This window comes from Microtus pennsylvanicus, chromosome 7, assembly GCF_037038515.1.
Source record: "Microtus pennsylvanicus isolate mMicPen1 chromosome 7, mMicPen1.hap1, whole genome shotgun sequence".
NCBI lineage: Eukaryota > Metazoa > Chordata > Mammalia > Rodentia > Cricetidae > Microtus > Microtus pennsylvanicus.
This window is the reverse complement of record NC_134585.1, coordinates 23,029,335-23,171,635: the sequence shown is the minus strand read 5'-3', so window position 1 is coordinate 23,171,635 and position 142,301 is coordinate 23,029,335. Positions and strand designations below refer to the sequence as shown.

Below are 142,301 nucleotides of genomic sequence, written 5' to 3'. Positions count from 1 at the left end.
ATGCAGACCCAGGGTGAAGTTACAGTGTTGGGACTTCCAAAAGGGTACAGGATAGGCTAGGAGGGGCAGGAGGGAAGGTACAGGATAGGCTAGGAGGGGCAGGAGGAAGGGTACAGGATAGGTTAGGAGGGGCAGGAGGAAGCCCGAAGCCTGAAGGCATTGGGCCTCTATCTGGGTTTGCAAAGGTGCACAGACCCACCTGTGAAACCCACTATTGCTATTGTGGATAGGCTGGCCTCCAAGCAGAGATTCTGCCCTGAAAGAACAGTTCAAGGACACAAGGCACGGTGGCATACCCCTATAACTCCAGCAGTAAAATGGTGGAGGCAGAAGGATTAGATGCTGAAGGCCAGCCTGGGCTGCATAGTTTCAGAGTAGCCTGTCTAGGGGCTGGGCTCTATGGCAATTCTCAGCTCCTACCCTTTGTCCTCAGCTACACACACAGATACAATTGTGACTTGCAACTCTCAGCTCCTACCCATCGGTCCTCAGCTACACACACAGATACAATGTTACTAGTTCTAATCAGAGCATTGAAGGTCTAGACTTCTATGTGAAACTGCAGACTCTAACTTTCCAAGGGTAAGTCCAAGTGAAAATCTATGACACCACACACACAGTGCGCGCACACACACAAATGCATCTTCAAGCACAACTCAATTCATGAGCTTCTCAGGTCATCAAGCTCCAAAAGTCAAGGGCCATCTCACCTCTATGACAATGTGTCTCACCCACAATCAAGTCACATCAAAGGGGCTAAAAAGAAACTGCTCTTTCCATGTACATCAAAGGCCAGACTTCTCCTAGTTTGCACCTTACTGATGCTCACATGAAGTCTACGGGCAGATGGAAATTATTCCCACTGTACAGATGAGAATGCCAAGGCCTGAACAATGGTAGGTGCCATAACAGGCACTGTTTCAGCTTAGTCCCTACAGCTCCTGCAGGCTGTGCATTATCATCCTGGTCCCAGCCCACACTTGAGCAGGGTTCAGAAAAATGAATGCCAGCCGGGCGGGTGGTGGCGCACGCCTTTAATCCCAGCACTCGGGAGGCAGAGGCAGGTGGATCTCTGTGAGTTCGAGGCCAGCCTGGTCTACAAGAGCTAGTTCCAGGACAGGAACCAAAAGCTACAGAGAAACCCTGTCTCGAAAATCCAAAAAAAATGCCAGACTTGAGCTGTACAACACGGCCCAAGGCCACATGCCTTGTGCTGAGCAAGACAAAACCCAGGCGCAAAGAGCTAAGCCCATCTCTAGTGACCACAGGAGGAACAGCAGTGCCCGCCCCGCCCCACAGGGCTGAGTCAGATCAGATTCCATAGTGAAAGCCTAGAAGCCAGCTCCTTGTGGCTACTTCTTAAATATGCCAGCCTCTTGCTGACACTGGGAGTGGGCAGGTAAGAGGGGAATGGGGGTTGCGGGGGAGGGGAGTGGATGGTGGGATGGAAGGGGGGTAGTATGCATTTTCTGCTCTATGAGACTCCACAAGGCTACTTCCATAGAAAATCCAAATGAAGATGGTCCATAAATATTCTCATGTTTTCTGAATTGATTTTTTGTAGCATATATATATATATATTGTGTAAATATACATATACAATGTATATTTATACATATATTATAGCATATATATATATATATATATATATATATATATATATATATATATATCACTGTTACTGTAGACTTTCAGATCAAGTTCTAGTAATTTCCAGTTCCTTAGGTGCACCTTTTGTGTCCCAGTTAGGATGTTCCCAGGGGAGCTGTTATATGGCTTCCTCTTAACTGGTGATTCTTCTCTCTTTTTCTTTTGAGACAGAGTATCCTGAAGCCCAGCTGACCTCAAACCCCTATGTAACTGAGGATGACCTTGAACACCTGACCCTCCTGCCTCACCTCCTGAGCACTGGGATTACAGCTGTACACCACCACGTCTTATGCAGTACTGGGGATCAAACCCCGGGTCTCGTGCATGCCAGGCAAGCGCTCTACCAACTGGGCTCTATCTTCAGCTAGCTGTCCTTTTGCCATGGCCCCTGTGCTCTTCAGTCCCCGCCACTTCCTATCGTCTCATAGTTGTCTTTGCTCTACTTATTTTCTAAAAGTATTTTTTAATGTTTTCATGTTTATTTATTTAGTGCGAGAGCTCGTGTGTGTGTGTGTGTGTGTGTGTGTGTGTGTGTGTGGTGTGTGTGTGTGTGGTGTATGTGTGTGTGTGGTGTATGTGTGTGTGTGTGTGTATGTGTGTGTGTGTGTGTGTATGTGTGTGTGTGTATGTGTGTGTGTGTGGTGTGTGTGTGTGGTGTGTGTGTGTGTATGTGTGTGTGGTGTGTGTGTGTGTATGTGTGTGTGTGTGTGTGTGTGGTGTGTGTGTGTGTGTATGTGTGTGTGTGGTGTATGTGTGTGTGTGTGTGTGTATGTGTGTGTGGTGTGTGTGTGTGTGTATGTGTGTGTGTGTATGTGTATGTGTGTGTGTGTGGTGTATGTGTGTGTGTGGTGTGTGTGTGTGTGTGTGTGTGTGTGTGGTGTATGTGTGTGTGTGGTGTGTGTGTGTGGTGTGTGTGTGTGGTGTATGTGTGTGTGTGTGGTGTATGTGTGTGTGTGTGGTGTATGTGTGTGTGTGGTGTGTGTGTGTGTATGTGTGTGTGTGTGTGTGGTGTGTGTGTGTGGTGTATGTGTGTGTGTGTGGTGTATGTGTGTGTGTGGTGTGTGTGTGTGTATGTGTGTGTGTATGTGTGTGTGTGTGTGTGTGGTGTGTGTGTGTGGTGTATGTGTGTGTGTGTGGTGTGTGTGTGGTGTATGTATGTGTGTGTGTGTGTGGTGTGTGTGTGTGGTGTAGTCACACTGTGCACTCAAGCAACAACGTTCATGTTGGGTCTCTCCTGCTACCTCATGGGTTCCGACAGGCTTGTCAGCAAGCACCTTTATCCCCAGAGCCGTCCCACCAGCCTCCTTGTTTTGTGTGTTTGAAAGAGGAACTTTCTATGCATGCGGCCCCCTCTGCTTCTCCCGCAAGAACTGGGTTTACAGGCATTTGTAACACCATGCTGTTCTCCACACCACTCGCATCTGCGTCCCAGACCCTTGGAGTGTGTGAGCTGGAGATCTCAGCTCGAAGAGTACACACCCACATCCAGCAGATGGGCAGGCACCATTAGCCACCTATCCCAAAAGGAGCTACACAAACCGTCGAGACCAGTTACAGACCCAGCAAACACGAAGGCGAGAGAAGGCTGAAGGACAATCAGGTCAGCCGGTGCCCACCGGAATCACACCACACCACTGGCCACTCACCACCTGAGCAGCAGCCCTGAGGAGGGGGCCTGGGCCCTCCATGAGGAAATCACAGAGCCAGAGGCCAGAGAGATGCAGACTAGAAGGGAACTCCCAAGGAAAGGCAGCATGAGAGGAGGGATGGAAGAAGAGAGGGGGGGGAGAGGGAGAAAGGGGTGGCCTGGAGAGGCAGCTCCACCCACAGCTCCACCCCAGTCAGGAAGGCTTCTAGAGCAGGAGGCACCTGCAGCCAGAATCACCTGAGACCTTCAGAAACGTGGCCTTTTCCACTGGAAGCAAGATGCTCCCAGCCCGTGGAGTCCACCTTGACCTTGTTCACCCACTAATGACAAACAGGGTTGGCCCAGTGTCAAGAGGAGCCAGATTCCAGATTCAAAAAAAGAATCTATAATTGAATAAGAAACAAGTTTCAGAGCAATTGAGTTCATTTTTAAAACAACCTTTACATACAAGAGCACTGAATTTCTTCAACATGAGAGCCCAAGAATATTAGGCTAAACACTCAAAAAAAAAAAAAAAACACTTTTTGGAGATGGACGAGGAGTCGCCAGCACCTTATCGCCCTGCTCTACAAGGCCTCTGACTGTGTCAGTTGGTGACCTCCAAGCCAACCTACGCAATGACAGAGCTGCACTGTTCCAGGCAGAGAGCGGCACAGCAAAGACAGGGCTGAGGTGCACGTGGCGTCCTCTCACCTGTGACACCATTAGCCCTTCCAGGCCTTTGACTTCAGCTTCAGAGGGCAGGGGCTGGGAAACACATGCCATCATGCCCACCATGAGCCTTGCTTGGTGCTAGGGACCTTCCCCAGGGCAGTAGAAGTGGGACCGCAAAGCTGAGTGGAGAAAAAGCTTCGTCTACACCCTTCTCTCTGCTCCCTTCCCACGGTGGGCTAAAGAAGCAGCCACTTCACTGAGAAGCATTAGTGGGGCAGTTGAGATTGGAGACGGTTGCTCAGTTCCTTCTGCCTAAGGACAGCATCCACCCACCCCAGAAATCTTGGAGGTGGAGACTATGCATCCAGTTTCCGGAAATCTGCCCAGCTCCTCCTGGCCACAGCAAACATATATCAAAGCATTGTACTGCGTAGAAAGCCAGACCACCCTCTACATCTGTTCAAAGTCCTCCAAACACAGACACTCTTGTGGCATCCGCAGCTGCGGCCCCAGGAGCTGCCCAACCCTAACACAGATACCCCGGGCAGAGCTCCCTCCACATTTCAGTCCTATGGTCTGGAAGGTTCTGTGCACCACAGCAGAAACTTAACAGTGTATCAACTACTCAAGGGCCCTAGAAAATCCAAGGCCCGATCTGGGGAGGGTGGGGTGGGGATCTAGAGAAGCTGCAGTTCTCACAGGCTGTCCTGATGCAGGTGCTAGCCCACGGGCCACAGTCGGGCAGCAAGGTTCTCTTGGCCTTCACCTCCTGGGTGAACCATTTGGAATTTACACTTGAGCAAAGTGGCCTTTATAGTACTGAATTGGAAAGAATGAGACAGACATAGTGGGGTGACAAGCAGGGTGGCTTGTGGGGAAGGGGGGCCAACTGAGAGATAACCCCACTGTCTGTGGCCATAACCTCCATGCAGCCATTTACTGAACAGCTGTGAGAAGCCCAGCGAGGGAAAGCAGAGACAGACGTGACCGTAGGGACTCGGCCAGAGCCAAAATGCCAGCTCTGGGCCACCACCCCTAATGCTTGCCTCCAGCACCTGGGTAACAGTTCAGTTCACACCAGCGACTTGGTAATGCCTTTGCAGATCACCAGGTGCTCTCTCTGCCAGGTGGGCCTCTGCAATTCCTACAGCCAAGTTGCCCCTGGCCCACCCCTCCTTGGTAGAGTGACATCTGGTCCTACCACCCCCATAGGTGCTGGCCGCATTGCGCCTACCCCTGCACCAGGAGCCAAGCGTTCCTTCCAGCAGCTCCTGCCACCGTGGGCTGACTCATCACCACCTCGCACCTGGCCCCAACCGTGCTCCGCAAGCCCACCCCCGCTCACAGCGTGATTCTTCGCAGGGCAAGGATCTGGCTCCTGCAGGCCCGCAAATAATCCTCATCCCCCTCCCGGTTATTTCAAAATTCAGATTGGGGTGGCAGGCACTTGCTAAGGGGCTGGATGAGGGGATAGTGTCAAAGTCTGCTGTGGATAAGACTGCCAAGTGTGCAGAATGGGCGTGTCTGCTTTCCGGAGTGTGTGGACGTGTTACTACTCCTGCAAGGCTAATTTCTACCAAGGTGTGATCACACAAGGGCTGGGGCCGGGTCGCAATGGCCAAGGGCACCAGATCTCCGCCTTGCCCCTCGGGGGCAGTGGCTCTCCGTGCTAGCTCTGGGCAAAAAAGAATGGAGTGCCTGTAGGGCGGCCAGCAGGCCACCACCCTACAATGTGCGGGATCTGTACGATATCCGGCCTGACCTGCGGGGGACAACAGGGGCAGTGCTCCCAGGGCCAGCTCTGGGGACAAATAGTACATTGTCCAAACTCGACCAACCCCGGGGCCAGGGAAGCGAAGCGCGAGCAGCACGCGGCTCCCAGCGCTGCTAAGGACGCTTCTGCTTAGAGCCACTAATACTGGAAAGGTGGCAGGAGTCCCCTGGGGTCTCCTGTAGGCCTGGGAAGGTGAGCGGGGAGGAAGTCTACGTGACTTCAGATTCCTCCAGTGCCCTTGCCCACCGTGAGGTGGAGTTGCCACACCCCACTTCCCCGGGGACTCCAAATAGGGACCCTGAGTTCAGAGGGGACAGGATGGTTCCCAACACCTTCTCTCACCCTATCTAGACCCAGACTCTCTCGAATACGTGAAGAGAGAAGCCCGCGAATGTCGCGGTCCCAGGAACGGGGCTTCGGGAGGCGCGCGTCTTGCCAAGGCCAACAAGCAGGAAATTGGAGTTCCCGGGAATCAAAGTTGCCGCGCGTCCGACCGCGGGCTGGAACCGGGCGCAGGACAGAGAGAAGACCCAAGCGACAGCCGCGCGAAGGCTGTCCCGGGAACAAGTGACTTTGCCTGCTGCGGTAATGGCCCCGCAACACTAACTTTGGTGGCACGCAGCAGGCTATCCGCTTAGGGGAAGGCAAGGGGATAGGGGAAGGAAGGGCGGCGCGAGGCTCCCGGTACCGTGTGCGCAGGTGGAGCGGCGTTGCTCCGCGCCTCGAATCTGCTCGCCACCGGTTCGTACCCCAAGGGCCACCTGCTCTGGTCCTGGCCACCGCCGCGTCTCGCTGCCGGCGCGAAGGCCGCTCCGGGATCCACACGGGCCACCCGATCCTAGCTAGCTGCTCGCTGGCTGCAACTTCAGACGCGCAGCGAGCTCGGAAAAGGCTCGCCCCACACAGCCAGGGACACGGTGCCAGCGTACTCCATACCCTGGGCCCGCTCCTTCTTACGCAGCTCAGCGCCCGGCAGCCGTGGGACGCGTTCCCGGATCGTGCATCGTGTCTTGCTTGGAGCCGCAGCCGCTGCTCAAGTCCGCGATCAACTTTCCCTCGCTCCTCCGCCCCGCGCGGCCCCGCGCCAGTCCCCGCCTCCTGACGCGCCGCGCTCCCCTCGCCGCGCCCGAGCTCCGCCCGCCCGCGTCCGCGCGCCGCACCTCGCTCCCTGGACCCCTATGCCCGCTGCTCGCTGGGCCGCTATCCCGACCCCATCAAGGCACCCAGATGGAAAAGTGCCTGCTCCAGTCGAGCTGTCCTCCACAGATGCCATGGCAGCTCATGGAATTCCTCCCAAGGGACTGGAGGGAGTCCAGAGAAGCGAGCCTTGGGTGCCTGCCCTAGCCGGACCTAGGGGTCTGCAGTCTTGCAAAGGGCTGGGGCACACCCCCCCCAGCTGCTCCCAGCAAAGGCCTGGGGCTGCCACGCTCGCGGAAAGCAGAAAAAAAGCGCACCGCCTATGTGAGCCCACGCCATCTGTTGGCTTTAAGCGCCCCCTTTCTGCTCCAGGAGTCGCTGACCGATTCCTCTGGTTCTTGGTGCTGCTGGCCACATCTGGGCTTCCATCACAAGCCCCTCTGATATTAGAAACTAGGGGTCCTGGGTCGGAGACACCCTAGAGGTCCCCAGGCACCCTCCCCCAAGAGATACCCCTCTGTAGCAACCCTGATTGAAGGACGGTTCCCCAAACTTCTTGCAAGCCTAGAAGAAGCCCTCGAAGCCTTGGACAGCAGGATTGACTGGGAACACCTGGAGGTCTTTACTCCCCCGGCTAAATGAACCCGTCCCTCTACAGGCTAGCTTATTGGCAACCGCTGCCTGGAGCCAGGGTCTAGGCCCGGACTTTCTGGGCCTCAGCTCATTTCGCTTTCAACACAGTTTTCGACTGGATCCTGAGGTTAGCCCAGGTTTCTTGGCAGAAAGGCTGCTTCGGGAAGACCAGGGATTTGCCAGGGGATGGAGACGGGAATCGCACCAGAGCAACTCTGAATCTGGAGTGCCAGTCCTTTAGCATTCATTCACTCCATTCATTCATTCACTCATTCATAACATATGATGGCTCCTGAAAAAGGCTGAGTATGGCCGCATGCCTCAGGAAAACCTTCTAAAGAGGAACCAGTTCAGGGAGATAGCGTTACAGCCAGAATCCCAACACCTCCACGATTCTCCCAGAGTCAAGGACAAAGCCCCAGGAAGCAGCCCCAGGTGCTCACTGGAAAAGGCTGCTCAGAAGAGCCAGTCAATGGCACCTGGAAAGGAGAAGAGAGCCAGTCAACACGGGCAAGGTAGAAAGCAGAGTGCTAGGCAGGAGAAACAGCACGTGCAAATATGCCCTGTGGTGGGAAATAGCTGCTGTACAGAGGAAGGCTAGAGACACGGGTACGCAGAGCAGTGAGGGTTCGCACACGGTGGAGGCAGAGGATATACGGTGGGCGTGTGGGCCTTCATCTCTAGTTTTGTTGTTCTGCGGTGATGTGGGTTAAACCTTTGCACATGCTGGACAAATGATCTGCCAGCCAGGGGTTAGTCTTTATCCTAAGAGTAATACTTCAAAGCAGATCCCTTGTGGGGAAGGGAGTGCCAAGTTCTGATCCACCTTGTAGCTGGGAAAAGGGAGCGCTGACAGCTTCACTAACAACATTCACCAGGGCTGAGCAGTGGCTGAGCGGTGAAGAGCTTGCTGGTCTTTCAGATGACCAGTGTTCTGCTCCCGCCACTCACGTAAGACACTCAGTGACTCAACCTGTTAACTCCAGCTCCAGGAGATCCAGTGCCCTCTTCTAACATGCCCAAACCCACACGCAGATGCATACACATAAGTAACAATAGCTGTCAAATGCTGTAACCCCACGTATTCTAGCACAAGGATCACATGGCTGCCCACTGGCCCAATCTATTTCACCACCTTAATTTGTAAATAAAGTTTTATTAACACTAACATCCAAGGACAAGGCTCTTTATTTGGGACTCCCTTTGTGCCACATGCTGCATGGATGGCAAATCCAAATCCCTGACTCTCCAGATCCTCAAAAAATAAAAAATAATAATAAAAAAAACAGGTACACCTCTGTAGATGCTCAGGTGTCCGAGAACACATGTATACGCACATGAATGCATACACACACAACTCAGGACTGACAGAGGCCATGACGGGGTGAGTGTCTAGGAGAATCCATGTCCCCAGCTCAAGTGGGGGACAGTGAATGATGGCAAGGACCAGTGTTGGCTCCTGAGGGGACTTTCAGGAGACTGCCTCTCTGGGAAGGAGAGCAGGAGCCCCCTCCCCTTGAGTGGCAGAGTAGAGCCAGGCAAGCCACTGAGTAGCTAAGCTGGGGCGATGCTCTTGGGTGCCCTGGCTCAGCTTTAGATAAATCAGGAGTCAGGGGACCTGAGCTCCAATGTCTGGTCAGTTGGATGCTGTGAGGTGGGACAAAGGCCTGGAGGTGAGCATGTGGACTCTCCTGGGGGGCGGGGTGATGACAGCTGTGTTCACCCTGGGGTAGGGTAGTGGCCTTGGAGTTCTGAGGATGATGCAGCCAAAGGTAGGGCAAGGTGTTTGTGAGAGACTCGGAGCCGGGGAGTACTCAGTACAAACACACTTGCCAGTGTGGCCCAGTGTCCTTCTAGTAAGCATGAAGAATGTGCCCAGTGACCTGGCTGTTGTCTTTAAAATTCAAGAGGAGAAAAACAAAGGCATAGGGGCCATGCCGGTTGCCTCATGCCTGGACATCTTGCCCAGGCTTCTCCTGTAGCCATTGCTCTCATCTGCATCAGCATCCGGCTAGCCTCTGAGCCAGAGAGGGGAGGACAGAATGTGTGCTGCTCCAGGTGGCCCAGGCTGGCTTCCTGGATAGTGGGAGGCGTGTGTTTTTTTATTGGGAAATCAAAAGCAGAGCCTCTACATACTACATACTACATGCATGCTACCGCTGAGCTACATCCCCAGCTCACTGCAGTGTGTGTGTGTCTCATGCACAGCAGATGCCCGGGTGTCTTGCAGCCACTTTCAGCATGAGGTAAGGAAGAGGGAGAGAAGGGGAGGGGAAAAGACAAAAAGGAAAGAGTGGGAGTGGGGACGGGGAGGGGTACAGGAAAGGAGGGAAGAGTGGAGCAGGGGAGGGGAGGAGAGAAGTGAAAAGCAGGCAGGAAGGAGGAGGGAACAATAAAGGAAAGGAAGGAGGAAAGATGGAGAGGGAGAGGTGGGGGATGAGAGAGGACAGGGAGAGAGGAGGGATGGTGTGAGGATAAAGACAGCAAGGAAAAGAAGGGGAGGGAGAGACAGGGAAGGGGAGAGGAAGGAACGGGAGAGACACTGGATGGATGGAGGAAGGAAAGAACGAATGAGATGAAATCTGTTGTTCTAGTCCATTGAGTCTCCAGGGTTGGATGGGATGGGCCCTTGGCATAGAGGCCTTCGAAGTCCTTTTGTGCCACACAGCTGCCCCTGGAGGAGTAAGGGAGGCAAACCCCACTAGTCTACCACACAGTGGACCTGGGCCTTAGCCATCTTGCCTGGGCCAACAGTAAATGGGCACGGGAGCCCCCAGTGTCCCTGACCACCACCCTAAACTGTAGTTCAGGTAAAAAGCAAAAATCTACATGAAAGCACCCTGTAAGCAAAATGCTAAACAGCCTCCCCTCTGCTTTAGGGCCACCATCCTCTGGATCCTCTGTCACGCTTCCCTTTCCACCTCACCACAGACACTGTTTTCTGTCCCTCCTCTTACTGTCACCCCTCAGCTGGCAAGATCCCATTTGCCGCTTCCTGTTGGGTCCCCAGACTGTGTCCCTCTCCCGGGGCCCCTGCCACCATAAAGCAGGCAGACACGTGTGTGCCTGTGCCGGCTTTGTGGGCCCACAGCGCCGGGTGCAGCTGGAGCAACTGAGCTCTCAAAGAAGCAGGTTTGGGAGGGTGCCACAGAGGGTGGGGCACCCAGCTGCAGCACACAGGTCCCCCAGGAGGCCCCTAAGGTGTGGGGTTCCCTGGGCCCAACCCTGGAGGCTCCCCATCCACTCTGTGGCCTCCGAGATGGGCTCTTTCCCCCACATTCTGCCCCACTCCCGTTCCCCGGTCCATCACTTATTTATAAGGTGTTCATAGCGAAATGAATGACAAAAAGTTAGAAGCTAATTAAAGCTGGCACGGATTGGCACACGAGGCCATGAATTATTCATGGGCACAGAATGGCGCTCAGTGGCTAGGACTGGCACCAAGTGCCCCGGGCACTCATGGAGAGGAAGTGGGTCTGGAGCCCCCAGCTCCACTTTGGCCGCCTCACACATGCTTCTCCTCAGAGGGCCTTGAAACCCAGACCCGTGCCTTTGCCAAGAGTAACTGGGACCCTTCTTCCCATCCCTCCACCCCAGAGGGTACCTTGTCTGTCTGTGCCCACCCCAGCATTCCATGCTGGGAGCGACATCAACATCAAGACATCAACGCAGGCCAGACTCACTCCGAGGAAGTCCACACGTGCCTAGTTCTGCAAGCCCAGAGCCAGGGCCACCTCCGTGCAGCAGGGGAAGGCTGTTATGTCAGACGCCGGGATAGGTGGAGAAGGTTCGAACTCCAGCCAGTTAATGACTGACAGGGTATCAGAATGGAAGACCCTACTCAAGGCCATGACCTCCATCCCAAACCCCAGGCTGCACTCAGAGGGGGAGAACCTGAGACCCAGAGAGGGACAGGTTCTATATCAAGCTGCACAGCCAATAAAATGGTAATGATGGAGAGTGGATTTTGTGCTGGGCATGGCTCCCAGTGCTGTGTGTGGATTTTCTCATTCAGTGCTCACCAGATAAAGACACTGATAGATGAGGGAACAGAGGCAGCAAAGGAACAGAAAGGCAGCTTTCCTGAGGCTCCAGAGCTAATGAGAGTCACAGTCTGGGTTACACTGCACTGGAGATGACTCCAGGCTCTTGCCCAATGGGCCCTGGTCCTCACTTCATTGACCTTTAGACATTCCTGAAGGTGGGATAGAGGGGTTGCCATAGGAACGGAACTTCAGATCCAGTCATCCTGAGCTGCCTTCTCCGCCTTCCTGAAAGCTCCCCTGTGGGAAAGGCCCTGGGATGAGGAGGATGGGTTCTGACCATCAGAGCCATGGGTGGGAGTTCTGGTTCTAATCTATGATTCTGACTTTGAATACACAGCCTAATCCTTGAGTGCCTCGGTATTCATTTGTACAATGGAACTGATAACTGTCTAGCCTGGAGTTGGGAGGGGCTATTAGTAACTTTTCTCACTGTTGTGACAAAATTCCAAACTAGAAGGAAGGGTTTATGTTGAAGGTACAGTCCATCATGGCGAGGAAGTCATGGCGGCGGGGCAGAGGGCCGTGTGGTGTCCACAATGCTGCGCCACTTGCTGTCTCCTTTTCATCATCCAGGGCCTGCCCATGAGAGGGTACCATTCACGTTCAGAGTGCACCTCCCACTTCAATCAACCTCTCCTATAAACTCCCTCACAGACGTGGAGATGTGTTTCCTTGGTGAGATCCAGATTAGCCATCAGAGTGTGATGCATTTGTTTGGAATCACGCCTCTGACTCTGTCTTCACTTACCTCTCTGCCTCAGTCTGCCCGGCTGTAAAATGGTGAAATGGTAGCAGAGCTGATATGAGGATGATGGAACTGGAGGGGTTATAAAGTGGCATTCAGCATATATAGCAAGTGCTCATGAAACTGAAACCGTGACCACCAGCTGTCTCGGGACTGGAGAACTTTGCACCTTCTGGTCCCCAGCAGTATGACACGGAGAAGCCCGTGCACTGTGGACAGGTCAGAAAATAACAGGTCTCTCAGCTGCCAAGCCTGGGCCTGGTTCCTTGTCTTTTTACACTCAGGAGACAGGAATATATTCCACAATACCACTTCAGACACAAATGGTTGCTCTCGAACGAGTGTGTTCCTTCCCAAAGATTGTTCTATGTGCATATGAAAATATTCAGTGTTTAGCTGGGAGCAGGGACTGGAGAGAGGAATCCATCACGGCACACTTCTGTCCTTTTGACTTTTGATCCATATGAATAGCTCAGATTTGAAAATAAACATGAAGGGTACGCCCCAGGCAGAAGGAAAGTGGTCCCAGATGGAAGCATGGATGCTCATGAGAGAAACGGGAGCAACGCAGACCGAGATGCTAGTAAACACCAAAGACCTTGGGTGTAAAAAACAAAAAAACCCTAATGTTTAAAAAGCAAGAATTTGAGGTCATGTGACCATAGGATATGAGTCAGGAAGAGGGTGCAAGATTTGGGGTGTTTTGAAGTCCCTCTGTTGTCTAAGACATTAGTAAAAAGGCGACTGACTATATGATCACACTAGTAACTTGGAGGATTCTCTGGTCTCTTGCTCTCCCTGAAGGGACAGTAATTCAAAGGATTGCTAAGCAGCCAGCAGAGGGGGAGTGGGATCATGAAGTGCTTACACACACACACACACACACACACACACACACACACACACACACACACGAGCATGTGCTGAAATTTGAAAGAATAGTTGTTTATAAATACAGTCACATCGTACACCTCATCCTAGAACTCACTTCTGTTTTGTTTGGCTTTTTTCCTCTCAAGATACGCACTATAGCTTTACCCCCAATGTCACACAGAGAATCTGCCCCTTTGTTGTGTCTGCATGTATTCGGGGAAGGACAGCAATGATAAAACATCAACCTGCCAGTCTCTGGGGGAGTTCAGATCCGCAGTGCAGGGCGCCACCTGGAGACTGAGCGCTGCACAGCACCACCACCCCGGGCGGCTGGGTGAAGAGCTGGCTTCTAAGGGAAGTCCCGTAGGAGGAAACCCGGACCCAAACCACACCCAGCACCACTGGTCCTTCACCCTCTTCCCTAATCACCAGGTTCCCTGATCGTAGCCACACTGGGTCCGTCTCTAGCCCTGTCCCTAAATAGGAATTGAGGATCACCTAAGGCACTCTCATTTGGGGACTGGCTGTCTGGACACTTGGGTTCACTCTCTGCCCAGTCACTAGTCAGCTATGTGACTCTGGGCAAGCTGATGCCCTTCTCTGGACTTCAGCTATTTCTCTTGTTACACTGGCTAGCAAAGAGGAGAGGCCTGACTGTAAACCGCAGCCGTACCAATTACAGTCAATGAACTTTTGTGTGCCTCAGTTGCACATCAAGAAAATGGGTCGACAACTCGTTTACTTACTTTCTCCCACCAACCAAACAAGGGCTCAGTTCCCAGAGATTCCCCCTAAGAATGCTCCTGAGAGTTCCTACAGCTCATACTCTGACTGTGGACCCTGTACCGGTCAGGAGCTCTGGTTGATGGGACAGTGTTTTGGGGAGGCCTCTGTGCCATCTTAGAGTCCCTTCTTACCTCACACAAGGATGGATGCCTGTGGACACGGTCAGTGCATGTCTCCTAGGATTTGCCGTCTGCAACCACAGCAGCTGGTGGTGGCCACACCCGGCTGAATTCCGGGATGCAGTTCTGGGAAACTGGAAGCAGATGCCCTGAGCTCTGACCCATTCCAGACCCAAGCAGAGGAAGAAGCAATCACAGACTCCCTGCAGCATTATAAGGGTCAGCTGAGGCCTACCTCTTCATCCCCAGAGACCGGCATTGGGACGGCTCCAGCTTTGGTCTCTACAGATGTTGTGTTCCTCTGTGGGAGCCTCAGTTTCCTTATTTGTAAGATGTGGGTATGTATAACCCCTGGCCTGCCTCTCTGGATGTGAGAGAGAGGTTCTGAGATTCCTTCATTGATGGCGCAGTCCTCCAGGGTGGGTATGTAGCAGGTTGGTACAGCGCTTGACTAGCACATACAAAGTCCTAGGTTCTGTCCTCAGTGCCACATAAACCTGAAATGCTGTCACACAATTGCCTGTAATCCCTGGGAAGTGATAGCAGGGGGATCATGAGTCCGAGGACGGCCTTTGCTACATAGTGAGTTTGAAGCCAGCTTGGGCTACATGAGATCCTGTCTTAAAAACAAACCAATAACAATCAACGCCACCCATCCAGACTTAGAGTTGTCTTGTGCCTAATGCCCGTCTTTACTGGTGCCCTGGGCACAGGATAGACAAGGGCTGTCTGCTGAGGTTATCACGGAGGACACAATGGGCATCCTACATTCCAACCCCCCCCCCACGTATTTGTGGGGCACAAAGGCAGGAAGAAGGGACTGGTGCCTAGGTGAACAACATCTCAGCCTCTTGCACCTTCATTTATCTCCTTCTGAGAATGGTTACCAGGCTTCTCTGGAGCCCTGCATGGTGTGTACACATCACGCACGCATAGCATGTCACCTAGTCCTTTTGGCAAACTCAGATGCAGGCACCGTCTTGGTTTTATAGAAAATTGAGGCTCAGAAAATATAAGTGGAGGAAGCTGGACTCAAACCCAGCCATGGGTTCATTAGTTGCTAGGGGGCCATGCCTGGCCCTTATCAGATTCCATCTGACTTAACCCCACCACCACTTATGCCAGTTAACTATTGCCTCCCAAGTTTACAGGAGAGGAAACTGAGCTTCTGGAAGGGAAAGGAGGCTCCGGGTCCTTTCCCGCCTTCCTGATGGATGCCTTGGGAGTCAAACAGATTACAGTAATCAGCTAATGCCTGCGTGGGGCTCGGAGATGAAAAGCTCTCATTGAAAGTGCTAAGTATGATGATTAAGTGGGAAGGTGGAATTAGCCTCGCAGGGGGAGCTGGCTGCAGCCACAGGAGAGGATTAGCCACTCGCTGCGTGCGAGTTTGAGAAGATACAGGTGGGCAGAGGAGGGGACGGGTCTCCAGAATGAGAGACTCTGGGGACCTGGGACCAATGGCAGAAGCAAGCGTTGACAGGGGTGGCAATCACAGAGAACACAGTGGGCCCTCAGCTCTTCATATACCCACTCACTCACCTCGCTAGCCTGTAACTACTGCGGACTTAGTGGTTCTTAGCCACTCTGCTAGGTGCCGGGAGAGAGCCAAGAGCAACACAGAAAGCTCTGGAGAGACTCCCAGACATTCTAATCATGTCTCATGAAAGTGTTGCTCATTTTTAAATATTTTTCTGATGGTATTGTGAGCTTTTGGGTTCTTAAGGACGATTTTTAGGGTCATTTCAAGGTTACAGCAAAATTGAAAGTACAGAGACTTCCCAATCTCACCCACCACCCACCCCCCAACCCACACGGTGCCCACCTATCGATACCCGCCATCAGTGACACATCAGCCACAGCTGATGGCACTGCGGTGGCACATTATTATCACCCCAGCCCGTGGCTGACAGCCCTGGCACTCCGGGTGCTGGCACCCTGGGTGGTCTGCGTTCTGTGGGTTCAGAAAAATGCATTTATGGCATGCGTGTAAGCTTATGTGTTACGAGGCCTCTATTTTTAAAGGTTATACATAGCAAGATATTTGGAAGGGAAACTAGGAGGCATCCATAGCAAGGGGTGGAAGTGCAAAGGCTAGACACATAACAGAGACAGCTGTTCGGTTGAAGCTGGATCACAGGTACATGCTGCTCACCACGCTACCCTATTTTTTTCTTTTGTAAATGCTTCACGCTTTCCACGGTAAAAGTTTAAAATGAAAACACACAAACCTGTGTATAGTAGCAGTTGCCTGTGATCCCAGCACCTGGGGAACAGAGGGAAGAAGATTCATTGCCCATGAGTTTGAGGCCAGCTGGGTTATACTATGAAGACTCTGTTCTGCATATTTTTAAAAATTAAAAACAAAAGACAGAGGCGGGGCTGGGGATGTAGCTCAGTGGTGGAGTGTTTGCCTAACACATTCAAGGCCCTGGGTTCTAGCCTCAATGCTGCAAAAACAACAACAACAAAAACCTTCGTGCAAAGAAATACTAACCTGCATAGTGTCACAAAGGGGAAGTGAGCACCATGACGACTGTGAAGAGACCTCTTCTCACCTAGGGCATCAGGGCCAGCTTTTGGTAAAGTGTAGTCTTGGGTGTCCTGGTGTCAGCCACGTCTCTTTCTGTCTCTTCTCTTCCCTCAAGCACAGGGTGGTGGCGTCCTGGAGGGAAGACCTACCTTTTGGGCACTATGAGCAGCTCAGGCAGACAGCAGTAGCTCCGATTTCCCTCTTCGGCCAGGTGATGGAGGGAGGCCTCAATTGTCAGCCTCTTACCACACACACCTGTGAGGATGCGTGCCCAACCCATCTCCCACAAGCAACCTTGTGGAAGGCAGGAGGATTCTCCCGCACAGATGAGAAAAATGAGAGTCTTCTTTGTTTTAGCTCAAATGGAAAGAGTGAAAGCAACCCCAAGATGACTCCCGGAACCCTAAATCCCAAAGGGGGAGCATACCCAGCCTGCTGCTCTCAAGTGTCCAGGGCAGAAAGCAATATGTTCTCTCCAAATGCCTGAAATTCAGGCTTGGAGACTCCTGTCTGGGTCTCCTAAGAATGGTATCTGCCATATCCGGGAATCATTTATATGAACATGTGTGGTAGTCTGAATGTAATTGGCCCCCCTATTCTCACAGGGAGTGCACTACTAGGAGGTATGGACATGTCGGAGTAGGTGTGGTCTTGTTGGAGGAAGTGTATCACTGTGGGGATGGGCTTGGAGGTCTCATATATGCCTAAGCTACCCCCAAGTGTCATACTCTACTTCCTGTTGCCTCCTGATAAAGGTATAGCCAGCAGCACTATGTCTGCCTGCACGCTGCCATGCTCCCCATCACGATGATAATGGACTGAGCCTCTGAACTGTAAGAGAGCCACCTCAATTAAATGTTTTCTTTGTAAGAGTTTATGTGGTCATGGTCTCTTCAGAGCAATAGAAACCCTAGCTAAGACAACATGCATGCACAAATAAAAATCTACCTTGTACACCAACTTTAATAAGTGGGAAAGAACCATTTGCATTTATAGGTGAATATTTCTGCTCCCTTGTTTTACTTACATTCACTTTTTATAAAAACAAAACCTATGAATATGGGCTGGAGAGATGGCTCAGTGGGGGCTTACCACCAAGTCTGATGACCTAAGTTTGATCAACCCAGGACCTAAGCAGTGGAAGGAGAGAACTGATTCACCTGAGTTGTCCTCTGACCTGCACACTCACGCAGTGGTACATACACATCCCCCCTAATAAAAGAAATGTAAAATCCCTGTGTATCATTAATAGAGGATCGATAGCACCCGTCATAAACAGAAAATAAGAAACCTTAGAAAGACACATGACACTATGTTCAATTCCAGTGAGCAAGATCTTGAACTGGGTTTACTCCCTTAAAAAGAAAGAATCTAGACCAGGGAGATAGGTCAGTTGGTAAAATACCTGTGCAAACTTGAAGACTTGAGTTCAATCCTCAGAACCCATGTTTTTGTCGTTTAAAAGAACAACAACAAAAAAAGTCAGGCAGTGGTATGCTGTTGTTTAAAACAATCAAACAAACAAAAAAGTCAGGCAGTGGTATGCTGTTGTTTAAAACAATCAAACAAAAAAGTCAGGCAGTGGCATGCACCTTTAATCCCAGTACTCAGGAGGAAGAGGCAGGTGGATCTCCGAGTTCGAGGCCAGCCTGGTCTACAGAGTGAGTTCCAGGACAGCCAGGGCTACACAGAGAAACCCTGTCTCAAAAACCAAAGTAAATAATAAATTGGTATGGTGGTGTGCATTATAATCCCAGCACTGATGAGGGGCGGGAGAGACGAGAGCAAAGACAGGCAGGTCCGAGGGACTAGTAGGCAGAATCCTTGATCCCCAGCCAATGAGATATCCACTCTGCCTCAGAGAAGTGGGGGAAGAACACAGATTTTTAAGACGGGGCCAGAAGAACTAGAACGGGAAGCTGAACGTTTCTCCTGTGGATAATTCAGACACTAGAAAACAAGCTACCATCTCCATGCGATGATGCTATGATTCTGGGCTTAGTTCTCTCCCAGGAGTCACTCAGGCACAGCCAGATGCTGACTCTCCATGCAGGGAAATAGTGACCAGAATAGGCACTGAACAGTCCAGTTCTCACATCCACGTTCCAGTATCTCCAGTGGTTCTCTTAGGCCCGTGCATCTAGTGAGAACTATGGGGTGCACCCCAGTGAGTTCATCACAGACATCTCACTTAACCCCGTACCACCTTGCTCGCCATCAGAGCCACCTCTGGTACCTCGGTTATAGGGGAGATGGTCCGCAGAATTTGATGGGCACCTGTTAGATATTGTAGCTCATGTTTGTCACCCCAGCACTTGGAGGATAAGTCAGGAGGATTTCTATCAATTCTAGGCCAGGACTGGAGCAAGATGCTGTCTCAACAAACAGACTAGTATGTGACAGGTACCCAAAGCCATTCACCTGCCTCTGCGGTATCTCCGAGAACCCAGGAAGGAAGTCACTGTTCCCATCCGGCTTTCTTAGGCAAATCACTCAACTTCCAGAGCAGAGTCTGTGTTTCCAAAGGGGTGTCCAAAGAGGGAGAAGATGCTGGGGAAGGGTTCACATGTGCAGTAAGATGTGGGTAATGGTGCCATGGGTTGAGGAAGTGCGGGAGATCTAGGTTCTGCTTAGAAGGGACCCCACCATGTGTGATGAAGTCATTGGCTGATATCTTCCACCCACTGACCTTCCCCCTCACCGAACACCACCCCCTGCACCCCCCAGAGGAGATGAGGGCTGGCAGGGACCAAGTAGCAGCACTCCGGCTTCCCCGTTGGACACACAAATACCAGGATGGTACCAGGGGCTTTTCTCAGTGTCACTGAGCCTCCTGTGTCGACCAACTCAAAGGAACTTTGTTCTCTTTCTGTGAATGAACTCAGATACCACTAAAAGGCAAATGGCAGCCAGTCATAGCCAAGGGAGATCTACAGTCTCTGCCCACCGTCGGCCTTGGATGTCCCTAGAGCAGCGGTTCTCAATCTATGGATCAAGACCCCTTTGGAGGTCGAACAACCCTTTCTCGGGGGTCACATATCAGATATCCTGCATCTTAAACCTTTACATTACGATTCATAACAGTAGTAAAAGTACAGTGATGAATTAGCAACGAAAATAATTTTATGGTTGTGGGGGATCACAACATGAAGAACAGTGTGGTGGCGCATGCCTTTAATCCCAGCACTCGGGAGGCAGAGGCAGGCGGATCTCTGTGAGTTCGAGGCCAGCCTGGTCTACAAGAGCTAGTTCCAGGACAGGCTCCAAAGCTACAGAGAAACCCTGTCTTGAAAAACCAAAATAAATAAATAAACAAATAAATAAAAAATAAAGGGCTGCAGCATTAGGAAGGTTGAGAACCAATGACCTAGAGGAAAAGAAGCATTCGAGGAAGAGAAGAAAGGTCTTGCACAAGTCTCTGCTAATCTCCAGTAATCCTGGATACGCTCTCTAACAAGGTCCAGCTCTGCACATCTGGAAAGAGCAGAGAGGAAAATGACCAAGCAGGAACAAGAGCTGTGCCTGCCTCCAAGGGAGAAGAACTGAAACCTCTGGTAATGCAAAGATTTTCAGAATACAGACAAGAGTACACACAGAAGCCTCTGGAGCCATGACTCACAAAGCCTGTGGCACATGTGCCTCCTCCCACCCTGACATACAAGCCCTTACAACAAGCTAGAAGGTTGAGTTTGTTTAAATAGTCTCTGGCTTCTCAGAGCTCAGTTCTGCATCTAGAAGGGTCTCTTAGGCATACTCATGGATGTCCCAACCTACTCCACCCATCCCTAGACCTCCTCCATGCCTGGGAGAGCCCTGCACAGCCTGCCCATAGGGATATACGTATAGGACAAGGCCTTCTCTGGCCCTCATCACAGGGTCACACCTTTGGCGAGGGACTCAGGTGTCCCAGGGCACTAGAGTATGCTGCAGCGTGGGAGAGGGTTGTGGGTTCCAGGCTGTCATGTCCCTTTGGTCCTACAACTCTGCCCAGGGGATAAGATACAACTATCTCTGAGGGCTTGTGTTAATTTTATCTTCTCATTGCTGTGATCAAATGCTTGACAAAAAGGTACATTAAGGAAATGCTGATGTTGGCTTCTGGCTTGAGGAGATGCAGTCCACCCTACTGAGGAAGGGATGGCTGCAGGAATGGGAGGCAACTAGTCTTACTGCCGCTGTAGTCAGGAAACAGAAATAAATGCTGGTGCCCAGCTCACTTTCTCCTTCGTATCCAGTCCCCAGCTTAGGGGATGGTGCCGCTCTCACTGGGGATGCATCTTTCCTCCTCAGGGGAGCCTTCCTCAAATCATTCTCACAGACATGCCCAGAGGTGCGTCTCCTAGGTGAGCCCAAATCCAGGAAAACTGACGGCCCTGTGACCACAGCATGAGCTAGAAAGCCCTTACACACTTTGCGGTCCATAAGATGTCCTGACATGATCAGAATTTTCAAGTATGCAAGATTAATAATCCAGGATCCTGGGGCTTCAGAGGTTGGTGACTCATCCAGCATCCCCAAATTCTAAACTTCCCTGATTCTTACATTTCCAGACTCAAAGTGGCTGAGCTTTATCCACAGGGTGGAGGAGTGGGGGGCAGGGGAAGGAATGGATCACCTCCCACCTCCTCACAACAGCCCGAGAGGCACCGAGCCCTAAACTGGCATCAACTGGCCTGGCATGTTGGGAGCACCTGACCTCCCACTCTGTCCCTGGGAGTTTAATAAGCAGAAGACGAGCTCCAGACATCTCTTTTCAGAAAGCGGACTTTAAAGAAGCGAGGCCAGACTTCTGCATTTTTAGTCCACGGGCCATTATTAGAAACTGCAGAAGGTTCGGTTTCTGTTTCAGAGAGTGTTTGCTGAGTGGCGATGGCTCATTTCCCTCTTTGAGTCTCAGCAAAGACTCAGCAAAATGAGAAACACTGAGCCTCACCTCAGCAGCTAATGAGCTCCACAGAGCAGGTAAGAGGTGTGACCCCTCTCACCGCAGGAGGTGGCCCTGCACCCTGCCCACCCCGAGTTCCAGCGATGCCTGCCAGGAGTGAGATCACAGCTCTGCATCTAGACTTGCCCCTCAGTCCCCACCCTTCCTCAGCCCCCTTCCTCAGACTTCAGGTGAGAGGGGAACAGGTGGAAGGGTGCCGTGGAGAAGAAAAGCCATGGGGCATGGCACATGGAGAGGCAGGACTTGGCAGTTGGAATTCAGAGGCCACCTGAGTCTGTGACTGTGTCTGCAGAAGGCTGACTGGCCCTGAATGCATCGGCTCCTTCAAGGACTTTCCAGGTGAGCCCTCAGCCAGAACAGGAGCAGATGAAGTCCTTTCACTCCCTCCTGGGCCAGGGGCAAACTCTTGACAAGCCCTCATCCATCTTTTGGAGTACGGTGGTTCTCCTCAGGCAGCATTAGTGACACCCGGAAACTCGTCATCCCACCTCTGCTATGAAATGGGGCCCTGAGGGTGGATTAGGCCCTCTGTATTCTAGCAAGTGCTTCTGAGGCTTCTGATGAGAACTGCTGCTGTGGGAATGGCCACAGACTGGAGGCCAGCAGCCAGGGCTTCAACCTCGGCTGCCTCTGCTGCCTCCAGCTGCATGCCTGTGGCTCACACGTTGGCTCCTCTGAAGTGTCCACGCTATTGCTTGCTCTAGGTGGGATGCAGTATCTGACAGTTCCTTGTTTCTCAGACATCAAACCAGACAGGTGACTTCAAACAGGCCACGGGAGGATGCCACGGGGGCACCTACCAGGCTCTTTCAGATTCAAAGCTTCTGCCTGGGCCAGAGCCGCTCCCTACAGTGTGTGGGAGGTGACTGGATCTTAGCATTTGGCCAGAACTGAAACTTTCAGGAGATTTGCTTCACCCTCTAGTTTCCCTAGAGAGCGTCCTGGTAGCTTTGAGAGCAGAGAGCAGACTCGCTCTCCCACGATGTCCCCTGCCAGCCCTGCCAGTCAAGGCTCTGGACCTAGGTCATCGCCTTGTCTCCATTGTTCCTCCGTACAGAACCAGTGCTGAGGAGGACACGTGACCCTCTAGCCTGGGTGACCAGCCATGTGTGGATCAACTCAATCTTTACAAAAAGCCATGGAGACAGCCACACAAGGAGCCAGAGCTACCGAGGTGTGTCCAATGTCATTGAACAACTGGAAGGACTCTGGCTCAAAGTCATTCTTGAGCCGAAGCCTAGCCACGTAGGTTCCAGGAGCCTGGTGCCCAGGCACACTGGCACTATGCTCCACCGTTGACTCTTTTATGATCTGGTGAAAGCCGTGATGCCTATCCTGAGAGAAGCAAAGGCACTACTGCCCATAACCACAGGGGTTCCATGGCTTCCTCATCCTACCCAGGAACCCCAGATTAAGACCCGAATGAGGCAGGAAGGACACATGATGCCCAGGGTACTAGAGTGCTCTGTCCCCGGTAACATACTTTCTCCAGCAAGAATGAACTTCCTAAACATTCCAACAGCGGCATCAAATGGGGACCAAGTATTTAAGCATCTGAACCTAATGGGGACATTGTCATTCAAACCACTATACTCCACCCTCTGGGCCTCGCAGAGCTCAGAGCCACATCACCGTGCAGTCTTCACTGTACAGCAGGGTGTTGCCACTCTAGCCATGAGCTTGCCTGATACCCATTACTGCATCAGCATCACCCAGGAATGCTCTAATATCCAGGCCTTCTATAACCCAACCCCCACTTCTTTTTCTCCCTGAACCATCACTAGAATTGCTTCTAAGGTGTGTTTGTGGCAATATAGGACTTTTCTACCATGTCCCACAAAACTCTCTTTGCCCCTACTCCTAGCCCAGTTCTTATGAATATGTGTATGTGAGTGTTCACGTGTGTGTGTGTGTGTGTGTGTGTGTGTGTGTGTGTGTGTGTGTGTATGGGTGCTGTGAGCATGTGTGCATGCAGGCCAGGGGGCAACCTTGAAACCATCCATTTTCCTCTTTGAGAGACAGAGTCCCTCACTGGCCTGGAACTTGCGGCACAGGTTAGGTTGGTTGGCCTGCGGACTCTGTGGACCTGCCGGTTTCTGCCTCCTTGGTGCTAGGGTGACAAATGTTCTGAGGGAGGCCCACATTGTCAGAACTCAGGTCCTTGTGCTCACACGGCAAGCGCTTTAGCCACTGTGTTTACCTCCCTGCCACCCAGAGCCCGGAATAAAAGTGCCTAGCCTTACAGCACCTCATTTCCAGAGCCCATTTCTGCCTCTGCCTACTCACATAAAATCAAACAAACCACAGCGTGGACTTAGGGGCTTCTGAATAATAGAAAGATATGCCTTACCATTCTGAAGACCAGGAAGTCCGACACTAAGGCTGCGGAGGTTTCGTCCTGGCATCTGCTCCCCACTTCACCGATGACCATCTTCTTCCATGATCCTCACTGGAGAGTATGGGGGCTCTCCTGGGCTTCTTTCCATCAGCCACTGATCCCATTCATGAGGACTCTACCTCCTTTAGGCAATCACATTTGAGATTCCCAACCTCCTGATACCATTGAATTGGGGGTTAGGGTTTCCATCTATGAGTAGGGGCCACATTCCGTCTAGGGCACCAGGTGCTAGTCTGATGTAGTTTGTGCATGACCATTGTCTCACAATGGTTGTGCAAGAGGCTTCATGACAGTCACAGTGACAGATTGAGAAACAAGAGGTGGACATTGAACTGGCCCATCACATGGCCAGGAAGAGGAGAGAGTGCAAATCCACACCACTGGACTGGACGATGGCCAAGTTCTTGTCCTGAGGATGGGACCTGTTTTTTTTTGTTGTTATTGTTGTTGTTTGTTTTGTTTGTGCTCTTGGTGCAGACAACCATTTCCTAGCTTAGGCTTAGCAATGTGAATGAGCTGGCTTGTCTGCGGGTCAGAATGAGCGGCAGCTCAGCTCCCATGTCTCCTGACTCCAGGCTGGGCGTGTCTGGGAGGCAGACCCAGAATTGGATGTGTTGGCATAGACAGCTGCCACCAGGCCTGGAGCTGAGCAGGGGTGAGTACTGAGCACTGGGCAAACTACAGCCACCCAGAAGGAAGTTGCTGGGCATTGCAACAAGCTGACTAAGCAGCAAAAAGTGGAAGAAAACCAAGTTTGCTGAGGGCTGAGAACATGTCATCTTTGCCACCATCATTCGGAGTCAAGCTCAGAGCAGGCTAATTTGTGGTCACCGTCTGAAGCAAAGGGTACTCATATATCTATCATGTGGCCGAGGCTGGGGGGGCGGGGAGCAGGGAGCTGTGTACCTGCCGACAGTGCCTGTAATGTGTGCTGCCATGTCCAGTGTGGGGGAGATGGGAAGTGGGCATGTCACTCTGTGACTGTCATGGGACTGACTGCTGTCCTTAGAGACAATGAATTGAGATACAGGAAGGCTGACTTGCAGCCTAGTGAGTGTGAAACTTTTTGACACCCACACTGTTCCCACATTCCACTGCCCATGCTGGAGTGACAGACATGGCAGTGGCTGGTATGGTGGAGGAAGGGCACACGGGAGAAAACCGGCCAGTGCCTTAGCAATCTCAGATCCTTTGCCCAGCAAGTAGATAAGGATGTGCTCTGGGCTGGGGCAGGATTGAAGTGGCCCCTGGCCAGCAGGGGTCTAACCAGCTCATCTCTCAGTTCAACTTAGTCAGCAGCAGGCCAGGGTTCTGAGCAATATATCCAGATGGCAGACAATGGCAAAGAGCAACGGACATAAAGATCCAAGGAGGAAAAGGCAGTTAAGTCTACTGCTTGGGAGGCTGAGGCAGAAGAATCTTGAGTTTGAAGCCAAGCTGGGCTTTCATAGTACACCCTCTCTCAAGGACACAAAACCAGAACCATGGAGAAAGTTCAAGATGAACCAGGAGAGACAGAGAGGGGGGTGGGTAAGGACTTGTGAGTCTAGGAAGAACTAGGTTTGATCTCTAACTACGTTATTTATTAGCTGAGAGACCCTGGGAAAACTGCTTAATCTCTCTGAGCCTTACTGAGTTCATCTGCAGCTCAAGACAGGGGACCTACATAGAAGAATCCCCTCTACAGCAACATTCCTGAATGTCCGAACTGCTTATCCAAGGACACTGTGGTCAGAAGACTCAAGACTGGGAGAAAGGCAGCTAATCCCATGCACTGCTCACAGCCTGAAGTCCTGTGTCTGCCCCCTGCCTGGAACTGCACTTTTCTTTCCCCCTCCCCTCTCTGAGAAGGATGGCTCTTTGGGAATACACCCACTCAGGTGAGTCCCAAGGAAAAAACCCTGCCAGCCTAGCAGCCACTTCTCCACTATACCCAGGGTGGGCATGGATTCATCCCTTTGTCTGGATGCTGTCAAACCACAGTTGACACCACCTTCCCATCCACTCAGATGCTACCCTCGTCCCTGAGAGCTACCCCTTCACCAGAGCATGGAAGAACAGTTCACCCCTGACACACACACACACACACACACACACACACACACACACACACCACGCTGCTGTTTTGCTTTAACCATATGGCCCACTTGTAGCATACCCAAGGTTGGAGTGAGTCACCAGTTAGACCCACATCCCAAACCATCCACAGCACACAGCATTACACGGGTCAGGGAAGGGGGGTGGACAGGAGAAGGAGGGATGGAAGGTAAGGTTGTTTTTTTCTCTTCTTTGTTTTGATGTGGGTCCCCTCTGTACACTGTGAATACCATTGGTTAAAGAACTTCCCTGTGGAGGGAAGAGAGGTAGGTGGAGAAAACTAAACTGAATGCTGGGAGACAGAAGGAGGAGTTAGTGAGAAGCCACGTAGCCCCACCGGAGACATATGCTGGAACTTTACCCAGTAAGCCACAGCCACGTGGCGATACACAGATTAATAGAAATGGGTTAAATTAAGATGTAAGAGGTAGCCAATAAGAAGCTAGAGCTAATGGACCAAGCAGTGATTTAATTAATACAGTTTCTGTGTGGTTATTCCAGGCATCTGGGCAGCCAGGAAACGAACAAGTGGCCTTCTTACTACATTTGTTTTGTTTTTTACTAGGTTCAAATTTAGAAACCCCCTCAAGGGTGTCTTCTCCCATCCTTCAGTTGGAACAGGAGTGTGAAGCAGAAGACAGCAGGGAACATAAGCTGATGCCACTGGGGGGGATTACAATGCCTCCCATTTAATCAGCATCTACAGGACCCCCAGCCCATGCTCCTCCATCGGCTCATGGCTCAGAGAGTAACCATGACTGGGGATGAGCTCTTCTCTGTCTGCAGGAACCTTGAGAAAGGACAGTTGGTGTGCTGAAGTGTCATGGTTCCCAAGCCAGAGGAATTCTCCCAGAGGAATGGTCTCTCAGGAGCCCTTGTCATCTGTCAGACCAGTACTCAGCATCCATGTCACTCCACACATATTGAATGTGAGGGGACATAGTCTCCCAGGTGGGGTGACAGAGTCTGGAGGTCCTCTTCTGAGACTGCCCCAACTGAAACTGCCAGGAACTGAACCAGAACAAAGCAACCCCACTTTCTGCTGAGCAAGGGTCAGCACTGCACTGACATCTCAAAACCCAAGACAGCAAAAGTGACAGCTGGCCCGGCTGGGCAACACCTTAGGCAGGACCTCTTCCTGCCCACCCTCACCTCACATGCTTCCTCCCTCTCTGGTAGTTGTATGATCTTTAGGATGTACAGACAGTGGGCTGGTGGAGGAGGGAGTCCCTGCCTCTCCCCTGAGGTCACAGCTGTCTGAACCTGTTGCCCCAAGCAAGGTCACAAGCCTACACTCTAAAAGGGCTTGCTGCTAGCCTCCTCTGGCTCAGCATGGAAGGGTCTCACTCTTACTGGTTCTTCAATAGGATGATGGTTGATCTCCATTGTCTATGAGGCTAGACTTAGAATTGCCATGGAAACACATGTGTCTGCTAGGATGTTTCCGGAGGAATACAACTAAGAAGAGAAGACCTGCCCTAGATGTGGGCAGCACAGTTTCAACACGTGGACCAAGGTCTGGACTGTGCACACAAGGTGATCAGCCAGCCACTTTCACATCTACTGCTGTGCCTTTCCCACCCTGATGACAGGGACTGGGTCCCCTTAAGACTGTGAGCCAGCAGAAACCCTTCCTTCCTTAAGCTGTTTTAGTTGGGTATTTTGTTACAGCAACAGGGAAAGGTAGTGCGCCCCAAGCCCTTGGAGGTTCTTGGACCTGTCCCTACATCCCTCCAAATCATCCAATCTTAGCATACTCTTTTCTGCCAAGACATCAACTGATGGAGATATCAACAAAGCTCACTCACATCAAGAACCCCAGTATTTATTATGCCCTTGAACCAAGGGCCCCAACAGGCTGTAAACATGACTGTCAAAAAGACTTCCCCTGCCCTAAACAGGCTACAGAGTCACAGGGTCCTCATCTGGGGACCAGCCTACCAGGCCCAGTCCCTGACACAGAGAGAATTCAGAAGAACCAGGCCTCAAGCAGGAAGGGTTAGGAAGCCTGCTTTGTAGGGCTTTCCAGATGGCTGGTCAACTCTTAACCACGGAGCCCGGGGATCAGCACATACTTGGGCTCTAAGTCTAAGCACTGGCAATTGCAGAGGGGACCTCAAATCCAGGAGTCTCTTTCAGTATAGGGACCACTAAAGATTCTCTCCCTCCCACCCTGTTGTCAGTTGGAAAGAATGAGACTGGGTTCTGACCTGTGACAGCACTGGTTAGACACTTCTTAATAATAAGTTAGGCTACTTATTAGCCACAACATACCCTCTTTTTACAACTGTATTTTTTTTTTTTTGAGACAGTGTCTCATGTAGCCCAGTTTGGCCTCAAACTCCCTATGTAGCTGAGGATGACCATGAACTTCTGACCCTCCTGCTTCCACCCCTCAAGTGCTGGGATTACAGGCTTTCACTAACACGTCCAGTTTATGCAGTGCTGGGGGTGGGAGTCAGGGCTCTGTGAACGTGAAACAAACACTGTATCCTAGCTACAATTGTATCCTTCAAATGGCTCTGGAGTGTTCTCTTGAAGTGTTTGGAATGTCTCAGGGGTTTTTGTTTGTTTTAGCTTATTTTTTGAGATAGGGTTTCACTGTGTAGCCAGACTGGCCTCGAACTCCCAGCAATCCTCCAGCTCAGCCTCCTGAATGCTGAGATTACAGGTACGAGCCACCTAGCTGGTCTATGTCTGGAATGTCATCCTGTGCAAGGATGTGGCTCAAAAGCACCCTTAGAGAAAGGCAGCCTGAGTGGGCTCTGCTCTGCACCAAACGAAACACCAGCCCTTTGCTTAACACCATCTGAGACCTCGGCTCACCCTGTGCATCTGTCTCCCAAGGGCCCAAGCCTCACGCAGTACCCACATTCTTGCTGCCCCTCCTAGATAAAGTGTTCAAGAAGGGCTGCACAGGCAGAACCCAGCATCAAGCCCACACACATATAGAAAGACATCACCACACCGGTGGCCTCAGCCAGCTCCCGGGGCACGATCTTGGGCCCGTAGATGAGAACCAGTGTGCTGAGGTAACCATTACTGAGCCCCAGCAGGCAGGTGAAGAGCACCGGGTAGATGTCGGATTGGAAAAGCACCACAGTCAGGTGTGATCGTGGCTGGTAGTTACAGAGCAGGAAGAGGGGCACAAGGCAGACACGCAACAGTGCCAGTCCGGGGAGCACCTTGCTCCGAGGACCTGGTACCTGGATCCAGGCTGTGACCTGTCGGCCACAGAGGTCGGCAAAGTTGAAAAGGAGGAAGACGGTGAGGGGCACAAAAAACTTGGAGGTCCACGGAGAGCCGGTGCCCTTGTGCGTGGACTGGATGTTGGTGGAGATGGCAGGGAAGATGAGGGCAGTGACAAAGTAGAGGAAGACAGTACAGAACCCAAGGCCAGCTGTCTTCTTCAGGATAGGTCCCAGGGGTGGCGTGTGTACCAAGTGTACCACTCCTGACCCAGGGCCTACCGAGGAGTCACCGGGAGTGTCCTGTGATGGGTCGTCTTCACCAGAAACCACGTGGACTGGGGCAACCGGCCTCATGTAGTACCTGTAGAGGGACAGCGACAGTCAATGGGTCACTACAAAGCCCATCATTCAGCAACTCCAGGGACACAGAAGGGGAGGCCTGGGAATCTGCTTAACCACTGCGGGACTCAGAATAGCCCTAAGAGATCCAGCAGGCAAAGCCTAAGCCCTGGGAGTCTCTCGTCCAGAATCTCACAACATGATATGGAAGGGACAGGTTGTTAGAGATGGCCTGTGTTCTCTCTAGCCAGCCTGCCAGACTGGACCCCAGTCCCTGGATCAGAGGTGGTGACCATACCATGAACAGGGACAGGAAACTACCCAGGATCACTGCACAGTGAGTGGAGGCCCCAGCCTGGTTTTGTTTTATGCTGGAAAGGAGAGGTTTAAGTAAATTAAAAATTAAAAAAAAAAAATAAGAACTAGTTGGGCGGTGGTGGCACACACTTTAGTTCGAGGCCAGCCTGGTCTATAAGAGTTAGTGCCAGGACAGTCAGGGCTGTTACACAGAGAAACACTGTCTCAAAAAAGAAAAAGAAAAAGAAAGAAAAAAGAAAGAAAGAAAGAAAGAAAGAAAGAAAGAAAGAAAGAAAGAAAGAAAGAAAGAAAGAAAGAAATCAGAAATATAAAATGTAAGCAGAGTGTGATGGCTCAGGCCTGCAACCCTGGCACTTGGGAGGCTGAGACAGAAGGATTGCAATGAGTCTGGGGACCTGTCTCTTATACAGTGAGCTCCTGTCTCCAAACCAAACAACTAAAATGGTGTGGCTGAGGGGTAACAGGGTATGGGGTGTGGGAGTGTGGCTCAGTTAGTAGGGTGTTTGCTCAGCATCTGTGAGGCCCTAGATTTGATCCACAGGACCACATAAACCAGACAAGGTAGCTCATATGTAATCCTGGCACTTAGGAAGTAGACGCAGAGGAGACGGAAATTCAAAGTTATTCTTAGCTACACAGTGGGTTGAAGCCAGCCTAGACTACACAGTCCATTCCAGGGTAGCCACAGAATGAAATCCTGTCTCAAAAAGTAAGCAAAAATGCCCCCCCCCAAATCTCTGAGAAATTTTACATAAGTACATACACACACGTGCATAGACACACACGCACACACACAGATGGTGGGCGCATACGCAGATTTCTGAACATGGAGTCCAGCTATAAAGATCTTAAGACTTCAGCATAGTGCCCAACTAAATTTTACAAATAACACACACAACAGTCTAGGTGACGCATCCCAGTCCTCATAAGCACATACCCATCACAATCTGAAGAACACTAACTTGTGGCCATCCTGTCACTCACAGGGCCCTATGCCCTCCCTCTGTCCTTGCACACAGCTTAGCATACACTTAACTGCTCTCCTACAGATGACTCTCAGGTTGGTCCAGCCTTTCAGGACTGCCAGTCCCCAGGGCAGAGTATAATCTACACACACACACACACACACACACACACACACACACACGGTCACACATTCCCTAGCATTTTGGCAGGGTATTTCTAGAAAAGACCAGTGGATTCAAAGGTGGAGAGAAGAAACTTCTTTTTTTTTTTTTTAAAGATTTATCTATTTATTATGTATACAATGTTCTGTCTATATGTATGCTTACAGGCCAGAAGAGGGCACCAGATCTCATTACAGATGGCTGTGAGCTACCATGTGGTTGCTGGGAATTGAACTCAGGACCCCTGGAAGAGCAGTCAGTGCTCTTAACCTCTGAGCCATCTTTCCAGCCCCCGAGAAGAAACTTCTTTAAGTCCTCTGACCTCCCTATGTACACCATGGTACCCACACCACACACACACCACACACACACACACACACACACACACACACTCACTCATCATGTATACATGGTAATAATACAATTTTTAAACAAAATTAAAAATAGTATTGATAGAAAGAAGCCAGGCACAGCGGTATACACCTGTGATCACAGCCCCTGGAAGGTGGAGGCAGGAGCATCAGGAGTTCAAGGTCATCTTCCAGCACCTTGCAATCTCAAGGAGACCCCAGCTCAATGGAAAAACAAAACAAAACAAAGAAAATACACTTTTGCTACTACTAAAAATATAATACACAAAAACTAGAATACAATTCTGTTGAATAGAAACTGCCCTTTTGATAGGAAGTACCACTTATCTGTGCTCTGTCCCTTGCAAGCTCTGAGCAAAGTGACTTGCTCTGTGACAGCACATATTTCATCCTTTTAAAATTCTGATCACTGAGCTGGGAGGTGATGGCGCACGTCTTTAATCCCAGCACTTGGGAGGCAGAGGCAGGCAGATCTCTGTGAGTTTGAGGCCAACCTGGTCTACAAGAGCTAGTTCTAAGACAGGGCCCAAAGCTACAGAGAAACCCTGTCTCAAAAAAAAATCCACAAGGGGCTGGAGAGATGGCTCAGTGGTTAAGAGCGCTGTCTGCTCTTCCAGAGGTCCTGAGTTCAATTCCCAGCAACCACATGGTGGTTCACAACTATCTGTAGTAAGATCTGGCGCCCTCCTCTGGTGTGTGGGCATACATGGAGGCAGAATGTTGTATACATAATAAATAAATAAATCTAAAAAAAAAAAACACAAAAAAAACAAAAAAAAATTCTGACCACTGTAAACTCATGATGTTGGTTTACTGACTGTATTCGTCAGGGTTCACTGCTAGAGGAACAGAACTACACACACACACACACACACATGCACATAGAAAGAACATGTTACAATGGTTGTAATATATACCTTATAGAACCCAATGTGACCAACCCAGGGATAGCACCACCTACAACGGGCTGGGTCCTCCCTGTCAATCACTAATTAAGAAAATGCCTTACTGCTAGATTCTATGGAGGCATTTTCTCAACTAAGGTTTCCTCCTTTCAGATAACTCTAGCTTATGTCAAGTTGACATAAGACTAGGCAGCACAGGAGAACTGGAAGCTGAAGCCAGGGTTCTCAGTTCATAACTGAGAGCAGCCAAGCCAGTGGTGGGGTCATCTGTATGACTCTGAGCTCATTGGCAGCTCCTGAACCCACATTGAGAGCCCCCCTGAAGTATAGACCTCTAAGTTCAACCCTCTACAAGTCCCAGTCCATGTGTGAGTTTCTACAAACAGGATTCCTGGCTAAGGTTTAATCAGCTAAGGTATAGATGCTAGATGCTTTATGGTCCCAGGAGGCCCAGCTGGATGGTTTTCGGTCTGCCCAGGTGGACTGATAAACACCATCTGGTGGAGGTAGTACTGGGGTGTGATGAAAGCAGGGGCTGTGGGGACTTTCAAGATGTCATTCCACTCAGGGACGAAGGAATGAAACAAGAAGAGACCCTCAAGGCCTTACTACTACCCTGGGGAAAGCCCTAAGGTTAACTATCACAGGAGGGCTGCTTGATCACCCATCCTTTACCTCCTAAGTATTAGGATAACAAACAAGTATGGGCCACCACGCCTGGTGTGTGTAGGGCTGGGGGTCGAACCCAGGGTTTTATGCTTTCAAGGCAAGCACTCTACCAACTTAGTTCCAATTCTCAGTCCCAGCTTCAGTTTTCGAGAGCAGCAGAAAACACAAAAGACGCGGGCGCAACTTGTGAGAAACCGGGGAGCCCGCCGGCAGTGAGCTGAAGGTAGAAGTCTGGAGTCCTGTTCACCTTGGCCCTGCTACCGCCTGCCTCCCTGACCCCTGGCCTCCTAATTTGCACATGGAAACATTAATAACCATGGGGTTAAGAGAAACAGGAATGTGTGAGTGTAAATGAGATAGACAAACTCCGCTAGGCTGCACCTCCTGCTGGAGCAGGGGGTGATGGCGGAGGTGCATTCAGTGGTTAGGAACCATTACTTCTTATTTTTCTTGCCCAGTCCCACCTCCACTGCATATAGTCTTCATGAACCCCAAGCTTGCCGGCCCTAGGGGTTCACATTTCCACCCAAGATCAACTCACTGACCCCGGAACCAAATTCTTACATGCCTCAACCCTCTTAAAACTCACAGTCCTGGGGAACAGGCAACCCCTAAGGACAGGGACCTACGATCCCATTAAATGAGCCGATGTGGAGGGCAGGGCAGAGGGACCTCACCTGACATACTCCAGCCGGGGCAGCAGAAGGTAGAGCCACACGCAGAGCCCAAGGAAGACTGCTGCCGTGAGAAAGAAGGCAAGGGCGCTGTCCCGCACATCACTGGACGCTGCCAGGTCCACAAGTGAGGCCACGGCACTGACCGTCCCTCCCATGGCTCCCCCTGTGGAGAGCAAGAGGACATCACAATAGGCTCAGGAAGACACACTGCCTCAGAAGACACACACATGCGCGCGCAAGCACGTGTGCGCACACACACACACACACACACACACACACACACACACACACACACACAGTGAAAACACCCTGGTTCACAGCATCTGAAGCTGGATGGGAGGTTGGGAATGGGGGTAGAAGTGGGGAGTCTCCGCAGCCTGAGTTCCAGAGCTTTGGACAGTGGGCAAGTGTTTCTGTCCACCTTACTGCTGCTCCCACACTGCAGGTACTGCCCTTGGTTCCAATAGACAATTCTTCCAACTTCCCCCAGATAGTTTCTACCAGCCCAGGTGGGGCTGGAAGTCGGAACTTGAGACCAGGCACAACACGCAAACTAGCAGAGTGATCAAGGGAACTCACGCTTAAATCAGAACCCAATCCCTGTTTGACCCTTCAGCCTGTGTGCTCTCTGACAAACCTCTTGACCTCTCTGTGCCTCAGCTTTGCTCATCTGTAAGTGGGAGTGTTTTGAGTGCCCACCCCTTAGGACTGTTCTAGGGATTAAAAGGATTATTCCATGTTAAACAGAGTCTGACACAGACAGGAGCCAAACGCCAACTAAATCTTCAGATTCCTAATTAACTATTTAGCTATTCCCATCTTTCCCACATCAAAGCAGCAGCAGCAATGGAGTAAACCCTTTGCCGATGGGGGAGGGGGGGTGCCCACTTCGGAGAAGCTGTAATCCCCACCTGGGAGCTCTGGAAGAAGCAGGGTTAGCTCAGAGAGCCGCTCGGTGGCCGCTGGAGGAAGAGATCTTAACAGCCCCACTGACTGATCCCCTCTCCCTTCCAACTTGAATCTACAATATTATCGGCGGCAGCCACAAACTGGGCCTCCGGGAGCTCATCCCTCATGACTCCCGCTATCTCATCAGTTATGGAAATACATGCAAATGAGGGCTTTGAAAAAAAAAAACCAAACCACCAGCACAAAACAAATGAATTGTTCCTCAGATGCCAACATGCACAGAATTCACAGATGGGCTCCTCTGGACAAAAAGCAAAGGCGGGCTGGGGGCCACAGGGAGACTGAGGCACCTCGGCTGGTCCAGGGTGCTGGCCTGGTTGGTGCCAGTGAGGGCCCCACACATTACTTTCCTCCAGGGCTGACATCTCAGCCCAAATTTCACCTACCCTTTTAGTTAAGACAGAGTCTCACTATGTAGCCCAGCCCGGCCCGATACATTCTTCCTGCCTCGGTCTGTGATGTACTGGGGTTATAGGTGTGTGTCACCATACCTAGCATCCCCCACTTTTCCAAAAATAGACTCAAAAAAATAATAATAATTCCCAGGAGACACTCTTCTCTGGAGCTCTACAGGTGGACACGAGGGGCCGCTTGCCCTTGCTTGTGTCCAGCAGGGCTGACGCTGAATTGAAGGGCTCCAACAGAATGGAGGCAGATGAGCAGATAGGAGCCTCTTTTTGAGGCCAGTGGTGACAGAGGGATTAGCATTTGATGGCCGGTCTGCTCAGCCCAGACCTGCCTTTCTGGAAGCAATGCCAGGAGCGTGCTGACTGTACTCAGAAAACTCATGACAAGTTCATTTTTATTTTCTTTTAGGCCCAAGGGTTTCCTGGGATAGAAGCGAAGCCTAATCCTATATCAAAAATGGCAAGCAGACGGAGCTCATATCTCGACTCTGATCCAAAGAGAGTAATTGCCTCAAGTGCTGGCTTGAGAGAGAATTAGAGGCTCAGGAGGAAAGATAGGGATCTATTAGTGATGTCTGGCACTGGTATAGAGCGGGGAGGGGATATGCGCTTGTCAAGGTGCCTGTCATCCCTGCCACATGCTACCTGGCATATTAACTAACAGACACAGTCCTGCGCATCGTGCAATTCTTCTCAGGTAGGCAAGTGCTACAGCAGTCTTCTGAACACCAGGGACACACGGGGACAGAGAAAAGAGCAGCCTCCAGGCTTGCTGTAGGGGACAGTGGTCTTCGCATAAAGCAGATGCTAACTGACCCAGTTCTGTTTACCTTGTGGGGCCATCTAGGTGAATGATAAAACTGCCAAGGTCCCCGTAACAGGCTTAGCATCCACTTGCAGACTTCAGCTAGAGAGATGCCCCAAGTCAGGACCCAAGCAAGCCATGGCATGGCACGGTCTGGAAGAACCAGGAGCATAGTCACTAGGCTATCGGCTCTGATAGGACACAGTCTGGTCCATCTTTCTGCCCCTGGCAGGGGGTGGAGCCTCCATAAAACTAGAAAGGAAAGAAAGACAGAGAAGAGGAAGGAAGGAAAAGGAGGGGGAGGAAAAACTAAAGGGAAAGAAAAGGGACAAGGAAGGAGGAAAGATGGGAGGGAGGAAAGAAGGGAAGGCTGGATTCAGAAAGGATGCTTTGGAGGTCTAGACTTCCATCATGCCTGTGATCTTATCTCCCATCTACCCACTCTTGGGCTGGCAAGACTTCTACACCTTCCAGGGAGCCACAGAGACCCATCTGGATTCTACATGGGCCAAGGGCTGTGGAAGTTCTTCCCCATATGGCTTCCATTGTTACATCAAAATGAAGTGCTGTCCGATGCTCGCGCTGTGTACAACCTGGACCTATGCCACAAGATAGCCAGGCAAACACGGCGAGGACCACAAGGAGTGCCACCCAGCCCAGGGCCTTAATTGAGTCACTCCTGTGGATGCTGAATGGAGCAGTGGAGAGCCAACTGTCTTCTTAATCCACTGTCCAAGCTGCAGGCTGAGCAGAATGAACAACTCTCAGCTATCGTCTCTGGGATCATTTGCTTGGTGACACTAAGAAAACACAGTGGACCCAGGACACATTTCCTTTTCCGGAAGGACCACTGTGGCTCCCTCTCATGCTGGGCTCTCACCTGATATCAATGCCTGGGCATTCCTCATGGGAAACGAGCCTGTCAGACCATACACGCTGCTGTTGAAGATGGTGGAGGAGCCGCTGACGATGGCCATGCACGCGATGGTGACACCGAAGAAGCCTCGGGTCCAGGAGGAAGTATCCACCTTCACCAGCACAATCATAACCACAAAGATGGCCAGTGAGACGGACAGCGAGGCCAGAACACGGACATTCACTGGGACCCTGGGGAGAGGACCAGAAGTGGTGGGAGGTGATTGGACTCCCCTCAGGGCCCTACATGGGTCAGCTGGTGAGTCACAAGAGAGAAGGAGTGGGCCTCACAGGTTGGTGAGGCTCAAGACTAAGACACCAGGCAAGATGCCACATATCTGTCTTCAAAACTACCCTCCTGTTAGACCCATCTAACACTTAAACAGCACAGCCACCCTGCTGCCTTCTCCAAATTTGGCAGTAGGCAAGGGAAGAGGTTCATCATCATTGATGTTACAGAACTTGGCTTGTGCCCAATTTTCTCCTAAATGTTCTCCACACTCCACCTCAGTCACCTCCCACCCAAGCTCTGTGAGTCTAATGTTCCTCACACCCCACCTCAGTCACTTCCCAGCTCAATCCCCTCCCTGTTCACAGGTAAGGAAGCTGAGCTCAGAAAAGTTAGGAGCTGGCTCAAGGTAACTCAGCTGTGGGCCCCAGGAGCTCTCCTAAGGCTTCTTCTAGAAGGTTTTAGCTGGGTCAGCAGCTGCTGAGACCACACCCTCACAGTCCAGAGCCAGGACCCCATGCATTCCATAAAAGCACTAGCCTGCACCCAAGCCAAGTACTCCAGCTACTTCCCCAGCTCGCCGAACCGGAAGGAGGGCAGGGATGGGGACCATCGGAGAGGGCTGTGCAGGTCTCCACTGTAACAGAGAGAACACCATCCCAAGGCTGTCCAAACCATCATCAGATTAGAATAAGTTGTAAGTCTGATCAGATGTTCAGTTTCATTCCCCCACTAGCCAGAGAGAAAGTGGGGACTGAGAGAAAAGCCAGATTAGATACAGAGATGTTCTCTGGATTAAAACAATAGCAACCAAGTTCAACTTATAAGGTAGAGACAAACAGATCTGTGCACACAACCAGGTGGGAAGTGATTTGCATGGAGGGAGGAAAGTGTGATTACAAGGAGCTCCTGCCCCTGGCTGATGTTACTTCTGGATCCAGAGAGGCAGCTCAGGGCTGGAGGGAGAATGGGACCGCCCACCTCATCCCCCTTTGTAAGGGGAAGGACACCAAGGGAGTCCCCAGAAGCTGGGGTGGGATCTTAGGTGAACTTGGCTCCCACCCAGGCTCTTCTGTGACCCTGTGTTTTGATGACTGTCTTACACACAGGACCTGGGTGATGACTGCATTCCCGGAGCACAGGCACACACAGCAGGGTGGCAGGGCTCAGTGCACCCCAGTACTAGATACTCTGGCAGGAGGGCTGGTGGCATCTCGGGGCACAGCTGAGGGGCCTCAAGGAAGAGGACACGTAGACACAAGAGGCTAACTGAGCCTTGTCAAGATGAGCTGGAGACAGGCAGAACCCCAGCCTGCAGGTAAGCATCCCATCTACCTCATGAGCCAGGCCTTAATCTTCAGAAGAGGCAGGCACATGGTGGGTCCGCAGGCTTGCCTGCCAGCATCTCTTCTCTGGGAGAAAGTGTTTCTTCATGCCAGAGTGATGGAGGTGGTGGGCCATGCCACCCACACCGGTCCAGACTCAAAGAACAGTCATTGGTGATCCTGGCTACCACAAGTGGCCCACACAGCTCAGTCAGTCCTCCCTGGGATGGTACCATGGACTATGCAGTAAGTAACTGCTCAAGTGTGTCCTGCTGCTGGTTGCCACCTTGCCAGCTCTTTGGGGGAAGGACCACATATGGAGTGCACACCCATGAAGATGCACAGAGCCCCAGGACCATGGGAAAAGAAAGATTCCCTGGACCCAGCTATGCCTGAGGACAAATCTGACTTTAACTTTCAGTAAGAGAACAAATGACTACTTCCTGCCTGCCATTCATTCCTGCACACACCTATCCACTAACACAGAGACATCAGGGTTCCAGGGAGGGGACAACACAGCCTAAAACTCCAGGGACACTTCCAGGACACAATGGCCCAGGGTTAATTGGACATGACAGACTACTGACTTCCCAAGAGCAGCCTACAGCCAATGGCTGGTGAGATTGGTAGATACCCACCCTAGTTCCCCCTGGGGGTCAGGGAGAGCTCCCTTAGATTCCAGAGGGCTCTGGTGGCTCTCTGTGTGACTGGTGACAAGGCTTCCTCTCCTGGTTACTTTCTTGCTCTCTCCACATTCACCCCCAAATTTACTACAGGCTTGAATTTTTCCTTGTTTTCGGGCCTGCTTTTGCGAAACTTCTAGCCTTAATAACCACTAGGGCCCCATACTAGGGTGCCTCTTCTTAGACTCTGTGGGGCTTCAGACAAAGTAGGGCTGGAGGGAGGGCCAGGTAGAGTGGCTGGACCCCTGGAGCCCACAAAAGGCTGTTATGATAAATGAACCCAGTACCCTGGAGGTTTGCAGCTAAGCCTCAGATGGGATGCTCAAGGTGACCCTACACACTTACCTATCCCACAGAGCCCCACCTTCCTGGCATAAGAACTCACTCACCCACGCACAAGGCAGGAGCTAGCACACTGCCTGGCTTTGTCACGGATTTGCTGTGAGACCTCGGACAAACATTCCCTCCCTCTGCTCCTTCCCTCCTCATCTCCAAAATGAGGTTGGCCTAGGTGATCTGAGGGTCTGACTGAAGAAATCTACTTGGCAACACCTTGGGACACCAAACAGTTTTCAGTGATTCCCTGGGTGAGGAATGTTGAAGGCAGAGACTGACCACAGAGGGAGGAGGTATAATGCAGGCAGTTGCCCCAGCTATACACCTCCCTCTCTGTTCCTGCCTTGTCCCTGAAGTTATGGTGATAAGGTCCTGTGGGGTGCCTGGGACTTGGGCAAAAATGGGTGGCTTCTTACTCAGCCCCCTCCCCAAGAGGAGCAAACAGCAAAATCACCCACTGGACCGCTTGTGACTGTCCCTTACCTGCCCAGGGTTCCTTATCTCTCTAGGTCCTGTCTAAGCAACCCACAGCAGAGCCCCCAAGTCCTCAGAAGACTCATGGAACAATTCCCAGTGTCCTAGCACTGGATGCCATGAAGTTGGAGGCCAGCCTTGCACACACGATGGGGCACACTGCCTTTCCTCCAGCAGGGCGGGTGGCTTGGGATGGAAGCCCCTGGAATTCTAGGGTCATCTAGGCAAATGCCAGCTCACCTGGTGTTCTACTCTAGGTAGGAGGCAGGCTAAGAGGCCACACCACCCCATGATGCTGGAGGAGGGTCGCCCATCCCCCACTTCACTCCCTTGCCAGTGAGCGCTCAGGACCCCAGGGGATTGATTTCTTCCAAAATGTAAATCTAGCTCATCTGTATTTATAAAGCCGCAGATTTAACATAATAAAACACTTGGCGATTATGGATGAGCCAGTCAGAGCAGCCAGAGTGCTCCAGGAGAGAGGGAAGGAGACGTTTCAATCTCCCACTTTAAATAAAAAGCAGCTTCGCCCCAAACTGTCCTTGGCAGCTGGCAACAAGTGAGGCTGGAGAGCTGTTCCCCCAGGGCCCTCACACGTAGCCTGAAGCCCGGACTAGGGAACCAGTGGAACCACTTTCCTGCCCAGCCCTCTCCTAACCACCCTCCCCCACCTGCCTAGCAGCCTGAGGCTTGGCCCAGGGGTCTGCAATGCTGGGAACTAAGCACTCACAGGTAGCCGGCAGGGAAAGGAGATCACTCTTGAAAAGGAGCCCAGCTCTAGCCTCAGTGACCAAGCGACCCGAGGTGGTCCCCTGAGTGGGCAGTTTTCCTTTAAGCAGGGCCACTGATTGGCTGACTGGCTATTAGTAGTGGATGTCATACACTCCAAGATCCCAACAGGAACTTTCCACTGTTACTGCTGACCCCAGAACTGGGCCACCAAGGAGAACATCGGGGATGTGGTCCCCGCTGTGGCACATCTGTGACCGGAACAGGAAAAGTAGGATGTTGTGCCAACCTCCTAAGTCACTGCACACACATGGAGATGCAGCGTGGGGTTAATAGAATGTAGACTGTCACTCCCTGTCAGATGGTGGCTTGGATCTTAAGGGGGCGGGCATTCTTGTCCACAGGTACGTGAGCTGTCCTAGCTGGATAAATGCCCAGGGTCACAGTGCAAGTGAGTCACAAGGAACAGAGGGTAGGTGGGATGGACCTGCCTACCCCTGCAAGTGCTCTTGTCTTGTTTTTTTTGTTTTTGTTTTTTGTTTTCCGTTTTTTTTTTTTTCTTTTCCAAGACAGGTTTTCTCTGTGTAACATCTCTGGCTATCCAGATCAGGCTGGCCTTGACCTCAGAGATTCACCCGCCTCTGCCTCCCCAGTGCTGAGATTAAAGGTGTGTGCCATCAACACCGGGCACTCTTGCCTTTCCTGCCTACTTCTGACCCCTTCCTCTCTGCTCTCTGGGCACTGTCAAGAATTCCACTCTGTCTTCAGTAGCCGGCAGTGCTGAGGAAACACCCAAGTCAGCTCTTAGCCACGAGAGCAGGAGATACACACTGGCCAGTTGGGGCAGGGACCCCAGAACAGCCACTCTGAGAGTGTCCTTGCTGGAGGCCAGGAGAGGTTTTGGTCCTTGGTCCCTTGTTACCTCTTAGCCTTGCCTGGAAGCTGTACTTCAAGATTTCACTGGAACAAAGGAGAGATGCCCAAACACCTCGCGGATGAGCCAACTGGACTGATCAGTTCCTTCCACTTCCCACGCTCATTGTGTCTTCTGCCTTAAATCCTTCATGGAGCCCCACACTGGTAGCTTCATGGTACCCTATTTCCTAGGACCCCCTCCTGCTACGCAGGAGTGCTGACCTCTGTCCCTGAACGCTCTTGTCTACTTATCTATATCTTCCTTTCTAAAAACTATCCTCTGTGGTGTGTGAATTTCATTGTATTAGCAACTCAAGAACCCAAAAGCCACTGGCTTGGGTAGCTGTGAGGCTGGTCCTTGAGTTTTCTGCAGCCTCTTTCTGCCCCACCCCACCTAAGTTCACTGAGAGCTCAGAAAGGCTCTGTTGAACTCAAGGATACTTCCAAATTTTCCCTGATCATTTATACCCCCAAAGACTGTGTGTCTGAAGTCTAGGGACCTAGTGGGGAGACCTCTGCAGGTAGCCCTAGGGGCTGGAAGGTGAGGCCAAGTTCTTCCCCCTCTCTCAAACTACACCTTAGAGCAGTGGTTCTCAACCTGTGGGTCGAGACCCTTTGGTAGCCAAACAGTCCATTCATGGTGGCTGCCTAAAACCATAAAAAAAACACAGATATTTATATTAAGATTCAAAATTGTAGCTGGGCAGTGGTGGCACATGCCTTTAATCCCAGTACTCGTGAGACAGAGGCAGGTGGATCTCTGTGAGTTCGAGGACCACCTGGTTTACAAAGCTAGTTCCAAGACAACCAGAACTGTTATGCAGAGAAACCCTGTCTTGAAAAATCAACAATAATATTGATAATAATGAGTAATACTAAGAACACTAATTATATTATTATTATTAATCATTATTATTTTGTATGGTTGGGATCACCACAACATGAGGAACTATATTAAAGGGTCACTGCATTAGAAAGGTTGAGAACCACTGTTTTAGAGGGATATTGTTTCCTTGACACTCCCTCCATGGGGATATGGGGTCTCTGTTTCCTTGAAACAGAAGAGGCTTTGTGTCAGCCCTGACCGGTTGAGTGTGACAAAAGGGACACTATGTGGCTTGTCCCTGGCTTTCACGGAACATTGGCTCTTCAGCCACAATGGGAACAGTCTCTGACCCCATGTGAGCAAGCCAATGAGGACAAACAGACAGGGAGGTGGGAAAGGACAAGCATCTCCAGCTCTGTGCTGTCTGACTGCATCAGCATGTTCCAGCGTACCCTGGATGCCTCCAGAACCTCAGGTAGCAAAAGAAACTAACTACTGTTACTGTTGCAAACCACTGATTATGGGTCGGAATCTACTACACGACTGTGCCCTATACTATGATGTGTTTTGAAAGACTGCTCTGTACACAGGCTTAGAATGCACACAGGATGTATTCTGCTCTTGCCGCCTATGCCCAGAGCAGACATTACTAATCAATCCCAGCACCCTTGCTAAGGTCAGATCTGCCTTAGAATGCTTTTCAGCAGGAGATCCAAGAACTGACAGACCATAGCTGAATAAATTTGTCACCACGGATCTGAAGCTTCTATGAAACATGTTCAAGGGAAACCCAGAATTTTGAATCACAGTGAGGCCAGCCATGATTATTGCCTAGAGGTAGCTTCAGGAAAATGCCAATAAGGTACTAGTACTGTTGCCACTGTTGGGTCAAACTGAGACTAGACAAGAAGGGACAGCCAGCAGAGGCTATGGGCCATACCAACTTACTTTTCTCTCGAATAAGTCCTTCTTCCATGGTGTACACAGAAGCCTTTCTGAAGCATTACCTGTGAGATGCACTGTGAGTAGGGGACTCACTGGATGGTATCATCAACATATTACAGAGTAGGTAGGGCAGGCAATGTTAGCATCTAGCTGCTCTTGGAGCCTGTAGAAGAACAGCTTCTCCAGGTCTTGGCCTACAGCAAGCCACACAGTGTCCTGACCGCAAGGGCCAGTGGCCCTATAGGTCTCTCAAAGGCAGAGGGCCCTTACCTGGGTGTCACTATAAGTGGCTATAAATGAGCACTGACCCCTGACTGGAGGCCCTGGCACCTGCTCCAATCTGTAAACTGCACGACAAGGATAAACTGCCTGCCTCCAATTTGGGGGGGACCACCATTTAAGATGAAAACTCCTGCTGTAGAACAGAGGGGCATGAAGAAGGGAGGGGGTGAAGGTCGGGGAGGCAGGGGGTGACCTACCTGTTGACAAGCAGGAAGTTGGCCACGAGGCATAGCAGGGAGGGCACAGTAGAGGCGACTGCCAGGTAACTCTCAAAGTAGTTCTAGAAACACACAAGGAAAAAAGCTGCTTATCACTCGGGGGTACTGAGCGCATGAGGGAGGGCTGCTTTCCCGGACACCTAGGAGCCACGGCGAAGTCCACCCAACTCCATGTGGTTCCACCCCATCTCCAACCTGACAGTCATTCAACCGAGCTGCGCTAAGTGCTGAAGTCACAGGGAAGGCTCTGGCTCTGTCCTCGTCTCCTGGGAGGCCCACACTTCCAGCGCTCCACTTGCCCCACCCACAGATTGGATCATGGGAGTGAGGCTCAATAGAGAGTTTAAAAGGAAAGCCCACCCTATTAATCTTGTTGGCCCTTTGACAGAATGCAGTAACCGGCCTCTCAGACTGTTTAGACAGCCTCAGTCCTGGGAGATTCAGCTCTCCCAAGGCTACTGCAGAAAGTCAGAAGGGTAAAGTACCTCCGAGATTAGCCAGGAGAAAGGACAGTCCTCAGGGAGGTGGAGACTATTCACCCAGAGCAGGATCAGGGGCTTGTCCAGTCACAGCAAGCTGGGACTCAGGGCTACAGACTAGCCTAATATAAATTGAATGCATCTCTCAAAACCCCCAAAGCTGCCCTCTCAGTTAGGATAGACTTGATTGTGTGAATATTATCTCTGGGTATCCCCAACTTCTAAAAACAACCACAGCAAGCTGTGAGGGAGGGGGAGCCAGTGGCCCTGGCTTCCACCTCCCGTACTACTGGGAGGGGGTTGTGAAGGAAGAAAGAGAGGGAGAGAAAGAGAGGGAGGGAGGAAAGAAGGGAGAGAAAGAGGCAGAAGAAGGGAGGGAAGGAGGGGAAGAGGAAGAAAGAATGAAAGGTAGGAAAGGAGGGAAAAGGGGAAGGAGGGAAGGAAGGAGAAAAGCCAGTCAAGGGTTGACTATCTTGCTTTGGTCGTGAACCCCAGATGAGCTTTGAGCTGCAGGAAGGGCTTACAGATATTAAGCATTTGCTGTGTACCGAACAGGAGGGATTTAAATGGATTACACCATTTGACTCTAAGCAAACAAAAAGAAGCATCGAGTATTCCGCTCTGGAGTGCTTAAGAAATGCTATGCACAACTCACAACTGAGGAAACAGATCGCAGGAGCCAAGTGCAAAGAACAGCGTTTGTAAAACCCTCATCCTGTCTACAGGAGGATGGAGGTATCCAAGATGTGCTTCTTGCCCCTCAGGAAAGCAGCGCATCCCACTGGGAGTAACAGGAGGAGTGTGAAGGCTTTTTCACAGCCCCAACCCCGGAGAGCTGCGAGAATTTCCTGCTAAGTTTGTATAGTTGCTGCTGCTTGACAAACCAGAAGCGAGGTGAGTGGCAAGGCGTTCCAGAGAGCAAGTGGGCCCTACCCTGGAGAAAGTGGAAACTGATGGGTGTGAGGAGAGGTCCCAGGGGTGGTGGGGCTGTGGTGGGGCCTTGACAGAGGATCTGATTGTGCAGACAAAGATGAAAGGCATAAATGTCCGGGGTACATCCTAGTCTGCAGCACTGACCCTCTGAGGTCCCTTTGAAGGCTGCAAAGGGCTTTGTGCTCTTTGGAAGGGGGCACTCTGACTGTAAGGTGACAGCCTTGAAATTAAAATGATAATCGCAGCTCATCAGCCGTGAGCCTTAGAAATAGCCTTCCGCCTCTGAGGTGCCCCTTCATTGTCCCCGTCCTGATGGGCTCAGCAGAGCCTGCCCTGGGCTGGGCAGTCAGTCAATTACTTCCTGACACACTGGCTGAGTCCACGTGAGGCCAGGCAGGCAGAAGAGGAAAAGGAGAGAGCAAGGGACAAAGGCCAGATGTGAGTTAGCGGGCAAGTGGAGAACCCCTACACCTGGCAGGCCCCCATCATCCCTTGACCAGACCTGGAAGTGTGCCCACATGAGGTGAAGAACCCGGTTCACTTTTTCCAAGCACGCTCAGCATCCCTGGGTATATTAGGGACGGGGATTTTCCGCTAACTGAATAGCTGGTAGCCCAGCTGAAGGCTGTGCCTTTTAAGGTTGGAAAGCTTTTCAACACCAGGACAACTGCATTGTTAAATTTCAAACCCCAGACAAACAGCTGAGGTGCCTATTAACATATCAAAGCGGACCTGACCTCCAGGTTCTTCCAACACCCCAGGGTTCCTATCTGGTAAATAACCCACCCTCTACCTTGAAAATTCTTCAGTCCAGGGGCTGGGCTGCCTTTCCCCAGAGGCTCTTCCCTATATAATCCAGACATTTTGGTTACAAAGATACCTTTTGTATCTTTGGCCTCTTGGCTGCTGTACCTGGTTCCCCTTTCTCCCCTTCCCCAACCCTTCTCCCTACCTGGCCCTTTTCAATCTGGTCATGTCCACTCTGGACTCTCCCAGACGTCTCTGACTCTTTTAGGTGAGCACTCCACCAGTGAACTACAGTCCTGGCTCTCTTTATTTTGAGACACCGTCTCACCAAGTTGCCCAGGCTGTCTTTGAACCCACTTGACAATCCAAGCAAGCCTTGAACTTTTGGTCCTATCTCAGCCTCCTAAGCAGCTGGGATTACGGGCCCAGCCTGGTGGCAGACACTTAAGATGACTCCATAACTTCCACCTGAGGCATTCACAGCCTGGTGTGACCCATTGATCAATCATGGACTTCTGCCCAAGAGAAGTAAATGTGACAGGCATACATGGCTGAGCGTCCAACAGTACGAGAAGATGTCTTGCTAAGCTCTGCATCTCCTCGACTGGGAACACTGGTCTTTCTAGCCTCACCGTCTCATCTCTCTGCGGAAATGCACTGCTCTCCGGGAAGGACACTTGATATATGTGCTACCCAGGCCCACCAGGCCTTTGCACTGTCTACTGTCCAGGTTGGGTCCTTTAGCTGTGCATGGGTCCCGGGAAGGGTGTTGGGGGTAGGGGTTGAGTCAATGCCCCAGAGTCAGCTCTGACCGATGAGAGGCAGGACATGAAAAGGGTTATAATTCCCACCCTAACTGTGGTTCTGAAATGTGATGCGGTTGCCATGGCTTCTGGGGCGACAGTCCATGTGCCTGGGTAGTAGTTCTGTGTGTGGCTAAGCTGTAGTCAGTTCTAGGGTCCTGAAGCCTGTGTTTGTTTTCTGTGCCTGTCTCACATCCTTGCCCCTCACTCTGACCCCTAGCAGAATCCCCGCAAAAGGTTGGCTATGTGATGGAGGCCAAGCTTTGGCCAAGCCTTTTAGAACGGTGTGGTACCGGTGCTGTTCCTACAGACTCCTGAAGACTGGAAGGCCAGGTGGGTTTCATGAGACAGCAGGTAGAAGACAATGACAAAGCAGAAGGGCAGACTGGACCCCAAGCACCAGACCTGAACCTAGTGGGCCACCGTAAGCACTCAGTCAGGGCTGGGCAGCCATTGTCCATCCCAACAGCGCCTTCTCTTTTAACTCATCCTTTGCTGGTATCCCAGCGCCATGTGCAGGACAGCACAGTGCACGTGTGCACGGCTCCCTTTGGGGGTCTAGAGAAGCACACTGCCGTGGCACAGGAGACACCATATGGAAAACACAGAAGGAGGTGTGACCAGGGCCTTCCCATAGACTCCTCTGGGTGGCAGCTGGAAAGACTGGGAGAGTGTGTCCACAGACAGGGCAGAAGGGGGAGGTGGAGAGAGAGGACACTCAGCATGAGGTAAAGTTTTACTTTGCTTCGTCCCCTCTGGGAGCCAACCCGAGACCTTGCTGCCCTCAGCTAAGCACACTGCCAGGATTCTAGACAGCCATGCTCTCAGGGTGCCCAAAGCCAGAGTGAAGTGAGAGCCGCTCTGAGGAAGCAGAGGCATACCCAGCATTACAAAACAATGACAAACCAGAGGTAGCATGGTGAGCAGCAGTGGGCAGATTTCTAAGCCTCTTCCTGATGGGGTTGAACCCCCAAAGCCTCCCAGTCCTAGGTAGCTGTGCCAGCACAGAACCCGGACTATAAACAGAACCTAGCCATGGGTGCCTGGTAGCAGCAGCCTCTCAAGGGCCCATGAGTGTGAACAGGCCACTCCAGGTCAGGGCAGGGGGTATGTGCTTCACTTGCGGTGCAATAAGAAAAGCCATTTTCATCTGCTGTGCTCCGGTGTAAACCCTAGGAATCAGAGAACCACTCTTCAAATGAAACTTAAAAGCCTAGCTGAGCCAGTCAGCCAGATGTGAGGCCATTTTCCAGCAGAGAACTTCCTCCAGCCACCTCGCTGAGAGGCCCCGTACTAAGCAGCTCTTCTGGAAGAATCTGATTCTGGGCTCAGGGTCCAGGTAAAGAGGTTTCTCTGGGCAGGGAGGGCCTGAAATGAGCCTGTTTATCTCTGGCAGGCCTTGGATAAGCTTCCTCTCCTCGGAATGCCATTAGGACCCTTTGATATGAGTGGAGTACATTAGTCACGAGCCACAGTAGCCTCCAAGTCTGAAGGTGCTGCCACTGAACAGTTCTGTGTGGCCCCCACCACCAGCCTGCAGTGGAGGAGGCAGCTGGGCTCCTGCAGGGTAAGAAAAGTGATTCCAGCCTGGGGGTGGTAGATCAGGGCAGCCAAGCATTACCTGGATCACAAGGCCATGAAATTAGCAGCAGTGAGCAGGCTGCAGCCAAGAACGATTGGCCATGCAGGCGCATGCCTTCGACTCTACGGCTCCACGGCCTGCGATGCTAAGGATGTATCCTCATCCTGGTACAGTCTGCTCCAGTCGGAACAAGGTAAGAGGTAAACAGATGGAAGGCACTGGCTTCCGGTGCTCCTGAGGTCCCCTGAGAGGGGACAGGGGCCTGGGATATGGGGAAGTTTTAGAGGCTACGCCATCTCCAAAAATGCCAACCCCAGAGGCTGGCTAGTTGGGGGAGTGGGGATTCCAAGGAGAGAACAAAGCTGAAGTTGGAATCAGATAGGGGCACCTCAAAACACTTAAGACAGTCCATCTGAGCCACCACAGGTCCCTAAGGATGGGGAACCCCCATCAGATGGTTCTCCCAGCCCTGGGTCCCTTGACCCTTTGGGCCATTTCCAGGGCAAGGCATACTGAGAAATCTCGCTCTCCAAAGAGCAAAGCCTCCCCAGCCCTCCATCCTTGTTCATACTTTCTGGTCCCTTCCAGAAGGTCAGCACAGCTCCAGGGGTCTTCTGGAAGGTGTCCCCACTTTTCCTATCTGCACAGAGTCAGGAGCACTCTCTCTTCCTTTCCCATCATAAGGGAGCACTCCTTTTCACCCCGCTGCCAGAAGGAAGCACTGTCCTTCCTCCCATGAAAGGGCGGGGCGGGGGGGGGGGGCTCCACCTTAGCCCACACTGACTGAATCACTGCACCAAGACTGCCTGACTCAGCTGCACTTTCTCCTCCAGGGCTGGCTGGCTCTTCCTTCTCTGTGTGGGTCAAGAGCTCAAAAGAATTAATTTTTTTTTTTTTAAAAAAAGCACTTTGACTTCACTGGTCCTCCTCCCACCAGGTCCTTCCTTCCCTTCCTTCAGGACTCCTAGAAAGCCTTGACTCTACCCTCCCTGCAGAGAGTTCTGTCTGCCTTCCTCCTTAGCTGCCCCGGGAGACTATTCCTGCATAGGTCCCAGGGTCCCCACAGCCTGCAGCCCCCAAGCCCGGTCTCCATCCTCATCCTCCTGGTATCACATGCCATGCCTTCCGCAGAGGGTCCAAGAGCCCTCCTCTGACAAGAGGGTACTCTTGGAACCCCGAATGACCCCTGATTTGGAAAGGAAGTCTTGGATCAGACTGAAGTAAAGAAAGGTGAACCCTGTACCCAAGGCATGGGGTACACATGAAAAGAGAGGGTGAGCACACGGAGGGGGGCCGACACAGAAATGCTGGGGGTCCGAGGCCCCCAGAGGCTGCAGGATATGAGGACTGCTCTGCCCAGGAGCCTTGGCTCCTGCCTCCCAGTTTGACAGGCTGCTGAGTTACTGAGAAACACCTGCCTCATCTGTTGGCATCCACACACACTTCCCAGCCCCATACAACCCGATCTGTGCCCAGGCCTGTATCACCAACACAGGTTGGTGAGGAGCAGTCCTAGGGCAAAGTGTGGCTTGCACTTTTCTGTAAACATGAGGATAAGGTCCCTTCTGTGACTATTGCCTGAGATGGCAGCTTTACTGAGCATCCTGGGGCCCTAGAAGCCTGAAGTATTTGATCATTGGTCCTCACAGGCCAGGCTAGTCACACTCATTTTGTATACGTGCACACACGAATGACATGTATTCTTCGGGTATGTGCACTTACTTATGTTTATTTGTGAATGTGTAGGTCGGAGGTCAATGCCAGATGTCCTCTTTGGCTGCGTCCATCTTATTCTTTGAGATGGGGTCTCTCACTAAACCCGGGGCTCACTGCTTTGGCTAGACTAGCTGGCCTGCAAGCTCCAGGGATCTTCACATCTCTACCCGCCCCCAGTGGTGGCATTAAGCATACGTACTGCTCATGCAGGCTTTTGTATATGGGCGCTGGGGATCTGAACTCGGGTCCTCATGCTTATATGGTAGGCGCTTTAGCCACTGAGCCATGTCTCCAGCCCTCTTCTCTTTACTCTTAAAGATGCCCATGAAGCCCCCAGTCAACAATACAGAAACCGAGGCAGCTAGCTCTCCCAAACCTGGGTCCCCCTGCCTCAGGCCGAGGAGTGAAATGGCCGTGTTCTTTCTGACAATCCTGTACCCCCACCCGCCAAGCCTTCCCAAGGCCCCAAGAGGACAAGCCAGCATCTTTGCTGTTCCTCTTTCTATTCCTCCTACACCGAAACCAGCTAGCCAAACAGTGGCTCTGGGGGCCCACAGAAGGAAGGGCCAAAGAAAAAGGATCCTGAGAAACACACACACTCACCAGCGACAGTCACTGTCCAAGTCTGCCTGTCTCTCTTTAAGCCATGGGGACACAGAACGGTGACCTTCTTAGGAAACTCCCTAGCTCCCATCTAGCCATGCCTGCACGGGGCAGCTTCTGGAGCTCCTCAGTGGGGCCCAGGAATCAGTCAGGGCCAAGAGCCATGCCTGAGACATAGCAGTTCAGGATGTGCTGCCATTGGAGGGGCCTCTCTGATAGCCTCGCCAGGTGCTTCCTCTCACATGAATGGCGGTTTCACTGAAGCAACATACTTCTCTGAAGATTTATGTGGCGCCAGAGCTACAAGTTGTGACTGGATTACGTGTATACATATGGGGCACACACACATACACACACACACACACACACACACATACACACACACCAGTGACAGTCTAGTGGAAACCCAGGCCCTCCACTGTCCCTGCAGAACTTTCTCAGTCAGGGCCTACCCTTAAGAAAAGTGCTCCGGGCTTGTGCAAGAGCTCCGATTAGCTTTGCTCTCAGCTTACCCTCATGGATCGACCACATTAAAAAAGACACCGGCAGACAGCCAGGCTACCTTCTAGCATGCTGGGGAGATAGTCTCTGGATTCTAAGGATACAGGTGGGAAGAAATAAAATCAAAGACAGAGAAAGAGAGGGAGAGATGGATGGGCGTGGGTGGTGTACAGGCGGAGGATAGTGTGCTGGTGAGGAGAAAATCAAAAAGGAACAGGAGCTGTGGAAGTGGCCAGAGATGTGACTGACAACGCTTTAAGAAGCGGAAGAGCTGAAACAGAAGGGGGAGCCATCACAGGTGTTGCACACTGGGAACCGCACGCTGGCTGGACTGTGGTTAGCAACAGAGGGTAGACAAGAAACCTAAAAAATGGCTCATTTATGGTTTTTGAGTCTACAGATGGCTTCAGCGGCCATCCACATGAGCCAAGTGATGGGTAGCTGGCAGGGAGAGAGGCAGCTGACCCTCATCCTGATGGCCACCTACCCACACTCTACGGCAGGACAGCTCAAGTTCCTTGCAGCCCACTGACCACTGCTGTCTCTTTTCAAGGCGTGGTAGGGCTCAGGCAGGGCTTTAATTCACTTTGGTGTGTGGGTAGGAGTGGAGAGTAGCACCATGATTTGGGATCGTACTTTTAAAAAGTTCTTGGCCAAACAGGCTACCTTTCCTCCATCTGGAAAGAAATCCATGCCACACTAAAATCTGCCTCTCTCTAGGACACCAGTGTTCCTATACTGGGGATAGTCTTGCAGGTCTGGTCCCCCTGGCAGCTGGCCACATCTGCACCCTGGGAAGCAAGTCTGAAGGATAGGGCTGGGCGCTGAGTACACACTAGGTACCCCAGCACTGATGGGGGCTGTAGCCCCACTCATCTGAGCAGCCACCAGCACGTTCCTTCAACCTCTACCCACCTCTGTGAGCAGAGGACACATGTCCTCACACCTCACAATGGCAGGAGGCATCTTACGTTACAGGCTACAGCCCATGGCAGGCTGGGAAGCAATGGGATGGGTCCAGGCCAGAGTTCCATTTTACTCTATTTTCCTTTTTGCTGCCTGCCTTTCATAGTACAGGTGAGCTGTACCGTTTCCTGGGGCCCTTTCCTTTGACTACCCTCTTCTGGTGACAAGTCGTTGCCTCTGTTCAGTGTGGTGATGTCCCCTGCAGCAAGGACCAGGAGATTATGCCTACGAAGGCTCTGCCTGGCACAGGATCCTGCTAAACATCACAGAACTAATGGTCAACTTGGTGATCTTAGCTCAGTAAAGACCACGGCTGTGGCCCCACTTCTTTGCAAAGTCTGGGGAGGTTCCTGGGTCAGTCCAGGCCTCGCAGAGGTTCATAGTAGCAGAGAGGGGTGACACATATGCCTTTCCTTTTCAAGGCTTCCTATCATCTTGATTTTGCACACACACACACCCCCTGATGACTCCTATTTTTTTGTTTGTTTGTTTGTTTGTTTGTTGAGACAGGATTTCTCTGTAGCTTTGGAGCCTGTCCTGGAACTAGCTCTTGTAAACCAGGCTGGCCTCAAACTCACAGCGATCCGCCTGCCTCTGCCTCCCGAGTGCTGGGATTAAAGGCGTGCACCACCACTACCTGGCAATGACTCCTATCTTGAGGTCACATAGGTCCCACTGCTCCTGTCCCTAAGCCCTGGAGACAGGAAGAAGACTATGCAGCCCTCTTCCCAGCCACACACTCCTGGTGAGCATCTCCCAGAGACAGTGGAGAAGACCCAAGCCCATCCCTGGCTGATGTGTGGCTTGGGGACAACCCAGACACACTGAAGAATCAACCAAGCTTAATGACCTTCCATTCGCCAAGCCTCCCCAGCCAGCCCCCTGCCTCCACGCTCTGTAAGGGCTCTATCAGTCCCCCACTCCGGCTCTCTGCTATAGGGAAGGTCATTCCTTGGACTTCCGGGTAGGGTTGCTCTAATTCTCCAAGCAGGAAACAGGCTTCCCACAGGCAGGTTTGGCAACTTGACTACCACTGGAGGAAGTCCTTTGAGATGGCTTCCTGGAGTCTCTGGAGCTCTGGCCACAGCCCACTTAATGACAGTTGTTTTTCACCCCAGGGTGCACTCTGACTTTGATCCTGATGTGGGTAAACATCCTCCACAAAGCTGGGCATGTGTGTGCCCGGGTGAGTCAGAACTGGGTGGGTAGGTAGTTTATCACAGCTCTCTGGTGACTCCATAGTGGCTGGATGGTGACAAGACAGGACACAGTTATTGCAGGGACTCTGCTGGTCTCCAGCTTGATCTAAATCTCAGTTCTGACACTTGCTAGCAAATGACCTTGGGCTGGAGGCCTCAGACCTGGGAGCACCTCAGTTACCCCATCTGGAAACTGGGGACAAAACACTTATTTACCAGAATAGCGTGGGGATGATGGATGGGTAAGTCACAGCGTGAGTGGGTACAAGCAGCATGGCAGGGACTTGGTGGTGGTCAGCAGATCTCCAACAAGCCCTCTGATAACCCAGCCTCCAGTTCCTCTTTTAGAAGCCATGTCATCCTGGTTCCTTTTAACCCTTCCCCTCTGGAGTCGGGTGCCTGCTCTTAGTTATATGAGGTAGTTCCCAGATTGTGCTATCCTGTGGCTAGGCAATGCGGACTGGACTAGTAGGCGGTAAATACTGGAGTGGGACCCCCTAGGTTCCTCCACCTGCTGAGTCAGGTAAACCTGGCCTTCCCTAGGGAGAAACCTCATTTAACATCTATGCCAATCCATCTGAAAGGTGGGCCACGGTAACTCCAGATCCATTTCCCTACAGCGTAAGCCCTCCCTTAAATCAGGGTATCACTTTCCTCCTTAGCCATGTGATAACCAATGCCACACATCCTTGATGTATCGCCATGTGCCAGGCACCTGCCAGATGCTTATCAGTGTGCGTCCTGAGAGTTGTCAGCGCAGTGGGAAGGCAATCCTCCTGCTTAAGTGGAGGAACACTGGGCCATGGTCACCAAAGTTTGGCTCAACACCCTGGCTTTCATGGTGAGGCCCTGACGGGGAAGCATTGGTGCTCTAAGGATGCAGATATGAACCTAATGGGAGGCTGGGGGTTTCCCAGGGAACACCCACGGACTTGAGTGATTGTTCTCCCATCTGGGACACAGAGGGGGCTGATTTTGCTGTTCTTAGACTAGAAGTCTGCAGCAGGGGCTGAGAACAACTGAGGGGTCCTCCCAGCAGGAAGGAGCACCCCCAACACACACACACACAGACACAGAGGGGACCCTGACAGCTGGGGACCAGGAGTGGAGCCCAATGGCAGAGCTCAGGTCCCTGGGTTTCACAAGTCAGAAGAGAAAGCAGCCAGGTCACATACCTGCACAGCCTCCTACACACCACTCTCGAAGCATGTCCACTTTTGTGACCGTCTACCTACCCAACTTCACCACTGCAATTCTCTCCAGCCCTGTCTTGCTGTATGTATGATCTTGGGCAGGTCCCCTAAGCCATCAGAGCTTCTGACTTTCTGCCTCCAAAGAGGTTATTCAGATATTCCAAGGACAGAAGAGAAAGTCTGTGTCGCGGCTGCTGGCCTGGTGGATCTAGGAAACCCCTGAGCTATCCGTTCACATCCATTCGTCTATTTTCGTACTGATAGTTTTGGTGCAGCTGCCCCCGACCCTATTGGCTTTATCTGAGGCTCCTATTCCAGAGAACAAAGAGGAGAGGGCAGGGAAGGCAGAAGAAAGCTCTCTAAACCATCTCCAGACCTGCCGGTGACAAGAGGAAATGAGCCCTGGGATGGGAGATGGCCCCAATGGCGACACAATGGGGAGAGCTGTCCACATTCCTTCTGGGACAAATTCCTCCACCTTAGCAACACACCGGAGGAAGGTTAAGAGGGAACAAGCTGTCTCCCTGACTCTCGGTGACCCTCAGGACACAGGGCAGACCGGGGCTATCAGCAAGATTGGAAGAGAGCAGGAGGGAACTAGCTGGCAGCGGGTGGCACAAATAGAAGGCAAAGAAAAAGAGCCCTGTCAAATGCAGACAGGCCCCCAGCACGCTTGCTTCCCCAGCCTGGCCCATGAATCGAGGGGGTGACAGGTCTCTCATCTCCGATGCCAAGAGCCAGGAGCTGCGGGCAGCAGGCAGGTACTAGGCCTGCACCTGCCAGCGCTCGAGCGCCGCAATAAAGTATCATAGCGGGACCCGGAATGCTAAGTGCCTGCAGCTGGGAGGGATTGGGAGCACCGTGGCCTTTCTCTGGCAGGCCTGAGGATGGATGGAGCGGGAGGGACAGGTGCTCACACAGCCGAGCCCTGCCCTGGGGAGACAGACAGATGGACAGACAGGCAAAGAGGTTCTGGAGGAAGTCCAGTGGGCAGTTTCAGTCGCGGAGGCCTGTGGAAAGCTGAACAGCTTGTGTCACTAGTCCATAAAAGAACGAGGCCAGTCCCAAATGATGCCAGAGATGCTGTTCACACAACACCTGGGACAGCGGTGCCAGGCTTTATCCTGTGATGTGTAATAATGGGCCTCATTGCCACAGCTACCCTAGGAGGGCAGTATAACCAGTATATACATAAGGAACCAGAGTGTACAGGGCCCAGAGCCAACAGAGGCCACATTCTGGGGGAGCTTCCTAAAGGCCACCATTCCCATCAGTCACCTGTGTGAATATGTAAGCCCTGACTCCAGGACCTGGGTGGAATGAGCCTGTCTCCAACAAGTTCTCAGAGTGCTCCTGGTCCCACAGTTCCATGTGGGGGGCAGTAGGACTCTAAACCACCATGGTCTGTCCCTAAGAGCTTTTTGGGTACACATACGCAGTGACAGCCCTTCTCCAGACCCTAGAGCCAGGTATGACTCCACAGGCATGTAATAATGTCCCCTCCTATGCATCAGAACCATGTAGGCAGGGTGAGGGGTATGTAGCAGTCAGTGTCATATAAACCTTAAAAAAGGCCAGTGTCCCTTCAGCCAGATCAGTCAGAATCCCCGGGCTACGTGTCAGGGGAGGTTCTAGAAGTGGCTTCAGGCATGTGTGCGGTGGAGCCTTGGAGTGATGCTCAGAGAGAGCCCATCCATTGTCTGACTTGTGACATACAAAGCTGAGGCATGTTCTAGAGGGCTGGCCAAGGACTCAGAAGGCTTTCCAAAGAAAGAGACGTGAGCCACCTCTGGGGCCACCAGAGGGGTTGGCTGGGGTCTGCTAGCACATTCCTTCTTGTCCCTGAGGGACCCACAGAGGAGGAGCACAGGGCTCAGCAATGTCAGCCTCCTGTGCTGGCATGCTAAGAACTAGCTCTGCCCCCAAGCGTGTTGCAGGCGAAAAGAGCCAGGTCTCCCAGGCCTCGACCCACTCTACAGAACCACTCTTAACAGACGCTTTTACTAGGTATAGTCAGGCTCCTCTGAGCCCTCCTCCCTTACTAGGCATTGACCTCGGACCATATGATGGTGCAGCTTTCCTTAGGGGATGACATAGTCACAGCCAGCATGGAGGGAAGGTTGCTGTGGTGACCTCCACATGATCTGGCTCAAGGTAGAAAAATAAGACAAAGGACTCTGAAAGCCAGTGCCTCCTTCTTGGGGCAGTCCCTGCTCACCCTTCAAATCCCTCTGCTCCAGGCCACGGGGGCCTGAGTGTGTCCCCAAGACTTCACTCCCCTTAGAACATAGGTGGCATATGTTTGAGTGTCCCCCAAACTTTCCTATACAGAAATACATTCCTCACCTGGAGGGAGTAAGAAGATGGAAACCGCATCCATCTAGGATGTTTAGAGGGGACTATGGTTAGTCATGGGATGGCGCCCTACAGTTGCATTCTGGTGGCTTTACGAGAAGAGGGAGAGGGACCAGGCTCACATATGCCCACGCTCATCTTCCGTTGTCACAAGACGCCTCGTGCCACCTGAAGATGATGCGCCTAATGAGAAAGTCATCACCAGACACAGTGTCTCAACAGAGGGCTGTAACCAAGAGTCAAAGCAATCTTCCTTTCTTCAGACTGGTCATCACTCACCTGACTGGTGGGACTTTGATCCCAGTCATGGTGAGCAGACTGGTACACTCTGTCTCCCCTAGCTATAGGGCCTCTAGTTTACAAGGGTGTTACAAAGCAATGTTACAAAACTATGCTTAGACAGCTCTCTCTCTCTTTCTCTCTCTCTCTCTCTCTCTCTCTCTCTCTCTGTGTGTGTGTGTGTGTGTGTGTGTGTGTGTGTGTGTGTGTGTGTGTGAGCGTGCACACGTGCACAGGACATGTTAAGGGGTGTGAAGCTTTGGTTTTAAGCGCTAAGAAATACAAGAAGACTACATTTCCCAGCCTTCTCTATAGCTGATAGAGTCACGTGATTTAGTTTGGGCCAATAAGATGTAAAGAGGAGGAAGGTACACCTTCTAGGAAGTGTTCTTACAAGCAACAGGGCTTCCCTCCTTTGTGTCTTCCTATAGATATCATAATGGATGGAGCTTTGACAGCCATCTTGGATTACGAGGTGACCTTGGATGTGAGAACTAGCAAGGAGAAGCAACCCACGTGTCCAAAGTTGACTGTGACAGAAAAATGACCTCCTCTTGCTTTAGCTACTGCTATTTGGAATTTTCTGGAGCCCACAACTGACTTGATGCTTTAAGAGTCGTACCTTTAATTCCCGGAGGCAAAGATTCCATATTCTCACACGCACCATTACACGTGGTATAGAACCATCCTATCCATCCTCCCACAGACAATGGCAGACAACCTGAAGAATGGACTGGGTCTTCCCATCTCCATCCCTTCAGCCTCGGGAGGTAGAGACAAGGCCTGGGTACCACACAGTACAGGGCCTAGAGCCCAGTGGATTCTTTCCACGGTGCCCACCCAGACTCTGCACCAACAATACCCATATTATTAGCGTGCAAAGGTGCTCCCTCCAGCACCCCTAAGGATGGCCTGGCTCCAGGTTACCTGCTCCCCTGGTGAGGGAAACGGCTCTTACCAGGATGTCTGTGTCCTCGGAGTCCCTCCCTGAGGCCAGGCGGGAGCAGTTGCGGAGTTTAAATGCCCAGTACTCCTTGGCAGTTACAAAAAAGTTCCAGGGCAGTAGGCCCCCAATTCCCAGGCAGAAGAAAATGATGTAGGCACCATTGAAGCGGTCCTCTGGCCTCTGCAGACCGGGGGCTGGGTAGTCTAGTAGTTTCCCCAGCAGGGCTTCCTGGTCAGCTTTGCGAGGGCTGCTCAAGGCTCTGTAGGTAGCATTTGAGCTGTGATATACATTGTCCTCAGAGGCAACGGCCACTGTGGGAGCAGAGAGAGACGCAGAAGGGGCAGGTTAGCAAGCACTGAGGCTGGAGACTGGCTTAGCCTAGAAGACATCTCAGCCCATGCTAGGGCTACCCTGTCCTTGAAGTCTGGCAGGAGAGCTCCAGGTTTTAGGATCAGGAAGGAAGATAAAAGTCAGACTAGAAGAAGGACAGGCTATCAGAACTGGTAGTGACTGCAGCGGTCATCTCAGCTACGCAAGGACAGCACAGGCGATGCGTAAGTATGGGACAAGTGGCATGAACACCCTTGCAGGTACAGATTGAGGCAAGCGGTGCAGAAGGGAAAGCCTGGGTTAAAGGCATTCACATCCGAATCAGAACCCTTGATGGGCAAAGAATGAGACCCCAGCTCTTCTACATTATGCAAAAAGATAAGCAAGGGGGGAACCACACACACACACACACACACACACACACACACACACGTGCTTTTTTACATATGCTCCACATACCGTGGAAGACACACAGGGGTCTTCCAACAGTGGGTGTCTTTGGAGGGAGATGGGGACAAGGAAGGAGGAAGTGTCACTGTTAATTCTTATTTTTTGTGCCGTTTGAATTTGAGCAATGTATATTAGCTGTTCAACCATTAAACTGGGCCAGAAATAATGGCACACACAGGCCTATAACTCAGTGGGACTCTGGAGGTGGAGGCAGGAAGAGCTGGATTCAAGGTCAGCCTCTGCTATGCGGAGAATTCAAGAGTTAACCTGGACTAAGTGAGACCCTACCTCACAAAGAAACAACTTCTGTCCTTCAGCACATGGCTACACCCAACATGCGAGCCATGACAGTCAGGTGCTAGGTACGACCTACAGGTAAGAAGTTTGAGGCTCAGAAAGATCAAGTCACTTGCCTAGGTCACAGTGGCATGAAATGATACAGCCAGGCAGTCTGCATCCCCCCTGGGGATTCCTCAACTCCTTGCCCAGGGATGGTCTAGGAATGATACTCTGCTGATTCCAAGTCCCAGCAGCCCTCCCTCTGAAGGCATCCTGCAGCAAGGAGCTACGAGCAGAGAAGGCCCAAGGGGACCATCATTAACACTGCTGAACGAATGGACTCTGTAGGACCCAGACATCACCCTGGACTGCTTGCTGCAGCTGCGCGCTGGAGCAGGCAGGCAGGAGGTTCTACGGGGTTCTGTCAGGGTGAGCAGGGCCCCTCGTATAGCCTTGAGTCACGTGGAGATCAAAGATGACCATAAACCAGACAGGGTATGCATGGAGGCACACACACACACACGCACACACACACATGAGCACGCTTAAGAACACTTGTTCTTTCAAAGGACGTGAGTTCAGATCCCAGCACCCAAGGCAGGTGGCTCAACTACTTGTAACTCCAGTTCTAGGCGATTCAATGCCCTCTCCTAGTTGTTGTGGGCACCTGAAAGAACTTGTGCATATTCACACAAAGACACATGTATATACACTTAATTATTTTTAAATGTCAAAGAAAACCATGAACCGCAGAAGCCACCAGAGAACTGGCAAAGAGCCGTTACCAGAAGTTCAGGCTAGGTGGGTAGGTGCAGGGCCCAGTGAGGGTGACCCAGACCCACACAGGGCTGGAGCCCCTTCTCAGCTGCGGGTGTCTATTCATCAAGGACCATTCAGCCTTGACCAAGCATCTGAAGTTGCCAGGGATCCTCTCTAACCGGGTCACCGGCCGTGCAGCAGACTGAGCAAAAACTTATTACTCTTTATAAAAGGTAGCTGTGGCTTTGGATGAACAGAGAAAGACAAAGAAAGGAGGGGAGGCCAAGAGCTTCCCCAGGCCAGGCTACCCCTGCCCCTGCCTAGAGTCCTGGGGTAAGGGCCAGTCAGAGCTGGAAAGAGTGAGAGCCTGGGGACAGAAAAGATGCCTGGCCAGTGCGTGTGCCTCCATGACTCCTGAGGACACAGGCTGGGGGATGAAGCGCGAGCCTGACAGCAGGCTGGGACAAGTTCCCTCGGCAGAGGCAGCTGTGACACCCTATCTGGACCCACAAAGCCTTCTGGATCCTTCAGGTTGACCTGTCCCCACACGCAGGACCAGAGAGTGAGGCGGGGAGCCCAGGTACAGCCTCGGAAGGGGGAGATCCAGCCAAACATGGGGGCCGCCGCGCCCGCACTTACTGTCGCTGTCGCTGCTACCTCCACCAGGTCCCGGGAGCCGGGCCTCTGCGACTAGGGCTCAGCCAGGCCGGGCTCCACCCTTGCCCTCCCACTCGCCCTCCCCTCCTCAGCTCTCCCCGCCCCGGGCTCCCAGCGCTTCCGGGTTTGCCGACGCCTCCCTCTGGGCCCCTCCCCACACGGGCGCCCCCGCCTGGCGCACGGTAGCAACTGCAGGCGTCCAATCGCAAAGAGCAGAAAGTGAGTCCTCTGGGCCAGGTCCGCCCTGCTCCCCTGTTAGCACCTTCCCACGGAAGGGGCTGGGTTTCGGGGCCACCTCAGCTACATAGTAAGCTTGCTATCAACCCAGGCTACTAAAGCCAGACGTGCACAACTAGATACATCCATGCACACTCATATACATATGTATGCTCGTACACACATGCATACATGTATGCACACACACATCACATGCATGCTCATATATACACATGTACACACACTCACATATACATACAGAGGTGAGGCTCAAAAATTAGCATATCTCAAAAACATCCTCAAGTGCAAGAGGAAGAATGGGGACCAGAACACGGCTCTGTGGGAGAGCACCAGCCAGCATGCTCCAGGCCACCCCAGGCACATCCCATACACAGAGTGGGTTAGGGGGCCTCAGGATCAGGAAAAATCAGCAAACAAGAAATTAACCTGTACAGTTCTCCTTGTCTCCCTGTGTCGTTTACTATAATCAAATCCTGAGTAAAACCAACTTGGGGAGGAAGGGGTTAATTTCACCTTAGCATTCCACTGAGAGAAGTCAGAGCAGAAACTGAGGCAGGATTCTGAAAGCAAGAATCAAAGCAGAACCCAAGAAGAACTTCGGCTTACAGGACTTGCTCTCAGTGGCTTGCTCAGTCGTGTGTGTGTGTGTGTGTGTGTGTGTGTGTGTGTGTTTGAGACAGGGTTTCTCTGTGTAGCCCTGTCCATCCTAGAACTCACTTTGTAGACCAGGCTGGCCTTGAACTCACAGAGATCTGCCTACCTCTGTCTCCCAAGTGCTGGGATTAAAGGCGTGCGCCACCACCACCCAGCTTCAGTTTTATTTCTTATACAGTTGAAGACCACCTGCTCAGAATGGAATGGGCCCTTCACATCGATCGTTGATCAATATCATTGCACCTGGAGTCTTTGTTTTTCGTTTTTGTTCTTTCTAAACCATATGGTCTTTTCCCAAACTGGCCAACATGTAGAAAGACTGTGGAAGTGCTCAGCCCTAAAAGGAGCATCTAATACCACACCCTTCCTCTCAGGGGAGACTCAGGAGTCACTGAAAAGGGGTAGAAAGATTGTAAGAGGCAGACGTGGAACATGACTGCAAGGAAACAGAGTTTGGGGGCACAACAGGGAAGCTGCACGTATGAACGCACAGGGGTTGTTATAGCAGGCACAAGACTCATGCAAACTTAAGCCAGACAAAAATCCCATTGTGGAGGGGCATGGCGGTCAGAAGATAGGGCAATTCCACCCCTACCGGAAGCGCTGCTAGGAGAGAGAGTCAGTATTCCTTCAGGGTGTGACGCCTGATAGGTAGACCACTCTCCAGGGCAGGCGCTACACAGGAGAATTTAGACAACAGACATTGAACTCCATCAGGAGGGGCAGGGCGGGCACATGAGCCAGGGAGCACAGCAAATTGGGTAGACAGGGAGTTGGGGGTGAGCGAGATCAAAATACATTCTATGAAATTCTTTAAAAAGTAACGCAATTGTTAAAAATTTAAACTCACGAAAGAAATTGTGTATACACATTTCCAACAAAGTTAGTTGATACTTTTGTCCCCAAAACAAAGCAAAACAGATAGGATCTCCCTATGAAGTCCTTCTTACTGTCTCATAGGTGGTAGGAGTACCTTCTTTGGACTCAGCCTGGCAGGCGCAAGCTCGTCCGTCGGAATTTACTGGTAAGTGCTGCCATCTTGTGGCCACTTTCCTGCCACTGCGCAAGCTTCTGGTTTAGGCTCACCAGAATTTCTGGGCTCCCAGATGGAAAACACTCTTCTAACATTCCTACAATCACTAGTTCTAATCCAAGTCCCTCCCCAAGCTGACTCAAGTCATCTCTCCTTGCTATATGCTGGCTCATCCACTCCCTCAGAAAGTTCTGACCTTTAGGGAACTCCAGCCCTTAAATCCTCTGCCCCTGCTCCATACGCAGGCACCCACTTTACTTTCATCCTGAGATTACTTAGAGCCTGAGGTCTAATAACCACCCTGAACGCCCATATCTCTGTTTCCCTGGTGCCACTTTGGGGGGCAACTCTGGGCAGCTCACTTCGACCCGGTTTACAGTGTCGCTGGAGACCCAACAGCAGTTGGGTGGGTCTACGCAAATCCATGACCACCAACCCAAGCAGGAGCTTTCCAGTGTTCCACACACACCTCAACTCCTCTTTCACCTGCCTCAAACTGCAGCACCATATTCCACCAGCATGGACTGTCCTCCCATCCCCTTTATAGAAAAGATGTTCACCCTGCCCTGTATCCCTACCCCACTTCTACATTTACAATGAGGAAGTTTCTCTACCACTGCCTACTTAGTCTGGTCCCCTCTCTGCTGCCCCCACCCCGCCCCACTCAGGAGCCTCTTGAACCCACACTTCTCTCTCTCTCTCTCTCTCTCTCTCTCTCTCTCTCTCTCTCTCTCTCTCTCTCTCCTTTCTGATCCCTCGTGCCCTGGCTTCCTAGGGAAGTGCAATCTGCATAGAGATCTGTATTCAGACCTCAGATGGTGTTTGTGAATGAATGCAGATCATAACAACCCCACCAGCCACATCCAGTCTGTGTTAGCTAGCTTTCTGGCTGCTGTGCTAAGATATTGTGCAGAAGGAACTTAATGGAGGCCTTTTCTTGGCTCACAGTTTGCTGGCTCCACAGTCCGTCATGGGGGTGGGGAAATCTTGGGAGGAAGAGCAGAATTGAGGCAGCTGGTCACCTGACATGCCTGATGGGGCAGAGTTAAATGAAGGCTGCCCAGCCAGGGACCCCAGTCCATGGGACGGTACCTACCACATTGTTACCAACCAACCAAAGCTGGCTTTCCCAGTTCCATTACTCTAGACAGCCTTGCTTGAGTCTTCTATCAGGACTCAGGGTTAACCATCACACAGCAGGGCTATGCTTGTGCCCCGTAAAGTCTTCATTTCTGCTCACTATAGCCTAAAATGAATGCCCTTTATGCTCTGCAGAGTAAAGTGTTTATTACCCTATGGGCGGTGCCCAGCAAGCACAACCGGCTCTGTCTTGTGGTTTGGGCGGCATCGTCAGGTTCAAAGGCTGAGGTGCCAATTGCCTTCCTCTCCTGTTGGTGTGTCTGCCTCAGGATGGTCCTGGCCATCGCCGAAAGCTGACTGCAGTACTTGGCTTCATTACGGTGATGGCCTCTGAGGGTGATAATCTTTTCGGGACCCAGGAATTATCCGGGGTGGAGTCTCACGAAGCTGACCTCCAGCTCACTTATAGAAATAAGGATGGCCCCTGAGCTCTCCATCCTCCTGTACTTGGGATTACAGTTGGCTAATCTTCATCTCTAGGTAAAGGAGTATCCAGGTCATTTTGGAAGGAAATCACAGCAGACAGAGATACTGTGTCAGAGAGAACCCAAGACACCCCTGTGCTACAGCCCCTGCCCTGCCGGGTCTTGTGTTACTACTCTGTAGCTTAGTTCTACAGTGCTTGAGAACTCACTTTGATGCCCCCATTTCTCGTTGCCACAGCTGCTGTTGTTTCTGTCAGGTGCCCCTTCCCATCATCCCTTGCTCAATCCCTAAGTTTGCCTATACCTACAAACATTCTTGTTTCTGTCAAGGTCAGTCCGTAGAAGGACAGCCTCCGGGGTCACCAGATAACTCAGTGGGTAAGAGTCGGGGAATGTTGTCCTCTGACATCCCTCCCTCCCCGCTGTGGTACGTGTATGCTCTTTCTCATCCCCATTAAAAATAAATACGTATTTTTAAAAGAAGGGTCTCAAATTCTAGTTGGTTTTCTTTTCATTTTTTTTATGGATAATTCATCACCATTTGCTTCCAATGGAGGTTTCTGTGATCCAGCGCTAAGTCTCATTGCTATTCCCATTTCACACCAGAGGAGGGCGCTTCTTGGAGTCCTGGAGAAAAGCATGCCAAGCTCCCTCCTTGGGTTGCAGTCAGATCCTCCTAGATTCCAACCACATCAGTTTTTAGGCGCCACCTAGTGGTTGCTTTCTTTTCTTTTTAAATAATTTATTTTTATCTTGACTGGTGTTTTGCCTGCATGTATGTTTGTGAGAGGGCGTCAGATCTTAGAGTTACAGACAGTTGTGAGCTGCCACGTAGGTGCTGGGAACCGAACACGGATCATCTGGAAGAGCAGTCAGTGCTCTTAACCACTGAGCCATCTCTCCAGCCCCTGTGGTTGCTTTCTTATTGTCCCTGGAACGCATTGGCTCCACGGTGTAGAATGTGGCTTAGCCATAGTACCCAAGGCCAGGCATTCCAGGAAGCTCTGAGAACCTTTCCTTCATGTCCAAGTCCACACTAAGCCATACTGCCCCTATTCTGCTGTGGCATCTATGTAGTTTCCTCAAAGTGGAGACCGGCTGTTAAGTAGAGGGCAAGTAAGACCTCCTTCCACCCCAGGAAGTGTTGCGGCAGCGACTTCTCCTGCTTCCTACTTAGAGACACCGCGGCTTTAACCTCAGTCCAGGTACTAAGTTTTGAGGCCTCTGTGATCTAGAGTTAATGGTGACTTGGGAAAGCCTTTGTCCTCACTGCTTTCTCCTGCTGCCAACCACTGGGCCTCAGAACCCTTGCCCAGGACCACACTGTCTCCACCCCACAAATCCCATGCACACTGTTGTCTCCACCCCACTAATCCCAAGACAACCACCCTCTCTCAAGGCAAGATGGACCCCTACCCTTCTTGTTCTCACCCTGCCCCCGGTGTACCCTCTGTAGACTTCACTATTTTACTCTATGGGTTGCCCAGCCTGGCTCACTCCCCATGCCCCACCCTACCCCAGGATACATCCACCTGCCTGTCAGATCAATACATTCCCCTTGAATTCCCAGACCACAGACCTTCACCCCGTGGCAGCTTCTGGGGCCTAGAAACTCGCTGAACGTGGCTGTCCCAGATCTTGGCTGCCCAGGCAGTGAAAGCAGCAAGGGGAAGCGTACACACACAAGTGTGCACACACTGTCTGCCCTGCCTCCCACCAAACTGTGGACACTCAGAGGACCATGGATTTCCCTTCTTATTAACTGCTAATCTTGGACCTGCCTCACTGGCTTTCCACACTGGGATGGCCCCAGAGCCAGCCACAGGTGCTGGGGTCCAGAGCTGGCAAGGCCGGTTGGAACCTTGATGTCTGCAGACACCAAGGGTCTTACCACGGGGACAGTAAGAAAGCAACCACTAGGTGGCGCCACCCTTAAATGTGTGTTGGGCATCTTGATCCTCCATAACAAGGCCTAGGACTCTCCAAACTCCGGGGACTGGAGGCAGCACAGGCTTGGGAACTGCCAACCAGACCCAACTCACAGGGTGAGGCGTGAGATCCACGGGGTTACGGGGATCTGCTTAAATGGAAGTAACTAGCGGTCATGAAGATTAAAAAAATGCACCCCTCCGCCTGCACATCCACCCATCTACGATAACTGCCACACTCTATTGATTTCATCAGCAGGAATCACCTGCTGGGAGGACACAGGATGCTGTCTGTCATCCGTGTGGGATGCTGCCACCCTCCTCCTTAGATGGGGAATCTGTCCAGGCTGTAAACAGCTCAGCTGTGCCTGGCAGCCAACCACACAAAGAGTGTGTTCAGGTTGCTTGTCCTGCCTGCACAGCATCCCCACACCACACTGAACAGACCCTCCCCCATGCCCAGCCTCAGTTGGGATGCATCCTTCTGACTGGGGAGGGAGACGGGTGCTGGACTCAGTCCATCAGCCCTCCCACCTGGACTCTGGGTTTTAAGCCCTGGCTGCAGAGCAGGGCAAGGCCCAGGCCCTTCATGAGGTCCTAACCTGCTGTGTAGCTGTCGGCAAGCCCGTTCCCTCTTGAACCATTTTCCCTTCTGTAAGGTGAGGCTATTGAGCTGGACCAAGGGTTGGAGCTCTGAACTGCTGTGGAATTATGGAAAGAAAGAGACAGTCACACCCAACTGCCGTTAAAAGACCAAGAAGACATCAGACCAAGACCTGGATTTTTTTTTAATTAGACTAGGAAATATAATTTATTTCATAAAAATTAATCTTGTTACAAGAAGAATGCTAAAGGCTATTTACAGGTTGTTTACAGAATGAACGGGTGGGGTTGGGACCGTCCCCGGCATATTGGAATCCAGGGACAGAGCCATGTTCACAGCCCTGCATCCAAGCTCCCGGCCACCCGCCCTCTGAGGGTGAGTGGAAGGGGCCCACTCAGATGCCTGGGAGCTTCAAGATGGGGACCAGAGTGCCCTGGAAGTCCAGGGATGAGGAGGGTCCCCATCCCTCAGGAGGTGTCTGGCCAGGGCTCAGAATCATGGGCCCCAGAAGAGGGCAGGAGAGGCACATAGGAGATACGCTGACTGACCCTGTGACTCGGAAACAGCGAACGGGCATGCCCACCTCCAGTGGCACAAGCCTGGGCACAGAGGCCATGTCCACAAATGGGAACAGGGGTGTGCGTTCTGGGAGGGGTGCCCTGATGTGCCCAAGTTGAAAAGCACAGGCATGCACACACACACACACGACACACACACACACACATGCACGCACACATACGCTTGCAAACACACATATACCTTGCAGGACCCTGCAACACCAAGCTGGCCAGGAACAGGAGGAGGAGGGTCCAGCTCATTGGAGGCAGGAGTGGAAAGCCCAACCCAACAGCCCTGGCTCAGTTCATAGCTGGCAGATATTACCTGGGTTGCTGCTACCAAACTGCCCACTTGGAGTCCTGCCCTAGGCTCCCGCTAACTGGGACCCGCTCACCAAGTGCTCCCACTAGCGCCCAGGCAGGCAGGTTTCTGAGGATGGGCAAGGGAAGGCATACAGACCACAATCGACTTCTCTCTACTGATTCCCTTCTGAAGCCCAGAAAAGGGTGAGACCCCAAGGGGTCTCATGGAGCTTCTAGGATAAAAAGGAGCCCAGAGACAGCAGTTATGTGCCCGAAGTCACACAGCACGGCCAGAACTTGGTTCCTGGTCTAGACTCCCAGGGTGCAGATGGACAGAGGCCCCTTCTGTGCATGGGCTAACAGTGACCAGCAGGGATGGGCATCTTTGGCAGGAAAAGTTCAGGGTCACTGTCTGAGGCAGTATTTACCTAGGTGCTAGGGGCATGTTGGTCTCAGTCTAAGACCCACCTCAGGAACCGTAGCAGAGAAGCCAGGACACAGATGCTTGCTGGGTCTGTGACCGTGAAACCTGCTTCCCCTCAGAAGCCCCAACTTTCAAAGTCCAGAACGTGCCCAGACTGGTCTCAATGGCAGTTCAGGAACAGGCCATGGCCAAGAGTGAAGGTGTCTACTTAGTCTCCTGACCCCAGCAGGAGAGTGAACGGGTGAACCAAGGTCTAGAGGTGCGGGGGTGGGGACCGGCCAGTGCCAGCCTAGACACAAGGCCATTCAGCCTGAGAGAGAATCTGGAGGACCCCTCCTTCTCTGCAGGAGCCTCACTTCTCAGCCACATTACTAAACCAGGCTGGTAAGACAGACCTGAACAGTCTTCCCAGGTCACAGCAGGCCTGGGCCTTCAGCTGGAGTCTCAGAAACCCAGAAGGCCATAGAAGGGCATCTGCCTGGGGCACTGGAGGGTGGGAGAACCACCAGGTCCCAGCTGCTGCTTCTGATTTTAGAACTCAATGCCATGGCTAAAATCCTGTATCATCTCCCTGCACAGCCGGGGAAACTGAGGCCTTGTCAGAATTTAGCCCACAATGGATTCATTTCCCTGACCACACCCATGCACACACACATTTGTGCAAACACGTGCCCATGAATGCACTCATCTATGGCCCAAGTCACAAGCACACCAACTCCTAACCACACTGGAGAATAAAAGTCCCCCCACCCCTCTTCTTTTCTCACTTTTTTGTTTGTTAGTATTTTTTTTTTTAAAAAAAGGACCTATCCAAGTATCTGGATAATAAATCATTTGCGTTTCCTAAGAAACTGTTTTTGTTTATTTTTCCCTTGTGGTTTTTGCTGACTTCTAAAGCATTCATTCACACATTCATTCATTCATTCATTCATTCTTCCTTTCTTCTTTTTTGTTTCTTATGGACAGAAGACAGCAGTTTGTCTGAACCAAACTCAACTTTCATAGAGGTCCAGGGATAGCAGAGAGGTCCCTAGCCAAGGACAATGTGGTGAACACAGAATTGAAACCTGTGGACCACCAAAGTCACAAGGCTGAGGGTAGTGGGCTGTGAAGGGGGAAAGCCTCTGGCCTTAGGCTGCCCCAGAGGCCTCAGCCCATCCCAGTGTGAGCCAGGAAACAGTGGGGCAAGGACCCCGGCCTCTCAGCAGTAGAACACAGAGGTTTTCTAAGGCTGGTGGTGGTCTGAGGGTTGCGGCAGGGAGGGGGGTGGGGGACCATTCCAGCTGTAAGCCAGGGATGGCAAAGGCTGGACACCCCCACAGGGAGGCTGCTAGGCCTCCTTGCACTGTCTCAGACTGTCTCATACTGGTCCCCGCTTGCCTGTGGTCACAAGCACTCAGCAGTCCCCATCAGTAGCCATGGCCACCAGCATCTCGCTCTTGCCCATCTCCTCCAAGGCACTGGCCAGGCTGTTGAGATCCCCATCATCTTGCTGCAGGGCTTCCCAGAGGTCCAAGATTACACCCGTGGGACTAGTTTTGGTGGCAAAGTAATTCAAGTACCTGTTGGAAGGAAAGAAAAATGTTGGCTTCCCTGAAGTGATCCGCCTTTGAGGTGGGAAAGTCCAGGAGGTGGAAGACTGTAGGCTCCAGAGTCATGGGCCTAAGTCCTATGTCATCTGAGTGTAGGCCGCGCAGCCCTATGCAAATCAGGGCACTCTCTAATAAGACTGATCCCGTCTCCAAAATAGGAACCACGCCAGTTATCTCCTGTTAAGAGCCTGGGAATACAGCCTTCCTGAAAAGACTCACGGATGGACAGCCTGATCTCCTACAAGTAGTGTTAGAGGTGGGACTTTGAGCAAAGGCCGGGGTCATGAGCAGATTCAACAAGAGATAAACTCACGGAGAGGCTCAACCTCGGAATAAGGGCTGGCAAAACAGTTCTGTGGGTAAATGCAAAGACTCGAGCTCAAAGTCCTGGTACTGACATAAAAGTCACATGCATACCATAAATGTCTATAATCCCCGTGTTCCCTTCAGGTAGATGGGAAGCAGAGACAGGGTGGCAGCTCCTGGGGTTAGCCTGGCACACATGGCAGAAGAACAAAGAGACCCCATCTCAAACATAGTGAGAGGTGGGGCCTGACACCCAAGGTTGTCCCGACTTCCACACATGCTCTGTGCAGTATGTTACATACACATGTTCTAAACACACATATGTGACATCTAAATAGATGGTTGGCGGAAAGTAGGGCATGGTGGGAGAGAAGGGTCGGTGGCTGGGGTGTCTTCCCCTGGCCCTTCCAGTCTACTTCTGAGGTGACACTGCTCCATCATCGTGAACCCTCCTGCCACAGTGCTTAGCTTTGCTCTGACGTACAGCACTGGCAAAAACAGAGCAAGGACCAAAGCCTCTGGAAGTGTGGACCGAGATCCATCTTGACCCCTTTAAACTGCCCAATGAACTCCACAGTGATGAAGAGTTGTCTCCCACATCCCTTCACACTGCTGGGGAGGCCTGAGCTCTCCCAAACCACCCTCATCTGGTTCATCAACATCATGGAAAGATGCTGGGACCCTGAAAGACCTTCCAGGCTGGCAGGCCACACTCTTTCTGACTCTGACATTCACTTTTGTTCCGGGCCTGATCCTGCAGCACAAGCTCTGCTGAGGGTAGGAGCAGAGTTATCTTTCTAAGCCCTCCTACTTTCTGGTAACCAGTTGTTTTTAATTTTAACATGTGTGCACGTGTATGTGCGTATGTGTGCGTGTGTGTGCATGTGTGTAAGCCAGAAAACAATCTCCTGTGTCATCCTTAAGAACACCATCCACCTCATTTGACGCAGGGTCTCTTATTGGCCTGGAGTTCAACATTTAGCTAGACTGCCTGGCTAGCATTTCCCAGGGATCTTCCTGCCTCCGTCTCCACTTTGCTGGGATTATACATATGTGTTAGTGCATGCCTGGCGTTTTGACGTGGGTTCTGGGGCTTGAACTCAGGTCCTCAGGTTTATGAAGTAAGCGCTTCACTGACTGAGCCACCTTTTACACCTGCTCAAGGCCATGGATAAGAATTTCTAGCAAGTGACCATTTAACATTTTTACCACGTATATCTGGCATTCAGAGTTCCCTAAGAGAGCCTGGGCACCGAGGCGCTGGTGACGAATGACCACAACTACCTGGTGTCAGGGCTGGGTGTGCCCCTGGTATAGGCAGGGAAGTGTTTGCCTACACCGTGGAAGAGAGCAGGACTTAGAGAGTGGCGGTGTCACTTAAAAACCTACCTGGCTCACAGGTGTACTCTCTGAGAGGGACAGAGACCTCAGACTCAGTGCATGCAAACCCAGCTGTGGATCTGTCACTGATTATGGCACAAGGGAACTGAGTCTTGGTCTGCTGGGATTATGCACCCCTGCTGCCCTGCCATACCCTGAGGACGAGGGAATAGGGATGCTCACCGGTCCATCGACAGTTTCTGGGCCAACAGCCGCCAGTCGTTGCCCCGCGAGCTAGGGGCATCAAGGCTGTTGCAGATCTTCTGGCGGATGGACAGTGGTATCTTGAAGGCATAGGGTCCCAGCTGGGTGGTGACAGCATTGCCGGGGGCAGAGCAGAGTGCATCCAGGGAGCCAGCAGGTGTCTGGAAGAGAAGGGATGAGAGTGAAGTAGCCACAGTGCTGGACAGAAGCTCACCCAGTCTCCTGCCCGGATAGAGGCTTAAGGGCCGAGGCTGTAGCTTAATTGGTAGAGCCCTGGGCTCTATACTCAGCTTCGTCTCCTCTAGGCTCTCTCTAGCCACCCACTTCTGCAGGGCAAGGGTTGCTTGCTGCATGCCAGGTGTGATCTTGCTTGGGATCAGCCTGGGCACATGCTGACTTAGTCTTGGGAGGAGGAAACCCCAGGAGCCTAATCAATGAAGACCAGCTTTGATACAGGTGCAAAACAGAACCTAGAGAGGACAGGTGACCTACCTGGGGCAGAGCTGGCTGGGTGGAGAGCTTTCTACTACACTGGTCACCTTAGGAGTCCTGGCTTTGTTAAGAGGTTGGGAGTCACAGGCCAGTCTTTACCTTGGCCAGGTTCAAAGTTAGCCTTGCTTGGTGGTCATATGTAGTGTACTATACTCGCTTCCCTACGACCTTTTATCTATATATCTATCTATCTATCTATCTATCTATCTATCTATCTATCTATCTATCTATCTACCTATTCATTCATTTATTTTTGAGGTGGGGTCTCATGTAGCCCAGGCTGTCCTCAAACTCACTATGTAGCCGAAGATGACCTTGGATCTTCTTGCCTCCACATCCCAAGTGTTGGGATATGGGTGAACACCACCACGCCTGGTGTATTTGATGGTGGAGCCCAAAGTACCATGCATGCTACGGAAGCACTCTGACAAGTGAGCCCCAGCCCTAGCCTTGAGACTCTCATCTTCCACAAGGGGACCACCACAACCCTCTCCCTGCAGGTGTGCCAACTTGATACGGTAATAAATGTCACATGAGCAGTGCTCAGCAAGTAACGGTTGCCTGTTCAGGGTGAGCAGATTCTTTTAGCGATTTGAGAGGGGGAAAAAAAGGAATCTTCATGGGAGATGCTGGGGAATAAGGTGCTTGTGTGCCAGAGCCTCAGTCTCCCGGGCTGTCACCGACCCTCACCTCAGCCAGCGTGGTGTGCACCTGGAAGATCTGGCCTTCCCCTTCCACCTGCCGCACGCAGACTTTACAGGTGAACTCAGTGGAAGCCAGGCTGTGCCTCTCCAGGGTGAAAGTGCAGTGCAGGGCTTTCTGGCTGCCGTTCCAGATGTGGTAGAAGGGAATCTCCTGTAGGAGAGGCAGGCATTCAGGGCTGCAGGTGAGACTGGGTATTTGCCAGAAGTGGGTGGGGACCAGCCTCAGGGAGGGCTGGGCCTCTGGGGGCAGCTCGAGTCTCTGTATGAAACGATTTGAGAGCAGGGAAAGCTGGCCAGCTACATGGTGCTGATCCATTGGTTCTGGGAGGGAGTTGAGAAAAGGGCCTGTGTGAGAGGAGAAGACAGGAGTGGTGTGTGTGTGCATGTGTGTGTGTGTATGATGTATATGTATGTATGTCGGGGCACATACACAAGCTGGAGCAGGGAGCACCTAGGACTTCAATGGTGGCATATACTGCAAGACGGGACAGAGGGACACAAGTACCAGAGACAAGCAGAATCAATCTGCAAAGGCTTGTATCTGTTTAGATGGGTCTGGCCCCCAGATCAGAAACTTGCAGTATAAAGGGCCTGAAGGGGAACGTGGGGGTGATGGGCATGGGTATTTGTGTGTGGGGAGGTGTAAGAGGGGCTGAAGATGTGGCTATCAGTGGCACAGAATTTAGGGTATGAAGGTGGCTGGAAACCTGAAGGATGATAGACTGGGGGAGACAGGACAGGGCTGAGGGACCTGGGAAACAGTGCCTGCTTCACTACAAAGGTGGAGTCGTGGGTTCCTCCCTGCCCCTCCCCAGGCCCAGTGCTCACCTGGTACTTGGCCAGCAGCTTGCTCCTCCAGTGGGCATGCGGGATGTCATGGAGGGAAAGGCGCAGGTTGTGGTAACTGTCCTTGAAGAGCAGAGGCTTGGGCTCCTCTACCAAGTAGCCGCCCAGAGTGCGCTCCAGCTCCAGCACTTCCTGTTGATGGGGCAGTGGGAGGAGCTTGTTACCCGTGGACCACACAAGCCATTAGTCTGGGGCCAGACCCATCTGATCTAATTAAAAAGGTGTTTTGGATGAATGTGGGGGCAGATACATAAGTGGATGAATGGAAAATGAATGGGTGGGTGGGTGGATAGACAGACAGACAGGCTTCCAGGCTATGGTAGATAAACAGATAGTTGGCAAACTGGATGGATGATATATGGATGGACAGATAGAGGGATAGACAGATACATATAGAGAACATAAATGTGGGTACCAGGAGATTGGAAGGAGAGTTAGACGTACAGGTAGGATACTGACTGAGTAGATGGATGGGTGCACACAGAGATGTGCGGATGGATGGACCGATCGAATGGATCACTGGATGGATGTGTGGGTTAGGCGGGTAAACAGATAAACAGATGGCTATACAAACAAGCAGGTATATGGATAGAAGAATATTTGGAAGGACAGTTTCATGAACGAGGAGGTGGATAGTGGCTGGGTGGCCAAGGCTGTTTACCAATGAAGTGTATTGGAAGAGGAGAAAAATGGTAGGTGGATAGATGGGGCTGCACCAAGCAAAGTATGCAGTCAGGCCAGAACGCGTTGACCTTTGGCCAGGGTGAACACTAGCCAGCATCAATACCACCAGATCCAACTGCAGGGGATTGCCTGCAGTGTCCCAACCCTTTTGGAGGCCTTTTGGAATGTCAGGGTAGTACAGTCCCCACAGGGGATACTCCTTCTCCCACAGGGCCTTTTCATCTATGTTGCATCAGTCCCCAGAACGGATCCTGAGAAAGCCACACGGGACTCAGAGACTAGGAGAGACCCCAGCTCAGAGCCGGGGCAGGGAGGGCATCAGTCTGTCCTGTCTGTCAGAAAGACAGACTTCTGGTGAGGCTTCTGGAGGGCTACTGCAAGAATGGAGAAGAGAGCCAGCTCTACATTCTCCAGTATCATGCTGGCATGAGACTGATGACCCGGGAATGGGACAGAGTTCAGAGAGGAAGGGACAGTGGCTTTGAGACATGCATGGCAGGCGATGCCCATGTTGGGCTCGACATCTGCTGATTTACCCCCTCCGCCCATCTATGCCCAGCATCTCCTCATATGCCCTTGCATCTCCCTCATCTCTGGTCTCCATTGGCTTTTCTTTGTGTCTGCTAGAAGCCTGGGCTATCCTCGCTCATTCCATCAGTCCCTGGTCTGTCTGTCCTACTGACCAGCCACAAGGTCCAGCCTCATCTCCTGGCCACTGCCACAGCCAGGTGAACTGGGATTCAGCCCCAATTTCCCAATAGGCCTTTGCCTCTTGTTTACCAACACACACATATGCTTGTGTACACACACATCATAGCCCCAGCTTCCTAACTGGCCTTTGCCTCTTGTTTACCAACACACACACATCATAGCCCCAGCTTCCTAACTGGCCTTTGCCTTGTTTGCCACACACACACATGCAAACACACACACACACACACACACACCATAGCTGCAGACCACTCTACAGAGCACCTGTGAACAGGTGTCTGCTACAGCTGGGCCCCTTGCCCCTGGACAGCATCCCAGTTACCAAGCGTGACCCGAGCTCACTAACAAGCGGTTGTCTCTTCAGTTCCCCCCTCTCTCACTCACACAGTCTCACACACACACACCCTACACTGTTCACACACGCTGAGCTGCACACCCGTCTTGGCAGAAAGTTGTCCTGCTGGTTGGACATGTCCTTCCTCTTCTCAACCCAGAGTGACAACGTGCTATCCAGGGCTTAAGTCTCAGGCCCACTTTCTCAAACGCCTCAAAAGAGATCTCTCTGTCTCCCACCTCCAGCCCTGTCTGAGAATCCAGTGCTGTTCTAATGGCTGATGAAAAGTAAGCACAGAGGTTAGCGCTGGAAAGAAGCCTGACAGAGACCACGCAGCCTGGGAGGGGAGCAAGCAACTGACGGACCGTGCTGATGTCCCCGCATTGTCCCCACGCTCCTACCTTCAATGCCACAGGCGTGTCCTCCAGACAATAGACCCTGAGGCTATACTCCAGGGACGTACAGAGCGCCGGGGCAAAGATGGCCAGCTGGAGCCGCTTGACTGCGGAGCGGGAGTAGGACTCGCCCGTGAACACATAGGTGCCCAGCTGGTCCAACAGGATGTGGCAGGACTTAGCCTCCAGCTGGCAGTAGCAGGGGGTGTTCAGGGTCTCCTCATCCAACGTCACCACCTCCTACAGGGGGAGAAGAGGATGCTGTCTTCTGGGCTGGGACGAGTCAGGAGAGGGGCAGGTCTGAGAGCCAGCCACGCCACCCGGCACCTCACCTCCCAGTGACCCTGATGGGTCTGGGTCTTGAGCTGGAAGATCCAGTCTCCAGCGATGACTTCAGCACAGTGGGGCACGGTAAGGATGACAGGGCGGCACAGGAGGAGGCCTGTGGGACCACAGGTCACTGAGGGGCTCAATACTGTCTGGGTCCCTTCCGAGAGTGGGCTAGGGGAGGGCAGAGGGAGGCAGTGAGCAAAGGCCGGAAGTACTCATGCAGCAGGGACATACTCCACCCCTGCAGGGCCCCAACTCCACCCCTGCAGGGCCTCCAACTCTACCCATGCAGGGTCCCCAACTCCATCCCTACAGGGCCCCCAACTCCACCCCTGCAGGGCCTCCAACTCTACCCATGCAGAGTCCCCAACTCTACCCCTACAGGGCCCCCAACTCCACCCCTGCAGGACCCCCAACACCACCCCTGTAGGACCTTCACTTCTACCCCGGCAAGACCTCCACCTCTAGCCATGCAGGGTCCCCAACTCCACCCCTGCAGGGCCCCCAACTCTAACCCTGCAAGACTCCCCAACCCCACCCCTGCAGGACCTCCACCTCTACCCATGCAGGGTCCCCAACTCCACCCCTACAGGGCCCCCACCTCCACTCCTGCAGGACCCCCAACACCACCCCTGCAGGACCTCCACCTCTATCCCCGCAGGACTCCCAACCGCACCCCTGCAGGACCCCCAACCCCAACCCCATCCCTGCAGGGCCTCCAACTCCACTCTTGCAGGGCCCCCACCTCCTCCACCTAGGGCCTGTATCAAGGCAGTGTCTGCCACTTGGGAGCCTGGGACTGTCAGGCACCACAGCAGTGGGAAGTAGGGATATGGCATAAACCAGAAATTGCAGTCTAGATTTTTTGCTGTTACGTCAAAAGAGTCACAGCCAAAGTTTTGCACAGCCTTAAAGGTCTAGGGTTTTAGAGAACATTCTGGTCTTTCTTTTACTTTAAAACAAAACAAAGCAACAAAATAAAATTAAAAAAAAAACCAAAAAACAAAACAAAAACCAACCCATTTGAGGACATTAAAAACAAAATAAAACATAGTGGCATATGCCTTTCATCTCATCACTATGGGAGGCAGAGGCTGATCTGAGTTCGAGGCCAGCCTGGTCTACATAGTGAGTTCTAGGACAGCCAGGGCTATACAGTGAGACCCTGTCTCAAAAAAACAAAGCCATTTAGTGTGTGTGTGTGTGTGTGTTTGCATGTGTCTAAGTGAGAAGACAACTTATGGGAGTCAGTTCAGCTCTCTTCTACCAAGTGGACTCTGGGGATGTAACCCAGGCTCGCTGACAAGCACTTTTACCCGCTGAGCCAGCTCACGAGCCAGCTTTTGGTACATTTTGATTGCATGCTGTTACACTGCCCTCGGGAGAGCCCGTCCCATTCTACGCAACCACCAGTGTGTCAGAAAGAGCGGTGTGCCCGTGCTCTTGGAGGCGTGCAGGGATTAACATGAGGAAAAACATCCTTACAGGTTCCTCAAGCAAAACCCTTCTTGTCTACCTGTGTAGTCTCATTAACTGTGACTGCAATTCAGACAGAACAACTTCTCATAAACAATGTACTTGGCGCATGTACATATGAATCGCTTGTTTGTGTTCTAGCCCCAGGTTCAAACTGAGATGTCCAGTTTTTCTTACTAGCTGTTATAGTTATCTTCCCTGTCGATTTGACTGAGTTTGGGGTCACCGAGGTGATGAATCCCTGACCTGCCTGTTTGTGTTCCTTGAGGGGGTTCGGTAGGAGGAGGCCTACTTAGGTAGATAGTGTATCCTGTGGGCTAGGACCCAGACTGGATGAAAAGGAAAGAAAAAGAGAGGGGAATGTTGGACCCTGATGCTCACCCTTCTCTGGTTCCAAGTATGGATGCTTTACGCTCCTGTGACCACAGCTAGAGAGGCTATCACTATGGTGAGCCCAAATTAACACCACCTCCTGAAGTTCTCATCATGCATTTTGCCACAGCAATGGCACAGAAATGATACCCTCATTTATAAATCCCCTTTACATAGGAGAACTTGCTGCTGCTGGGTTTTACCCAGTTAGAACATGCTCTCTCTGGGGGACCCTGGGCACTGGGGACCAAGCTCTGAGGGGCATATGGAAATATTTGTGCCCCGGGTGAGCAGAGAAGAAGGGGCGTTGCCTAGCCAGGGCTGGACTGTCTACTCACAGGGTACTTTCAGCTTTGTTGATCAGCAGATACATCTCATAGAACTTGCCGGGGGGGATGGCTCCATTTGGCACCAACAGGCTGACCCCTAGGAAGGAAGGGAGGAAGGTCATCAGGAAGGGGGTTAGAGGAGGGAGAGGTGATGAGAAGAATGGGGTGAGACCTGTTTTAGGGAAGGGAAAGGATTAGGGAGAGAGGTGGGGGCAAACACAGGGAAGAGTCAGGCCACTTGGGCATAGCTGATATGCCCAGGAATACAGGGGCCTCTAACATTGCTGGGGACAGTGTGTGTGTGTGTGTGTGTGTGTGTGTGTGTGTGTGTGTGTGTGCGCACGCGCGTGTGCACGTGTATGTGTTGGGGGGATCAGAAAGCCCTTATGCTGGCTCCATGCTGGCTCAAGACAGGACCCTAAAAAGCTGCCAGCTGCTACTTTCACAAGAAGAGATGGGCACCCCTGCCCTGCAGTCAGTCACAACTAAGACCTCTCTGTGGGACTCTAATGATAAGAGTTGTTCTCCCACCCTGACAGGGGCAGGGAGGCTACTCCAAGTGGTTGATCCAAGACTTCCCTGGCTTAGAGAGGCCCAAGCCGGCCTGATCTCAAGTCTTCTACCAGACTTCTCTATGTATTATCTACCTGGAGCTTTACTTTCCCATCTGAGCAATAGGTTCAAAGGCCTACCTGTGCCAGGAATGCTCAGCCTCCCACCCAGGCAGCCAAAGGTGCCGCTGAGGCTGCTGCTGGGGTCTCGAGGTAGGCCCAGGAGCTGCTGGGAACCAAGGCTGGCACTGCGCAGGTGCAGCAAGTGGGCGTCCCGGGAGAAATCGCCTGGGTAAGTGCCGGGCGGTAGAACGCCCAGCAGGTCGGCTCCATCAGCCAGGCAGGATCCAGAGCCGGTGGTGCTGGAGTTATAGACCTTGATCTTGAGGCTGGGCAGGGGATCCAGCAGGGGTGAGTTAGTCATAGGGATCTTATCAGCGGAGTCCTGCAGGGCATAGACGGGCCCACGGTAGATGCCGGCACTGGCTGTCAGGTCTGGTGGGGCAGCAGGGTGCAGGAGCTGCGGGTTGTCTGCAGGGGTGAATGCGATTGTCAGAATCACTTTTCCCTGCCCCTCACCACCCTGGCCCTGCCCACTCTGCTCCCTCCAGGCCTTCTGCTCTCTCCACATGTCTAGCCACAGAAGGCTCAATTGCCACCTGTTACTTTAGACAAACGGGTCAGTATACCAGGGAGCTGTCGGGACCCCAGCTCTGGCGACAGCTACACTACTCTGGGGTCCCCCGACCATTCCCGCTCCCCCAGGTTTCTCCTGCTCCTTACTGGGCCTTGCAGTCTTGAAGTTGACAGGGTGGAAACCACCAGTGAGGGCAGCAGAGGAGTCGGTGATGTCCGTGTCAAAGTCCCGGCAGTTTCTTCGGTACACGACCACGCCCACTGCCATGAGAACTGCCACAACCACGAAGATGGCCACCACGAGGCCTGCATACAGGGCCACATCTCCTGAGGGTTCCAGGACTGGAGAAGCAGTAGGGTTAAGTGAGGGGCACTTAACTTAGGGTCCCAAGGAAAACCCAGATTCTAGGCTTTGTCTGCCAAGATGACCTGCAGGCCTCAGGCAAATCTCACAACTCCCTCCTCCCCACCTCCTGACACCGCCCCCCCCTAGTCTATCTTCCTCAGTAGATTGTCTCAAAGTCCCTGCCCTGCTTATTACTTTGAAGGTAATAGAACCAATAAACCCGATTCACAAGCTCACGCATGGCTCACTGTTGAGGAGCCAGTGGTGTGAGGCTCAGAAACATGAGGGTACACAATTCCACCTAAATGACAAAGCTTCGCTCCACGCCTACCACTTCCATATGACCAAAGGCCCTGGCTCCCCGAAACCTTCTTAAGCAGTCTCCTCAACTATGCCAAGGATGGGAGGTGGAGTGGACGAAAGGAGTGGGTGAAAGGCAGAGCAATGGATGGAGGAGAGGCGGTGAGCAGATGGGCGAACAGAGATGGAACTGGGGGAGGCCACCCATGGCTACACCTCCTTCCTCCAGCAGGGGGCTATGGTTGCAATTAACTACTCATGGCCAGGCAGGAATGTGGCAAGGTCAGGGACAGGGTCAGCAGGTCATTCTAGGAGGACGGGAGTATCTGGTCCGCGCCATCCCGTGCACACTCAAGTACACAGGCACATGTGGTTACTGAAAACTGAAACGTGACAGGTGTAACAAAGGGGCTGTGGTGTTTTTTTAAGTGAAATATAAATTTTATTTTATTTTTATTTATTTTTTAAATATTTATTTATTTATTATGTATACAACATTCTGCCTCCATGTATGCCCACACGCCAGAAGAGGGCGCCAGATCTCATTACAGATGGTTGTGAGCCATCATGTGGTTGCTGGGAATTGAACCTCTGAAAGAACAGCCAGTGCTCTTAACCACTAAGCCATCTCTCCAGTCCAAATATAAATTTTAAAAGCCACCTATGTTAAGTGACTATCACAGCAGCCAGCTCAGGCACAGTCAAGATGGAGGCCGCTGGATGGCTGCTCTTTGACCTTGCTTCTTTTGGGAGTTCCAAGAAGCTCCCATACATCATTAAAAACAGGGGAACTCTGGGAGAGGGAGCCTAAGTTCCAAGACCTGGCCATCTGCACCTGTGGGGGAGTCCACGCCTCGTGGCATAGAAGGCCATGGCTTCTAGCTCTGTGAACCTGTCCATTTTCCACACTGTCTTTCTACCTAACAGTCCTCACTAGGACTCCCCAGAGTATCCTGGCAACCAGGGAGCTGCAAGAGACTCTTCCTCAGAGCTGACCTCCCCCCTCTCTCCGGAGGCTCCTGTCCCAGCAGGCTGCTCCTCCCTAAGCTCGGCTGGCACACTATAATGTCCTCACTCACACTGGGGGCCACTTGCTTGGCGATTTATACTCTCTAATCAGCCACCAGCCTGGTCTCTCGGGGCGCTGGGCTGAAGACTTCCCTGCAGGTTTTATGATTCCAGAATGATCTGAAATTGTTCTTTAATTACCACAGGCCGATCTGAGGGAGAGGTTGTATTGCCCTGATATTGCAGTCACAGCGGCAAGGGCCCTAGGGGCAGGAGGAGTCCCTTGGGAGCTGAATCAGAGCAATACTACTGGTGCTGGCCAGAGTTAACTTGGGAGGTGTGGCCCAGCTGCTAGGGGTACAGTGTGGGGGAACAGAGGTGGACAGACATGACACCGTCTCCTGGCATGTCTCAGAGAGGAGGGACGATGGTTAAGACCATCTGCTGTGGCCACAAAAATATCCGGGTTCAAGCCCTGGCTCTGCTACTTCCTAGTTTGCTCCTTGGACAAATTTCTTCTCCTCTCTGAGACTCAGTTTCCTATTCTATAACAGGAGGGTGAGGGGGAGTCCTGGGGCCTTTCTGTCAGCCAAGAGTCTGCTTGCCTCTCTGTGATAGGACTGTGGCAAAATGCGTGAGGTACAGGGAGCCCATGGTGTTGTACTGGGGGGAGATGGTGTCAGCTCTCCCTGCCTTTCACCCCACACCCGTGGCAAGCCAGCCAAGGAGAGCCAAGAATCCCCAGAAGAAAGAGGACAGTCATGAAATGGGACTTACGGTGGCTTTTAGGATCGTTTAGAGTTCTCTTATCTGTCAAGGGAAATAAAGGGAAAGACGATGATGATACCAGTGACAGCAAAAGGATGGTCGAGAAGGTCACGGGGGCACGGTATGGATGAAATGAAGGATGCGGGGCCAGACAGAGGCCCTGTGGGCTGCTCTGCTCAGGGTGGGCACAGCGGCCAAGGGCTGGGCAGGGGCAGAGGGGTCTGTCACCTGACTCCCGAGCACTCACTCTGCACGCACAGCCCGTCGGTGCAGTTCTTGGAGTCAAGCAGCGCCCCGCTGCAGTCGCGGCCTCCGTTCTGGGGTGGGGGCGCCATGCACTCACGGCTGCGCCAGTGCGCGCACTCGGTGCTGCAGGCCGACCACTTGCTCCACTCGGTCCATGCTCCGTCCACTGTGGGGGCACAGCACGTGCCGTTATGTATGCAGACAGCAACACAGACACAGTAACAACAGCACGGGTCTGCATGCACACATGCACACATGCACGCACGCGCGCGCGCAACATACGTCCCAATCAACAAATAGATACCAGGTCCACACAGCTGCAGGCTAGGGGCAGTTAGATGTGCTCAGGGGACAAGAACAAAGATACTTAAAGTTACCGGTACACAGAGAGCCTAAAACCCGGGTAAGAAAACAGCCCAAAGTCACATATTCACCATCAAGGACAAGCACAGCTGGATGGACATGGACAGAGGAAGACAGACAGAGAGGAGGTTGCTAATAGGATGAGCCGCTGTGGCCAGCAGACATCTCAACAGATACATTCAGGATGTTTTCTGGGCCCCTAAGAGCTCTCAAAGCCAGAAGTCCTATCTAGCTTAGTTCACTGCCTCTGATTCCAGCTCTCCATCAGCCTGGGACAGACTCAGATGCTAGAGACGACAGAGGATGCCAAGGACCCGGGGTCTGGATACTTTGCTGCTCAGGGGAAGGTGACAATCCAACTCTGTACACATCCTGTAGGTAAAGGAGCCTGGGAGGGCATGTGACTCCTACCTGGGCACACGGTAGTGCAGGCTGTCTTCTGGAAGGCCTGTCCCTCACAAAAGGCCCCTCCATTGAGTGGGGCTGGGTTGGTGCAGGTCCGCGTACGCTTCTGCCAGCCGCGGCCACATCGATTAGAGCAGGGTGACCACTCTGACCAGCTGGACCAGCCGCCATTCACTGTAGGGATGGGCCATCATACAGTTAGCACGGATCGGGATTCCTCCTGGTATTTCACACCCATCACCCACCTTTACTAACCCAACCACTCTGGCCAGAACCCTTCCCCTACAGGACTGGGCACTGAGACACCACAATTGGAACCTGGCAGGGACTACGAGGTCACTATCCCATCCTGGCCTATTGTACAGTGACACAGGAAGACTGGAGGGTTAACATGTAACCAAGGTCACCCAGTGTGTGACGGGGTACCTGGGCTTTGACTTGGGACTGAATCCCAGGACCGGACTTCCTAGTACATTCCAGTTATCTCCACTATGGTTCTACGTTCCATCCTTGGGCCCCCCAAAAAGAGCAGAGAGCAGCATGCAGGCCTGAACCGCATCCTTACCTCTACTGGGACAAAATGACTTGAGCGTGGCGATCTGGCTGCAACCCTACCTTGGGCCTAAGTCAGGAGACGTGGGTCTATTTTTAGAAGTAGCCAAGGGGCCCAAAGAGTAGGGAAGTGCTCCTGGCTGGGGACCCAGAGTGTCTGACTTGGCCACTGATCTCTCTAGATTGCCTCTCCATACAGTTGAGGGGGCCCACTGGCCCTTCTGGAGGTCAGGAGAGGGGGGAACGTGCTACCTCAGGCCTCCCCCTAGCATCCGAGAACTCCCACCACAGAGGGCACCCAGGAGAAGCACAGTGTATTCCCAGCAAAGCACCCATGCACACCATAGACGATGACCGTGGCGGTGGTGCTCCGGCGCTTGGCCACAATATTCTTGGCCACACATGTGTAGTTGGCCGTGTCTGACAGGCGAGCCTGGCGGATGATGAGGTTGTGGTCAATGGTGAGCAGGAAGTTGGTGTCCTGAGTGGGGTCAATGACATCTTCATTCTTGAGCCATTCAACCTGTGGAGGGGAGCAATGAGGGCTCAGTTGTCTGCCTGCTGGTGCTGGGGATAGGCCTCCTGTAGAGGGGAGGAGGGGTCCAGGCGTAACTAGAATACCGGTCCTGCCTATATCCATACCTAGGTTCATGCCTGGCGGTAACAGGCACCAACATCACTGTGGGAAACATCATTTACCAGCAGAGTGATCTTAGGAGACCCAGGGCCTCAATCTTACCAACTGTAAGATGGACCCTGAATAACACCCACCCCACGGGGAAGGGGTGAACATCACACGCTTGGCTCAGAGAAGTACCAAACACGCACAGGCTGCTAGTGCCTGCCCTAACCAGACCCCCAAGCTCCTCAAAGCTGCAGCCCCCGCAGCAGGACCCCTGGGCTCAGTCCTCAGCTCTGCTCCTCACAGCACCACAACAGAGATGGTCACCTCATCCCTCCCATCTCTAAAGGGGTGGCCTTGCCCACACTGCAGGGCTGCTGAGACCAGAGCCCAGCAGGTAGCAATGCCCCCACTCAGGTGCCCATGAGAGCACAGAAGCAGCCTAAAAGACCAGTACAAAGTTTGGGGTCTTGAAAGCTGAGTCCCGAGTAAGAGGGCCATCCTTTGGTGCACAGCCAACTGTCCCCTGTGAACTTCTACAGCAGCGGAGGGCATGCGTGGGGAAAGAGGAAAGCAGTGTCCAGCTGATAGAGTGGCTATTCGGTGGCCACATCTCCAGGTGTGGTTTCCTAGGTCTGTGTCAAGTGGGGGTGTCAGGGGCTAGACCTAGGGTCTACCCAAGGATCCCTGGGGTTCTCCTTCTGTGAGGCAGAACCACAGAGGTCTGGAGGCTGTGTTATGGCAGCTGCTGGTAAGTGCCCTGCCTGGCTGGTCACATCCCTCTCACCTCAGCCACAGGCACTCCCTCCGGTGGGCGGCACTGCAGAAGGACCTCATGATCCAACGGCACCTCCTTTGCCAGAGGCTCCTGGTCAAAGTTCTTGCGCAGGTCTGTGAGAAAAAGAGTTTCAAGTCTATCAGGTGAGTGCTGGATGGAAGCATGAAGTGCCCGTTGTGACCACTAGGGGGAAGAGTATACCTAAGGACCTGTTTACAGGCTGCCTTCACCTGGGGAAACAGGGTCCACTCTGGGACCTTGCCTAGAAGCTGCTGGCTTCCCTCTACAGGTGGCAAGGGCTGCTGGAAACCCTGGGGCCTGAGGAGGCCTGGCTTCTGGGTCTAAGAGTCCACATGAGCTGGCATGCACATGTCCCCTTAATGGATATTTCTCTCTCTAACATTAGTAGGGAGACGGAGAGGGTTAATCAAGGTAGCATACAGGCAATGCGGATGTAGGCTCGGCGACTCTTGGTGGTTCCCGAAGAGCTCCAGGCTACACACTGGCACCAATAGTCCTCCAGCCCGAAGAGCTCCTCCACCTGCTGTCTTGACACCTCGATCTGCACCTCTCGCACCCGCAAGCCTGGGAGAGAGAGAAGATGGAGTCCTCAGTGGCCAGGGAAGACACTACCTCCCTTCCATCCCAGTCTGTGGCTCCCCTGCAAAATCTGACTGGTATTCACCTGGAGCTATCTACAGCCAACCCCAGGTCTGTTTGAAAGCTAACACCAGTCTTTGGTATCCTCAGACCCACTTACTACCCAGCTAGCCTGTGCTTGTCAAAGAACGCCCATGTTCCACAGACCCCTCAGCAGAAAGACCCAAGTCCTCCACAGGGCCTCAGGGCACTGTCCCTTCTATGCCTAGGGTGCTTTCAGTTGGGCTACCTGCTGGCCGGTCCAGGCAGGAGCCGCGAGTATGTCTGCCCCTCTTGTCCTAGCCATAGCTGTTCTCCATGGGCTAGTGGGACACCACAGAACCCCAGTTCTCAGGGCTGGTGGGCACCATGTGCTCCTGACAGACAGGAGGAGCAAGAGCCAGGCTGGCACTGTTACTAGGAATCATTGGGTTGCTACTGCTACCACGGGTCATCATCTGAGCATCCCAGCGGGCAAACTGCCTCTTGCTTGGGCTAGAACTCATGGCTGGCCCTGACTGGGATGAGAAGCGACTCACAGGCCAAAGAAGTAATGATCAGTTGTAAGAGGCCAGGACAGCCCGAGAAGAATACCGAGAGGTTTGGCAGGGCCCAGACGGCTCATTCCCTGCCCTGCCTGGCACTACGCATGAGCCATCTTGTTGCCTCCCCACTGGAGCCTCTTGTTAACATAATGAAGCACATGGGCTCCGAGAGGCTGAGTGACTGGCCCACAATCACACAGCCAGAGGAGCGATGTTGTAAGGATGGCGGGTTAAGCTATTCTCTGCATAGTGAGATCAGATCTCACTCTGTGGACCTGGGCTGTCCTCAAACTTTTCATCCTCCTGCCTCAGCTTCTCAGAGGTTGGGATTGACAGGCCTGCTCGTTTTGTTTTGCTTCTAATTCATTTATTCCTCAGATTTTAGACGAGAGTGGGATATCAAGTCTTTTTAAAAAATATATTTATTTATTTATTTATTTATTTATTTATTTATTATGCATACAATATTCTGTCTTGTGTGTCTGCCTGTAGGCCAGAAGAGGGCATCAGTTCTCATTTGAGATGGTTGTGAGCTACCATGTGGTTGCTGGGAATTGAACTCGGGACCTTTGGAAGAGCAGGCAATGCTCTTAAAAGATGAGCCATCTCTCCAGCCCCTCAAGTCTTTTATTTTAGAATCCCGGTACCAAGCTCACACCAGCGCCTGAACCTCTGGAGCAGAGCCCAGTGGTGGTTAAGTTTGGGATGTGGCTTATCTGGGTGGGCCTGAAATCAGGGCTTTTCAAGGCAAAGCAGAAATTGAAGGAGAGAGAAGGTGGCAGGGTCAAAAGGAAACAAATAGGGAAGACACAGACCGAGAAGGGAACAGCCATGACCAAGGAAAAGAAACAAACAGGAAAGAGAAGGAGGAGGAAGAGCGGGAGAGAGCAAAGTCAGAGCGCGGCTGGATGCCGGTGCTGCTCAACGGGGGTTGCTGGCTCTGTCGGGGTCTCCCCTCTGTCAGGAGGCACCTGTGCATGCTCTCTTCCTAGGTCTACATTCTGGGAAAAACATTCTACCAGCGACAGGGCTGGCGACAGGCACCTTCTCTGAGCCGGGAGCACAGGGGCTTGCGGCCCTGTGGGAGATGTTTAAAGCTGCTGAGGCTCCACCTGGCAGCAGTGCGGGCCTCACTTCAGCAGGAAGGGCCCTTGTCTTTCATTCCTTAGGGTCTGGGCTGCATTCTAGTACCACTTGTTTGATCAATCATGCAATATTTACAAGAGCATCCCCAAAATGCTTCCCTAAATTTAATTAGTTTTGTTTGTTTGTTTTGAGACATCTTTCTCTGCATAGCCTTGGCTATCCTGGGATTCGCTCTATAGACCAGACTAGCCTCAGTCTCAAGGAGATTAATCTGCTTCTGCTTCCTGAGTGCTGAGATTAAAGATGTGCACTAGCATTGCCTGGCAAAATTTTATTACTTAAAATATGTTTGCATTTAGTTCTTTTGTGTGTGTGTGTGTGTGCATGTATGTGTATACACATGTGTGCTTGTGTGTGTGCGTGTATGTGTATACACGTGTGTGCTTGTGTGTGTGCGCGTGTATGTGTATACACGTGTGTGCTTGTGTGTGCATGTATATGTATACACACGTGTGCTTGTGTGTGTGCATGTATGTGTATACACATGTGTGCTTGTGTGTGTGCGTGTATGTGTATACACGTGTGTGCTTGTGTGTGTGCGCATGTATATACACACGTGTGCTTGTGTGTGTGCGTGTATGTGTATACACACATGTGCTTGTGTGTGTGCATGTATGTGTATACACGTGTGTGCTTGTGTGTGCATGCATATGTATACACATGTGTGCGTGCATGTATGTGTATACACATGTGTGCTTGTGTGTGCATGTATGTCTAAACACATGTGTGCTTGTGTGTGTGTGTGTATACACGTGTGTGCTCGCAGGTGTGGGGGTACCTATGTGCCACAGCACGCATCTGGAGCCAGAAGATGGTTTTCCGTGTGTCCAGGGACTGAGGTCAGGTGGTAAGACAAGAGCCTCTACCCACTAAGCCACCTTGCCGGCCAACTTTATTTTATTATTTTTTCTATGTAGGGGATTGAACCCAGGGCCCTGTGAATACTGGCAAGCATTCTATACCACTGAACTATAGCAAAAACTTGAACCTGCCATTCTCCTGCCTCGGCTTCCTGAGTAGCTAAGCTCACAAGCCTGTACCATGAGTCCCATTCCAAAACCAAAACCTTCCGAGTGCTGACAGGACGTTGCAGGAGTTTCAGGTTCTGGAATACTTGGATGCTGCATTTTTTTTAAATTAGGGGGACTATCTGACTCTCAATCTGGGCAAATTCAAAGTCCAAAAAAAAAAATCCCAAAATCTAGAACATTTCTGGTCCCGGATGTATTGACAAGGGCTACTCAGCATGTGTGAGTTTTTTTCTAGTATACCAAGGACAACTTTTGTTGAGGGAAACACAGCATGAATGTGACTGGAAAAATGGCACCATTTTCCCCAATGGAAAGTTCCGGAAGGACAACAGCAGGGTTGAATCTTGTCTGGTGCACCAGGGCAAGACTAGCCACTGTGCAGGAGGGTGGGAAAGAACTAGCTCCCCGCTGGGGGCTTGTAGCTAACTGGGGAACCGGAGGGGACACTGAGGCCCAGAGGAGCATCGTGGCTGTGTGGCGTCTCTGGGGGAGCCCAGGCAGGAACAGCCTCACCTGTGGCCTCATCCAGGCTCTCCTGGGTGACGTGGTCGTTCTGACTGACCCACTCGCCGTTGCACTTGAAGTAGATCTGTGTGGCGGGGACTGCGCGGCAGAGCAGTTCCACGGGCTTGTTCTTCACAATGTAGGCGTCCTGGGGCTCCTGCAGGAAGTGAGGCAGCTGCTCCGCGGGTGCCGATGGCAAGGAGTCTGGGAGGACTTGGCCACCTAAGTCAAGAAGACCTGTGGAGGGAGGGAGCACCATGAAGTACCGGTTGGATACCCCTCACCTTGGGGACCTGATGTCACTCATACACTGAGCCTGTGGCTTTCCCATCATGCTTTGCATCCAATAGGTCAGACTTTGAGGGTCTGGGAGTGCTAGTGGTCCTTCTTCCTTCTAACTGGAGAAGTCGGGGAGACCAGAGGTGAGGATATTGCACCGTCTCTTACCCTGGCTCTGCCTGGCTTCAGTCATCTCCCACAGCAAAGCCTCAACACACAGGCTGAGGCTAAAGCACAAAGCAGGCCAACTCTGCCCAAAGCCACCAGCCCCAGCCAGGCAGGCTGGTGACACAGAAGCATCCAGGACCAGCGGAGAGGTAGGATGAGGGGGCAGGGTGTAGTGCCGCCAAGCCCAGGGTTCTGAGCATCCTGTAGCCTCCTCCCAGGCTCACACCCTTAGCAAGACAAGAAGAGAACCTTCAAAGCACACAGCTAGGCTAGGTGGGTGGCCACCTCGTCCCCCACCCCCACGTGGCCTGGTGGAACCGCCTGTGTCCCTGGAAAAAACAGCACCTTGGGAGGTGAGACAAACAGGAAGGGAGGAAAGCAGGCCAGGCCTATGATTGGTCACAATTCACTTAGGAAAATTGGCTCTGCATCACAAATGCAGCACAATCAGGCAGCCCCGGACAAGCAGTGGGGGGCTTGAGCTCCCTGCTCACGATTCCTGGGAAAGTGGAATCAAGCACAGGGTGAGGCTTGCATGCGGCTGTCCCACCAGCCATGTGCTTGTTGAGGAAGTGGGGTCCTGGGTAGCCTAAATAGGGATCATGCACTTGTCCCTCAGAGTCAAAAGTCTGTGTATGGTCCTAAGGAATCCCGCGGCAGCCAGAAGGGCAGGGGGCACCGGGTCTGCAAGACTATAATAAGTAAAATGAGTCTGTTTGTTCTCTGTGTGCAACAGGAGGCTCTCCTAAGGCTGGGGTTGTTATGGGAGACAAGACCTGGACAAAAGATTCTTGTTTTAGTGGGGTGTGGCAGGGGAGAGGGAGGGTGCAATGTACAACCCCCCCCCCCAACCTAGTGGTAAACACAAGAAACCAGCCAATGGGGCGCGAACTCCTCTGTCTCAGCATTCTCTATGAGACCCAGAGCGAGTGTGTGCTGATGGGTGTCCTGTTCTTTTGCTGCTGAGGAAGACTGGGAGAGGAGCACTGGCTTCCCACCGGGCTGCTTTGAAGATCACACAAAAGTGACCTGGCACTTGGTAAGGACACACTGCCCTGTCCACACAAGCCACTGAGGATTTGGGAACAGTCGAATTATCTGATTCTTGCAACAATTCTCTGTTCTGTTGTCCTTACGTTATAGAGGAAACACTGTGGCTCAGAGCCTGATCAAGTTGTTCAAGATCGCACAAAAGAGCTAATGTTTGAACCCAAGAAACAGAACATCTGGACTGGACACGAGGGGGCTCAGGTGTGGTGGCCTCAACCAGGTCCTGTAGCACTAGCCAAGGATAAAGTACTTGGGGTTCCTATGCCCAACACTGCTTGGAGGATATTTCCTAGCCCCTAGATACCTCCCACGGTCACCCTCGACAGAGTCGCTTACACTTTCTAGCGTAGTAGCAGTAGATGAGTCACTTTTAATGGCATCACAAGGGCCACAAAGAATTCCCCAAGTAAGGAATTTCTCACACAGCCAGAGTCAAGGAACTCAGCATGAATTTATTCCTAAGAGCTCAGTCGCCATTTGGAAAAATACTCAGTATAACTGCACATCCACGTCATCACGGCCCTACTCACAATAGCCAGGAAGTGGAATCAGCACAGATGCCACGGTGCGGATGACCAGTGAAAACGTGGCGCACACACCCTGTGGGGTTTTACTCATCCACAAAGGAAAATGCAATCTGCAGGGAAATGCGTGGCTATATGTAGTGGTATTTCATTTGCATTTTGATAAATAAAGTTTGCCTGAAGATCAGAGAGTAAATAAAACAGCCACCCTGGGCAGCCTTACAGACCAGGCAGTGATGACACACACCTTTAATCCCAGGAGCCATATTGGTTGCCATAGAAACCGGGCGGTAGTGATGATGCCTTTAATCCCAGCTCTAGAGAGGAATATAAGATGGGAGGAGATAGTTCCCAGGCTCAGTCTCATTCTGAGATTCCTGAAGGCAGGATCACCATTTTGGACTGAGGTGGAGGTAAGGGCCAGTGGCAGGATGTTTTGCTTTTCTGACCTTCAGGTTGAACCCCAGTATCTGTCTGTCTCTGAGTTTTTATTAATCATGCTACAGACATGAAAACTTATCTTAAGTGTGAGTTACCTGGGCTCAGAAAAACAAATAATACCTCAAGTTCTTTCTCACATGTGGATCTGTGGCTGCTAGCTTCTACTACACATACACACACATCAACCATACACACAGACACACCTCAAACACACACACACACAAACCACACATACATACATACCAACCACACACACACACCAACCACACATACACACATACCAACCATACACAGACAAACCTCAAGCACACACACACACACACACACACACACACACACACACACACACACACACATTTTTCATCCATTCCAACAGCTTACTAACTGGGATGGCAGGGAGGCACCTGCCGGGCACAGCACAAGTTCTGGAGTAGTGTGGACATTATCTGTCACAGCTTTGCAGCGACATGACCAGTGAAAGGAGGGCCAGGGAACATTCGTGTTGGCACAGTGAGCTGCTCCACAGCTTCTGCCACGGTTTCCCTAGGATTAAAACAATATTCCACAGCACCCTGAGGTGTCAGAGCACATAGAAAGGCGATCGCAGCCCTAAGTTAGTGGTTCTAGCCTCCCTACTTTACAATGGCCTTCTAGCCCAGGGGTGGGACCAGTCGGGGAACACAGACTGGGCTCACTCTGGGCTTCTGAGGGTGACCTTGAACTCCAGGCCCTCCTGAGATCCACCTCCCAGGTGCCAGTACCACAGGTGTGCAGCTTCAAGTCTCACTCTTAACTTCCTGTCCCTATGGAATGAGAGCTCTGTGGGGGTGATTTAAATGCCACTAGTCCCACTGCCCCCCACAACTTTAACACATACACACTTCCAGGGACTCGGGGGAAGACCCCTCTCCCTTAGGCTACTTTGACAGACCAACAGCTACCCTTAGATGTCACTGGCTAGCCATTCCAGCCAAGACACTAACCTTGGAGGTCACACCTTGAGTGTGTACACTTTGGGAGGTCTCCGCCATCTCTAAGGACAGGTTTGAGTCCACCCACCATCCTTCGCTCCTGCTAGTGACAAGCTCCCTTTTCTCTTGGCCACGGACACATGGGCAGGTGTGGAGCCAGTGGGCCTCACCGGCACTGTCTGTTGGAGCCCTGAGGCTCCTTAGCAGTTTTACCGGCTGTTTGGGGGGAGGGCAGGGGATGTACCACACTCTTCCAAGGGACCTCAGTGTTCATGTGAGGGTGTTGAAAAAAAGCAGTGGGGATGGCAAGATCATGTGTTCCACAGGCTTCTCCCCTAGAGCTGGGCTATGCTGGTAGTGAAGACACCAGCTGCAGAGGTGCCAGGACCTCTAGAGTAGGCAGGAGGCAGAGGACCAAAAAGAAGCCAGCTTCCCAGAGGTCCCAGCCCAAACACTCTCTTTTCTTTTCCTCCCTTCCTCACTCCTTTCTTCCTCCCTTTAGTCTAACTAGGCTGCCCCCAAATCTGCAATACCCCCTGCTCCAACCTCCTGAGTGCTTGAGGTACAAGTACGTGCCACCAATCCCAGTTGCTCAAGCATTCTTGTCACTCTTATGAAGGGAGAATAGTTCTGTTTCCCCTGTGGTGACCTTGACCCCAGGCTCTATTTGGGCAAGAGTGAGCTGGTGGTCCAGAGCCCCTGACCTGGTTCAGTTTAAACCAGGAGACTGGAGAAGGCGGTTTTCCTCTTGGGTCTCAGTTCTGGTCTGTTTGCTTCAAGGTGTGACCATGAAGGTTACCCAAGAACTAGATAAAAGTATGCTTTGAGAACAGCGGTACCCACAATACGTGTGGCAGGCAGGAGAATCTGGAAACCTGCACTTCATGCTCCTTGGGGTCCACCACTGTCACCTGGACCCCATAAAGAAAGCTGGTCTGGAGACCTGCATGCAACCAGCTCAGAAAGGGGGAGAAACCAACATCACACAGCAAATTAACCCAGCCAGATCAGAGTTCAGTGCCAGAAAGATGCCCAGCTGTGGCAGGATACAGGGATAGGACCAGCATCCCACACGGGAATACAAACACCCAATTTTTTTAGAGGCCAGACTTTGCTCCCAAGGTGGAGGTCCCAGTACAAAGCTGCAGCTTGATGGGGAGGGTCTCAACACCTCCATCACTGGCCTTTGTCCCTGGAGTTGAGGAACCCTGGCACGGTTCTAGGTATCTATTTACAGCAGAGCAGGGCCATGTGTCCAGGGCTGGCTGGCACAGACAGGGAGGAAGGGGGGGGGGTAAGGGAGGTAAGCGCAGAGCTGCCCCACGCTGGGCACATTTATCATCAGTAATCACCGGGGTTCTTCAGCTTCTGGACACCGGGATGATTCTCCCAGCCCTGACTCCCACTGCATGGAAAATCTCTCCCTTTCACTGCAGGCCGCTGTGCTCAGTGGGAAGCCAGCAGAACTGGAGGAGACAAGCCAACTTATTATTATGTTTTAAAAACACAAACTCCACAGGCTAGACTCCTCCCTGGACACAAAGCTCTGCCTCCATCTGGCCCTGGCTCCTAAGGGGTTCAGGCTGCGGTCCCCCTCAGAGGCTGTCACAATGCCCGTTACTGATGACAAATGGGGGCTGGCCAGCTTGTAGGACACCAAGTTGTTCCTAACAAAGAAGGCTTCTCACCCAGTCCTGTTCCCACACCCTCCACAGACCCATCCGTGCCTGTGATGTCATTTCCTGTGATGACCACAGGAATTGGACTTTCCAAGAGGGCCAATGGGGCAGAAACTTAGAACCTGAGGAGCCCAGCTGCTCCTGTGAGGTCCCCTCGGAGGCCCAGGCATTGGGCTAGAGTGGGGGTGGACATAGTCCTTGAGTCACTGGGCCACCCAATTCACATAGGCACTTCCCCTGAACCCTGGACTCCCTGGCATGGACACCTACAGTTAACTTCAGTGCCAGGCTTGGAGGGGTCAGAGCTATGAGAACACACTGTCACCTTCCTCCTCTATGGGTAAGGGGACCAAGGCCTCTCATTCACCTAGTCCAGAAAAGGATCTCCAATTCCCCTCAGGGCATTTACAAACCTTTGTGGTACACACACATCAGCCATGCACCCCACTTTACAGGGCCAGAAACTGAGGCTTACAAAAGCCAAAGGATACACCCAGGCTCACAACTACGCTCCTGTGGACCAGCGGGAACAGCTTCGTCCGTCTCCTCAGAGGTGAGGACCAGGCCTCAGCCCCTTATGCCCACCATGTGGGCTCCTTTCCTCTTGGCCTGACTCCACCATGCCCCAAAGCTGTTTGTGGGCGCCTCAAACTTGCTTCCACCGTCAGGCTCACGCATCCCACATCAGAAATCACCTGTGACTCTTTCTCCAGACATCAGAACTCCAGCCTTTAGGTCACTATGCTAATACTGCCACCCCTTCTCGGGTCACCCCGCCCTTTTTAATTTGTTGACTTGCAATGTCAGACTCCACCAAACACTCAGTTGCTCACGTGGGCAAGGTGGGAAGTATTCTGGTACCGTGGACGAGGTGAGTGTGTTCCTGGTACCGTGGACGGGGTGGGAAGTGGGTTCCTGGTACTGTGGATGGGGTGGGTATGTTCTTGGTATCATGGACGGGGTGGGTGTGTTCCTGGTACTGTGGGCAGGGTGGGAAGTGTTCTGTTACCGTGGACGAGGTGGGTGTGTTCCTGGTACCGTGGACGGGGTGGGAAGTGGGTTTCTGGTACCGTGGACGAGGTGGGAAGTGTCCTCTTGGTACTGTGGAGGAGGTGGGAAGAATGTTCTTGGCACTCTCTTCTTTGACTCCACAGCCAAGCCCCTGACGCTGAGTGGACCCAAATGCTGTGGATAACCCACCTGATGCTTCAGACTGCATGGCAAATGCCCCCCCTCCTTCCTGCCATCTCCCGCCCTGCTGGCAGCACCAGACCTCCCCCCATTGAACTTGCTGCTTTTTCTTTGACCACTGGACCCACCCTGCTCCTGGCCTGGGGTGGTCTTGAGAGTCTTCAGCTCTCCTTCCAATGGCTTCCCTCACCCTGCTTTAGACACCCACTCACTTCCTGCTCTGGAGCCATCCAGAGCCCCTGGGACACCCCTCCCTGACCTCTACCTCAGGGCCTCTTTGAAATGTAGCCTTTCCCCAGGTTCACGGCTCTTGGGGAGCCATTTCAGCTCCAATGCTGTGACCCCCCCAAGGCCTTCCTGAGACGAATCTCCCCACATTACCCATTCTGATCTTCACCAGGGGCCGCTCACTGTGTCCTTGGAGTACAGTCCCTAAAGATACCAAGGTCATTATAAAGCAAACTTCTTGAGGGCCTGGGGCCCTGTCTGTATAGCTGGGCCCACTGAGGAGGCAGGCTTTTGTCTGGCTGTGCTGGCCAGCTTCTCTGGAATTGGGGAGGAGGTTAGGGTACAGTGAGTACCTGGGTCCCGGGAACAAGCACCTTTGGAACACTGGATCCTCAGAGCTCACTGAGACCAGAGAGGGCACATTTTGGCCTGAAATCACACTGCACAGAGCTGTAGATCCTGGGTACTAGACCCCCAGGGGCATAGAAGGAACTTTTTTTTTTTAATCTTTCCTTAGGGCTGGGGACAAAGTTCAGCAGTAGAACACTTGCCTAGCAAGCACAAGGCCCTGGGTTCAATCCCTGACTCTACAAAAATAAGTTAAATTAAAACCTTTCTCTGGGTGGTGGTGGCGCAGGCCTTTAATCCCAGCACTTGGGAGACAGAGGCAGGTGGATATCTAAGTTTGAGGTCAGCTTGGTCTACAAAGAGAATTCCGGGACAGTCTGAGATACTACACAGAGTGGCCCTTTCTTAAAAAACAAAAAGCCCTTTCATTTGCTTCTAGTAGAAACATTTTTCTGAATCTGTTCTCATTACAAAGGTAACCACGCCCTTGACATTAAGAATGGTTTGGGGAAAATAAAAAAGGAAATAAAGACCACCCCATTCCTACTGCTGCCTTGATGGATTTGATTATTATTACTATTATGTGAGAATTTCATACTTGCATGGGCATGGCCTCTTCCTCCCCCATGCTGCAGGCGTCAACTACACAAGTCCCACAACCATAGCAATTTCTCCTCTCCAGGCTACTACCATCCTGTGCCCTTCTCGGTCTGAACCATGGCTGCTCTTGGAGAGTCCACTTCCCACTGGGCCTTGATTTTCTCATCTGGGAGATGGGATTGTTTCAATTTGCTTTGTCAGTGTCAAAATGTTGGGCTTATCAAATTCAGAAGGCAAAAGCTCTCTTCTCAGCTGGGCTACCCCCTACCCTCGTTGCCTCTAGAAGAAAGACAGGCGGGGCTCCAAGGGGTGTAGGGTGCTGGCCAACAAACAGCATCTGGTTTTTTTGAGACAGCAGTCTTGCTATGTAGGACAGGCTGGTTTTGAACTTGCAGCAATCCTCCTGCCTCCTGAGTGCTGGAACTTCAGGCATGCAACCATGCCTGGCTGGGCTAACATATTCATAGACGACTTCAGGATTCCAGGGCCTCCCCCCACCCCCACACCAGCCTCTGCCTGGCCTGCTCTGTGATGACATGAACTGTAAAAGGCTGATGCAAGCTGGAAGAAGGGAATGAAACAGACTCCGTGGGGCAGATGGAGCTGTTGCCGGCCCCTGTGGGACACAGGGCCCTGCTACACCCGCCTGTTTGCGCCTGCTGATGTAATCGCCAGGCCGACTTGGCTCAGGGCTCGGCCTGCTCACCTGGTTTTCCAAGTGAGCTGCAGGCGGAGGGTGAGAGGGCAGGAAGGCAGGGGGATGACGGCAAGAGCCTGACGGCATGCGCTCCAGATCACAGGGCCCGCTGTCACTTCTGGGTAGCTGGCCCCATCTCTGATGCCCCACCCTTCCCACCCCCCCAGCCTAAACCTGGGACTTAACAGGTTCTTGGTCAGTTCTCACCCGTGGAGTTCTTGGGTAGAATAAGGAAGGAAGAAAAACACTTGAACAAGTCTCTGGTCAGCTGCTAGTGACTGGGTGACTCTGGCCCAGCTGTCTAATCTCCTGAGGCCTCGGTTTATTTATCTGTAGAATGGATGTGTTGGCACTGTACCCACTTCTGAGGCAGTTGGGGGCCAGAGACTGAAAGCCCACTAAGGCATATGGATGGCTAGGGCACTTGGGAAAAGCAGTAGTGGGTGGAGGAGCACTTAAGTCCCAGGGAGCCAGAGCTACAGGCTGGGCAGAAAGGAAGCCCAGGAGCTCCCCCATGGGGAGGAAGTGTGAAAGAGATGTACCAACTCCCCGAGGTCTTAGAGGAGCTACCAGAAACATGCTGGGGCAGAGAGGTGCTAGGAACCCCAGAGGTACCGAACAAAGTAAGGTGCATGGTGAGAGCCGGACCATCAGGGAGGCTATGCCTCTGAGTACCACCTGGATACTGGCCTTGTAGAACTTTCTCTGCCCCTTCCCTACAAAAGGGGAAAGGAGCCTCAGAACATGGTCTCCCTGATTGGGCCATAAAAGCCCCCAGGCTACAGAGAGTCACTGGACAGTACCAGCAAATTTGGTACTTGGGGGTGGGGACTCCCTTCTAATTAGGGGTGGCGGCAAGAAGGCTACCCATGGCTAACAACACCACTGAAGCTGAAATTAATGACTTACCAGGCCACAGAGTTTGAGAGGCAGAGCTGTTCCCAGGCTCCATACCCAACACTCACTGGTCAACAGAATCCTCCCACAAGCCCTTGCAGGTGGAAAATGGGCACGGGGGGGGGGGGGTTCGGGTACTTGCCCACGTTCATAGAAGAGGAGAGTCAGCACCCAAGCTTGAGTCCCTCCCTCCACCTCATGCTTTTTAAGCTCTTTGGTGTTGCATCAGATCAGCTCAGATCAGTCATGGTGAGCTCCTGGGAGGGTCGGGAGGAAACTTGTCATACAGAACCAAAAGGAATGGCACGGTCACACGGTACCAGCTCTGCTCCCTGTTTTCTTGCACAAATGCACGAATTCTCGCTTGTTAAACAGATGTGGGGCATCCAGTGAGGAGGCCACGGGGACACACGGGAAGAGGCACATAGAACGGCCCCAGGCAACACCAGAAGGCATGAGACTAGAAGCCCACATCTCCATTAGCGTCCAAGTCATGCACAGCACCTCAATGGCCTCCATAACTTTGCAATGTGAGCCATCACTGCTGTCTACCTGAAGTCACTGACAGTAACTAAATGGTAGAGCTAAGAGTCAAAGTCATGTGTCCAACCTAGGCAGCGGATGGGCCACCAGCAAAAAGCTGTGCCCCCTTAGCCTGCTTCCCCTGAAAGGAACAGGGAACTATATTTTAAAATGTCCTGAACTTCCTCCCAGTTCAAACACCTGTCCCTCATTAGCCCCGGGCACAGGCAGTGGTCGCCGGGGGAAGGGAGGCTCTCAACTAAGGGAACTTGAAGCTCTACGGCCTTGAGTAGTCAGCAACGGCGCACTCCCTCTCGGACTATCCATCCTCTGGTTCTTTTACTGGGCATTTGTGAGGCTCAAGAGTGGTTCCGTTTCCTATGGGAGAGGGGTCAGCCATCAGCTTCCCCAAATCCCCTGGAATTCAAAGTTCAAAACAATAGAAGCGTTGGGTCGCCCTCGATGCAGAGGTTTTGGTTTTGTAGGTGGCTAATTTTAGCTGAGAACTCCAGCTTTTTTCCCAGCCACGTCACTGGTCACTGTCTCGTCGCTGGCCCTGGACAAAAAGGCCTTGCTTTTCCTCCCCAATTGTTCTCAGCTGGGAGCCGAGGACTGCATGGAGCTCCAGACAATTCCCTTTGTGCCTGTTTCCGGGTGGCTCCTAATAACTCAGGGACTGGTCAGCCTTGAGCTCCCAGCCCTAGCTAGCTCTCAGCCTGGACCCCTGAAGCATCCACTCGCTGTTCCCAAGAGGTGGCCTTCGAAGGCACAAAACCTGCAACTTCCTTTCAGGCTTCAGGGTCGGGGCAGAGCGAGGTACTAATGGGATCGCCACAGTTCAGAGGATGTGAGCGGCCTGAGGTCACACAGCACCAGGGCAGAGCTGGTCCTGGAGTACATCTATGTCTATTCCTAGGCCGATGCTGTACGAACGACTGCAGAAATCCTATCGCTTCCACCAGGGGTGCCCAAGTTTGACCGTGACAGCATCTGGGGGTGAAAAGTCGCTTCCTGCTTTGCTGTCCTTTGCCTGGCTACTCCTGGATCCTCCCTCAGGCCTCACCTGAAAAGTCTCCTCCATAGAGCGCCGCTCTGACTGAAATACCCTTCACCCCAGCCAGCCGGGTTATCTTTCTGGCTTATCTTTCTTCACTGCCCACATGGCCTCCTAAGTTCGGGTGCATCGGCACTGGCATGCTTCCTTGTTAGTATCCAGACCCTACGGTCCCAGAGGACAGATTCTCCACAACAGTCCATTCAACGTATACCATGTATGTGGGCACTGAGCAATCTAAAGATCCTGGGACGGGGCTTGGAGATTCCCAATGTACCAACTGAAGCTACAGGGTCCCAGGTCACTGACTGGGGCAACAGAGAGGCTCTTGCGGCTTGGGACAGGGACATCTTCTGATGGCCACACGATGCTTTCATTTTGAAAAGTCTGATAGCATGAAGGCATTTCTTTGTCTACTGCAGTGCCTCTGGGTTAACCTGGCATACGACAGAGAGTTTTCATTGTTTGAGGCCTGGTCTCAAGTAGCCCAGGCTGGCCTTGAATTCACTCTGAAGCCAAGAATGACCAGGAATTTCTCAACATGGTCTCTTCCTCCTGAATGCTAGGATTACCAGCCTGTACCATCACACCTGTTTGTGTTGGGCTAGGGATCGAACCCAGGCCTTTCTGCATGCCCAGGCCAAACACTATCAACTGAGCCACGTCTCCAGACATTTCTGTAGACTGTAGATGCTTCAAGTGCCTCTTGCGTGAAGTACTGAAGTTTCTGGACTCTCTGGAAGCCACACCTTCCCACATAGACAAGAGGAATAAGAAGCCTTCGGGAGGCCAAGGACAGCCCCCACTCCCAGTCAGCTCAGGGTGCCTCCCAGTAGAGGCAGGCTGCTTCTGTGGCCTGCCCCTGCAGCCACTCCAGCCGGATAATTAGAGTGCTCCTTGCAGGCCCTGGTAATGAGGGGGTGTCTGGTGCCAGCCGTAATTACAGCCTGGTTGGAAGGCGCAGGGGCCGCCTCCAAGCCACATTACAAAGTCTGCAGCGGGACTCCGGCCCGACTGCTCCCTTTTTATGGGGCTGGTTAAAGGGAGGGCCGAGGAGCTGATGGAGAAGCCAGCTCAGGCTGGGGGCTGCGGTCTTGGGAGAATTGAGAGCTGAGAGTCCAGGCCTGTACTGCTTTGAAATTAGGTTCCTGCCTCACCCCTATCCCACCCACGCCAACATTCCCATCCATGGGAGAGGTCAGACTTGCAAGGACACCAACTGAGTGAGACTCTCAGTTGCAAGGCTCTCAGCTAGGCCCAGGGTCATAGGCCTTAGGCAACAACCAAGATGACACAGCACACCTATTTACTTAGCTGATGGTCAGGGCTTTAAAAAAGTGGTGCCATCCACATAGCCAGCAAGGGCAGATCCTCAGCTCAGGCCTACAGCCTGTGTCCCTGCCGGTAATGATAAGAGGGCAAAGAGCAGGCAGGGCTTGGCCAAGCTCAAGTGCCCTACAGTTTGCAAGCTGCTACTAGGAGGCCCATTGGAATGGTCCTCTTTCTTTAAACAGGACTCGGGCCAGGGTGTTGCTGGTGGCAGCACACCTTGTTTAGCATGTTCAAGACCAGACACAGGGTTTGAGCACCAGGATGGGGTCCAGGGTTCAGAATCCCAGACTCGGGTTTCTGCAGGGATCCTAGGGTCCAGAAAGGTACAAAGCCGGCACCACAAGGGTCTTTTCTCTACCATCCTGAGCCCTGTGGGCTTCAGAATATCAGGGTATTAGTGCAGATGGGAGAAAGTCATTCGAGGGGCAAATTCATGGCTGTCTGACACAACGCCAGGCAAGACAGACATCACTAGTCAATAGTGGCACACTCAATACAAAGTACAGCTGAAGATTCCACCATCCCTGATTGACTCAGTCCCCATCCACCCTCCCTCAACCCAGGGAACACCTACTGGACGTGGACAACTTGACTTTCTTAGTGAGCGGTTTTCATGCTTGGTCAGCCTGCTGCCCCAACCCTGTGAATATAGGGCACCCCCAGCAGACTCCTGTTAAACCCCAGTGCAGACCAGGGGCTGTACAGACCCAAAGGCAGCTTTTACAGGGATGCAAGCAAGTACCTGGAGAGTCCTCCAACACAGCTGCGGGCATCTCTGCGCTCAGCTCCCATTCCCCCCTCCCTTCCATAGTCTCTTCCTGGGCTTCTCTCCCAGCCCAAATACCTGACCCCAACAACCACTGCCCACTGGCCTCAGGTGATTCAGAGCGCTGTAGTCTCTAAAATGTCTCCCCTCCTCCACTCATAGCCTCTAATCCCAGAGAAAAGGTGGCTGCTGTAGGCTTCACAGGTATGTAAGAACTGTCCTAGAGGGTAGTGTGAAATGGGATTGGACAGGGTGGACACAGCCCTGCCAGCCCCGACCTCACTTTCACGGCTTAGGTCCTGAGCCCACAGGCGCTACACGAAAGACAAGGAGTCCCTGAGACTAGGGTAGGTACCTTGCCTGTTCTGCCAAGCCAGAAAGCAGGAGGCATTTCAGAAGGACACTCTAATTAGGAAACAGGGCAGCCAGCCACACCCTGTGCAATCAAAGGCCTACAGAGTCTAGGCCCAGCCTGCTCTCTGACCTGAGGCAGCTTCTACCTTCTCTTTGGGACTTGGGCAGGGGCCCCAGTACTCCCCTGCCTTCTCAGACAGCGGCTCCTGGCATAAAGCACTGGATTCTAAGATGCGTTTCCTATACAGAGCTTTGGACTTGGACGCGGGAATGGTGCCCATGAGGCTAGTGGAGCCAAGAGCCCTCCTGACAGAGGCAGGGCAGCGAAACCCTGTGGTGAGCCACCGAGTCCTGATTCTACATGTCCCCGCCAATGACAAAAGTTCCCTTTGGCCACCAAAGTTTGTTTCTGCTCAAACCCAAACTGTGCTGTCCAGACAGACAGTGGTTTCCACCTGAGAAACTGCCTGCCCTGTTGTCTGCCCCAGAGGAGTGGATGGGACCTGTGTTCCACCCTCCACTCTGCCCCAACTACCTGTGCCATTAATCTCGGGTTTCTGTGTCCCTATTTCCTCCTCTATAAAAGAGGAGTCACACTGAGAGTCCCAGGCCACTGCTAAGGTAAACAGAGTCACAGTATAACAGTAACCAATAGGGGGCTGAGCAGGACACTGGAGTTGCAGCGTCCAAGTCTTCTTCAAGACTCCTACTATTTGGCTGTGTAGGGCTGAGTCTTTCGGCTCCTCAGCCTCATCCATGGCCTTGGATAGGTAAACACTATATTAGGATGAATGCAAAAACACTTTATAAACTGTAAAGTGCTGTCCAAGCCTAAGATAAGACATTATCATTTTTCTATCTATTTTACTTCATTCACTGACCCCCATCCTGCCCAAAATGGCCACTTCTATCCCAGCTCCCCTCATTGGACTCTAGTGGCATCTGGTTTACAGGACCCCCCACCTCAAGGCCTGCACCTCAGGGCCCAAAGTCCTCCTTGGAGTGGAGAAAGAGGGGCTTTGAAGGCTCGGGTTTCTGGTAGGAAGATCTTTACCCATCACGCGGATGCTCTGCAGGGCTGAGAACCAAGCCTGAGAGAAAGAACCACATAGGTGTAAGGAGGCAGGAGGAAGCATGGTAAAGAACTTGCCACACAATCCCACCCTTGGCCCCTCCTGCCTTTTCCTTGTAGGAATCTGAGAAGCATAACCTGGAGGCCCCATGCTATGTGGCTTATGGCAAGGCCCAACTTCTCTGTGGACCGCCTTCCTCAAAAAAGGAAGTGCTAGGTTCGTGGCTTGTCTTGAGGGCCTAGGTGCTGGGAGTAGGAGCTCTAGGAAAAGTCTATCAACTGTTGGGGAAAATCCCAGCTGCCTAGTTGTGCCTGGGGGTGGGGCTACATCTGGAGGGGCAACTGCAGCCTGGACCCTTAAGAATGGGAGAGACTGCCAGTCTTTGATGGATCTGCAAGCTCCCCTCTCATCCGGATGTGGCAGCAGGGGGCAGAGACAGGCACAAAGAAGTTAATGCGGATGCCACCAGCCTCACCAAGAGATGGGGCCTGGCTCTGCTCCGCCAATAGCTAAGGACACCAGTATCACCCAGACACTGAAGGGGCCTTAGTAAAAAGGGATCAACACACAGGATGGGAAATAGCCTTGGATAGCTGTGGGAGTTTTAGGTGGGTGACTTTGCTTCTCTGGGCCTTACTCTTCACCTGAAATATAGAGTGCCTGGATATCAAACAGAATAAGCCCAATCATATGTGGTATCACTAGCTAGATGGCTGACATAAAGAGGAAGCTAAAAATATTCCCAAGTTAGGTATCACTTTTCTTGGACATACTGGCTAAGTCTCTGGCCTTTGTTTTTCTGCCTGTGAAGTGGGTGTGCATCTGCAAGACCATAGGCAGGGCACTTACGTAGAGAAGGCACACTACATGTTTATGGGAGCTACTGAGACCAGGTGACCTGGCAGAGTTCCCCGCACACCTGGCCACAGTCACCTCTCGGCCTTGCAACAGACACCAAGTTGTTGTCAGATCCCAGGTGGCTGTTGGGCCCCCAGCCAGAAGCAACACCACCTTCCCAGCCCACGCACACCTCCGAGGAGCACCTGGCACGAGAAGGAGGGAGCTGGCTGCCCAGCAGTAGGATGCCAAGGAAGAGAGAAGCCAGAGCCTAGGCAGGTAGCCCTGGGTGTTACCCACTTCCCATTGGGGCCAGGCAGAGAGACACGGGCCACCTAGGTGGCTGACTGGTTTGGAGGCCTTCAGGAGAGGAAGCCAGGGCTTAGACTCTGAACCACTGAATCACAGTCAGCATTTATTCTCTTTGGCTTAGAAACCTCAACCCCGGCCTCCTACCTTTTCCATGAAGTGATAGAATCATTCCATTTGGGGGGGTGGGGGGGGCAGAGGTTCCGCAGAGGTGAGTGGCAGGCAGCTCACACACTGAGCTAAGGATAGCTGGGTGGGACTCAGGCTTCCCTTTCCCATCACAGAGGAAAGGCACGTGGTGACATCTGGGGTACAGTCCCTTCCTGTTCACTTCTTAGTGTCTGACAGAGAAGCCATAGGGTGCTCCAGCAAATGAGGAACCCACTCGGTTGCGGGATTTTAGAGTCATCCTCAGCTGGCCTCTGCAGGACCCTATACCAGGTGCTGGCCCTTCCCAAACCCCCTCAGCCCTTGCTACCCTTGACCCACTCTGACATCCCCTGCTAGGAGCTTGTCTTCTCTGTTCCCTTGCCTCATGCTGGCTGGAGCGCTCCTGTAAGGGGGCAGAGAGGCAGGAGGGCCTGGGCTCTGCACTCAGCTCACCTGACCCTCTTTCAGCCTTGCTTTTCCACCTGTCAATGAAGGGGCAGATGAGCTGCTTGGCTAATCTATCGCCACCAAAGCTTGCTTCCTAGACATGGGCTGGGGTGCCGCCAAGCATCTGGGACCTCAAGCCTGAGTTCACCTCTTGGCTCTCCACTGGGTGCCCAAGGAAGACGGTCTGAGGAATGCCAGGCAAGGCTATCCTCCACAAAGGCATCCCCCACTGATCTCCATCTGTTCTCTCTCAGAGCTTTCTAGACTCTGGCCTCTGTCTGAGGCCCCTGTGTCCCCCATCCCGCTCTTCACCCATGGTGTCTGCCCCTGTCACTAGATCCATTCCTGGCAGAGTTATTTCCCTCTGTGTGAGCTTCCATTAGGCAGGAAGTACACCAGTTGCAGGCGGGGCACAGGGGGATAAGGTGGCCATAAATCACTGGGCTCTCCCCGCACCACCAATGCTGCTGGCTCGGCAGCACCTCCCTTCCTGGAGGAGCTGCAGCTGAGTTGCACGTGGCTCCAGTAGAATGGGTGTGGCAGCCATACACAACTCACCTAATCACTTCTGAGTGGGCCCTTATGACCACAAGTTCACCTCTCCTTATAGTGGCACCTGGCTATCCAGAGGGAAGGGCCAAGGATGGGAACAGATCAAATCATTGAGACTTGAAGACGGGGTGATGACAACAGCAAGCTCACAGGACAAAGATCTCTTCCTCTGCCTCCTAGGGGCATGGAAAGAATGTGCCCCGGGAACGTGGGCGCTCACGTTAGAGCGTGCAGCCTTGTTTCTATCCACAGCTACCTCTTCCTTCCCACACTTCCCCTCTTGCAGCTGGTGAGGAATAGTACTTTTGTTTTGGGGTACAAGCTGCCTTTGGGGTGAAGGAAGCCTCGGCAGAGTCAAACCCGCCATCGGGAAGGTTGAGAACCAGCCTGCTAGCCGGGCGCAGAGCCTCTGGCTTCCTCCGTGAACAAAGTTTGGTTGATGAAATTAAATGAGATCACAGGGGTGATATTAAAAGAGCAAATTACTTTAAAGGGCTTCCGCTTGGTCCAGATCTGACTGCAGAAGGATGGCGCTAATTAGCATTGAGGAGTGGCCTGCTCAGTAGAGCCCATCCTCACACTGGGGCTTCTAGGGGCTCCGGAAGTGAGAGCCCTCAAATTCCTCTTTTACCCTCCTCCCCCAATTGGTGAGGCCTAGTGAGGTACCGAATTGGGCCATCTGTCTGTCTGTGCCCATCTGCTGGGACTTCTGACAGTGAACTTAGGAGGTGACTCTTATCCGAAATCCAAATCCACAAAGCTATCCGACAGGGAGCGTAAAAGTAGGGCGTGACTTTTCACCCACGATTCCCACTTCTGGGAAACTCTCCCTAGGGACTAGCTGTGGGCACGGAGATGTTCGCTGGAGCCTTACTTAGTGGAGTGAGGCGCCCCTCTGGCGGGGGAGGGGACCCCTATGAGGTGAACTGCATGTGTTCAGGTATGACAGACAGTGTAAGCTAAATAGTCTGTGTAATTATCGGGGACTGTCGGGGTGGGGGTGTTGCATGAGGAGATCAGAGCGATATTAAGTACATGAGCAAACCATAAAACAAACCTGGGCATGTGCCTCCGAGGAAATGTACTAACAGGCTAGGAGGAGTGGGAGCCGGGTGGGGGCATGAGTGATTGTTTTCCAGAACTTTTTGGGGGAAATGGGACTGCAGTTATCTGGATGATGTCAACAAACAAGCAAATAAACCTCTTCCTGGACCCAGATACTAGGAGGACATCAGAGACTGGTGTTTTTCCAAGGACCTGGAGACTTAGGGAAGTGACCCCTAGGCAACAATCTGAGTGTAGCTTCCCCAGTGAGTGACAGCCTGGGGGCGGGAGCCGGGGGGGGGGGGGGCTGCAGCTATCCACCTGTACACCTGTTCCCACAGAAAAGTACCTCTGGACCCGCATTGTTCTCTGGCTAGGAGGAAAGTGAGGGGCAAAGGGCACAGCTTATGCCAAAGCCAGGAAGTAAATCTCCTTTCAGGTCACCTTATTTGATGGGAACCCAGGGGGTCTGGTGAGAAAAATCTCCTCAGGCCAGGCCCACGCCATTGAGTAGACTCCGGGGGCCCATCCCAGAGGCTTCCTCTGGCTATTTCCTGGCATTGTTGACCCCATTAATCCCAGCAGCCACAGAACATGTTACCTAACAGTTAGCTCCCCCTTGTCAGCTGTGGGGACCCAAGTCTTCACAGACTTTGTGAGAGTTGATAATCTGTGAAAGAGGAACCTTCCTCCCCCCAGTCACTAGGACACCCCACTTCCCTGGCAAAAGAAGCCATTTGAATTTGCATAAAATTTACATCAATTTGCATAGCCACCTGCTATAGGGGAGAGAGCACTGAACCAAGACTCACACTTTGGAGTCCAGTCCCAAAGATATGATTAACTGACCGTATGACCTTGAGCAAATCACTGTCCTCTCTTGGCTCCGGTTTCCCTATCTACTAGGGCACCGCATTGCCAAGAAGTGTGGCCCGGCTGGAGGATGGATGTAGCAGCTGTAAGTGACAGCAGGAAGACAGACATACAGACAGCTGGGAGGGGGGCTCCTACCGTAACCCCTACTGTGGGCAGGTGTTTCCTTGCACACTTCCTGGGAGGCACCTGGGAGGCATCTAGAAGCATCTCTAACTTCCTGGTACCTGTGCTTCTGCCCACTGGATCCCCACCCAGACTACAGGGATACCTAGGGAAGGGTACATACACACTCAGGCTCTGCCCAGCTGTTCCATCTCTCCTCCCTTAGGAGCCCCCGGGGGAAAACAGGAACTCTGGCACCCTGGAAATGCTTTCAGCCAGGTGCCAGGGAGCTTGGTAGGGCCCCAGGGAGAAGCAGGTGAGGCCCCACGTTGTCCCGGAACCGAGTGGACACAGCCCATGCACGCATGGACACACATTCACGCTCACTCACTGTCACCTTAGCTTGGACCAAAACAATAGTGGAGAAAGGTAACACCAATCTAAACCAGCCTTCCCTGCAGTGTCCTTGAGTGCGCTGCAAATATTTCCCAGGAAATGGAAAGGGGAGGAAGTGGAAAGAAAGCCTCATTCCTGGGGAGCTCTGCTCTTGCAGCTGGTTGCATCAAGATCTCCCGGGCATGGTGTCGGGGGAAGGGCAGGGCACCAAACTCTGGAGGTGGACACTGGCACCAGCTTCCCCATGGGGTTGTCAGCATGGGACAGCCAGTGCGGCTGCAACCAGGTTTTGGTGAAAGGGGCAATAGAACATTTGGCAGCAGGGGCATGGAGCTTCTCGTTCTCCAGCCAAGGTGAGCCAGGTTTTGGACTGTCCCAAGGACTCTGCAGTGAGCTGAGTGGGCACAGGACACAGGGAGCACAGGCTGAGCTGCAAAGGGACACAGGGCCGTAGCTTAGTTGATAGAGTACTTGCCTCACATATACTGAGCCCTGGGTTCGATCCCCAGCATTCCATAAGGACATGGGGCTGTAGCTGATAAGAGTTGATAGCGTACTTGCCTTACATATACTGAGCCCTGGGTTTGATCCCCAGCATCCCATAACCTAGGCGTGGTGGTACAGGCCTGTCATCCCAGCACTAGGAAAGGAAGAGTTCCAGCTTGGAATATAGGAGACCTTGTCTCAAAAACAAAGACAAAGAGTTCCGCAGGATAGTGAGGGAAGCTGGTTTATACTCTGAGGCTCTTGGAACCCAAGTGCTACCTTCTCTCCTGCTCTCTAGTAACCTTCCTCCCCTCCCCACCCCACCCCACTACTCCTCATGTCACATCCACTGCCGGGAAAAAGTGATGGGTAAATGAATGCCAGCACACAGCTGACCCTCTTCATTTTATCCAACCCAAGGTCCTCCTAGCCAGGGGAAGGGTCCACCCACAATTAAGATGGGTCTGCCTGCATCAATTCATGTAATCCAGGTGATCCCTCACGGACAATTCTCAGAGGCTAACCTTACTCTAAACAATCCCCAACTGGTGTGTCTGAAGCCCTACCTCCTGGTGTGGCGTTGACAGTTATGGCCACCCATCGTAAGTAGTGCCGCCACAGTTGGATGTGCAAGGAGACGCGTGAAGATTTTCTTTAAGGTGAAAAGTGGAGGTTCTCCTCTTTATAAGAAGCTAAGGGATAACCCTATGAGAACCACCAGGAAACAGTAACAAGACTTTGTAATTTGGACCTGGATCTACGACAGTCAGTACCCAGCATGAGTGTTACTGTGTCCCCACCCACAAGGAGACATCACTAAATGATGCTGACCTTTGCAAACAGGGCCAGATGTGGCCCTAGAATTCTCAGCTCAACACACCAGGAGACATTTTCAGGCTTTCTGACATTTAGGTCACCCTTGGGAGTCCAGGGAGGTTGCAGTCAGAGACAGGAGCTCAGCTGGGACTCCAGGAAAGACCCCAATGCTCCACTCAGGGATGAGGAAGAAGGCATGGAAGTTTTGAGGGGGCAATGGTTTGGGCCTCACAGGAAGGCTAGAGCAATACAGCCAAGGAAGGGGATACAGTTTGGGGCCAGTTGAACAGCTGAAAGCTTAGGGTCAGCCTGAGGGTCAGTGGGGAAGGGGAGGGCTCTGGTGTTTGCCTGTGCCCCCCCCCCCCCGGCATCCTGAGGAGCTCCTATATGGTAAGAGGCCTTCAGCAAGTTGCTGGCTCAGACTCAGCCTAGTCAACTCTGGGCTTCCACACCATGCTTTAGAGTTGGAGGCTGCCTGGCACCTCAGCAGATTCCCCAGGGGATAGGGAAATGGGCACCTGTAGACTTATTCTTTATACCAGGCTATGCAGGAGCTTAGACTGCTTCTGCACTCCACCCAGGTACCAGGACCAAAGCCCAACCCCCGTGTGCACTGGGATCGATGGGCAGATTCCCAAATATACCATCCTGCAGCCCGAGTTCTCCATCTCTATTGTGAGGAATGCCCACTCAGCAGAAGACTGCTCTGCCCACTAGCTACCCGTCTTCACCCTCCTTGTTAGCTGCGACAGAGGCAAGAGACTCCACTGATCCTACCAGATGCTCTCCCGAGTACAGACTGACAACTGGGAAGTCAGGGGAGCTCCAGATCCAAGGGCCTTGCCCAGAAGTTAGGGAATCAGGGTGACTACCTGCAAGGCCAGGGAAGCATCCCAGCCAAACATCACCCTCTGTCACTATTGTCCCCATGCCTGGAAAGTCCTGGGCCTCTGCAAGCTGGCGCAGGGGAAGCTGGGCCAGAATTCAGGACCCAACAATCCCAAATGCGATCCCTTTGACAGCACTGTTATGTCAGGGTAAGAGCTCAGGCTGCGCCAGTCTCCAGTGCCAAGGCCCACGTTGGCAGCATGCCTGAGAAGCCTAGGTAGAGTTCACATGTGGTGACAGCCCATGCCAAATGAGCGAGCTGGACATGTGGCCACCGTCCTATACTCATGGTATGTTCAGTCCTAGAGTCAGGTGCCTATGCAGAGCTGGAAGGACTGAATGCCTGGCCAGAGAAGAGCTCATCTGAATGAATACCCTCCAGAGGCCCCGTGGGGGTGCCCGTCAGAAGTGGTAACATTGTGGGGAACAACAGGTGCCAGGGACAAAAGTGCGTGCTCATCGCCCGAGGGAATGCAGAGGGGGTGGCGCACAGGTGCAAGTGTGCAGATGGCGTATCTGACGGGGTAAGCACTTATGTCTGACGGTGTATATGCCAAGGAAGGACCCTGGAATGAGCCGGCATCCACCTTGAGTCCAGACAGCCTCCCCGTGCACCTGGGAGAGCGGCCACTGGCTCCCTCTCACGCCCTGAAGCCACTTTTAAAACAAAGACCTTGGGTGGCAGAGAAAAAAAAATGCTGAGATTCTGAGACCGTGGAGCTCAGCGGATCTCCACAGGTCTACTGGGGGCTGTTAGATGAACCGCGTGTCCATTCTGCCTAATGTATAAATTACTAATGTAAATTAAAGGATAATTGAAGCCCTTCAGGCCCCAAATTTAAATTATTTAGCAGGTAGTCAGGAATAGGAGAAAAAGGGGAGGAAGAGCTGAGTTTAACACCCAGAGAAAAAAAAAGTGCCAGCTCAGGGGGAACGGGAAAGGTGCCCCTCCCCCGCTCCTCTCACCAGCTTCCAGCCTTCTGCTCTGGGACTTCTCCCTGCTCCAGTCTACAACAGTCATGTAGCCTCCCAGGAGAACATTCCTGCTTGGGTAAGCACTGCTGGGCCAGAGGCAAGGCTGCCTTCCCTAGGGTGCGGCGGGTGGGGGTACACACTGACTTCAGCTGTTGGGAGGCAGGATCTGGGGAGGCCTCAGGGTGACCCTACTCCAGGAGCTGAAAGCTGGAACCTGGGGCTGGAACCTTGGATTACTCCAAGACAGCCTGAGTGGTTGGCCATACACTGAAAGGAGTTCCCTATTCTCTTCCTGGAAGCTTGAGATGGGTCTCCCAGGGGTCAGTCAGCAGGACACAATAAGCCCTCCAAGTCACTGGGGAGTCTTTCTTCACCGGAGCCCTGCATCCCAGGTACACATAGGTAGGAGGCACACCTTTCCCTGGGCCTGCTGTGTAGGAAGTATGCAGTCTGCACAACTCACAACTACAGGAAGGTTCCAGTTAGGGGATACAGCCATTGTTTCATGCCCTGACCAGGGCTCAGCAGGCTAAAGATGGGAACAGCCTACACTCAGATTCGTGAGTCAGCCTGGGCTTGGCTAGGGAGTAAATGCCAGGTAGAGCGTAGAGTTCAGAGGAGAGCACTGGGCGAGGCCACTGGGCAATGTTTGCGATAGCCACAGCTGGCCACCAGTGAGTAAGAAGGCCAAGAGCCAGGACTGTTGACACCTTTTTCTCTCCAGCTCACCCAGTGGCTGAGAACTCCCTTTGCCCACTCAGCTCCCATGGCAAGGTGCCACTCCACATCGCTGTCCCTGATAGCTGGGGTGTTCTCTCTTTGGCTCTCCTGCCATTTCTGTGACTTCTCCGCTTTGGGACAAGGATATCCCTTAACTACCCTGGATTGTCTCCGGGAACTTCTGCCAAAAGGCTGGGGCTCAATTCCTTTGCAGTGGCCAGCTTTCTGGACAACCTGCTGAGCCCGAACATGCCACTGGTGGACGGTCAAGGCCATTGGTGCTCACATTAGGTCTATGCTGGAATCTGAGCAAAGGCTCAGCCCAGATGCGCGGCTGGCGCCAGTGCTCTTGGAGCAGCAGAGGCAGGACCAGACAGGTCCCTGGTCAGACGGGGGATGGGTGAGGGAATGAGGATGACTTGGGCTGAACGCTCACCTCCACGATCCAGAGAGGGAGAAGGTGTGGTGGAAAGGGTGCTGGCTCTCACAGGACAGCCACCATTCACTCATCCATCCGCACAGCTGTTCCTCCTTCGTCGGTTGATCACCCATCCTTCACCCAGGGATGCCTGATAAATGTGTGTGCTCATGTCACTTGGCTGCTCCTCAGGGTAGAGGGGTGCCCAGATCCCACGGAGCAGTCTACTTGTCTTAGGAAGGCTCTCTTGTCAACCCAGCCAGGGAGATTCCAGCATAGTCCCTCATCCTACTACGGACTCACCTGCTCCTGGATTAGACAGTCACCTTGCTCCTTGGAGAAACCTCACCAATATTCTTCCCTGGGTCCCTCCAGCTTGTGGGGCCTCACCATGCCCCTCATTCTCCTTTGGAGGGTAGAGAGCACCCTTCTACCTCTGAGCCCCGGATCAGAATACTCTATGCTTTCTTTCTGTCTTTCTTGCTCTGTTTTTGTAGCCCAGTCTTGTCTCCAACTCCTGATCCTCCTACCTCAGTCTCCCAAGTATTAGGCTTACAGGCATGCATAACCACGACAGGCTTAGAGTCTAGTTTTTGTCTAACTTTTCAAAGATGGGAGCCTGGTTTCCCTCAGCCAAGCTATCAGCTCACAAGGTCAAGCTTGGGTCTGTCTTCTTGAGACACTTGCTATTTCCACCTAAGCCAGCTGCACGAATCACTGAGAGCCAAGGGACAAGCCCCAAGAACACACTGGGCACCAACCACATCATTTACAGAACAGCAGCTACACTGTTTGTTCTACTTAATAGGGGACAGGGCCACCATCCAGGCCACATAGGGACAGAATATAAGTCCAATGCATCCCTGCAGAGCCAAGGACATCTCAACTGGGAGAGAGGGTGTGTAAGAAAATCCTATGTCAGAGGTCAGTTGGGGATGGGCAGACAACTAGAAAAGCCCAGGTCCTCTTTACCAGGTTGGTAGAGTACCTGGGCATATAGCCTGGTCTTGATCAGAGCTAGGAAAGAATCAACTCTAGATACATATATCCAATAGACCCTCCTTGTCTCCCATCATCAGAGGCAGCTAGGCTACCTCTTCCTCCAGATCACCCAGAAGGGCAACTCAAACCCCCATGCCTCTGAGTTCTCGGGACCTGCCTCCACCCCTAGGCTGATGATGCAGGGCTCTGCCCCACTGGACTCCAGCTCCATCCACAAAGCAGAGTTGAGCTCTAAACTTGAAGGGAGGTAGGAACTCCTGGGAGCCTCTTGCTCTGAGCAGCAGTGCTGGGACTTCACACTGTGAGTGAGCTTCCTGGTGTCAACGACAGAGCAGCTCTAAAGAGGTCCCAGCTGAACCCCAGCTTCCCTCTGCTTTTCCAAGCCCCAGCCCCAGCTTCCCAGAGAGCTAGAGTCATGGACAGCACATATACTGTGTAGTACGAAAAAGAATTCTTTTCAAAAGTGGTCCCCGAGGGTAGGGGAAGGGAGGGCGATGAGAAAGGAGCCGGAGGACAATAGTGAATAGAGTTAGGATTGTTTCCTGAACTCTGACTCTTCGTGGGAACAAGGTTATGAAAAGCTTTTCTTAAAATGGTTATTATTTAGTGGGCTGCCCAAAATAAACACGAACATCCATTGCACGGAGCCAAGCAGGAAGCGAGAAACATCTGGGAGACATCTGGCTGCTGGAGCACAGGGAAGTGGTGGGAAGTCGGTTGGGGAGGGGCTAGCAGGAGTCGGACGTCTGCGTGCAGTGGTCACCCATAGTTACACCCTGACACGCCAGCACACCCAGTTTGCCACACAAACACATGCACAGAAGCATGCATACAAGCACGCGGTGAGGAAGGGGGCAGACCCAGGGACCCAGTAGGACCCCAACTCATGGCAGGCTGGAGAAGGTGCATTCGGAAGCAGCCACCCTTGCCAGCAGACACCCTTGTGCTCTGCATCCTTCCCTCTTCCTTCTTCTCTGGGAGGCTGCCGCATTTATGACTGTTTGCCTTTTACCTGATCCCCTCTGTTGTTCTAGGAAAGCAGAAGGGGAAAGTGCAGAGTCTGGAGGGGACAGGAAAGCTGGGACTACCCTGTTCCATTCTAAGCAGGGAGAGGCGTAGGACAATTCTTCAGGCTCCCCTAGATCTGTCTCCTCCTTTGGTAATATCAGTTATGAGAGATGCTCCTGCCTGGCTCCCCCAGAGGGACAACACCTGAGAACAACCTAGGGAGATTGGGCCCACACCCCAGCATCCAGGCTTAGGATGCTGCCATTATACTCGGGAGGTCCCAGAGTGGAAGCCACTATCGTGAGGTAGGCACAGGCCTAGGCTGCAGACAGGAATTTCATGCTGGCCTACGGAGACCTGAGATGGCCTGGATTTTACAATTGGTACCCGGCACCAGTTCTCTGTGGGGAATTATCATGTGGAGGGGTATAGTGAGCTACCTCTCATACCTGGGAAATTCATACCACACACTCCACAAAACGACCCAGGGATTCAGAGAACAAGTGTAGCTCTTGTTCTGTCTGCAGGGACACGGCCCCAACCCTCTGAGAAGACATGACAGTCAAGCAGGGGACAGCACCATCCAAGAGCCTGAACCCAGCCAGGGTCACCATCTTTCAGCTGCAAAAGAGCTTCTGCCATGAGCTATGTCCACACACTGTCCTGTCTCAGGGGCAAATGATACTGCCTGGAACACTTCTGTCCTCCCAAAGAGGACAGTTCTGCTGGGTAGTTGTCCCCCTCCCCCAGCAAGTACTGTCTGCTTACTGTTCAACGCAACCTCTGTTCTCCTGTGGAGACTTCCTTCCTTCTCCAGCCTGGAGAACTCCAAAGTGCCTCAGCTTCCTTACCTGCACAAGTGAGACTGTCACACCCTGGTGGGATGGAGTGTGCAGCAAGCTGAAGCTATTACCTGTCCTGGAAGGCAGAGCCCCTCCCTGCTCTACTGGGAGGCACTAGGGTAGCTAACTAAGAAAGGCCATGAGCCTCAGCCAAGCAGACTGACAGGTGGGGCCGCTGCAGCCCGAGTGCCGGGCTGTGCGTAAGTCCACTGCCACAAGTTGGGTGATCTCTTCAAGTGGGACCGCATCCATTTTGCTGCCCAGGATAAAGGGCAGCACAGTAGCAGATCTTAGGAGTTTGAAATCACTACAAACCTGGCCTTGCCCCACCTAGTAGCCTGGAGGCATCACTATGTTCCTGTGCCCCTGGGTGGCACTGAACTCAGGGTGGCTCTGGGTGTCCCCCTGGGCAGGTCACAGGAGGTTCCCCACAGCTCTACCAGCCTATGATTCAGAGACCTCCTACAGATGGGTCAGGCTAAGAAGACCTGCTGATTCCCTACCTGGGATCACTGCTGGTTCAAGTCCAGAGCATCCCTGTACAGGACCCAAAAAAGATAAGCCTAACTGGTACACCTCCGCCCCTGTGCCCTCTCCCTACCTGATATGGTACCAGGTTCCATGACGCCAAAGCTGGTGGCTCTCAGACCCCCAAGGTTGAGCTGCAAGTGAGAACACCCAGTATCTGAAGCCTTCAAAGCCTCTGAGACAGGTGGGGCTTGAGTAGGAGACCTGCAGAGAGGACTCACAGTCCCTCCCAGGACCACCTTAGCCTAGGTGACCCACAAGGCTTCTTGGACCTGAAGGTAGGATGCAAGCAAGACCCTACCTATCTGATTGCTTCACTCCCCTGTTTCCTCATCGGTAGCCCTAGTTTCTCCTTCCATACAGGCCTAGTGCTCAAAGCAGGCCCTGGCACACCGGAAGCCTTTTGATGAACACCGCGTCTAAAATTAAACAAAACCACTGAACTTACAGCCTCGGGCTGCTCGTTTCAGAAAGGGTCATCCAAATGTGCCCTCTAGGCAGGGATCCACTTTCTTGGTCCCCTGGGCCTGAGTACCAGAGAAGAGAGTCTGCCTAGGCCACAGGTATGCTCAGGACAGAAAGACAGAGAGAGGACTAGGAATAGCAAGCTTACACAGCCCTGCTCTTCCCCACCCCCACCCCACCCCCACTCCCTCATACCCTCCACCCCCCTACCTCCCCCACCCCGTCTCTAAGACATCAGGCTGAGAAGTGAGGTCATGGTGGGTACAAGAGGGCTCATATGAGGCCATCATGCTCCTGCCTATGCACAGGTGCAACCCTTAAGAAGTTGTTGCATAGGCCCAGGGAACCCCAAAGTCTAAGTAAGGGATGAGAGGAGATAGACCTAACAGGTCCTACCACTTGCACCTTCCTGACCTCTTGGCTCCATTCACAGTGTGGGCCTTCCCGAGGCAGGCCATGGTACCACCCTCCATGGCTGGGCTACTGGCTACCCTCCCTTTGACTCCTTGATGGAGTCTTAAAGACCCTTCACTAGAGAAAGGGGAGATTGCATTGGGGAGGAATCCACATGTCCTTGCTACCAAGTGGCTGGTTCCCGAGGTGGGAAGGGGCAGCAGTCAGAAAATGGCAAATTCAAGCATGACACCAACAGTAGTCTCAAGTGTCCCAAAGCTGTCCTGGGCCTCCCAGCAGGAGGGCAAAGCCTTGTGTGGGCAGGCCACATCCGGATGCCTGTGGGTACAGCTCACAGTCTCGGGGGCTCCCGCTGAGGGGAACACAGCGGTACAGGGGTGGGGAAGGAAGGTTCAACAGGGGCTGCACCTACCGCCCTCCCCCACTTGCCTAAAGCTTCTGTTTTCACCAAAGCTCAAGGACAGCCCTCCCGTGGCCAGTAGTTCCTAGTGGACAGGTCCAGTGACTTACACACATACAGCTCACAATGAGCATCCAGCCGATACCTACACTTTTTCTTAAATAAAGCATAGCTCATAAACTAATCAATTATTATTATTATTTTATCTGTAGGTGTGTTTTGCCTGCATGTACATTTGTGCACCACATACATGCTTAGTGCCTGAGTAGGTGCTGAGCCTCCATGTGGGGGCTGGGAATCGAACTCAGGTCTTTCAACAACTATAAGTGCCCTTAACTAATGAGCCAACTCTTCAGCTCCCAGACCTACATTTGATCACGTGGAGACCATAGGACAGACATTCAGGAAGCTGATCTGGGGAACTTGGGCTTCAAGTCCCTCAAAAGCCATCCAGCACGGACTACCACACCCACCCACAAGGGAGTCCTGCGGGAGTCCTGCTCTTGCACTGGTAGAATGAGCCCACAGGCCCTCTCACTAACATCCCAGCTGCTCCTGAGTGAGCAGCAAGACGGGATGGAGAAATGTGCCTATGATGTTAATGGACCAGCATGAGGAGCCCCTAACTGCTCAGACCTGAGGCACCACACCTACCTTGTCCACCTATTTATTCCCTGCTAGCTTTTAGGTCTAGAGAAACCTCTTCTGGGGGTAACTAGGCTCTCCTAAGGGTGGAGCCATTGTCTCATGCAGATTCTTATATGGGAAATGAAACCCAGCCACAATTCCTAGAGCTACCTCCTACCCACCAGCCGGTCTCCAGGAATGTCCTGGGGGAAAAAACTTTGGCCATGTTTCCAAGGAAGAGAGCAGACAGCCTTCCCTAGGTTACAGGTAGCCTGGAAGGAGAGGTGAGTGACTTGCAGAGGGCCTTCTCAAACCTGACCCTGTTCTTCCTCTACCTGGGACAGCTCACAGAGGAGAGAGGAGCAAGGAAGTCCCTAGCCATCACGGGTAACTCCTTCCAGAGGAGATCCAGACACTCCCTTCCGAAGCCTGGGAAGAGGTGTGGAAGGGTCTGAACAGCCAGAGACAACAAAGAGCCTGCCACGAGGTCTCTGGGAAGTGACAAGCTAAAACGGCAGGCTAATCTGTGTGGAGGTGAGGCGGGAAGACAGAGGTCAGCAATGGCAGGTCTAGCCGTGGATCCACACAGACCAGCTTTTCCCCTGCTCTTAGGAGATCCCTGGGAGAGCCCCGGCAAGCCCTGGTGGATTTTGCCTGGCTCTCCAAATCTCTTCTCTGAAGCAGTCTGTACATGAGTTTTACAAAGGACCAGTGCCTGGCACGCCACCTCATGGAAAGGCCGGGGGTCCCTAACAGGAAGCTAGCAAGTTCTCCATCAGGGACTGGGGGCCATGGGCTTTCCTGTTTCCATGCTCCTATTTGAACAGATGCCCCAGATTCCTATCAGGGATGGGAAGGGGGGCGGGGTGGTGGGAATCAATGGCAGCAGCTGTTTATGGGGAAGTTAATGAAGCTCTGCCGCCCCTCCCCTGCACCTGGGGGGAGATAGGGAAGGGAGGACCAGGTTCCCAGTTACCTGCACAGGGGCCTCCCCCCCCCTCCTCACTTCTCCCAGCTCAGGTTACAGCCTGCTCCCACTGCCCCACCCCCACTCCAGACCCTCTGGCCGACTGCAGATAAAAAACAGACTCGAGATAAGTACTGGCATACCAGCACACCGCTCCTCTCCAGTAAAGACACTTCCAGCTTCCAGACAGGGGTCGTTAAGCTGAGGATGGAGTCAGGAAGCTTCTGGCCCAACCTCACTGCACACCTGAGCACAGGGCGTGAAGGCGGTGGCTGTCCCACTGACCGGTGCTCAGAACGCACCAGGCTCTGTGCTAAGGACCTTCGGTGACTTCACTGCCATCTACCCATTTTACAGACTAGAGAACTGTGGCTACTGGACGACAGGACCAGTTAGAGGGAAGGACGAGTTTCAGATCTAGGCTCCAGTAGGAGCGCCAGGCCAAAGGTTCTCTGAACAAATGACTGAACTTCGTGGCATTGCTATCAGGCAGAATGCTCTGGATTCTATTGTGTGGAGTGGACGCTCAGGTAGACTCAGTAACTTGTCCTAAGGACCAAGAGATGGGAGCAGCAACTTAAAGCCAATCAGTTGTCAGCACCTGTTCCTAAAAGCACACATCTTAGTGGCAATAAAAAGAGGGACCCCTGGCGGAACAAGCATTTGGTCCCAAGGTGGCCTCTGCTCACACCCAAAGAGACCAATCCTGGCTCTTCGGCCTCCACTGTTCATCCCACACTAGGCTCCTGGCCTTTCTTCACTCTGGGCAGGTCCTTCTATCAGCTTGCACACACCCACTCCCACCTCCCCCTAACTCCTACAGTCCTGGAGCCCCACCCATATGCACAAGGCTTCACATCTGGGTCGTAAAGAACCCAACTCCTGAGCTGTCCTGCCAAGATGTGAACTCCATCTAGATGTTCTCTCTCTCTCTCTCTCTCTCTCTCTCTCTCTCTCTCTCTCTCTCTCTCCCTCCCTCCCTGAGACAGGGTTTCTCTGTGTAGTCCTGGCTGTCCTGGAACCCAAAACACACAAGCAAAGAGGCCATGACGGGGCGCTAATCAAGGTCGGGTGGGAGACCCGGCTCCCAGAAGCTCCACGAGGTACTTTACTCTGTGGGTGCTCTGCTGAGGGCTTAAGGACAACTCTTCCTAGCCCTAGATTGTATATTTATGAGCTGAAAGGCTGGAGGGGGGGGATGGAGGTGACGCTCAGGAGGAACCCAGCGCATACCGCTAGATTTTCAGCCTTCTGATTCCCAGTCCAGGAAGCCATAAAAGATGATCTCGCTGAGCTTCCCCTCCCTCAGAGGGTGTTTTAGGGGCGGCGGGGGGGGGGAGTGGTGCTGGCAGGGAGACTGGGGGCAGGGCAGGTGGGGAGTCTTTAACAAAGCCTGCACAAGCAAAGAGTGCTAGGTGGGATGGCCTTGGCCTCCTCATAGGCTCTATATATCCGGTACTGGGGCTCTGCCTGTGCTGTATCATGGGCTGGACTCATAATTATGGAAATCTACACCAGGCCTAAGGTGAAGTTGGCAGGGTTCGGGAAAGTGGTGTCTGTTCCCTCCTGTCCGGACCACAAGACATCCTCAGTTTGTAGCAGAAACATGAGAAATCCAGGAACTTGCCCCCCTCCTCAAATTACAAAGTGCATAAGTGACAAGACATGAGCCAGAGCAAAGGGCTCACTTTCAGTGAGCAGAGCTGCAATGCTGGTACCAGGAGAGAGAGGACCAGACTGCAGGTTTGCCAATGGGCTTGGTGCTCCCTTCTGGCCTTGAATGGGCCATCCTCCAGTGGACTGCCTGGAAGGCCCGAAGCTCCGAGGGTAGAAGAGGGGCTCTAAGGCTGAGATTCTAGCTGAAGCCAGTCTATCTTGGAAGACCACTCCCCAGTCTCTGGCTGGGCTCCGGGAGCCCTCTGGCACTCCCTTTCCACGTTCCCAAGTGTCCTGAGCCCTTCCCAGGCCAGCTGCTCCCACAGGATGTGGGTGTCTGGCTGGCTGCAATCTCCACCACATCCCCTCTGGGCACTATCCAGGCCCGAGGCTGTTGAGTGCTTGCCCACAGAAGTGACCCCACCCTCTGTCTCCATCTTGGCCTGTTCTGGTCCAGTCTCCAGTCTGCGTGCCCACTTCTCTCTCATGAAAGCTGGTCAGTCCTACCCTTAGGAAACCAGTCCTAGGCTTGGGGCTAAACCTCCTGTGGAGCTTAGAAAAAAAAAAAACAAAAAACAAAACCACAGATGGGTGAGGGCCTGGGGGTGGGGGGTGGGGCGGGAGGGCTTGTCAACCGGTCCCACCTCTGACTTGCTCTGAGCTCTCAGCACAGTCCCTAGTGGCCCCCTGGAGAGGGGCTGTCTGCAGATAATCAGGGGACAGATTTGGAAAGAAGGAGGAAAAAAAAAGCACCCAGGCGCCAGACAGGATCCTTATCGGCTGGGGCGGAATGTCAGAGGCAGCACAGTGGTGCAGGAGGCCTGTAGGAGGCCGCATCTGCATCGGCAGCCTGGGAGGGTAGAGGGGACCTGCCTGGGTCCTAGGGGACAGGCGTGGGGGGAGGGCTTGCTGGCCCAGACAGGCAGGAATGTGGCCTACCCGGAAAGGGCTAGATGCCACATCCTGCAACCTCCCCTTAGCGCTCTCTAAATTCTCACCTCCCCCAACTGAGATGGGAGAGAGACCAAGGTTCCCAACAAGAACACCCAGACCCACCAGTCCCTATCTGGCAGGGCTGTCTGTGTCACAAGACTAACTGGGTCCTCTGGCAAGCTGTACTCCTGTACCCCAGAAACCCCATGCAGGTCTTGCTCCGCATTCTAGGACACTTGTCCCCTCCCCCAAGACAGAGAGAGAGACAGAGACAGAGAGAGAGAACACGCACGAGGAAAACACCACACAAAGGCAGGACCCAGCAGCCCTAAGAAGGCCACGGAGGTGCACTATGGTCCCTGGAACACGGTCAGTGAAACCCCAGCTGCAGCTTGTTCCAGAGTGGAAGGCAGGTTTCTGGTGGGTGACGGATTCCCTGGCCAGGAGGGTCCTGTGCCTTTCCTCTGTGTCAGGGTCACCGGCACAGTCCCCAGGTACCCATTCAAATCCAGGATCTGCCACTGTGAACCTGGAGCTAGCATACTGAAGCACCTACCGCTGGAAGCGTCAGCATCCTTAGCTATACAATGGGCTTTCCAGTGTTAACATTCCATGGCTCTGTACTGGACCTCAGAGCCCTGAGAACTGAAACTCACTGTAACAAGAATGCCTGTGGACAGAACAACTCACACACACACTGTTCACAGAACATCAGACTGTGCCCATGTGTTCTGGGGCATTCTGGGGCCACCTGGGGCCTTGGTTCTAACTTCCTGGTTACCTCAGCCAGGGGCAGTAGCTGGGGACTATGGTGGCTGAGCTAGAGGGCATCTCCTCTGTGCCGCAGCCCCAGGAGGGTCTGGCTGGCCTGTCACTGTCTGTTGCAGAGCTGGCCCCCATTAGCAGATCTGGATGCTAAATGGAGCAAGGAGCCCAGAACCAGGACAGGGCAGTGGCTGTCCTTGGGGTTGAAGTGATGTACAGAGGCCTGGGGAGTCATGGGGGAGGTAAGACAATGGGAGTGGGTGGGAGTCCAGGCAAACAGGTTTAGCCAGTGGAAGGGACATTGAGAGAGCTAGCAGGAACCTCCAGCATTTTCCGGGCTGTTATTCTAGGGAGCTTTTTATTTATTCAGAGGCTGGGGATGCGGCTTAACAGCTGTCAGCTCAATATTTATTACAGGTGCATCAGCCTGTACCACGGACCCTGCGATGGGGTGACCACAGGACCCTCTTCCCCCATCGCCTCGGTGTGGAGCATGCTTGAAAACCTGCAAGGAAAGGCTGAAGGTCTGACTTTCCTGAAAGTTAACCAAAGCCAGCTCTTGGTTTACTTTGGGGGAAACTGAGGCATCACCCTAGCGCAAGGTCACAGAGCATACTGGCCATTATAATAAACTAACGCTCTGGGAGATGAAAGGTTCCAGACCACATTCGGAGACATAGTAGGAACCTGCCTGTCAGCCCAGGCTAGGTGTGGGCAGAGCTAGGCCAAATCCTGAGGTGAGACTGCAGCCATGCTTCCAAGATGCTCAAGCTCCCAGTGCCTCAGTTTCTTCCTCTACATAAATTGCCCATCTTATACCCTGGCTGGAAGACTACAGGAACCTGGAAGGTACCCTGCAGCTAGGGTTTGCTTACTCATTTCTGTACGGCCTGGGAAGTGCTAAGAAGAGGCTCAGGGTGGAGACTTATGTCTGTTCATGGTCACCAAGTGCCTTCCTTATTAGGTTTCTAACAAAGGCTTCTAAAGAAGGCAGAGGCAACCAATAAATCCTCACCAAGAGTCCCTTCCTAACTGACTGAAGACATGTAAATGACCCAGCGCATGACTGGGAGTGCCAACTGGCGGAAGTGGTGGTGACATCATGCGCCCATCCGGCTCCAAGCCTTCCAGCAGCCTGAGGTCAGCTCGCAGAGCCATGGCACCTCCCCCAGCAGCCCCACACTGAGCCAAGTGGAGCCTGGCACTGACAGGGCCGGGGCTGGGCTGCCAGCCCGGATTCCGTGAGTCCTTCCTTCCTCACATACCCTCTGGGTGATGGCGTCTCCTCCCGTCCCGTCCCCTCCTCCATCGCATCTCTGAACAGCATTTCCCCGGCAAACGTGAGATTGCTGCTTCTCATATAACACATGAGCTGTGGTGTGAACTTCTGGTAAATGAAGATCTTATTTAAACTGCATGCTATCAGGGGAGAAGAGACAGGTTCCAACATAGCTCAGCTGTCTTGCCAGAAAATGGAGGTGCTGGGGGTACTGGGGCCCAGAGCCATCAGTGTTTCTGAGAGGAGCTGGGAGAGGGGCAACAGGGCCCTGGACAGAAGTTTGCATTTATTTGGGAGGGACAGACAGGGTACCAGTTTCCAAGGAGGGTTTGGCAAGGAGGTTACCCCTCCAGGGAACTGTTGGCTATGTGGAACAAAAGAATAGCCTAAGGTCATAAGACATCCCCAGAAAGGCAAAATTTGGATGGGGTATGAGGGCCAGAGCATACACGATCCCAGCCCTCTGCCTTCTTAGCATAACAGAACCACTGAGGAGCTCCTAGGTTCAAGCCTGCAGTCACTGAAGCCAGAAACTCTGAGTGGATCTGGATGCCCCAGGATCCCACTGTTCAACCAAGGCTGGAGAATCACAGAACCAGAATCACCTGGAGCCTTGCCAAGTCCCGTTGTCTATGCCAGACCTAGATCTGCGAAGCGCGGTGGAGAAAGCCAGGTGCGTGAACTTGGGGCAAACTCGGGGGGCCGAGGCTCCCTAACGATACAGTATTCATTTTGCAATCAACTGCTCACTGAGGCCCTCTCTGGGACGGACACAGCCCTGCCCCTGTGGAGTGAGACGCCAGGTAGGTATTTGAGGAAGCAGAGAACTTCTGTGTATACATCCATGATAACCTCAGGGGGTAGCAAGTCCTGATGGGTCGTTTAAGAAGGACCTTTCTAGGAGGGGACATCGGAGCTCACACAGGACAAAAAAGGAGTCAGGTCAAGCTTGGGGTCCCCACACCTCACAGTGGGGCAGGTTTCCTTATGTGAAAACAAATGAGCTATGGAACCCACACTCTGATCAACATGGCTCACATTCACAGGGTGCCCATGGTGGTACCCTGCCATGTTTAAATGGCACCATGTTTAAATGGCAGGAAATACTTGAGGCCAGTGGGCATGACAGCTGTTCTCTCTACCCACGAAATCCTACAGGCTACTGGGCTATGGGGACACTAGAAAGTGTCCAACTGCAAGAAGAAAGGGGCTTGAGTCTACTAAGCGAGCCCTCCATCTAACAGATAGAGAAACTGAGGCTCAAAGAGACGTGCACAGCTTGGATGTGGCATCTCTGCTTTGAAAGGGTTAAGGGGACAATGGCCCCACTGTGCCCTAGCTTGCTGTCTTCTCAGTCTTCACCAACAGCAGCCCCTTGCATCAAGTCTCGGTCACTGGTCACTCAGACGCTCTCTATGTAAACAACCTGTTCTGGCCATGCTGCAGGCCTGGGGCACATCCAGGGCACCCCATGGCTCCCTGAGTTTGGGAGGGAAGAGTGGGGTGAGCTTTTCTCTCACACTATCAAAACCAACAAAGCCCAGACAGAATGGGGCTAGATAAGGAAGGCTCCAGAGTCTGAAGTTTGGTGGGATCCAGAGTCTCTCATGTTGGAAACATAGTCCCAGCTGGCCACCCCTCAGTCACATGAAGAAAGAGAATATAATTGGGTTAGCGAGGGTGACCCATGTACCCAGGAAGAAGCTAGGGGAGCATCTTCAGGAGGTTCCAGCTCAGGAAAAGCAGCCTGAGTCACTGGTCACTCAGTGGACAGACAAGTGAAATCGATTTCTAGTTTGGCCCCTGGCTTGCTTAGTTAGGTCATCTCTGATTCTACCTTTGGGGTAAGGCCTGGAAGCCAGTCTCAATGGCCTTGACTCTGCTGGATGCCCTCTCTGAGCCTACAGTTGGAGGGTGGGGGTCCTGCTCAATCAGAAAAAGGCTTGCCTTGAGTTTGATCTCCATACCCTTGTAATCTCAGCACTGGGGAGGCAGAGACAGGCGGATTCCTAGAGCCAATCGACTTAATCTGCTACGCAAGTAAATTCCAGCCCAACGAGAGACCTGTCTCAAAAAGAGATAGGTAGGTGGTCCCTGGAAAGTGACACCCCAGGCTGTACTCTGACCTCCCCACACCTGTGCAGCTTCACACACAGGAATACATACCTACACCAAACATGGAGAAACACTGCAGGACAAAAATACAAGCCTTGGGAGGCGAGCAGCAGACCATGCCGCCACACCTCTGCCTCAGGACATACTTGGACAGCACGATTCTCACTCTGGTTCCTGCTCAAGTCCAGGGGACATTCCCATGTGCTCTATTAGGACCATAAACGTGAGAATTCCCTAGAAGGAGCCTTGGAAAGGAAGTCGGGGAAGTGACCGTGAGAGACTCCGAGCACACGGTGATTTGGTTTGGTTTCTTTCTGCAGCAGACACCAGGGCATCCTGGCAGTGGGCAAAAACTCTGGTATAGTGGTCAGGGTGGGAAGCGAGCGGGGAGGCTGCCAGTGGTCCTTTCAGAAGAGGCAGACTCTCAGCCACGCCCCCTCCTCAATAAGGTCACAGGATCCTGGGCAGTATGGACAGCATCATCAAGTTGTTACAAGGGTTCACTGACTAACTACCAAGCAGGATTCTCAGGCTGGAGCATGGTCTTCCAGTCATTGGCTTTAGTGCCCCTGCCTTGCCCACACCACGGGCACACTAAGGGTATTCAGCCCCATCTCTCCTGGATGCCACTGGCATACTCCTGACATGGCACCCCTACCTACACCCTAGTAAACATGTGTTCCCTGGCTGTACTTAAATGGCCAAGGGCTGCCTGAGGCTGGGGCCGGCTTTGGAAAAGCCCCATCATTCCACCTGTCTGAAGCACTTTACCCTAGACCCCATTACATGGTGACGCAGACTGGAAAGTCTGCACTTCAGGACAGTTCCAGTTCCTTCCCATCACTCAGCATCCATGACTCTACCAGTAAGCATCCGACATCTCCCTCTGGCCTCCACCTGCACATGCATGCGGATGTTTGCAACAATTACAACTGTACACATGTGTGCATGTATCACACACACATACACCATACACACAGAAAAATAAAAGAGAGTGGAACTAGACAGCAATCATAAGCACAACTATGGGATGGGTTCTCTGACCTCCACATGCCTGATCGAATCCAGCCCTTGGTGGTCTGTCTGAAAGGGCTATGTTAGTCCTGCATCTCAGATAGGGAAACTGGGCAAACGGTAAATCCATTTGGCCAATGGCAGACCACTGGCAACTGAAGGATCCTGGGGATTCCAGAACCCAGCCCCCCTCAAAATGCATTCTTTGTCTGAGAGAGTAATTTACAAATGTTTTGCATCTGACCCAAGATAGGAAGCAGGGTGACCCCAGGAACTAAAGGGGAAGGGGACTGTGTCATCCCCACAGACTTCAGCACTGGGGTGGTAAGGTGGTGCCCAGTGGCCAGGTGTGCAGTCAGTAGGCACTTTGTGAACCTCCTGGAGTCCACATGGCAGGACCCTCGTCATGCACCCTTCCAATCTCAGCATCCTCTGCCTTGACCTCTCTGTCTCAGGCTCTCGACAGCCTGGCCGGTCCATGGCAGACCAGAAGGAAACAAAACACATAGGTCTGCCTGACCGTTTTCTACAGACGGGTGGCCAGCAGAGGCTTACGTAACTTCTACCGGGCACGGCAGATGGTGCCCTAGCTCACGTGCCATCCAAGCTGGAGCTGACACTAACCTGGCCTGACATGGCACCCGGTCTCCTCTGCTATGAGCACAGGGCCCATGCCAGGGAATCGGGGCATGGAGAGGTGTGGAAAGTGGCCCAAACGTTCGTCATTCAGATCAGTAGTCATGGCCCAGTCAGGCCTAGCAAGAAGCCAAGGCCCATTCGCTAGCAGGCAGGTTCCAGCCATGTAGGAAGGGAACATGGTGCCCTCCTTGCTGTCCCGGTTTTGGGACAGTACCTTCCCTGAGTCAAGGCTTCTGGGGTTCAGACAACAGTTTCCTTAGCATGGGCCTCTGGGAGATGCAGAGCTGGTTGCTTGCTTGGCTTTGGCCAACTCAGTTCCCTTGTTTCTCTTCCAGGATTTGTGAACTAAGGCGGCTGGAGGGTCTGTGTTATCTGTGAGTCACCCTGAGACTTGGCCTTTGGGCCAAAGCTCCCACGCTCCTGGAAATTCTTCAGATAATACAGGCTCTATCACAGATAACCCCTGGGATCTACAAGTCACTTCACGGACCAATTTGAGCCTTATCCAAGAAGGCTGCAAAGAATCTCAGAACTCCCTAGGCTGATCCCTTCCACCTTCAGTCCAATACAGCCTGTCAAGCCACACTTTCTTTTTTTTTAATATTTATTTATTATGTATACAATATTCTGTCTGTGTGCATGCCTGCAGGCCAGAGAGGGGTTACAGATGGTTGTGAGCCACCATGAGGTTGCTGGGAATCGAACTCAGGACCCTTGGAAGAGCAGGCAATGCTCCCAACCTCTGAGCCATCTCTCCAGCTAAAGCCACACTTCCTAGGAAGAAGAAAGGTGAACAGGGAGTTATGGGTAGGCTCCCTCCTTTCAATGGTTCTGTCTATCATATGCAATCTTCCCAATAACCACCAGGTCCGCCACTTTCAGATAGGAGAGCCCCAGAGCTCAGAGAACTGTACTTAGATATGCAGCCAGGACTTGAACCTGTGTTTTCTGATTCCAGGATGAACCCTGCTTATTTGACTAGAGGAAGCACAGAGAGGCCAAGAAACTGTTTAATACTACCCAGCTATTCGTGTGTGTGTGTGTGTGTGTGTGTGTGTGAGAGAGAGAGAGAGAGAGAGAGAGAGAGAGAGAGAGAGAGAGAGAGAGAGAGAGAGAGAAGAGGGAGTGAGGGAGAAGAGGAGGGGTGAGAGGAGACAAACTAAGTACAGCTGGCAAGCAAGGAAATGTGAGGCCAGATGAAATTTGCAGCAGGGGTCACCGTGCACAGCAGCCCTGGCTGCTAAGCTGCCAGACAGGAGTTCAGACCAGCCTGTGACTCCTGGCAAGGGCCGGTGGGTACCAGCTGTGAGGGTGGTAGCTGAGCCAGGCATCTTGCTTGCCTCAGCCAAGGGCCTGGGGATATTTATCTCCTAGGAATGCTCTTGAATCGTACTGCTGGGATGTGCCACGGACAGCCTTGGGCAGCCTGACCCTGCAGCCAAATCTGCTACCCTCACTAGGTCTCACTCATGCCAAGAAGCTAGGGGCAATTGCTGCGGAGGGCTGGGCCTGGACTCAGCCCCTGGCCCTGAGCCTCCCCACATGCTGCTTAGTCTGCACCTGCTGCAGGCAGCAGAGCCAATGTCCATGCAAGGGGCACTCTGCACAGCTACAAGCAGTGATCAATGGGCTTGGGCGTACAAATGGGATACAAGTTTGTTTTATTTAGAGGTAGAGCCCTGGAACTGGCTATGTAGGCCGAATTGGTCTCGAACTTATGATATACCAGCCTCTGCCTACTGAGCACTGGGGTTACAGGTATGTGTCACCATGCCTGATCAAATGCAAACATTTACAGCCCAGCATGTGTCTAGTCTGCTCTCTCCCCACACAGCGGGGACCAGGACACCAAGCTGCAAAACTTGGTTAATTCCTTATTGGCTTCGTTAGATTTATTGAACAAATTCTTTCTTACCCAAGGGCCCTGGCCTCTGAGTACACAGCACTTGCTGCGCCTGATGTTGGTAAGCACTTAGTAAAGACAGAAAGAGTAGAGGAAGTACTCAGGCAAGGCAGAGGGGAGGCGGTGAGCAGAGGACCGGGAATCTCCCAATCTCCAGTTACTCATCCAGGCAGCCGGGCAGCAGTCAGAGCTCCCTCCTGGCCAGTGGCATCTGTTCATAGCTTCTTCCCTGTCTCACTTTGCCGCTACTGAGCACCTGACATTGTGCTGGTCCTAAGATATACCAGGAAGTAAAACCAGACCCAGGCCCCCCAGCCGCTTAGTAATCATGGCTGACAGCCCAGTCACATCTCCTGGTCACTTTAACTCATCACCCTCCCAGTCCCTGCAACAAGGAAAGGGAAGCCACACGGGTGAGAGGCTGCTATTCCCTGGGACAGGCCCCACTCCAGACCACTGCTGGCTCTGCCTCTGCCCGTCACAAAACGACTTGAAGGTGCTTGGAGCAACTTTCCTGGCATTTCTGACTCAACTTCTCACGAGCTCAGCATAGCCCTCTGCATCTCCCGCTAGGTGCTGGAGCCCCAGGCTGGGCAGCCAGGCGCCGCTGATAGTATTACCAGCCACTTCGCTTCATTCCATCTCTTGACGCCAGTAATGCCTCCCCTCCGGGCGCCACCCTAGGCCTCTGGGGATTGCTGACTAGTGGGTGAGCAGAACTGAGGAAGCCTCAGAGCTACCAGGCAGCAGAGTGGCCACCAAAAGCAGAAAAGACATCCTTTTCCCTACCACCCACCCCCAGCTCTCCCACCAAGGGGGAATGCGGCCGCCAGGGGCTATGTCCCCTGTTCTCCCACAGTCACACAGGAGAGCAAGGCCCATCCCCCACTTCCAAAGAGTGGGACAAGGAGAGAAGAGGAGAAAAGGCAAAGGACTCCAGAGGACCCCAGTTGGTGTCAGATTATGTCACATGGCTCTCCAGGGAAGGCCGTACTCTCAGGTTAGTCTCACAGAACCCAGAGCACCCAGAGGCTGAGCTACCAGGCCCAGAAACAGACACCATCACATCCTTTTAGCTCGGCCGCCCTGGGCGCTTTTCTCAGTGCTGAGCAAAGACCCCAGGCCCCAGAAGTCTTCTGGGACAGATCTGGATCTAGGTAAAACCAGAGCCTTTCTTGTGGGACTGTAGAGGTATTCTTCCCTCCACTCCCTACACAAACAATCCCTCCAGGCCTCCCCTCCTCTCCACAGCCCAAACTGCTGGACCTTCAGGGCCACTTTTCCCTTCTTCAGGAAGTCTGACTGCAGGCCCAACATGCATTTCCTGTTGTTTCTAATTCCCATAGTAACGATGACAGTGGTGACTTAGGAACAGGTATATGTATCAAGTGCAGGGCTGAGCTGGGGTTCCTATGTCCAGTGTGTGCCCAGAATCCTCACGTCTACCCCACCAATCAGCTTCCCTTACTCCTGAAAGTGAACGGACCGGGGCCAGAGTCAGGCTGCTGGCTGTCCCATTAGAACCCCCCAGCCCCGTTAAGTTTGGTAGGGTCCCTTGCCTCTTTCAGTCTCCTGAGCCCCTAGTATCCGGGGCTCTCTGTCTTGGAGGCCAGAAGAGATGCCTACAGAGCGGGGGAGGGTGAACTTAAGTCCTAGAAGGTAATTTATAGGCAGGCAGACAGAGAGAGAAAAAGAAACAGAGACAGATCAACCGAGACTCAGGGCTGCATAATGTACACATGGGCTTTCCAGTCAATAAATTGACTTTCTGGATGGGCCTCTATAAACACAAATGAAGTGAAGTGGCTCTGGATCTTGGCTACCTCTGTCTGCTGCTAACTGCTCGCTAGAAAACCCCATAGCCCCTAAAGATCTACCATCTACCTCTTCCAAACTCCACACACAGGTAGGAAGGGAGATCAACCAATCCTGACCCAGAGGGGGAAAGAGGTGGTCCGGGGTAATAGAACAGAGGAAGAGTAAGGCCGAGTCTTAGTAAGTTCAAGGCCAGGAGGTACTGGGACACAGAGTTCGGCGGCTCCCTGCCTTCTCCAGACCTCCCTTCTCTTTCTGAGCAGGACGACAGTATGAATAGTCACCACACGCTAGGCACCTCACAACAGTCTTTCTTTGGGGTACATGCTCACACAATTTGCAAAACACCCCTATCTCACAGATGAGGGACCCGAGGCACAGCACAGTTCAGTCAGCCAGTAGATGGCAGCCTGGGGTCGGGTGGGTGCTATGTTAGCCTCCTCAGAATCCTAACTGGCCACACCAGGCCCCCTACTTGGCAGATAGGGCCCTAGGAACTGGCCTCTGTGGAGGAGGTATGTGAAGACATGGACTTGGGGGTGAGGGCAGCAAGCAGGGAATTCTCCCCTAATGCCCCAATGGGATCCCATCCCTACTTGCTAGGCTCTATCCAATTCCAAGAGTCGCGGAGAGCAGCGATGTAAGAATTCTTTCCATCTCAACCCCCTGCCCCAGGTTATACCATGAGTCAGAGGCATCGAGGGCATCCTCAAGGGTCCCAGGGAAACCTGGATGGTGTTGGCTGGGACCCTGGCTCATCACCACCTCTAGGAAGTCCGCAGGCTTTGAGAAGCTTTCTGCTGTGCCCTCCTCTGCTGTCTTTCTGCAGCATCCAAGACTCTTAAGAGCCATTTAGGATCTCTGGAATGGACATCAGGGTCCCCCTTTAGACAGTGATTTCTTTGGGAGCCAGGGTTTCAGGCCTCTGTGAGTGAGTGATCTGGACCCAGTCCTGCCTCTTCAGCTTCCCAAGAGAGCATCCACCTCCCAAATGGGGTTCTCGCAGGCATACCCAGAAAAGGGTTTTGTAAATTATAAAGTACCAGGCACAGGGGGTTGGGGTGTGAGGCTCCTGTCACCAAGTATGGCATCCGCATCCGAGAGTTAGAATGGTGGCAGTTCTCAGCATGGGCACAAACAGGAAAAACAAGGAGCCAATCACCAGCCTGCCACAAGCAATGGGGAAGAGCACCTGTGTTTGTGACTATGCCCAAGCCCAGTCCAAGATGCAGTGTCCCTCAAGGAAGCTCTGCAAGCTCCTTCCGTGGGAAAACTTCAGAGACCCTCCTGAGAGAAACGGGCTTGCAGGAGCCACAGCCAGGTGGGAGGGCAGACGGCATCATAGGGCTATCCACTCCCACAAAAATGCTCTGGGTGAACTAGGGCTGGAGGAGGAGGTGGAGGGGTCCCAACAGCAGATTCGAGCACCCAGGCCAGACCCTTCACACAGCAGGATGCAAGATGGCACCAGGTCTTCCCGTGCTGCAGGGCAAATGGCAGGTCCAGTCCTGAAGAGGAATCCCCAGCGAGACATAATGGATGGAGCTTCCCAGACCTTTCATGACTCATGGTCCCTACATCACACATACCTGTTTATACCCAAACAAAACGAAACCATGCCCGTATGACATTGCACCGCTCCCCCCATGCTCAAACATCCACACACTGATGCACACACGCCACACCCTCCTATACAAAAGGTGGAAACCATAGCACACTCTGCTCCTCCTCCTCCTCCTACACACACACACTCCACACCTAAGACCGACATAACACTCACCTTCCCCTCCCCCTCCCCCAAACACAGTTCCACCTGCCACCTTCCCACTGCACATTCTCACAAACACTCCTCAGTGCAGCACAATCTCACACCCACAGGCCCGCCTTGCTGGAGCCGGGGAAGTTGCGATGCGCTAGGGGCAGCTTGGAGGAGCTGAGAAAGAGGGGCGTCGGGGAGGAGGGGGGACACAGTGCTCAATGGTTAAGTGGCACTTTGAGTTCCCAGGACTGGGCAGACTCGGACCAATTATATTGACTGGGGAGAATGGTGAGAGGTGGACACAGAACAGGAGGGTTTTGGTGCACTGTGGTTGGTACTTAGCAACACCAGGTGACGGACTGTACAGAATCCAACCCCCCAATCTTCGGAGCCGCTAATCAGAAGGCTTTGTAGAAAGGGGGACAAATAGGAGCTCTCCCAGCAGCCCGGAGCTTTGGGAGGGAAAAGGAAACAAAAGGAGGGAGGGGGAAGGCAGCTGATTTATGCCTGCACTTCAGCAAATGTTTTCCCTGCCATTAGCCTCGGGAAGATCAGGAGCCAGAGGAAGGGCGCGTGGGGGGTGGGGACCTGTGGCTTAAGGAGCTCAGCCCGGGCTTGTTTGCCCGCCGGGCTGCAGCGGAGTTCCGATCCTCAGCCTCCATATCCTACGATCCAGATTTGGCCTGTCAACTAACTCCCTGAGAACAGCCGGCAGCCGGCTTCGGAGTGCCAGTCTTCTCTCAAAAGGCTTGGGCGGGGGTGTGGGGGACGGCTCACTTGTTGCCCTAGCTCACCAAAATCGCCCAGGTCGAGGGGGAAAATCCCCCAGGCGCCGTGCCATTACAGGCTCCAAAAGGGCAGGAGGTGGCGCTCCAGCCCAGACTTCGGGACCCAGCCAATCGGGAGCGGAGCAGGGTTCCCCGAGCCTTCGGACACATGCTTCTCCCTGAATGGTTCTCATTATGGCATTTTTAAATTCCCTTTAAAAGAGAGGGGAAAAGCACAGCCTGCACTTGTTTGGGTTCATTCTGCCTTCACAGCTTTAATGACTCCATTTGTGGAAGCTGTTTAGGAAGCTGGTGGAGAGGCGTTGGAGAAGGATGCCAGTAGAAGTGCCAGCTCAGGCCTGGCAGCAGCCTTTCCCCTCCCTTCCCCCTGGGGGCCATCTGCCTAGGCAGCAGTTTCTCTGGTAGGCTCATGACCACCCAACCTCAAGTCACAGCCGGGTACCCAGGCCCTTGCCTTTCCTGCAGATTTCAGACTCCAATTCGCCTCCTTTCTACCCCAAACCCTGCTGGTTCCCCAGGATGCTACTGTGGCCGGCCAGTCCCCGGGGGAGGGTTGAGGACTGTTCACTCAGTCAACCTTGCTGTCCAAGCACCTGGGATAGAAGGGCTACAGCTCACCCTGCTTGTTCCCCCAAGGTCCAGGACATCCCACAGACACCGGGGTGACTCTGGGAGGGGTTTGGGAGACCAAACCTCATCCTAGCTCCGACAGACAGGAATGGCATAATACCCTTCACATAAGGATTCCATAAGCAAACCATGGCAGAAACACAGGTTCCCAAAGTGTCCCCAACTCTATAAATGAATGTGGCCATCTACAAGGCTGCCCGTTGACCATGTAGGCCAGGGAGCTTAGCCGATGACCTACATTTTGCTAAGACCAGTACCTGTGGTTGGTGTCATTTGTGAGCATCTACCTGGTCTTGGAGCTTATTCCTGACCCTTGTCAGGCTGTGTTCTGTTAAGCAGGATTCAAGCTCCCCAAGCAACTCTCTTTCTCCATTCCTGCTACAAATCCAATCTAAACCAACTGTCAAAGTGATCCAACTTAGGTGGGGCCTCAGCTTCATCCAGCATCCTGAGCCCCCAGGGAAGCTGTCCAGCCTGCTGGTGAGGGTGGAAGGATCAAGGAGCCTGAAGCACTAGCCGAGGCAGGCCCTTGAGCTCCGAGTTCAAACTCCAATTCTACTGAGTTCCAGTGTGACTGTGGGCAACTCCAAACGCCTTTCTCGAGGCCCCAGCAGTTAGAAATGTGGAACTATTAGGTCCTATGGAATTCCCCATTGGGTAGGGAAAGGAGTGGGCCAGAGCAGAGGCATTACAGGAGAAATTCCTCCTCTGCAGTGGTACCACCACTTTTTAATGAGAAAGCCCATTAAGATATTTGAGTTGTTCATTTGTTTAAGCAAGATGGGAGCTTGCTGTGGTGTGGCGGGAGCTTAGGGTAAGGCACCAAGCCACACAAGCAACAGCAGATCAGACACTAGGAAAACTCCCAGTTTAATTGCTCCTTTAAAAGATGATCAAGAGCTCCTTCTCAACTAACCCAGCCAGAGGCCTGGGAAGGGCTGGGTGGGGTGGGGTGGGGTGGAAGGAGACTCCCAGGACCAGCCAGTGCTTTTGAAGTGGCGGCTCCCAGCCAGTCACTTGCTGGTTGGCATCTTCCCAAGGGTCTGAGGTTCTAGAGGTCTGGTTTTGATTCTTCTATCATCGAGAGCTTAATGCTTAAAAACAAAAATTCTCTGCACTCTCAAGGAGTTGCCTGTCATAGTCTCAGGAGGCAAGCGGAGCAGAGGGAAGTGCCCGCTACTTTGGAGCGTCCCTGTAATCACTCCTGCCTCATCAATCTACCTCATTGCAGCCAGAAGGAAGTGTGGAAGAAACCCGCTGTAGCTGAAGTCGGTCTAGCTGACATAAAGCAGCCCAGCATACTAGTCCAAAATTGGTGTGAAGTGCAGACAAGATGTGGGGAAGGCCTACACTCTAGCCTTGCTTTTCCTCATCAGTGAAATGGGATCAGGAGGGAGACACTGGAAAAACCTAAAAAGTATTCTGGTAGAAAAACGCCTCATGCCCGTGGCTGTGTGAGAAGAGGCGTGTTCCAGAAGGTAGGTTCCTAAGAGCAGCATATTCTGGGCAAAGGAAGGCTGCAGGCGGACCCCAGCAGCTGGCCCTGCTCCAGGCTGGTGGGCAGGAGGTGCCCGCCGTGCTGTGTAATGAGCCCAATTCCAACACCGTTTCTGCTCGCTCGCGAGAAATCAAAGCTGGGTATTAGAGGCCATTTCTGACTGGGCACTGTTCATGCCCAAATCCATCAAAGCCCTGGGCCTGGGGTTTCTTCCGGGTAAGATGGGGGCTGAATGCTTTGTTCGGCAGAAAAAGCAGGCCATCTCCAGCATTCCTGGCCCAGCCCACCCACCCAGAGAACTCCAGGTTCACCGGTCCTATTTTCCTCCAGATGGAGTCCCAACCGCAGCAACTTTGGTATCTATTCCCGAACCCACTACCCTGCTGATAAATATATTCATATGTTTCCCAAGATGTAGCCTGACCCATGTGCCATTTCCAAAAAGCCTTCACTCCACCCTTCAATCACCCCACACAGCCTTAGACAGAAACTAACACCCAATCCAGCACCTCCCACATCTAACTGCACCCTTTAAAACAAGGCTGGTCATTTAGCTTGCCTCCCCCTTCCCCATCATTACCTTCCAACTTCAAAACACTGCTTTAAATACCCGAGTCTGCCCAAATCATAATTAACTCGGATCAAATGATTGAGTGTTGTAACTTTACAGCACAAGGCTTGGGGAAAAATAAAAACTGTGTGTGTGGGGGGGGGGGTGCTTAAAAGCAAGCTCTAGCCATGGGAACCATTAATTCCAGGGGAGGGACCTTTAGCGCTTTAAGAGAGGTGGGGAGTGTGGAGAGGGCAGAAGTCAGCATCGTTGAGGAAGGTGGGATGGGGAAAGCCGAAAGTGCTAGTTTTCTTGGCCCATTCTAAGCCTTTGCTTAGGGGAGGCCTTTGTACAGGAAGCCCCCCTCCCATTCCCTCCCACCCAACCTCGGGAGTCAAGGCATCCTGCTGGCAGTTCACCTGCTTGGGTACCGGAGAAGCTAGAGCGAGTGTGTACTTTTCCTTCCAAGGAAGACGCAGCCCACTTTGCAACGCCCAGCAGAGGCAGCAAGACACTACCACGTTCGCGGCGGGAGAGGAGGATTAGGGGACTTTATAAACTTAGGAATCCACCAAACCCTATTAGGGCATCTTGCTGCGTCCAGGTGCGGTTTAGAGGCTCACCTGAGAATGCCAATAACCCACTTAAAATTGGGGGAAAGTCGGCAAGGGATATTACGTCCCTTCACTCTCTGCCAACACTCACTCAGAAACATCCACCAACCACGAAACCCTTCCAAACCCTACCGCGCCGCTCCTCCGGAGACCAGGGTGTGCAGGACTCGGCCCCTCCCCCTTCAAAGGCTAAAGCCTTCGGGCCTCGTCTGCCCAAAGGTGGAGGGAAACAAGCGCTTCCAGGGCTCCTCAGTATCCTGCTCTCTCCCTCTGACCCGCAGAATGCTGCGCGTGCTGCCCATGGAAGCCCGCGGGAGCCGGGACTCGGACTTAAGTTGCAGGCAAACGGCACGGAACAAACATTCGGCCCAGGTAGCGACAGCTTTTTCGGTGGCAATCGGGGGTCACCTGGAAGTGAATCAGACCCCATTCTATGGCCAAGCAACTAGCCCTTGGAGGCAGGAGCAGGGAGTTTCGGGCTTACGTGGCACCCCAGGTGGCAACGCGTCGCCCCCTCTCCCGGGCGCCGAAGCTGTTTTTTAACTTGGGTGCGTCCACCGCGTCTCCGGAGCGCAGCGACTCCCCAAGAACCACCCGAACTTGCGGTTAGAAGCTGGGACTCGCCAGATCCGCATCCCTGCGTCCCACTCCCTCTTGATCCTACCTGCTAGGCTCAGTGTCGGGTCCCAGCAGAACAGCAGCGCCAGCAGCAGCGCGCCCCGCGTCCCGCTCCGGGCCCTCATGCTCCTGTCGCCCGGCCCGGGCGCCTCTCCCTCGGGGCTCTTTCCCGGGCCCCAGCCTCGCCGCCTTCGCCTTCGCCGCCGCCTCGCCGTCCTCGCAGGCGCCCGGCAGCGCCAGCCCGTGCACTCCGTGGGCGCAGCGGCAGCCACGCTGCGCCGGGAAACCGCCCGGCTGCACGGAGCGCTCCGGGAGTCGGACGCCGCTAGGGATCCGGGCGCTTGTGCGCCCTTTCCGCGATCTCTCGCGGCGAGCGCGCTCCGCGCCCTGCTCCGAAGTTGCGCGAACCCAGCAGAGTGCGCTCAGCGGCGCTCGCAGCGGCCGCGCCGCGAAGTCTGGCCGAGAGGGGTGCGCGCTCCTCTCCGCGCCCAGCCGCTCCCAGCGGCTCCTCGCCCTCCCCGCCGCCGGCCACAATGCCCAGCGCCGCGGCGCGCTCGCCCTAGAGTCAGCGGGCCGGGGCGGGGCCTCACGCGCTATGGGGCGGGGCATGGAGGACGGGGGCGGGGCCACAGGGCCCTGCGAGGGGGTACTCCACTGCTGTGCAGGCGCGGCCGAGTTGGGGCCTATCAGAGGGGACCCTCGAAGAACGTAGTCTCTAGAGCACCGAAAAATCAGTCCGCTGAGAAGCGGAGTTCACCGAATCTTCTTGCCGAAAATAAAGAAAATAAACTTTCGTGCCTTTCTTAGGTCGGGTATAAGTCGGCTTTCGCTTTTGATTCCATCTCAAAGGAGGTACGGGAGTTTTAAGAAAAACCTCAAAACACCCAAATCCTGGTGGAGCTGGGGGTGTAGGTGAGGAGTTGCAGTTGGGGGTATTTGGGCCTGAGTTAGGATCATGATTGGTTCTACTTCTCTGCACGACCTAGGACAGGACTCTTTACACGGGATCCGGAAGGATGGCTCTTCTGAGGATGTGGTGAACCAGCCAAGTGTGTCGGGAGGGGCCTGCTGCTGCCTTTGGCTCAGTGCAAACTTGGTTCTGCTCCTTATGAGTGTGACCTTGAAGAAGCTGCTGAGCTCTTTCCATCACTGTCATCTGTGAAATGGGGAATAGTGATGTTAACAGTCTCATGACGGAGCAAGGAGCAGAATGGAGGAAACGAAGGAAGGAAAGTAGTGGTATAAACGGTGGTCCCTGTTCCCAAGATTCTTGTGGGAAGTCCTGATCACCCAAAGGGGGGGCCCACAAGCCTCTGTGGCCAGATGAGGTTGGAGGATGTCTGTGCACCAGCTGACATGAACATCCCTTCAGTGAAGCCCTCCATGAATGGGCATCGTTTCAGCTAATTCCTCAACTCTCTGGAGAAAGTACCATAGACACTCGCTTTATAGAGTAGAGACTGAGACACCGAGAGGCATGGCCATTTGTCCAGGATGACACAGCCAGCTCTGAGTGAGGGAATGAAGGGGATAAGGGAGATGGGGCTGGAAAAGCCCCATAGCTGAACATGATGGTGTATGCCTTTAATCCCAGCATTCAGGAGGCAGAAACAGGAGGATGCCTGTGAGTTTCTAGGCCAGATACCAAGGGTCTCCCTGCTACCCCTTAACCCAGATCAGCTGTTCCTCTTTGCAGGTCTGGAACAGTCCTCAGATATGGAGGCAGCGTGCTTCTTCATGAAGAGGGCAGCCTAGGCAGGCTCTGAAGTTGGTGAGAGGGAGAGAGGTGTGTGGGGTGGTAGTGGTAAGGATGTCAAAAGAGCCATGTATTCCCAAGTTGTTCCTAGATCGGAGAAGAAGGGGTTGGGGAGGCAGAGTTGCTGACTACAAGGTTAGTAGTATGAGGGTAGGGCAGAGAAGCAAAAAGACCCATCCTAGCTGTGCCATGTTCCCTGAGGGAGGGGCGGGCAATGAAAGCAGGACTTCCGGACACCCCCTCTCTCCCAGCTCCACATACTGAAGACTGGAGATCCAAGGAGGCAGTGGAGGGAAGCAGCAGTGGATGGAAGCAACACCCTGCATCATGGCTGGCCAGGAGGGTGGATACGGGTGGAGTGAACTCCCGAGGCAGGACTTTGGTTTCTGCGGGCAAAGGTAAATGGGTTATTTTTAGCCTGGCCTGGAACAGCATGAGCAAGGGTAGTGGCTGATCACACCCAGCCATCTCCACCCATTCCAGACCGCAAACGCATAGCCCTACACACCCCTGGACAGTTACACATACCTGCAAAGGAGTATACAAGTAAATATACAACAGGGACACACAGGTGCAAGAGGCTTCTTCCTGAAACACCCTGTGTGCAAATAAACATCCACCTAGAAAAACACCCACGGACAAAACCCACAGGGCTAAAAACCCCAAACACACCTCCAAGCACACACATAGACATCTGACTGGAAAGACAAACAGATATTTTGGATATTTAAAGACCGCCAGGAAACACCGTGGGTGCATGGGTACCAAGACGCACATCTCATGCCCAGACCCTAGACACAGGCACAAGGCCCTAGGCCTGAGAACTCAATAGAAGCTGCAGGTCATTCTCCCTCCGTGGGGAATGAGAGACTTTGTGCTGGGCAGAGAGGGGATAAGAAGCATTTTTCCTCCCTTCTACCCAGCCCCGTTCCACCCTTCAGTCTGGAATCTCTCTCCGCTTTAAAAAAGCAGAATCACTTTATTGTAATTAACTCACAAATGAAAGCATCACACAGGTAGGGGCAGCCACACTAACCATTGCCAGGTTGGTTCCATTCCATGCTCTTCCATCTCAGTGAACATCTCTGTACCTAGAATGACCATTCTGAGGCCATGGAGCTTCCTTGGGGTTCTGCACGTGCACGGTCAATCACAGCTTTTATTCACTTGTCCGAGAGAGAGGGGGGGATCTATAAAATAATTGAAACTAGATAAAAATTAGATTTATAGGGGCTGGAGAGGTGGCTCAGAGGTTAAGAGCACTGACTGTTCTTCCAGAGGTCCTGAGTTTAATTCCCAGCATCCACATGGTGGCTCACAACCATCTGTGACGGCTGCCATCCATCTTCCCTCATCATCCGATTTCTCCAATCTTAACATCTTCTCACAGAGGTCTGTCTCTCTGGATTCAGGGTCAGTCCTTTCAGGGTCTCCCATAACTCCTCTGGGCCCCTTCCTGTGTTAAATCTCAGGAAGATGCCTTTCCCAGTCACCTACAGCTAGGGGACCCTGCTCCCTGACACTCCAGTCTAGCCCAGGCAACCTCATCTTTGGCCCTCATCAGGGAATGGCCACTTCCCTCCCATGTGCAAGGTAACACAGTGGAGTAGGTGTACAGACCTTTCCAGATGTGTCCCCAAACCCTGTGCCATGACACTCAGTCAGGGGGGGGGTGCTTCTAGTTGAGCCAAAACGAGGGCGCTGAATTGTCAAAGTTGGCCTCTTTTTGGGGTGAGATGTTCAAGACAGCGTTTCTCTGTGTAGCTTTAGAGCTCCTCCTGGAACTCGCTCTGTAGACCAGGCTGGCCTTGAAATCACAGAGATCCATCTCTGCTCCCTCCCGAGCGCTGGGATTAAAGACTGCACCAGCACCGCCTAGCAGCCTCTGTTTTTATTTATCCCGACACCATCAATGATGCTTCCTGCACACAGTAGGATGCATTGTGAGGCGGCAAGACAGAAGAGAGGTTATTGATCCAATGCCTACAATACCTATGAGAAGGAACCCCAAGGCTCCACCTCCATGTCTGGAGGCAAGGGGCCCAGGGTCTGAGGCTGGAGGCAGGGCAGCCTTTGTAGGGGTGCAACTGCTTTAAAAGCCTGAGCCAGTGTTGACCCTTAATGAAGGCTGCAGATGCTTCCGGGACCACTCTCAAATCTTCCAAACAGGATAGCATGCAGGACTGGAAGGTGGAGCCAAGCTGATGGATGTAGCCCCAGACCCCCCGCTGTTCTTCTTACCTGCTGGGAGATCTCACGGGCCACTTAGTTGCCCTCTCTGGGCATCAGTGCCTTCCGTTGTAAAAGAGAAATAATCACCACTTCTCAGGACTAAAAGGAATATGCATACATCCTCTAATCTAGCTGAATAACAGCTACCTATTTCATAACAATTATGATTTGAAAGCAGCCTTTGGGGCTCTCTGCAAGAGCGGCTGGCAGCTTGTGCATGGCGTCTCTAGCCCTGGCTATGCTCGCAGGTGCCACCAGGCGGCGCACTGCAGCCTCATCCTCAGCGCCGCTGCAGGCTCAGGAAGCGAGGCAGAGAACTGTGGAACCGTCCCCTAGTCCATCCTTCTGGGACCCTCCCAGGAGAGATTTCTGTTCACTGAGGGAGTCGGAGGTAGGCTCTCAGAAGGATCGGTATGTGGGTTCTCTATTGGGAAGATTTGAGAGTTAAGTTCACACAGCCCGCTCCTGATTAGTCCGGGGCAGAAGGACCTCTAAGACATTTGTCAGCTGCAGAAGGGAGACATCTGTGATAGAAGTCTTTCAATGTGTAATGGTATCAGCATAGCCAATGCTGAGACTGGCCTAACTTCTTCACATGCTAACCACATACATGATAGGTGCTGTTGGGGCCCTACTCACAAGTGAAGGCAATGAGACCCAGGTAGCAGGACAAGGGAGAGTCCCACCCCGGGGACAGTAGATCTCCAGCCGGATCTCCCCTTTTAAAAAACTGAAATGTGGCCCCGTGGTGGCGGCATACCTTTTTAATCCCAGCACCCGGGAGGTAAAGGCCTGCAGATCTCTAATTTCAAGGGCAGCCTGGTTTACAGAGCAAGTTCCAGGACAGCCCAAGGCTACACAGAGAAACCCTGTCTTAAAAAAAAAAAATGAGAGGAGAGGGACAGAGAGATGACCATGCCAGTAAAGGGACTGATGCAAAACCAGGAAGGCCCGAGTTCAGATCCAGAACACCCAGTAAAAAGCAGGGCTCAGTGAGTGCAGTATTCCCTGTGCTGAGAAGGAGGGCATTGGGGGAGCATGTCCCTGGAACTCACTGTCCAGACAGTGTGCATAACAGGTCATCTCCGGGTTCAGGGAGAGTCCCTCTCTCAAAACGTAAGGTGGGGGGTGATTAAGGACGACAATGTTGACCTCTGGCTTCCACATGCATGCACACACCTGTGCACACACAGAAACACATATACCAAGCAACACACATACACACGGCTGGGGAAATGGTTCTTTGGGTAAAGTCACTTGCAGCCATACCCGATAACCTGAGTTCACTCCCAGGATCTCACAGGGTGGGAAGAGAAAACTGACACCCAAAAGTTGCCCTTAGCCACTGAGCTGTCTCTAATTTTCTTTTGTTTTGAGACTGGGCCTCTGGTAGCCCAAGCTGGCTGTGAACTCCTGATCCTCCTGCCATTACCGGCTAATCGCTAGGGTTACAGGCAAGTGCCACCACGCTGGGCCTCACAATTCTTTTCCTGCCAATTTACGAAAGTAAATTATATTTTAGTGAAGGTTTGATTTGCAGAAAATTTTAAAGTACAATGCAGAATGTTTCCCCACATCCCTTAGGCCGTTCCCTTCATCATGTCTGACATCATTAGTCTCAAGTCACTAGGATGAACTGGAGTTAACGCGAGTTATCTTGACTTGGGCCTTATACCCCTCATTCTGGGTTGGGATTCCATTCCGGGACCCATTCCATTGTGATGCCTTAGCGCCCTATTGGCTGTGGCAGTTTCTCAGCACCTCACCCTTAGTCCGATGACCCTGACAGCTGAGGATGGTTGGGTATTTTGGAAGATGTCTCCCACATGGGGTTTGCCCATCTTGGCCTTCACAATCATCTCCCACAGGGGGTTCTGATTTATCTGATCCACACACAGCACATCAGCTTGTATAGTGGCCACTG

General features: G+C 52.7%; 2 protein-coding genes and 1 long non-coding RNA gene across 4 annotated transcripts; 1 reads left to right on the top strand and 2 right to left on the bottom strand.

Annotated features, from left to right (window-relative positions):
• Nucleotides 1-26,571: 26,571 nt before the first annotated feature.
• Slc29a3 (solute carrier family 29 member 3) lies at nt 26,572-60,551 on the bottom strand. Its single transcript, XM_075980178.1, has 6 exons — nt 60,453-60,551; nt 58,008-58,306; nt 43,673-43,755; nt 36,697-36,923; nt 33,636-33,798; nt 26,572-29,590 (listed from the first exon to the last, which is right to left on the bottom strand). Coding segments are annotated over exons 1-6 (1,437 nt in total). The 5' UTR covers nt 60,454-60,551; the 3' UTR covers nt 26,572-28,926.
• Nucleotides 60,552-66,668: 6,117 nt separating this feature from the next.
• Unc5b (unc-5 netrin receptor B) lies at nt 66,669-136,909 on the bottom strand. Of its 2 annotated transcripts, XM_075980181.1 has the most exons (17): nt 136,436-136,909; nt 88,380-88,607; nt 84,947-85,090; nt 84,515-84,618; nt 83,448-83,628; nt 82,560-82,727; nt 81,787-81,951; nt 81,549-81,581; nt 79,265-79,459; nt 78,623-79,012; nt 77,940-78,027; nt 75,756-75,924; nt 75,430-75,663; nt 73,282-73,431; nt 72,440-72,604; nt 71,237-71,418; nt 66,669-69,337 (listed from the first exon to the last, which is right to left on the bottom strand). In XM_075980181.1, the coding sequence occupies exons 1-17, from the start codon at nt 136,512-136,514 to the stop codon at nt 69,172-69,174; spliced, it is 2,841 nt and encodes a 946-aa protein (XP_075836296.1). In that variant the 5' UTR covers nt 136,515-136,909; the 3' UTR covers nt 66,669-69,171. The 2 variants fall into 2 exon arrangements, with proteins under 2 accessions (XP_075836296.1, XP_075836297.1); XM_075980182.1 differs by lacking the exon at nt 81,549-81,581.
• Nucleotides 122,318-126,757, top strand: LOC142853675 (uncharacterized). Its single transcript, XR_012911235.1, has 3 exons — nt 122,318-122,557; nt 122,922-123,119; nt 126,550-126,757. It is a non-coding gene; the product is annotated as an uncharacterized LOC142853675 (long non-coding RNA).
• Nucleotides 136,910-142,301: the final 5,392 nt, after the last annotated feature.

Bases quoted from the DNA above. Each gene is read 5' to 3' on its own strand.
- Slc29a3 (XM_075980178.1), bottom strand. The intron at 43,756-58,007 runs GTAAGAGCCGTT...GTGTGTTTCTAG, and splicing joins CCGAGGACACAGACATCCTG to AACTACTTTGAGAGTTACCT. The intron at 33,799-36,696 runs GTGAGAGCCCAG...TGCTCTCCACAG, and splicing joins TGCCCAGGCATTGATATCAG to GGGGAGCCATGGGAGGGACG.
- Unc5b (XM_075980181.1), bottom strand. From the start codon at position 136,514: ATGAGGGCCCGGAGCGGGACGCGGGGCGCGCTGCTGCTGGCGCTGCTG. The intron at 84,619-84,946 runs GTATGCTACCTT...TTTTTCTCACAG, and splicing joins AGCCTACATCCGCATTGCCT to ACCTGCGCAAGAACTTTGAC. The intron at 83,629-84,514 runs GTGAGAGGGATG...TCCCCTCCACAG, and splicing joins AGGGAGTGCCTGTGGCTGAG to GTTGAATGGCTCAAGAATGA.